Here is a 137004-nt window from a genome sequence, read left to right as displayed (position 1 = left end):
GAAAGAAGTTTGTTTGAAATCTTTGCAAATGTATAAAAAATAAATAAATAAAAAATCACATGTACGTAAGTATTCACAGCCTTTGCCATGACACTCAAAATTGAGCTCAGGTGCATCCTGTTTCCACTGATCATCCTTGAGATGTTTCTACAACTTGATTGGAGTCCACCTGTGGTAAATTCAGTTGATTGGACATGATTTGGAAAGGCACACACCTGTCTATATAAGGTCCCACAGTTAACAGTGCATGTCAGAGCACAAACCAAGCCATGAAGTCCAAGGAATTGTCTGTAGACCTCCGAGACAGGATTGTATCGAGGCACAGATCTGGGGAAGATCTGCAGCAATTTCTGCAGCATTGAAGGTCCCAATGAGCACAGTGGCCTCCATTATCTGTAAATGGAAGAAGTTTGGAACCACCAGGGCTCTTCCTAGAGCTGGCCACCCGGCCAAACTGAGCGATCGGGGGAGAAGGGCCTTAGTCAGGGAGGTGACCAAGAACCTGATGGTCACTCTGACAGAGCTCCAGCGTTTCTCTGTGGAGAGAGGAGAACCTTCCAGAAGAACAACCTTCTCTGCAGCACTCCACCAATCAGGCCTGTATGGTAGAGTGGCCAGACGGAAGCCACTCCTCAGTAAAAGGCAAATGACAGCCCACCTGGAGTTTGCCAAAAGTCACCTGAAGGACTCTTAGACCATGAGAAACAAAGATTAAACTCTTTGGCCTGAATGGCAAGCGTCATGTCTGGAGGAAACCAGGCAGCGCTCATCACCTGGCCAATACCATCCCTACAGTGAAGCATGGTGGTGGCAGCATCATGCTGTGGGGATGTTTTTCAGCGGCAGGAACTGGGAGACTCGTCAGGATTGAGGGAAAGATGAATGCAGCAATGTACAGAGACATCCTTGATGAAAACCTGCTCCAGAGCGCTCTGGACCTCAGACTGGGGCGAAGGTTCATCTTCCAACAGGACAACGACCCTAAGCACACAGCCAAGATAACAAAGTAGTGGCTCCAGGACAACTCTGTGAATGTCCTTGAGTGGCCCAGCCAGAGCCCAGACTTGAACCCGATTGAACATCTCTGGAGAGATCTGAAAATGGCTGTGCACCGACGCTCCCCATCCAACCTGATGGAGCTTGAGAGGTCCTGCAAAGAAGAATGGGAGAAACTGCCCAAAAATAGGTGTGCCAAGCTTGTAGCATTATACTCAAAAAGACTTGAGGCTGTAATTGGTGCCAAAGGTGCTTCGACAAAGTATTGAGCAAAGGCTGTGAATACTTATGTACATGTGATTTTTTTTTTTTTTTTTTTTTTCGTTTTTTATTTTTAATAAATTTGCAAAGATTTCAAACAAACTTCTTTCACGTTGTCATTATGGGGTATTGTTGGTAGAATTTTGAGGAAAATAATGAATTTAATCCATTTTGGAATAAGGCTGTAACATAACAAAATGTGGAAAAAGTGAAGCGCTGTGAATACTTTCCGGATGCACTGTATATGTGCCATATTTGGAAAGTCCCTATCTCTGTGGGAATGCACTAGTAAAGCCAACTCTACAGGGTCTCATGTCGAACATGAATTTCTGTATTGTACTGATTTGAAAGTTTCCGAGTTTGATTTTAGACCGTGTCAAGACTGTCGCAATTGTCCAGTTCCCGGATAATTCTAGATTTCCGATCAATGACCGTGGGAACTCTGATGTAATGAAGTATGTACAAAAAAAAAAGTCCAATGCAAGCTCTAAATCAAACAAGAAGCCAAAAAACCCCCCAAAAAACAATAACAATAAACATTCACAACTGTTGGCTAAGAGACAAGAAAAGTAGAGAATTTTCACAAAGTTCTAACATATTGAGTTTTATTCATGAAACACAAGCAGGATGAATTTGTAAATCGTTTAAAAAACTATTTGCGGGTGAAGTGTTGCATTCAATTCAGTACAAATGGTTTTACATACGTAAATTCGTTCTGCTTTTGTTTCATGAATGAGGCCCACTGATCATTTTTAGGTTAAAGGATACAAACTTAATTCTAGGTGCTGCATTTTTCTTTTTCACAGTTGACTTCATGATAATGGCTTCATTATAATGACTTCATGCTTCAACAATGTTTGCCTCAATCAGCCAAGCAAATAACATCATTTACCCTCTTAGACCTTATAAATCATGATAAATAATACAATTACAAATGGTCTTATAGCCTGAAAAACAAATTTGAGAATTATGATTCATGATGATGAAAAGTCTGGGAAGTTAGGTGAGAAACTTCCAAACTAGTTTACTGGGACAACGGTTGTTTTAAAATTACTCTCATGTCCCAGATCTCCCAACAGTAAGATGAGTGTGGTACAGTGGAATGTTACATCTTATTTTATTTTATTTACTTTTTGACCTTACAGTACAGTATCAATATGTTTTAAAAAAAAAAATGTATTTAATGTTATTATTTTAATTACATTTTTGACCTTACAATACAGTAACAATCGTTTTTTAAATTTATTATTATTTTATTAAAATAATGTTATTATTTTACTTTAATTTTTGACATTATAATACAGTATGCATTTTTTCTATATTTTTTTTTTATTTTAGATATTTTATCAGTGGGAGCTGCATACCTGCTGCACATTTAGCTGACTAGTAAACTTTATTTCTGAGAAATAGCCTGACAGATTGACCAACGCAGTTATGAAGTATGAGTAGTTTACCATTCGTCCCTTCTGGATACAGCATAAAAGAAGTGCAAATCAAAAAAACACGTTTTTTTCCACATTCTTAGAAAATGGACAAGTGTGCTTATGCTGTGTTTATTTAAAATAAAAGCCACTTGATTTCATATTTTGTTATGTACTCCATTTAAGAGTTCTTGAAGTGTCCAAATACCTTCTGGGGCCACTGTTTGTTTCATTATAGGATTACACAACCTACAGCTTTGGGCCTAGTGTTCTAAAAAAAAAAGGAGAACACACCCACTCAAACACATCATAACCTGATGGCATGAGGTATATCAATCATCTTGCAGCGTTCAAGTCTCCTCCATGCAGATAAATTACTTACACGAACTTACGTAACATAATCAGATAAGCACGATGGTGCGTTTTCAACTCAGCCCATGTTGAATCTTCACATAAAATTCTGTCTGTCTCCAGTGCAAACAGTATCCTTATCCCACCTTCCTGCTTCTTCTTTAAACGTTCCCCCTTTGACAGAGTCCTCTGGTGGACTGGCTTTTATTTATGTCCTTTTTTGGGATCGGAGGAGATGGAGAGAACTTGCAGAACATCACATTACTCCCTTTGTGCTAGAGCAGAGAAACATTCCCTATCCTCTCTCTCTATCTCATGTCCCACTGCAAACAAGCGAAAACACGAGATATCACATTCAGGTGTGTTTGTGTGTGTCTGACCAGCCTGTTTGAGAGAGATTCAGGATGATTTAATATGTTGATGCAAAAGCATTGCTGAGATTTTGCTGTTTGTCTCTCTGCTTGTCTTATGAAATTACACACAGGTCTAATATGACATGGAAAGAGTTCGGGTTCACTTCTTCACCACACAAAAACACAGCACGTCATTTAGTGTTCTCAAGGGCTTGGTATGATGTAGCTACTGGGATCGAGTGAGGAACAACTCATGCCCACAGTTAAACAAATCTGGGTAACTAGACTCTGGGGTGCAGCGGGGTGGGGAGAAAGTCACCTTGTAGTGAAAGGAGGCCATTAAAGGAATAGTTCAGCCAAATTCTGTCATCATTTACTCACTCCCATGTTGTTCCATTTTCGAATTATTTAATCAAGATGACTTGATTACCATTGTCGAAAATGGAGAATCAACTCTGTTGTGACCTTAGAGATTACAGCTGGTTCTCTTACATAACTGTAGCACGGAAATCCAAAGAAGTCAATAGTGATTCATGTGTTCTTTGATGTATACTTCATAAACCAATATATTTTTGGGTATAAATTCACTTAAAGTTTCATTTAATGGCTTAGCTAAGGATATCAGGCAACTTCCCCAAAACAATTTTTGAAAGCAGTCTCCAACTGAATATACTTGATATGTGGAAAAATACAATTCATTACACATATAACTGTTCCCTTTGGCAAAATAAAGATTCACACAGCAAATTTGGCCAACCACACATGTGTTGGAAGCTTGTCCCAATCATTAAATCAATCAGTGTTGAACTTTTAGGCTGCAGGAAACTACTAAAATAGGCATTTATTGAGGAGGCAGATCTGCCCCCTACTGGTGGTTTGATAACTCTTCAACAAAATCATGCTATGACCTTCCATTCTCATACAAGAACAGGTTTTCATAGAGAATATTTGTCAGAGGCCTTATGTTAACAATAACAAGGTTATTAAACAAAAAAAAAAAAAAACAAAAAAAAAACACTCTTAGTCTACTGAAGCATAATGAACAGGAAAATGCTAATTGTTATAGTGCATTGCATTTAGAGGTATAGTTCACCCCAAAATGAAAATTCTCTCATCTTTTAATTACTCTCATGCCATCCCAGATGTGTGACTTTCTTTCTTCTGCTGAACAAATGAAGATTTTTAGAGGAATATCTCAGCTCTGTAGGTCAATTTAATGCAAATGAATGGGTACCAGAACTTTGAAGCTCCAAAAAGCACATAAAGGCAGCACAAAATTAATCCATACCACTCCAGTGGTTGTTAAATCCATGTATTATCCATCATATGATAGGTGTGGATGAGAAACAGATCAATATTTAAGTCATTTGTTACTATAAGTTCTTCTCCCTGCCCAGTAGGTGATGATATACACAAAGAATGCAATTGTCAAAAACAAAAAAGAAGAGAAAGAAAGTGAAAGTGGAGATTTATAGTACATTTTTTTAATAAAAATACATTACTTAGAAATTGATCTGTTTCTCACCCACATCTATCATATTGCTTCTGAAGACATGGGTTAAACCACTGGAGTGATGTGGATTACTTTTATGCTGCCTTTATGTTCTTTTTGGACCTTCTGAGTTCTGGTCACCATTCACTTGCATTGTATGGACCAACAGAGCTGAAATATTCTTCTAAAAATCTTAATTAGTGTTCAGCAGTAGAAGGAAAGTCACACATCTAAATGATGAGAGAATTTTCATTTTTGGGTGAACTATCCCTTTAAGTCACTTCACAGTGTAACATCTTAAAAACATTCATGAAACCTCACCTAAAAAACAAAAATAATGTAACAAAAATCTAATGTGAGGTTTACGCATATGGATTACCAAAAAAGGATAAGGATAAATCTATAACTGTAAACATTTGTGTAATTTGACTTTTGACTCAAAACCTTATAGTTACTGAGATAAATCCCATATGATGACTTCCCTGTGTCTACTAACTAGCCCCGGTGTCCCGTGTATTCTACTACCACCTCCCCCACCTTGAAAATACTAATTTAATGTATATGCAACGATATGTAAATAAGGGAAAACAGTATCCAGAGAATGTTTTTCAAGATGTGTATAACAATTACTTACTTTAAAAATGATATATACATTTGCTATAAGCAGGGGCTAAAAAAAACAAAATCTTTTTCATTTTGGTTCGTTTTGAGCAAAAATGACAGTACTCTGAGCTTAGGGGCGGGTGAAATACCAATTGCAGTTTTGCCAGATCTTGCAAGAGGAACAAGCAAACTGGTCTGGAAAAATAAGCCCAAAATAAGCCTTGCCTCATCAAAATAAGCAAAAATAAGCAATACATTTTTCCTGTGTGGTGGATTTATCAGTATAGAAATCATAAGCATAAAATAAATAAAATTTCCCCGTTCCTTAAGATCTTTGCATGTGGTGTCTAAAGGTTGATTTTGAGGCAATTTGATCTAATTATTATTATTTTTTAAAACGTTGCAAATTTATGTAGCTACTGAAAATCCATGACATTACCACATTTATTTTGAGACAAAATACTTATTTATCATTTTCAGTTTCATTTAAGATCATTAAATCAAAAAATGTTCAATAACTGTCCAATAAGTGACATGATAGAATTTGGGGTAAAAAGCCCCCTGTTGCAGGGGCTAAAGGCCACTACTAAACACATATTTTTTGTTATGAAAAAATTTCAATGTGGGCTCACATTGATTCCAATCATAATAGAGATGAGTTTGTTTATAGAATACTTTAGATGTAATAAAATGCCAAATGTGTTTGAAATTAACAGGAAATTGTTGACTTTTTCTGAAGTAGTACCATTTTAATTTGTTACTCAAAAAAGAATCTTGCTGTCTCAAAATTATTTGCATTAGTTGACAAATTGTGCCATATAGAGTTGTGGCCAAAAATATTGGCACCCTTGGTAAATATGAGCAAAGAAGGCTGTGAAAAATAGGTCTTTATTGTTTAACCTTTTGATCATTCATTCAAAGTATTCACAAAAATCTAACTGTTGGCGATGCGGGGAGTCCGGGCATTTCCAGCACCAGTGCCTGGTTATGGAGGTGGGGACACTGGTTTGGGTCCCCGACGTGCCGCAGGCCGCCCCTGATCAAGCTGGTATGTACCGCATACCTGTGAGTATTAAAGGGGGTACATACCAGGCCTTGGTGTATTCGGGTTGCAGCCAAACCTCAATCCATCAATGCCTGGTTCAAGATGAGGATTTGGGTTCTAGTCACAAGGTGAAGGTAAGTGTGTGCATAGGGATATCCACGATTATCCTGTAGTGACCGTGATGATTAAATTTCAGGGACAAAAGCATAGTGTACAGGCGGCAGTTAGTCCCTGTCTCACCTTTCCGCTAATTTTGGGGATGAATTGGACTGCGTTTTCCACTCTATTAAGGGAAATATGTGCAGATGGGTCCTGTAACAGAGCATCTCATTGTGGGATTTGTGATGTGCTGGTTGGGGAGGCGGAGCCGGTGCAGCCTATGTCAGCTCCACGTCAAGATGACGTAAGGGAGGGGGAAGTCTCAGCTTCCCCAGCTCTTAGAGCAGGGGTGTCAGTCTTGGTTCCTGGAGGGCCACAGTCCAGCAGAGTTTAGCTCCAACCCTAATTAAACACACCTGAAGCAGCTAATCAAGGTCTTCAAGAGTGCTTGAAGATTACTAGGAGGCATTTTGGAGCAGGGCTGAACCTAAACTCTGCAAGGCTGTGGCCCTCCAGGAACTGAGTTTGACACCCCTGCCTTAGAGGATTCCCTGCCTGGATTTCTATCTGGAGCAGACGTGAGACGAGACTCTTAGGCACACCTTCGACCAAGTAAGAGTAATTGATGGTCACCGCCTTCAACCAGACATTGCACTCACCTATCCGTATTTTTCTATTATAAATGACCGGTTGTATCGAGTGACGCAGGATGCTCAGACAAAGGAAGATATAACCCAGTTATTGATACAGAAGAGCCATTGGGAAATGTTATTCCCAGGGATGTAGATTCTGGGGGGGATGGGAATGGGGTAACCCCCATAATATAATCAAAACAAGCAAGTACAACCCCCCCATTATTTAAACCATGATCAATGGAAACATGCAAATGCTTCACGCTGCAACCCTCCCAATGTTCAAGCAAAATGTTCACCATGTATACGCCTTGGTTATTCCAGGCGGCTCATTATAATCCAATGGCAGGTCACTTAGGGCAGGAAAAAGCACTGAACCATCTAATGGCCTGTTTCTATTGGATTTGCAGGTATGTTTGCAGATGGTGTGCAGCATGCCATGAATGTCAGCTGGTGAATCCGCCAGCCACCCCAAGGGTGCCTTTGCACCTGCTTCCTTTGATCGATGTCCACCTCGAAAGAATTGGGATGGACCTCATCGAGCGGACAGCACGCGGGCATCGCTTTGTGTTGGCTCTGGTGGACTACACAATGCGATATCCAGAAGCAGTGCCTTTACTCAACATCTCAGCTCATAGTGTTGCAGAGGCACTCTTCAGAATTATCTCCCGAGTGGGCATTCTGAAAGAAATCCTCACTGATCAAGGCACTACTTTTATGTCACATACTCAATGCGAGCTGTACAAATTATTGGATATTAAATCAAGTATTAAATCTACCACCCGCAAATGGACGGCTTGGTCTAACGGTTTAATAAAAACCTGAAAAACATGATTCATAAATTCATACACAAAGATGCTCGGAATTGGGATAAGTTGGGATTAGTGGCTTGAACCCCTGTTATTCACAGTTCGAGAGGTCCCTCAAGCCTTCACGGGTTCTACTTATTTAAATTATTAGGCTCGTTTGAGATGAGCAAGTTCTGCGCAGAACCAATCACCGGTGATCACCGGCAGGTGCATGCCGGTTAGAAATCTGTCCGACTTGCTGTGATGTCATGACGACGTATGCCAAAAATGTCCCGTGAGAGCGAGGCGGCCGCAGTTGTAGCAGGCAGGTGGCGCAGTTGCTTTTTCCGAGCTGTACACGATGGGAAATGACTGGCTGATGACACAGCTTTATGTTTATTGGCTTAAACAACTGTAATGTTACGTTCTCTTCTAAAATGTTTGATTTTTTATCTCTAATATCATGATTTACGTGTATAGATTATCTGTGAATATTCCCAACACTCTGACAGTGCAATCTTTGAATGGGATATGTGATTTTTATTATATTTATGAACAATCTAAAATACGTGTCTTTATTAAAATATAAATGATGGAAAGACACATCTTATTGGCAAAATTAAATAACAGGTACATTGAATGTCTTTTTCATCATATTTATTTTTATTTTAAAGCAACATAATTTAAATTAGAACTCAAGATGGCGCCGAGTATGGCTGCTGTGTTGCGAGCTCCGACACAACATAGTAATGTTTTGTTTGTTTTGTTCACAATTCTTATGTTTTTTGTCTTGGATGTTGTCTGCCTTATTGTCTATGACAGACAAACACTTTTGGACATTGGTTCAGCAATCTCACACCGTAAACCGGACTTCACATTCCTCAATGCCGACCCGCTGTTTACAAACACACCAGCGGAACCCTTTGTCTGGGCAGCATGGCCACGGAAACGCAGGAGGAAAAGGGGAAACAGAGCCGGCGTTCTCATCAGAGTAAGACGGTGTGCAAATCGACCCCCGCTACCCGCTATTCTACTGGCAAATGTTCAGTCTCTGGACAACAAGCTCTGCGAGCTGAAAGCGCGGCTCTCTTTCCAACGAGATACAAGGGACTGCTGCATTATCTGCCTTACGGAGATTCCAGACTCAGCCATTGAACCCGCGGGGTTCTCCATGCACCGAGCGGACAGAGCGAAAGACCTCTCAGGTAAAACTAGAGGAGGTGGTGTATGTTTTATGATTAACAAATCCTGGTGTGATCAGAGGAACGTACATTCTATCAAGTCTTTCTGCTCTCCTGATCTGGAATTTCTTATGCTTCTGTGTCGACCATTCTGGCTACCGAGGGAATTCACAGCGGTCATTATCACTGCTGTGTACATCTCCCCACAAGCGGACACAGACTGGGCACTCAAGGAACTGTATGGGAGAATAAGTGAGCAGGAAACCGCGCACCCTGAGGCCACGTTCATTGTGACCGGGGACTTTAATAAAGCCAGTTTAAATCAGTCGCACCAAAATATCACCAGCACATTAGTTTCAACACACGAGGGGACCGGGTTTTGGACCATTGCTACTCTCCGTTCCGGGATGGCTACAAGTCCCTCCCCCGCCCACCATTTGGCAAATCAGACCACTCTTCCATTCTGCTTCTGCCCGCTTACAGGCAGAAATTGAAACAGGAAGCACCCACCCTCAGAACGATCCAGTGCTGGTCGGACCAATCAGATTCTACGCTACAAGACGACATCGAGCTTTACGCTGATAGCGTAATGTGTTTCATCAGAACGTGCATAGAGGATGTCGTTCCGACCAGAACAATACGGATCTATCCGAATCAGAAACCTTGGATCAATAGCGATGTTCGCGCGGCACTTAATGTGCGGACCGCCGCTTTTAATTCCGGGAACGTGGAGGAGCATAAACAAGCCAGTTATGCCCTCCGAAAAACTATCAGAACCGCAAAACGCCAGTACAGGAGTAAGATTGAAGGACAGTTTAACACCACCAACTCTAGAAGCATGTGGCAGGGAATTAACATCATCACCGACTTTAAAGGGAATAAAAACTCCACCATGAACACTGCTGCCTCTCTACCGGATGAGCTAAATTCTTTTTATGCTCGTTTCAAGGGAAATAACACCGCCCTCGCGGAGAGAGCTCTCGCTGCTGAAGCTACAGAGGTTAGTTCACTCTCCGTCTCTGTAGCGGATGTAACCCGATCCTTCCGACGGGTGAATATCCGCAAAGCCGCGGGCCCAGACGGCATTCCGGGTCGCGTCATCAGAAAGTGCGTGAACCAGCTGGCTGGTGTTTTTATGGACATTTTCAACCTTTCCCTCTCTTTGTCTGTAGTCCCCACATGCTTTAAAACATCCACCATTGTGCCTGTTCCGAAACAATCCAAAATAACTTGTTTAAATGACTGGCGTCCTGTTGCTCTGACCCCCATCATCAGCAAATGCTTTGAGAGACTAATCAGAGATTACATCTGCTCTGTATTGCCACTCTCTCTTGACCCGCTGCAGTTTGCTTACCGCAACAACCGCTCCACTGGTGATGCCATTGCATCTACAATACACACTGCTCTCTCCCACCTGGAAAAAAAGAACACTTATGTGAGAATGCTGTTTGTAGACTGCAGCTCAGCATTCAACACCATAGTGCCCTCCAAGCTAGATGAGAAACTCCGGGCTCTGGGCTTAAACAGCTCGCTGTGCAGCTGGATCCTGGACTTCCTATCAAGCAGACGCCAGGTGGTTAGAATAGGCAGCAACATCTCCTCATCACTGACCCTCAACACTGGAGCCCTGCAGGGCTGTGTTCTCAGCCCACTACTGTATTCTTTGTACACACATGACTTTGTGGCAACACATAGCTCCAATGCCATCATTAAGTTTGCTGATGACACGACGGTGGTAGGTCTGATCACTGACAATGATGAAACAGCCTACAGAGAGGAGGTACACACTCTGACACACTGGTGTCAGGAGCACAACCTCTCCCTCAACGTCAGTAAGACAAAGGAGCTTGTGGTGGACTTCAGAAGAAAAGACAGAGAACACAGTCCCATCACCATCAATGGAGCATCAGTGGAGAGAGTCAGCAGCTTGAAGTTCCTGGGTGTCCACATCACTAAGGAACTCACATGGTCCATCCACACTGAAGTCGTTGTGAAGAAGGCTCATCAGCGCTTCTTCTTCCTGAGACGGCTGAGGAAGTTTGGAATGAACCGCCACATCCTCACATGGTTCTACACCTGAACTGTGGAGAGCATCCTGACTGGCTGTATCTCCGCCTGGTACGGCAATATCACCGCCCACAACCGCAAAACACTGCAAAGAGTGGTGCGAACTGCCAGACACATCATCGGAGGTGAGCTTCCCTCCCTCCAGGAAATATATACAAGGCGGTGTGTGAAAAAAGCTCAGAGGATCATCAGAGACTCCAGCCACCCGAGCCATGGGCTGTTCTCACTGCTACCATCAGGTAGGTGGTATCGCAGCATCAGGACCCGCACCAGCCGACTCCATGATAGCTTCTTCCCCCAAGCAATCACACTTTTGAACTCTTGATCTCCCACGATCAAAATACATCAGCACCGCACTTTATAACCCTTACTCTTATATCTCACACCGGACTGTCATAAATTATATTATTATTATTATATTATGTTCTCTCTTAACAACTGACTATCAACCGACAGCCTGAATGTCAATACAGCACAATACTGTATATTCTATATATATATACTTTTTTTATATATTTTTATTTTTTATTTTGATTGAATAATGTGTATCTATATAGTGTGTATTGTACACTGTACAGTGTATGTTATTATTTGTATATTGTTGAGTGTAATTATGTGTATATTAGATTTTAAATTGTGTTGTAATCTGAAGTTTATTGTAAATTGGTATATGTCTCATCACTGTCACGACTGCTATGTTGATCGGAACTGCACCCAAGAATTTCACACACCATTGCACTTGTGTATATGGCTGTGTGACAATAAGGTGATTTGATTTGATTGATTTGATTTGAATTATATCCACTTTATCAGCAACAGCTCATGAATGTGAATCCTGCGATACCTGCCTTTGATCTAGTAGATGTCTGATCCACTACGAGAAGTGAGAACTGTCCAACTTGACAGCTCTTATTTCACTCCTCCCCTGACTGCAGCTGTCTACTCTTGTCTACTTTCAAGGTGAGGTGTTTGGCATCTCGAATAAGCCTATTGTATGGGTGTAAGCTTCGCGGTATCTTAGATGTTATGAGGGAAAATTGGGAGGAGGGACGGTGACGGTGGTGCCGGAGAGGGAGGAGCTCGGGCCGGAGGTGACCTTAAAAGCCAATCGCAGCACCCCAGTCACTTGCCACATCTCACTGTTGCAAATCACGGACGTGGCCCGGTTGCAAAGAAAATTCTCAGACGTGTTCTCACCCCTTCCCAGTCGTACAAACCTCATAAAACACCATATCGAATATGGTGCACAGTCGTCCCTACAGATTACCTGAGCACAAAAAAAAAGTGGTTTGAGAAGAATTAAAGGCGATGCTCGAGATGGGGGTAATAGAAGAATCCCACAGTGACTGGGCCAGCCCAGTGGTGCTGGTTCTGAAGAGTGACGGCTCGGTCCGATTCTGTGTGGATTATAGAAAAATCAATGCGGTGTCTAAATTTGATGCATATCCAATGCCTAGTATTGAGGAACTGCTCAATCGGTTGGGCGCAGCTCACTTTTATTCGACACTGGATTTAACAAAGGGTTGTTGGCAGATCCCCTTAACACCAATGTCCCGTGAGAAAATTGCATTCTCAACACCATTTGGCTTACATCAATTTGTGACCCTTCCATTTAGTTTGTTTGGGGCCCAGGCTACGTTTCAGCGCCTTATGGACCAAGCCCTCAGACCGCACTCTGTGTACGCCGCTGCCAATTTGGATGACATCATTATATACAGTAATGATTGGCAGCAGCATATGCAGCATCTGAGGGCGGTTCTGAGGTCGCTGCGATGGGTGGGACTCATGGCAAACCCTAAGAAGTATGCAATTGGATGGGTGGAGGTATGCTATCTGGGGTTCCACTTGGGTCAAGGGCAGGTGCACCCCCATATCATTGATAAGACTGCAGCGGTTGTGGCCTGCCCAAGATCCAAGACCAAAAAGGAGGTAAGACAATTCCTGGGGCTGGCTGGCTATTATAGGAGGTTTGTGCCTACTTATTCGGATGTCACCAGCCTGCTAACCGATCTCACTAAAAAGGGAGCCCCAGACCCAGTCCAGTGGTCGAAACCGTGCCAAAAGGCTTTTATGCAGGTGAAAACTGCACTTTGTTGTGGGCCATTATAACATTGTATATTGCACAGACCGACATGTCGGACAGGGGGTTGGGAGCCGTGTTGTCCCAGGTGGTCGAAGGCAGGAGCGCCCAGTGCTGTACATCTGCCGGAAGCTTTCGGCGAGTGAGGCAAGGTGCAGCACCGTTGAGAAGGAGTGTCTCCCATCAAGTGGGCAGTCCTCACCTTTCGGTCTGTGCACGGATCACCCATTGGTATCTGGCTCTTCAGTCTTTTAAGTTTGAGGTGGTCCATGGGGGGGGGTATAGTACTGGGCAGGCCAGGTGGCTCCCCGGCCTGAGTCAGGCGATGGGGGTATGTGGTGGTGGGAGTGTGGTTAAACGCTGGTTTTGAATGGAAAGCAAGATCAAGAGATGGGAATGGTAAGGATCATCACCTGGCAATGATTGTCTCTAACAGCTGTTTGTCATTGCAGTAACAGTGGAGACGGGCATTAAAAGCGAGCCAGATGCCAGTCAGGAGGAGAGAGTTACAAGACATGAGCTGAAAGAGATTGTATTCATTTATGTCCACTGAAAAGTGTGGTTTGAAGTGTGACTGCTGAAAAACGTGAATTTTGAGTGTAAAAATAAATTGACTGTTTGAGTTGGACTTGCTGTCTCCCATTTCTCCTTTTACCCTAACTGTGAACATTGTTACATATTTATTGTATGAATGTGAATTAGTACTTGATTAGTTATTCAGAAAATGTTATCAAGTGCAAATATGTGTTTAGTTTGATTTTTGGAATTATTAATTTTTAATTAGGAGCTTGTGGATTTGTGGAGGAGTCATCATGTGTTTTTGTTTAAATGTTTTAAAGATGCCCAATTATGCTTTTTGGGATTTTACCTTTCCTTTAGTGTGTAATATAGCTGTTTGTGAATGTAAAAGGTCTGCAAAATTACAAAGCACAAAGTCCATGCAAAAGGGAGTTATTCTCTCTCATAGACAACACTGCTGAAGAACTACAAGAAACGGCTGGATTGTAGTCCAGCCATTTCTTCCGTAAAGTATCTATGTCACTATGTAACACATTTGCATAATGCCCGCCAAAGGGCTACTTTGGCCTGCCCTCAAACAAACGTAGTTATAGCAGAGGCCAGGATGAGTTGGGTTAGTGTTGTCGCCATGTCGAGAATACGCTGTTTTCTTCATTGCAAAAGCAAAACCTCTTTGTTTGGACTTCCAAAGGCAGATGAATTGAAGAATCAGTGGTTAAAATTAATTTTTACCAATATTCCTCAGCAGTACAACCACAACCAATGCTGGATTTTCAAGTCAGTTATTCCTGAAAGATGGTACAGTTCCCACTTTGTTGGGACAATCTGGTGCTTCAGGATCACAACCTTTAAGTATATTTGATTATTTGTGTATTTATCTGCAACCGAGAGTTCAAATGCAGAGTTTTGTGTTGTAGCTAGCTTTGTTAGGTTCACAATAATCAGCAGTGTACTTGTAAGAAAGCTACAAAAGTAAAACTTACCACAGTGAAACTTCCTGATCAAGTCGTGCTTGCGAAGGTGGTTCGGGTCGATCAGCTTGTTCTTTCAAACTTTCATTATCGGACTCAAACTGGTATGGCAAAAACTGACACCAGTTTCCATAGTTACAATAGTGTTTACAGCTGTTAAGGAAGCCTGAAACTCAGTTATGGTAAGGGGCATTACATTACCGACACATGCTCTACGTGGTTGACCGATCACCACAGATTAGGCCAGCTGACCAATCAGAGCAGACTGGGATTTTCTTTAAAGAGACAGGGCCTAAATCAGAGCGTTTCTGCCAGAGAGGGAAAATAGTGAATACTATGTACGCATAATGCAAGACTGCGCTGGTAAAAAAAAATATTTTTACATTTTAAAAGCCTTTAATATGTGGGATTAATTTAATCAAATTTACCAGTGCTTGCTTCAATTAATTCATATTTTGTCTAAAAATTTAATATGTTTATATTTAATAGAAGATAATGCATAATGGGATATTGTGGGATAATAGTTTTTCAGATTTCTGGGTTTTTGAACACGGAAGTAAACTATTGTAGGATAAATTTCTATAGCGGTGAATAAGAGACCACAGCAAATATTATTTTGCTTACCTGTTTGCTCCAACAGCAGAAGAAAAAACTGTGGTGAGACCTCAGTGGCAATGGCTGAGACGTAAAGTGTCACAGCATGGTCCGTGCCACAGCGGAAAGCCATGCAATCAAAAGAACCCCTGACTGTGTAGAACCGAGGAAAAAGAAAGCAGAGCTTCAGCTGCACTCCCAGCCGGACCAGAAGATGACTTGGCAGACTCACTCCATCCCTGCTGCCATTTGACATGAAGAAGACTGTGTTATTTGCAATGTTCCCCAAGTAAATTTTTGTTGTGCAAATGAAACGTGACGCTCTGCTTCTGCTTACAGAAAGACAATTCCTGCTTGCCAAGGACGCAGTAGAGATTGTTGCTCCGAGCGATTGTTTAACACTTGGAGTGTTTCAAGCGTGGGAGCATGCTTTCCCTGAGGAGGTTTCAAAGGGCACCGGGTCTTATGGCTGCGGCGGCAGCAGTCATGTCATCGGGCTTGCTCCACATGTGACCCCTGCAAGCATGGGTCAGTGTGATAATCCCATGGCACTGCACCTTCTAGTCATACAACACTGCCTGAACGCATTGGCTCCTTGGAGGGAAAACACATTTTACCTCAATGGGATTCTGCTTTGCCAGGTGACCAGACGTTAAGTGGTGACAAAGGATGTGTCCGGCACAGGGTGGGGAGCTCTGAGCGATGGCTACCCGGCCGTTGGGTCCTGGAATGGTGAGAAACTGGCATGTGAATTGCCTCAAGTTATTGGCCGTGATCATGGCTCTGTAGAGTTTTCAACCAGACTTCCAATACCACCATGTGCTGATCTGGAATGAAAACATATCAGTGGATTTGTACATAAATTATCAGCGCGGGACTCGATCACACTGCATGTTGGAACTATCACGTCACCTCCTCCTTTGGTGTCAGAGGAACCTGAAGTTTATTTGTGCGAAGCACGTGCCCAGACACCTGAACTGTGAAGCAGATTTGCACTCGTGTCGGGGGGTCAAAGTGAGAGAATGGAGAATTCACACCTTAACAGTGCTGAAGATCTGGGAAATGTTTGGGAAGGTGGAGGTAGATGTGTTTTCCTCCCAAGAAATCACGCATTGCCCTCTGTGATTTGCGCTGAATCAGGCTCCACTGGGAGTGGATGTGTTAGCGCATGTGTGGCCCCCAGACAAACACATGTATGTGTTTCCCCTCATTCATCTGCTTCACCAAGTGCCCTCCCCATGGGATATCCCTCTCAGGATGGATCTGCTGGTCCAAGCACAAGGCTCAATTAGGCATCCTCAGCTAGAGCTGTGGAGCCTTCATGTTTGGCCATTGAATGGCAATTTTGTAAGCTAGATGGGTTGTCTCATACTGTGATTGACACCTGTGAGATAGCTGTATGAATTAAAGTGGTGTGTTTTTACTGATTTGTGCTTGTCTTGGGACGTAGACCAAGTAAGCTGCTCAGTGAAAGCGATGCTGGACTTCTAACAGGAGCGCTTAGAGGTGGGTTTGACCACCTCTACGCTCTGTGTATACGTTGCCGCTGAAGCAGCAAACCACGCCCCTGTCGAGGGAGTCTCGAGAGGCAAGCATACGCTTATTATCAGATTTTTGCATGGCGCAAGGCATCTAAGACCATCTCGCCCAGCCACAGTTCCAATATGGGACCTCTCCATAATGCTAAAAGCACTGTGTGGCCCTCCTTTTGAGCCACTGGACTCCACGAGCTTACACACTCTTTCTCTGAAGACTTCTTTGTTCATTGCTCTGGCTTCTGTGAAACACATAGGAGATTTGGTCTTTTTGGAGTTTTGGATTTACAGTCCTGTTTGGAATTCGTCTGGGCTTCTCTAAAGCCATCCTAAACCCTAGCAAGGGTTATGTGCCCACATTAAAAAAAAAGTGTTATTGACCCCATTAAGGGCTCAAATTATAACATTATAGGCCTTTTCTCCCACTGAAGAAAACCAGTCTGCAAAGCTGCTCTGTCTGGTGTGAGCATTGTGCATCTATATCGAGCGTACAGGTCCATTCAGATTGACTGACCAACTCTTTGTCTGTTTTGGAGGATGTTCCAAAGGTATGGCCATTTCTAAGCAACTACTCTTCCATTGGGTGGTCGATGCTAAAGCCCTTTCTTACCAATATCAGGGTTTTCAGTGCCTCACTGGGGTAAGAGCGCACTCCACCAGAGGTATAGCTTCCTCTTGGGCATGGGTAAACGGCGTGTCCATGTTGGACATATGCTAGAATTTTGAATCTGGATATCTCGTCAGTTTCCTCCCAGATATTTTCTGTGTAGGGTGTCTAAAAATCTGTGTATGTTATATGCTGAGACCTGGTCTTATGGTGTTCTTGATACCATTGGCAATATTACTACCTCCTGGCGGGCTAGTTATGCCATCTCATACGTTTGGCCATATCCAATTATTTTATCATAGGCAGGCAGGACCAGAGTTGGATCTGGCAGGCTCAGGTAACCTTGGGATATAATCCCGAGGTTTAGACAGGGAAAGAAATAGAATAAAATTAGCAAAGATACCATTCACTTTAAAGCAGTAAAGAATAAGAGAAGTGTTTTTGGTTTTGGCAGACCTAACTAAAGCAGCATAACTATAAATTGAGAGATAAATTTGGGGTATGCCTGGCTGAATAGATTAGTCTTTAGTCTAGACTTAAACTGCGAGAGTGTGTCTGAGTTCTGAAAACTGCTAGGAAGACTATCCCATAGTTTAGGAGCCAAATATGAAAATGAGCTCCCTCCTTCTGTGGATTTTTGCGATCATAGTGAGCGTGATGGATTCTAGCATGATAGAAGGTCACTTAACTACTTTGTAGCTAGACCATTCAAAGCTTTGTAAGTAATTAACAGAATTTTTAAATTAATATGAAACTTAACAGGTAGCCAATGTAACGCTGATAAAATGGGGCTGATATGATCATATTTCTTGGTTCTAGTTAGCACTCCTGCTGCTATATTTTGAACAAACTGAAGTTTATTTATTAAACATGCAGGACATCCACCTAGTAATGCATTACAATAATCTAAACTTGAAGTCATGAACGCATGAATTAGTTTTTCGCCATCAGAAACAGATACAGTAGCATGTAGCAAATCAATAATAACTGGGTGCTGTTTATCTGTTTAGAGTTGCTGTCTGCTTTAGCAATGCTTTTTCCCCTGACTATTTAAAAAGTTACACAGTTAATTCATCAAGCTATTATGGACCAGTTCAAGCTGACAACACTGCGTGGACCACAAGAGGCTACAGAAGCCTACACGTGTAGATACATGGCTACAAAAAAAGACTTAATGTCCAATATTAATACTATTTTAATGTATTTTTATTTGTATATGCTGTTTTTAGGAAACTGTGAGAGACATGATGTGGGTGACTTGACTCAATGAAGTCCTTGATCTTAAGTTTTTAACCACGATGAAACCGCAATGGGAGCACCGTCTTGGCTGCGCAAACGCCACACGCAATTTTACCAGTTGTCAGGTCCCTGACAACTGTAGATTCTGTAGTAACACACTGACTGATGAGTGTGCCTGTGCACGCGCATGTGTGTGTGTTTGCTTAAACACAGTGAAAAAACTCTGGCTATGTAATTTCTGTTTTGTTATTTGTTTTTGTATTTTTTTTTTCATTGCATATTAAATGTCATGGACTCGGCTGGGCTTCCGAGTCCGTGAGAACTCCAAGAACTCCATTAAAATTGGTCCACACTCGAGTACCCCAACTCTACTCCGTAGCAGCGAAGCGCTGTCATCATTTGGATGGCATTATGCTGTACACTTGTGGCATCAACTAAAAGGGTTGCAGATGTTTTTTGTTAATATTTTTACCTTATTTTGTGTTCAACAATTCTTGAATTTGCCGGACATTGGGACAATTTAATGGTCAAAAACCATTATTTACTGGCTAATGGAAACATTTGTGCCAACATGTTTGTGTGACATCACGCACCTGCACCTTGGCCAAATCGGATTTGAAGATTTCCGCACGAGTTTCTAAGTTGGAATTCCGACTTAAAATAATGTTCCATTGCACATTGGAAATTATGACTTTTCCATGTTAAATGGAATACAGCAAAAGTTTGCCTAAAAATTATGTTTCTAGGCATAAGCAAACTAGGCGGTTGCCTAGGGTGGTACCGGCTGAGGGGGCGCTAATGAGGAAACTTTGCAATTGTGAAACATGAGATGACAAATGCATGCACAACAATGTCTGTACCCTTCATGCTGAGAGCAGAAAGATGTGTACAATTTTGTAGAAATTTTACTGAGATGCACTGTAGCCTACGTGACAACTTCCCATTGTGACAGCCCCGGTCTCTCCTATATAGTACCATCACCTCCCCCACCTCCAAGGGAGACACAGGGAAACATTGCCCAACCACTAGGAAATGAGGATATAATGGTGCGAAACATCTATTATTGATGGATGTAACATCTGAGCGGTCTCCTGCCCACCAGAGGGAGCCCTCACCTGAATTCTGAACTGTCACTTCCTGTTTCCTGCCACATCAGTTCCTGGAATGTCATTTCCTGTTTGCCTAGTATATAAGCCATGCATGCTCATTCCCATATTGCGAAGTATTGCCAGATCATCTGCCTTACCAAGCGTTTATATCATTGCCTTATTGCCTAGTGTTTTGACCTGTTTGTTTTGACTTCTCTTTTGGATCTCCCCTTTTGCCTGTTTGCCTGGTTGGACTGCTTTACTGTGTTTTTGACCTCACTGCCTGTTTTTCTGACACTGTGTTTGGATTTTGATGGACTGTTTGAATAAACATCTGCTTATGGATTCTTCCTCGGCTTCCGCCTCCTCATTATTACAATGGATCTTGGCTGATGACCCTGTAGCTGGACAATGATGCTGCATTTATGCATCTAATAAACCTAGTGCATAAAAAATAACAACAAAACACATTTTATAATGATTTTATTTTTAATATTAACTATCCTCAGAATTGATAGTTGTTATATTCCATAATCAATTTCATTATGTATGTATTTAATGGTGTAGTCTATCACTGGATGGGCTACACCCTTAGGCAAGCCAGTAGAAAGGATAAACACCACATCTGTATGTTGCGAAACTTTTGGGAACTTAAGGAATTTCCTTTGCAAGAAGCAGCTGCACAAGATTAAAAACTTTTGGAAATAAGCACTGAGGGTTTTGCTCACAGAATGGAGACTATGAGGATTGTGCGATTGGGAGTTATTATTTTCCTTTGTCAGGTAAGATTTATTCTGGCATTATTCTAAAAAGTGGTCAAACAAAGTATGTTCTTAAATCGTCTTAGTTTAGCTGGTCTTGGCTGGTCTCCCTGCCTGGTAAGGTTAGTCTCTTGTGCTAATGTGTATTATTGTACTTGATGAATTATTCAGATGTTAACTATTAAGTGCAACTATGTATTTAATTTGATTTATGAATTTAATACCTTTTAATTAGGAGCTTTCTTGTGGATTTGTGGAGTCGTCGTCATGTATGCCTGGCTTTGAGTCAGAGTTGTTGGTTTTTAAAGTTCACAGAGAACATCTTCACAGAGGGAAAAGACTAGGAAGAAGTAGGTTGTTTTTTTTTTTGTTGACATGTTTTAAATGTTTTAGAATTTCTCGAATGTGTTTAGATATATTAGATTATCCCAAATTATTTTATAGTGTGTCCTTTCAAAACCATTGCACTAAACTAAAACTTTTTCTACTAAAATTTTTCTTATCATTCTGTTAATGTTAATCAAGTGTGACTTGATCACAATACTATGTAAGCATAATGCAAGACTGAACTGTTTAATCTTTTTAATAGTTGCTTATTTTATCTTTTAATTTTAAAAAGCTTTCATGCTACTTGTTTCTTTATTTCTTTCTTTTTTCAAATTCTAAAGTAATAGCTTATAACACGAAGCATAATGTTAGAAATGTATATATTTTATAAATATAAATATATAAAATGTATTTTATATATTTTTAATATATAAAAAAAAATGAAAATATAGAAAAGAGAGCTGAAAGTTGGACTCATTGTTTGGTTCTGAATGGGCTTAAAGTTGCTGTGACACAGTAAGCATCATTCTGAAGTGGAGAAGCCACACTACAAAACATTAAAGACCCCATTAAATGGCTTGACGAGTGAAGTTTAATAGCCAAGAGTCTTGAGTTAACGTCACAGCCATTAACTTATCATTAACTGATATGCTGATACCTATTGTTGTCAGAAGTAGAGAGTGTGAGGGGAGGGACATTCTCATTCTAAGAGCATTTGATTGGACAAACATTTGGACGCACCCCTGAGTGCAAGATATGTCATCAATATTTTTCATCCATTTTCCCGGAAGAGAGAGAAATATTGTCTGTTATACCATGGTCTGTTCGAATACTCGATTTCCGATTCTGCTGGAATGCGTGCGTTAAAACTGTTTGATGCACAGGTAGTTCCAGTCAGTTTTAAGGGGCGGTCACACTAGGATTTGAGCACGCAAATTTTATTCAGACAACTCAACAAACCAGGATATGATGTCACACGGGAGGGCCACTGGTGTAGGTAAATAATACATCACAAATAGCAAATAATAATTTATAAAACATTTAAAAATATATTGCCTTCTCACTTTCTTGCAACAATAAAACACGCAGCTTTAAAAATGTACTCTTTGTTTTGAACCAAGAGTTCAGAGTTCACCCAGCTTAAACATATGGTACGCAGCATAGTATGAAAATTCTTTGCATCAGCTTGCTTTTTCGGTCTCCCGCGTTCCGATGCGTTTGAATGGGAGTGAATGGAGCGCAAAGTGTAGTGTGACCGCCCCTTTAAACACTGTTTTATGTTAATGCTCCTACTCTGCGACATTGCAAGAGTTTTATGCCTAAATGACCTACGGATGCAAATATCGAGTCAGTGCCGAAAAAAAATGGAAGAGACACCAGTGTTTATCAGCCCTGTATTATTCGCCCATAGCACTTGTAAGGAATGTATGGTTTGACGTTCAGAGTTTTGCACGGAGGGCAAGAGAAGGTAACCGTAACTGGTTATCAAATGTGTCTTTCGCTATCTGGAAAATCGAGAAAAGACAATTTAAATTGTAATATGACAAACATCATCTAATATTGCTGCCTTGCTCAACATGTGCACCTATAGCCTCTAGAGGGTGCTGTTTGATCACACATCACTGACTGAAGCTCTGAATAGAGACTGTTTTATTAAATGCAGCCTTTTGGTTTAGTAATTATGTAAGGCCACATGGTGGTTTCATTCTTAATTGACCCTTTGCTAAGCCCCACCTTCAAAGCGTTTCTGACCAATCCCGTCTTAGCAACTGTCGCCACACCGCCATTTCTCTGACAAGTGTTTGCCTTTTTACATTGAGAGCTTATGAGAGTAATGTGTGTTTGAGTAGTTTTAAGCGGGTTTTATCGAAATGATCCAAAAAATTTAAAAAACTTTGCTGCTGGGTCAATTGTAATAGTGGCACAAGGTACTTATAGAAGATATACACAGTATTTTTTCTTTCTTTAAAAAATAAATAAATCTTTAAATAAATATTGAGAAGAGCATGCAATGGATTAAAGTGTGTCATTCCTCATTCCCAAATGAGCATGTATAACATCAGCGAGGACGCTTACATTTCTTCCAAGGTAAATTAAAGCTAACAAATTAACATTAATTCATTTATGTATTGATTCAGGTCTAGTAAAGGTGATAGTCAATAAAGAGTTCACAGCATCAAAATGAGTGTGTTATGAGATTTTATAAGTGGTTCTTTTCACTTACACTAATGTTACAAGGTTTGTAATGGCTATCAAGTGATGCTTTTCTCTTTTTATGTGACTATGATGATCGTTTGCCTCAATTCCAAGATACTAACAAATTACTGTGTAATTTAACAATTTCTTTGACAAAAAACATCAGATAAATATGCTTTACAATATCACTCTTCATTCCAGCCCACATAATAGTATTACCCATTCCATTTATGAGAATATTTTGCCAAAAACCGCACCGTTTATGGCAATCTCCCATTCATTCTGCAGAGCTTAATTATTACTAGTTGTATTAAAATGCTTAAATTATCAAATGACTTATTCATTGTGTTATTTGCCTTTTATATATATATATATATATATATATATATATATAAATTCAGAGTATCCAAACTTCTTGCTTGACAAATGTTGTTGTGTTCATTGAATCCCAGTAACATTCAATACCTGTGATGGAAGAACCAGAACACTCTTTCAGTCTGCTGACAAGCGGTTTGATGTGAACACGGAAGGGATTTTATCACTAAAGAGACCAGTTACTCTTCATGAAGGCCACAAGGTGTTTTCTGTGCACGCTTGGGATTCCAGTGGCAACAAACATACAGCTTTTGTCAGAGTTGAGCGTGCACATAATCATGAGGAGCATCATATGGACACGGAGGTGAACACCACTCCACAGATTCACACAAATGTATTCAGCAAACTGCTGTAATCATTTACTCACCCTCATGATGGTCTGAACCCATATGACTTATGTATCTTTTTTCCGTGGAACACAACAGTAGATGTTAGGCCGAATATTCAGCCTTAATGATCGATTAATGATCCTTTTGCTATACAATAAAAATGAATTGTTACTTAGGCTGTCATTCTGCTTAAAGGAATTATCCGGGTTCAATACAAGTTAAGCTCAGACGACAGTATTTGTGGCATAATGTTGATTACCACAAAAATTTATTTTGACTTGCCCCTCCTTTTCTTTAAAAAAGCAAAAATCTGAGGTCTTCTTCTTTCCATCTTACAATGGAAGTGAATGGGTGCCAATTCATAAATGTTAAAATACTCATTGTTTCAAAAATATAGTCACAAGACATAAACAACATTTGTGTTAACATGATTTTAGTCTGATAAAATCGCTTACCTTTTCTGTGTAAAGTTATATCCAATTTTACAACTTTGTTACTATGACAAATTAATGCCGTAGGCCCTAAATCCTTAAAACGACTGTAGAAATTGTCCTGGTTACTTGCGTAACCTCCATTCCCTGATGAAGGGAACGAGACATTGTGTCGATGTAGTGACACTAGGGGTCACTCTTGGGAGCCCGAGACACCTCTGGTCTTTGATAAAAGGCCAATGAAAATTGGCGAGTGGTATTTGCATACCACTCCCTCGGACATACGGGTATAAAAGGAGCTGGTATGCAACCACTCATTCAGGTTTTGTGCTAAGGAGCCGAGACAAGGTCCCGGCCATTTCAGCAGGTAGTTCAGCGTTGTGGCAGGAGAGACACAAAGTCTCGTTCCCTCCAACAGGGAACGGAGGTTACGCAAGTAACCAGGACGTTCCCTATCTGTCACTCACTCGACATTGTGTCGATGTGGAGCGTGAGGTCTGAGAACCAAGTCTGGGTGGGCCAGTAGGGTGCTACCAGGACGACCTGCCCCTCATCCTCCCTGACCTTGCACAGGGTCTGTGCAAATAGGCTCACTGGGGGAAACGCATATTTGCGAAGTCCAGGGGGCCAGCTGTATGCCAGCACGTCTATACCGAGAGGTGTCTCGGTCAGGGCGTACCAGAGCGGCAGTGGGAGGATTCTTGGGAGGCGAACAGGTCTACCTGTGCTTGTACGAATCGGCTCCAGATCAGCTGGACCACCTGAGGATGGAGTCTCCACTCTCCCCTGAGGGTAACCGGCCATGACAGCGCATCTGCTGCAGTGTTGAGGTCACCCGGGATATGAGTGGCTCACAGCGACTTGAGGTGCTGCTGACTCCAGAGGAGAAGACGGCGGGCGAGTTGTGACATACAATGTGAGCGCAGACCGCCTTGACGGTTGACATATGCTACCGTTGTCATGTTCCTGCATCAATCCCGGGGCAGAACTACCCTTGTGCAGTTCCTTTAGTACCTTGGCTTGGTGGACTTGCAGAAGAGCCATGGTGTGCAGGGCGGAGGCGGCTTGTCCAGCAGCACCATAGGCCTTGGCTGTCAGGGACGACGTAAACCTACAGGCCTTGGACGGGAGCTTTGGGCGCCCACGCCAGGTGGCGGCGCTCTGCGGGCATAGGTGCACCGCGAGCGCCTTTTCCACCGGGGGGATTGCCAAATAGCCCTTGGCCGCCCCACCATCAAGGGTAGTGAGGGTGGGGAAGCTGAAAGATCGGGACCGGGCAGTAAAAGGCACCTCCCATGACCTTGTCAGCTCTTCATGCACTTCTGGGAAGAAAGGAACGGGGGCGGGGCGTGGCTGTGAGCGGCGCCGCAAGCTCAGGAACCAATCATCGAGCCGCAAGGGTTCAGGGGAGAGTGGAGGGTTCCACTCTAGCCCGATGCTCGCGGCTGCCTGGGAAAGCATGTCATCATCTCTACGTCAGCCTGTGACTGGGCGACCGCACCTGAAGGGAGGAGCCCAGCTGAGGCTTCCGTGTCCGACTGGACGAGCCCGCTTTCCGATGCTGCGCTCGAGAGCTCATCACCTTCGCGGCCTCAGAATAAGAGGTCGAACTCGCCTTGAGATGAGCAGGAGGACCCATCCGGAAGCCCGATCTGGACATTCAAGCGTGCTGGGGAATGGGAGGTCTGTGGGGGGATACCCGGCGGAGGTGGTCCCATTGGGTCCCCAAATCGCCCCCAGTGCTAGCCACGCTGGCCTCATACCCGTGGGTAGAAGGACCGAGGTGGGGAGCCTCTGGGGTGGCTTGCTTTCTTACGAAGGTAAGCCGCGTCCGCATCGTTGCCATGGACATGTTCTCGCAATGAGTACATGACCTATCCACGAACGCTGTCTCCGCGTGAGCAGCACCCAGACACGAAAAACAGTGATCGTGGCCATCAGAGGGCGAGAGATAACGACCGCAACCAGGAATAACACACAAACGGAAAGGCATCTTTAAAAAGACGCAGAAAGCAAATACCACTCGCCAATTTTCAGTGGCCTTTTATCAAAGACCAGAGGTGTCTCGGGCTCCCAAGAGTGACCCCTAGTGTCACTACATCGACACAATGTGAGTGAGTGACAGATAGGGAACACCATTTAAAAATGTGTTTTTATAAAATTATAAGCTTTACATTTCCTCCTTTAAACCCCCCAAAAATTGACCTCATTGACTTCAACTGTAAGTGCCTCATTGTAACTCAGATTTTTGCTTTTTTTAAAGAAAAGGAGAGAAGAGCCTAAATTAATTTTTGTGGTAATCAACATTATGCCAGAAATGTTGTCGATTGAGCTTAACTTGTATTGAACCCGGATAATTCCTTTAACACCTCCTTTTGTATTCCATGGAAGAAAAAAATAATTCAGGTTTGGAACAACATGAGGGGTTAGTAAATGATGACAGTATTTTAATTATTGGATGAACTGCCCTTTTCACTTCAAATAGTAGTTTTGGTCACTGAAGGAAATCAGAAGACAGCCACACACACAAAAAGAAAAAAATCACTTAAGTTTTTATCTCTTATGTTCTTTACAATCTACTGACAGAAATGTCAGTAGATTGTAAAGAAATTGCTTCTCATATTGCTTAAAGCGGTTCTGTTCAGCACATATCACTCAAGCGTTCGTTTTACAGATGGAATCTTCCTCCGATCTTCCAGTCCTGAGAGGTTGGGTTATTCCTCCTGTCAATGAACCTGAGAACAGTAAAGGTCCTTTCCCAAAAAAGCTGGTCCAAGTGAGTGAGAATATTGAAGTGACTGCTGAAAGTGATATGGATATGGAAACATGGGCCTATCTGTAATTGATTTTGTTCTGTCATTTCTGTCTGTATGTAGATAAAGTCAGATTATTCTAAGGAAACTCTGATGGTGTACAGCATCACGGGTGAAGGGGCTGATCTGGACCCTAAAGGGCTTTTCACCATTGACAGATTGACAGGGAATCTCTTTGTGACTCAGCCAGTGGACAGAGAAAAAAAAGCTTCATACCATGTAAGTTGATTTTATTTATTTTGTTCTTTCTTATTTTAGTATTTCATTATTGGATTGTAAATGTCTAATCATGAATTGCTTAAATTCCTGAAAGCTGCCATCTTCAAAATAGCTAAATGTCACTGGATATATTTGTCTCTTAACATGCCCATCTTTCATCCCATGTCTTCAGCTCATAGTTCATGCTGTTGCAGCTGCTGATGTGAATGTCAAAGAGACTCCCATGGATGTCATTGTCAATGTGATTGACCAAAATGATAACAGCCCTGTGTTTACTCAAAATCCTTTCAACGGACACGTTCCTGAAGCCGCTCCCAAAGGTAAGCATATGGTATAGTTTCTTTTAAATGAAATGACTCTTAATCAACCTGGGCTGATGAAGGGGTCATACTGTATTATGCTATTCCCCTCAAAAGATTAATAATTTCGTTTCTCATAATAATTGTCCTCCTCTCTCTGAACTTTATGCTTTTCTCTGAACGCTTTTTGGTGTTAGGAATGGAGTTATAGCATCTGTCCTGTTTTTGTTGATGAACTCAGCATGATTGTGCAGTCCTAATTTCTAAACAGTCTCGTAAAGGACAAGGAGGCAATTAATTTGTTGAAAAGTTTATTTATTTTTTTGCTTTCCCTTGCAAAAAGGTTTGCATTTCCTCACAACAAATTAATTATGGTTTTATTATAGTAATATTGTATTAACCATGACTGTAGTAACCATGGTACATTTTGTGTTTACTACGGTTTTACTACAAATATCATACACTGTAAACAATTCCAGGATTTTACAACATTTAACAGCAATTTCTTACAATAAAATACTGCTTTCAAAATTTTACAGTAAAATCAGTGCAGGCTATGTCATTTTCTGTTATAACACAACAAATTACTGCGAAAAAGAAATAACAATATCGCACTGCATTATGGGATAATTGTGTTTCATTTAAACTCACCATTATAGTGTTTAGTGTTTCCTTTGAGTAGGAACTTTGACTTATTTGAAGTAAATCAAATGTATCCTAGCTGATGCAGTCGTGCATTAAGAACATTATTCTTTGCACTGTGTGACAGGGAGAAAATGTGTTCAATTTAATGATTGAGTAAGTCTATGTTTTGTAAGAAAAATACATAGTTGTAATTAAACAGTGAGATAGTGATGCTTGTAATGCCATGCAGTGATAGATTGTTAATCTGTTATGGCACATAAAGCTTTAGGAGAGTTGTCAACCAGGTACACAAATATTGTCAACTTTCAGCATACAAAACTCAACAATGGTGACAATTAACAAGCATTGCAGGTGAAAAAAATATACATTTGATAATTGTGATTCTACAACACAGCACTGCTACATTACAATATTTTCCTGGCCCTATTCACTGCAAAGTCACAGTATACAGTTGTCTTTTAAGTGTGATACATTGTTGAAATACTACTGTAAAATACTGTGAAAGTCATGCAACTAGTATCCAGGAATTTACTGTAAACTCACACAAATCGTTTTTTACAGTGTAGTTAAACTATGGTATTTGTAGTAAGATCAAAGTATCCACAAAATTGTGATTTGTATAACCATAGTTTTAGTTGTCCTGTATTGTTACTCTGGTTTCACTAGGAATGTTTTACAACAAATACCATAGTTATTAACTTATTAGACATTAACTAGTTACATTTTTGCGAGAGAATGCAAAACTCTTGCGATGAGACAAAAAAACCTTTTGCAAGGTAACACAAAACTATTTCAGAAAATAAATTACCTTAAATTACCATGTCCTTTAAGGGGTTCTTTACATTGACATATAAATGTGGTCATCACATTCAATAATGAGTTGGGAGTCGTTTTTATGGTTTAGTTTTAATAAATGCTCTTTTTGGACTGTGAAGGAAGTTTTGAGTTCTAAAGGTAAGGTGTGTTTTTATTGCACATTGAACTCTTTTAAATCAACAGATCAAGGGAAATTTGTTTCCTATTGTAATAAGACCCCTAATTAATGTTTTTTTTTTTAAATGCCACTACAACAATATTAGCTAATTGTTATTTTATTCCTCTCACTCTGAAGATTATGAGTTTATGAAGGTCACTGCCACCGATGCCGATGAACCAGATAATGACAACTCTGATGTCAGATACACAATTGTCAGCCAGGATCCACCATTTCCAAATCCAAACATGTTTGATATCAACATTGTAACTGGAGGGATTCGTGTGATCAAAACTGGCCTGGATAGAGAGGTTAGAAATCACATCTGATGACTAGATTTAAAAAATGATTGTAATGAAGGCAAACTCACTGTAAATCCTCTTTCCTTTTAGAAATATTCCAGATATACTTTGATCATTCGAGCTGCTGACATGTCCGGAGAAGGTCGTTCAGTCACTGGCACAGCTGTCATTACAGTGACTGACAGCAATGATAACGCACCTCAGTTCGAGTACAACACGGTAATGCACATAACTTGCATATATTTGTCTGAATCCAATTTTCTGATTTGTTTAACAATATACCCTATTCCACTATAAATAATTGTTTGTTTAGTACACTGCATCTGTACCTGAGAATGAAGTGGGCATGGAAGTGGCCAGACTGCCAGTGACTGATGATGATGAACCTGGATCATCTGCCTGGTCTACCAAGTATCGGCTTATTAGTGGTGACATGGATGGATTTTTCAATGTCAGTACTGGACCTAGCCAGCTAGAGGGCATCATCACCACTGCAAAGGTACTGAAATTGGCCATAAGTTTGAAAAGGCAATTGGTTATAATGGCTCAAATCGGCTGTCATGTGAAGCTCGCTGAAATAACAGCAGGAGTATGGCAGGAACAACTGTAGTACTCTAAATTGGGATGTGATTCACAGAGCAAGACTGAAAGTGAAAAGCTAAATGAAGCACAGTGTTCCTTTTTTATTTTAACCATAAATTTTGTCTTTAAACGAAAATGTCTTTACATTTTTAAATGTTAAATAATTTCATATTCATTAATTTTAGTACATTTTAATCTAAAATAGCATATCATTTTAGTTGATAGTTGATTAAAATGTAAAAAAAAAAAAAAATTATATATATATATATATATATTAGTTGACAATAATGTGTAAAATAACAAAAGCATGTATCAAACTGTAACAGACCAAACTTTACAGTTTGTAAAAACTACTTACAATTATTTAAACATGTATCAATATATGTAAGATTTCAGAGACAGTAATACAGTATTTCTTAATTAAAACATTTGATATTGTCATAATGTGTCTTTTTCGTCTGGTCTTCATTATCGTTGACAAAGTCTAAAAAGCAACAAACAGTAATGGTCAGTGATTTCGTTGACGAGATTAACACTGATGTAGAGCAACGAACAGAAACCAGATGCCCCGAGACGCGTTTTTAAAAGTTGATGATCTGTACAAAACCATTCTGAGACGCTTTATAACAGCAAGCCATGGCATAACTGCATTGTTAATGATACTGAAAATGCAATGAGCAAAACATTCAGATCAGAGCATGAGGTCTTGTCAGTTATTCAGAGCAAAAAGAAGCTCATTGGTCACTTGATGAGATCACAAGAGCCTTCCCTATAGCGACTAAACTATCTTTTACAAAGGAAATGCTTTTACAGTTGCTACAGCTAGAGAGCAGGGAGTTGAGTGGGTCAAGTGATGAACCACCCTTCCACTGGTTGACACAAATGCAAACTTTGACTCCTTCCAACTCACTAACTTTCCATTCTCACTCTGGTCTGCGATTACGTAAATTAAGCTTCCGACTAAAAACTGAAGGAATAATCGACTAGTGTGACGCTGGCTGTACCTAAATGAAAACCTTTTTCTTGTGTTTTCCATTTAGCCACTGGACTTCGAGAACCTCAATCAGCACATTCTCCACGTGATTGTTGAGAACGATGATCCATTTGTGGGTTCTTTGCTCACTTCCACTACCACGGTCACGGTAAATGTGGAAGATATGAATGAAGAATGATCCAACACAAAAGCTTATTTGATAACTGGATTGAAGGACGTCATTGACAATGTTCCCTCTATTGATGAAATTAGTTTTTCAATTGCAAGCCATCCCCAGTTCTGAAGAATGTAAAAGATTCTAGCAATGTTATTCAGATCATTGTAGACAATTGGAAAAATAAACCTGTGAGTGTGTGTTTTCTGAGAGGTGAATGTTTGGCTGCATTGATTGGCTCATTGATTGTTCAAGCTCGGCTTTGAGAGAGCAAACATTCTCACAACTTGTGTTGTATTGCATTTTAATTACTATTGCACACATTTTTATTCATTTACACATTTATTCATTTTGACTTATTTTGTATTTACTTGTGCAAAGATAATGTGCAATTATCAGTAATTTGCACTGATATCAAGGATTCCTTGTTGAGTGAAAATTGCTCAGATGAAAAAAAATAAATCTGATTTAATAAAGATCCAAGCTCTATGTTGTCATCTGGATTTAACACCTCTATAACAAGGTTTCACGTTCCCCAACCAAAATTGGTGAACCTGTAATCATGGTGAAAATGAAAGGAGTTTTTGAAATTATGACAGAAATGCCAATGGTAATTTTAATGTAGAATAAATGTATCATAATTTTAAATATTTTCTCAATTTTTTTCTAATTTATTATATTATATATAAAATGTAATTTATTAAAGTAATATGAACATTGAAAAATATCATTTAAAATGACTGAACAAAGTGCTCTTAGTAACTTTTTCCTCATTCAAATGTTTTTCTCATTTTAGAAATTAATTTAAATTTGGTAACATGCGTATAAAATCATGAGCACTCACATCTGACTCCAGTCATATCAGTATCCCTATAAAAGCTGTTTAAAACTACATGGAGAGGGTCCCCTCATGGGGGGGCAGCCATGTTAAGATCACTTGAACAGCTGAACACTACTCACTTAATCTCAGTAACCGTCCTGTTATTGGACACTTTTATTCTTGGATTATATTAATCTTGGCTGACTCTGGATAATCAATTTCTACATTGGCATCCAAGACGACATGAACAAAAACTTACTGAGTGCACCTTTAAGAGTGCCTCAATGTTACAACTGTTACCATTTTTACAGTGCAGAATACAGAGATGACTTGCTGGAAGAGTGCAGTGACGGCTTTTGTTTGCTTTTTTTATTTCTTCTATCAATCTCCACCTTTGACCAGCCCCAACCAGTAAGTGGCTGAATAAAATATGGAAGTGGAAGTGAAAGTGAAAGGGACTTAAATATTGATCTGTTTCTCACCCACACCTGTCATATCGCTTCTGAAGACATAAATTAAACCACTGGAGTTGTATGGATTACTTTTATGCTGCCTTTATGTTTCTTTTGAAACTTCAAAGTTCTGGTCAACATTCACTTGCATTGTATGGACCTACAGAGCTGAAATAATCTTTTTCAATCTTTGTTTGAATCAGTAAGGAAGGGTAGGTCGGATAATTTTTTTTAATTTATTTTTTTACGTTAAGCCTGTTCTAATTGTAGCCATTGCTTGTAGAGATTATTGCCATTTATCCATTCGCAAAGATAATGTAATTGTGCTGCTAAGTAGCAGTGGCGAATTCTCAGGGCCAGCTAAGACTTCTCTGCTGGCCTAACATGCCAAATAAATAAATAATTTTCATCCTTTCATCCTCAGTCACCTTTTTGCCTATGTATTTTTAATCGCTTTCCACTCTTAATTAATCTACAAACAAATAGAGAACAATGAAAATTTTATCCAGACAGAATTTATTCCTTGATGCTTACAAGCAAAGTGTGACAACTGTTTCACAAATCACATGCCCAAAGCAGCACGTGCGTTTGAGCTCCACCCCCTCAGGCCTTCCGAATTAGAATTTGCCTCAACAGTGCAAATGAATGGGCAACTAAAGTCAGATTGTCAGATTCATCAGCCAATCAGATTGATTTATTTGTTCTTGGTGGGTGTGATCTTTAGGATATGTCCCGGTCTAGGCCTTCTAGCTGGCCTTGAGTGATGCAATCACGCTTTAAGGATGTGTTCAACAAACTCTGGTGCGACTGCTCTGTTAGTGCGGTTCATTTGAACAAGTGTGAACGCTGCCATCCGAACCTTGGTGCGCACCAAACAAGCGGACCGAGATCGCCTGAATAGTGGGTCTCAGTCCGCTTCCAAACAAACTCTGGTGCGGTTCGTTTGATATATGAACACAACATGGACCAAAGATGTCTAAACGGATCAAAAACAGGAAGTAATTTGCCTAATACTGACCTCAAGCATACCTGGTTCTTCTCATGTTGCCCATTACAGTTCGGTACAGGCGTTGGAACCGCCATCAGCCGTCCTTGCAGCATATCTTCATTTGAGGAATTCCTGGCGCTGTTTTGACTCCTTTACACATTTTATTAGCTCTTCGTTTGTTCTCAACTGGTAAAAATACCACCATATGTACATATATAAATCTCACGAGCACATTTCGCCCAGCAGCCAGCATTGTTTTGGATGTTCGGCAAGTTCCGTCACAAAATATACATCATAAAAGCTGTCTAATCAGGTTGTGACTTTTTCCTGATGCCTTTTGTTTTGTATCTTTAAGTTCGGTGTTAATAATGCCATTGTGAACGTTAGCGAACCAGGACAAAATGTATCATTTTCTTTTTTGGTCCAGACCAAGAGGATCAAGAGAACCGATCTACAAGTGTGAACACACCCTAAGTGATGGATGTAATTCAAGAGCGAAAAGCGTGAGATCTTGCTGACGAGTTGGCTGTCATCACTGCTGGTATTGCCATTGAGAAAGAGATCCTTATGGATTTAAAAACACGAGATGTTCTGCATTACCGTGTGATTGCTTAATTTATTAAACAGGAAAGGAGGACTGATTTTCACTTCAAGCAAATTGGTAAGTGCTTTTTGCATTGTTATAGCAACATCAGGAGGTTTCTAAGTGTAAATTAGGCTGCTGGATCATGCAGTGTCGGATCAAGTTTTGAAAAGTAGTGCTGCATTCCATTCAACTCGGAAAGTCGGATTTTACAACTTCCTACTAGGAAAAGTGCAATGGAATGCATCTTGAAGTCAGAATTACAACTTGTAGGCTCGTGCAGAAATTCTCAATTCCGATTTCGCTGAAATGCACAGGCATGATGTCACACAAACATGCCGACACGCAGGGAGATATACAAAGGAAGAGATAAACATTCACTTTCTTATGTAATATCGATAAATTAGTTAGTTTCCACATTAAATGATATTAAAGCTTGTTTAACAAATGCCTGCAGAAACAGGTTTATAAAACATTATAATCTCTTTTGATAATCGTACACCTGAAGCACAAATGCTAGTGTTGCAGCATTGTTTATCAGTTGGGTTGCTAGGAGACATCTCTAATGAGGGTCAAACCCCTGCTAAGCTAACGGGAGCGTTGCAGTTCCGAATATCGGGGAATGGAATGCATTTATGGTCGGAGATACACTATATTGCCAAAAGTATTCGCTCATCTGCCTTTAGACGCATATGAACTTAAGTGACATCCCATTCTTAATCCATAGGGTTTAATATGATGTCGGCCCACCCTTTGCAGCTATAACAGCTTCAACTCTTCTGGGAAGACTTTCCACAAGGTTTAGGAGTGTGTTTATGGGAATTTTTGACCATTCTTCCAGAAGCGCATTTGTGAGCTCAGACACTGATGTTGGACGAGAAGGCCTGGCTCGCAGTCTTCGCTCTAATTCATCCCAAAGGTGCTCTATCGGGTTGAGGTCAGGACTCTGTGCAGGCCAGTCAAGTTCTTCCACACCAAACTCACTCATCCATGTCTTTATGGACCTTGCTTTGTGCACTGGTGCGCAGTCATGTTGGAACAGGAAGGGGCCATCCCCAAACTGTTCCCACAAAGTTGGGAGCATGGAATTGTCCAAAATCTCTTGGTATGCTGAAGCATTCAGAGTTCCTTTCACTGGAACTAAGGGGCCAAGCCCAGCTCCTGAAAAACAAGCCCACACCATAATCCCCCCTCCACCAAACTTCACAGTTGGCACAATGCAGTCAGACAAGTACCATTCTCCTGGCAACCGCCAAACCCAGACTCGTCCATCAGATTGCCAGATGGAGAAGCGTGATTCGTCACTCCAGAGAACGCGTCTCCACTGCTCTAGGGTACACCACTGCATCTGACGCTTTGCATTGCACTTGGTGATGTATGGCTTGGATGCAGTTGCTTGGCCATGGAAACCCATTCCATGAAGCTCTCTACACACTGTTCTTTAGCTAATCTGAAGGCCACATGAACTTTGGAGGTCTGTAGCGACTGACTCTGCAGAAAGTTGGCGACCTCTGCACACTATGCGCCTCTGCATCCGCTGACCCCGCTCTGTCATTTTACATGGCCTACCACTTCGTGACTGAGTTGCTGTCATTCCCAATCGCTTCCACTTTGTCATAATACCACTGACAGTTGACTGTGGAATATTTAGTAGCGAGGAAATTTCACGACTGGACTTGTTGCACAGGTGGCATCCTATCACAGTACCATGCTGGAATTCACTGAGCTCCTGAGAGCGGCCCATTCTTTCACAAATGTTTGTAGAAGCAGTCTGCATGCCTAGGTGCTTCATTTTATAAACCTGTGGCCATGGAAGTGATTGGAACACCTGAATTCAATTATTTGGATGGGTGAGCGAATACTTTTGGCAACATAGTGTATCAAGTAGGAATATCCCACATCCAACTTGAATGGAACACAGCATAACCGTGTACCCTGACAAAACGAAATTTATTGCAAGTAATTTAAATCGCAAATATTATTAGATAGATTTTTCCAGGTATTATAGACCTCCTTGGTAGATTCATATGAACAATTATGATTTTTGAATGTCTGTTCGGGAGATGTTAATTTCACAAAACATTAAGTTCTGGCTTTCATGCGTGGACATGTTTTTAAAATGTCAATTGGTATTACTAGTTAGCTGCGACATAATGGATGATGCCCAAAGGCATAGGGTGTCTTATTAATTGTTTTCTTAATGGCATGAATCACAATGAAGGACTAGACTTAAAATGCACGGCTCGCCACTGCTAAGTAGTAATAATTAAAATTGGTTGCCCCTAATCCTCCCATGCCCTTCTTTTTTGAAGTGTGTTTAGACTTATTCTAGGATTCTTATTTTTCCAATAAAATGTATTTAGTTTGCTAAGTAGTGTCAAACCATTTTTTGTGGGTTGTGTCAGAATCATTGTGAACAGGCAGTTTCATTTTTGTAATATTGACATCTTTACTGTTGTGATTTGTCCTGTTAGAGAGAGTGGTAGATTCAGCCAGCGTTTTAAGTCCTCTTCTATTGTTCTTAATAATGGAGTAAAGTTGAGATTAAATAAATCCAATAGGTGGGTTTTGTAGATACAGTAGAATGATTTAGAATTAGAATAGAGATTTTTTGATTAGTCTTATTCAATGAAAATCCAGTGATATTATTATTTTGTCTTATGGCAGCTGCTAAAGGCTCTATGAATAATGCAAAAAGTAATGGAGAAAGTGGGCATCCTTGTCTAGTCCCTCGTTGCAACTTAAATGATGGCGATATGATGTCATTAGTGATAGCTGAAGCCTTTGGTGTACTGTATATTGTTCTGATCCAATGGGTAAATGATTTTCCGAAACCAAATTTTTGTAATGTCGTACAGAGAAAGTGCCAATTTACTTTGACAAATGATTTTTCAGCATCCAATGATACAATAATTGTGCTATTTTGTGGTTTACAGAGATTGATGATATTGAATAAGCAGCATGTGTTATTTGATGAGGGGCATCCTTTGATAAAGCCTGTTTGGTCCGAACGAATGAGATATGGGATGATGGATTCTGGACGTGTGGCTGAAGCTTTACTGATTATTTTCATGTCTGTGTTAATGAGAGATAACGGCCTATAACTTGTGCATAATGATGGGTCTTTGTTTGGTTTAAGTAGAACAGAGGTTAATGCAGTGTTCATGTGCTGTGGAATAGATGAGTTGTTTTTGAGGAAATGTGCTAATGAGGAAACTTTGCAATAGTGAAACAGGAGATGACAAAATCATGCACAACAGTGTCTGTATCCTTCATACTGAAAGCAGAAAGATGTGTACAATTTTGCAGAAATTTTACTGAGATGCACTGTAGCCTACTTGACAACTTCCAATTGTGACAGCCCCGGTCTCTCCTATTTAATACCATCACCTCCCCCACCTCCAAGGGAGACACAGGGAAACGTTGCCCAACCACTAGGAAATGCGGATATAATGGTGCGAAACATTTATTATTGATGGATCCTGGCTGATGACCCTGTAGCTGGACAACTGAAGGCACTGGTGCTGCATTTATGCATCTAATAAACCTAGTGCATAAAAAATAACAACAACAACAAAGCACATTTTACGATGATTTTATTTTTAATATTAACTATCCTCAGAATTAATAGTTGTTATATTCCATAATCAATTTCATTATGTATGTATTTAATGGTGTAGTCTATCACTGGATGGGCTTCACCCTTAGGCAAGCCAATAGAAAGAGGACAAACACCACATCTGTATGTTGTGAAACTTTTGGGAACTTTAGGAATTTCCTTTGCAATAAGCAGTTGCACAAGATTAAAAACTTTTGGAAATAAGCACTGAGGGTTTTGCTCACAGAATGGAGACTATGAGGATTGTGCGATTGGGAGTTATTATTTTCCTTTGTCAGGTAAGATTTATTCTGGCATTATTCTAAAAAGTGGTCAAACAAAGTATGTTCTTAAATCGTCTTATTTTAGCTGGTCTTGGTTGGTCTCCCTGCCTGGTAAGGTTAGTCTCTTGTGCTAATGTGTATTATTGTACTTGATGAATTATTCAGATGTTAACTATCAAGTGCAAAAATGTATTTAATTTGATTTATAAACTTAATACCTTTTAATTAGGAGCTTTCTTGTGGATTTGCGGAGGAGTCGTCATGTTTGCCTGGCTTTGAGTCAGAGTTGTTGGTTTTTAAAGTTCACAGAGAACATCTTCACAGAGGGAAAAGACTAGGAAGAAGTAGGTTGTTTTTTTGTTGACATGTTTTAAATGTTATAGAATCTCTCGAGAATGTGTTTAGATATATTAGATTATCTCAAATGATTTTATAGTGTGTCCTTTCAAAACCATTGCACTAAACTAAAACTTTTTCTACTAAAATTTTTCTTATCATTCTGTTAATGTTAATCAAGTGTGACTTGATCACAATACTATGTAAGCATAATGCAAGACTGAACTGTTTAATCTTTTTAATAGTTGCTTATTTTATCTTTTAATTTTAAAAAGCTTTCATGCTACTTGTTTCTTTATTTCTTTCTTTTTTCAAATTCTAAAGTAATAGCTTATAACACGAAGCATAATGTTAGAAATGTATATATTTTATAAATATAAATATATAAAATGTATTTTATATATTTTTAATATATATAAAAAAAATGAAAATATAGAAAAGAGAGCTGAAAGTTGGACTCATTGTTTGGTTCTGAATGGGCTTAAAGTTGCTGTGACACAGTAAGCATCATTCTGAAGTGGAGAAGCCACACTAGAAAACATTAAAGACCCCATTAAATGGCTTGACGAGTGAAGTTTAATAGTCAAGAGTCTTGAGTTAACGTCACAGCCATTAACTTTGATTTGCTGATACCTATTGTTGTCAGAAGCAGAGAGTGTGAGGGGAGGGACATTCTCATTCTAAGAGCATTTGATTGGACAAACATTTGGACGCACCCCTGAGTGCAAGATATGTCATCAATATTTTTCATCCATTTTCCCGGAAGAAAGAGAAATATTGTCTGTTATACCATGGTCTGTTCGAATACTCGATTTCCGATTCTGCTGGAATGCGTGCGTTAAAATTGTTTGATGCACAGGTAGTTCCAGTCAGTTTTAAGGGGCGGTCACACTAGGAATTAGCACGCAAATTTTATTCAGACAACTCAACAAACCAGGATATGATGTCACACAGGGGGGCCACTGGTGTAGGTAAATAATACATCACAAATAGCAAATAATAATGTATAAAACATTTAAAAATATATTGTCTTCTCACTTTCCTGCAACAATAAAACACGCAGCTTTAAAATATGTACTCTTTGTTTCGAACCAAGAGTTCAGAGTTCACCCAGCTTAAACATTGTTACGCAGCATAGTATGAAAATTCTTTGCATCAGCTTGCGTTTTCGGTCTCCCGCGTTCCGATGCATTTGAATGAGAGTGAATGGAGTGCAAAATGTAGTGTGACCGCCCCTTTAAACACTGTTTTATGTTAATGCTCCTACTCTGCTGGCCTCCATAATGAGACATTGCGAGACATTTATGCCTAAATGACCTACAGATGCAAATATAATGTATCAAGTCTGATGAGTCAGTGCTGAAAAAAACAGAAGAGACACCAGTATTTATCAGCCCTGTATTACTCGCCCATAGCGCTTGTAAGGAATGTATGGTTTGACATTCAGAGTTTTGCACGGAGGGCAAGAGAAGGTAACCGGGACCTATCAAATGTGTCTTTCGCTATCTGGAAAATCGAGAAAAGACAATTTAAATTGTAATATGACAATCATCATCTAATATTGCTGCCTTGCTCAACATGTGCACCTATAGCCTCTAGAGGGTGCTGTTTGATCACACATCACTGACTGAAGCTCTGAATAGAGACGGTTTTATTAAACGCAGCCTTTTGGTTAAGTAATTATGTAAGGCCACATGGTGGTTTCATTCTTAATTGACCCTTTGCTAAGCCCCACCTTCAAAGCATTCCTGACCAATCCTGTCTTAGCAACTGTTGCCACACCGCCATTTCTCTGACAAGTGTTTGCCTTTTTACATTAAGAGCTTACGAGAGTAATGTGTATTTGAGTAGTTTTAATTTTATCAAAATTATCCAAAAAATTTAAAAAAACATTGCTGCTGGGTCAGTTGTAATAGTGGCATGAGGTACCTATAGAAGATATACTCAGTATTTTTTCTTTCTTTAAAAATAAATAAATAAATAAATCTTTAAATAATTATTTAGAAGAGCATGCTATGGATTAAAGTGTGTCATTCCTCGTTCCCAAATGAGCATGTATAACATCAGCGAGGACACTTACATTTCTTCCAAGGTAAATTAAAGCTAACACATTAACATTAATTCATTTATGTATTGATTCAGGTCTAGTAAAGGTGATAGTAAATAAAGAGTTCACAGCATCAGAATGAGTGTGTTATGAGATTTTATAAGTGGTTATTTTCACTTACACTAATGTAATAAGGTTTGTAATGGCTATCAAGTGATGCTTTTCTCTTTTTATGTGACTGTGATGATCGTTTGCCTCAATTCTGAGATACTAACAAATTACTGTGTAATTTAACTATTTCTTATTCAAAAAACATCAGATAAATATGCTTTACAATATCACTCTTCATTCCAGCCCACGTAATATTTTGCCAAAAACCGCACATTTTATGGCAATCTCCCATTCATTCTAGTGGGGAGTACTGCAGAGCTTTACTATTGCTAGTTGTATTAAAATGCTTAAATTATCAAATGATTTATTCATTGTGTTTTTTTGCCTTTAAAAAAAAAAAAAAAAAAAAAAATTATAATTCAGAGTATCCAAACTTCTTGCTTGACAAATGTTGTTGTGTTCATTGAATCCCAGTAACATTCAATACCTGTGATGGAAGAACCAGAACACTCTTTCAGTCTGCTGACAAGCGGTTTGTTGTGAACACGGATGGTATTTTATCACTAAAGAGACCAGTTACTCTTCATGAAGGCCACAAGGTGTTTCCTGTGCACGCTTGGGACTCCAGTGGCAAGCAACATACAGCTTTTGTCAGAGTTGAGCGTGCACATAATCATGAGGAGCATCATATGGACACGGAGGTGAACACCACTCCACAGATTCACACAAATGTATTCAGCAAACAGCTGTACTAATTAACAAGATACAAGATTTGTCCATTATATGTTAAAAACACATAAATGAGCTATTATTTTTATGTAATTTACCCAAAAATGAAAACCATTTACTCACCCTCATGATGGTCTGAACCCATATGACTCATGTATCTTTTTTCCGTGGAACACAACAGTAGATGTTAGGCTGAATGTTCAGCCTTAATGATCGATTAATTATCTTTTTGCCATACAATAAAAGTGAGTTGTTACTGAGCCTGTCATTCTGCTTAAAGGAATTATCCAGGTTTAATACAAGTTAAGCTCAGACGACAGTATTTGTGGCATAATGTTGATTACCACAAAAATTTATCCAGACTCATCCTTCCTTTTCTTTAAAAGAAAGCAAAAATCTGGGTTACAGTGAGTCACTTACAATGGAAGTGAATGGGTGCCAATTAGTAAACTTTAAAATACTCATTGTTTCAAAAGCATAGTCACGAGACATAAACAACATTTGTGTTAACATGATTTTAGTGTGATAAAATCACTTACTAACCTTTTCTGTGTAAAGTTATATCCAATTTTACAACTTTGTTGCCATGACAAATTAATGCCGTAGGCCCTAAATCCTTAAAACGACTGTAGAAATCACCATTTAAAAATGTGTTTTTATAAAATTATAAGCTTCACATTTCTGCCTTTAAACCCTCCAAAAATTGACCTCATTGACTTCAATTGTAAGTGCCTCATTATAACTCAGATTTTTGCTTTTTTTAAAGAACAGGAGGGACGAGTCGAAATTATTATGCCACAAATGTTGTCAGTTGAGCTCAACTTGTACTGAACCTGAAATATTGCTTTAACATCTCCTTTTGTGTTCCATGGAAGTAAAACATCATTCAGGTTTGGAACAACATGGGGGTTAGTAAATGATGACAGTATTTTAATTATTGGATGAACTGCCCTTTTCACTTCAAATAGTAGTTTTGGTCACTGAAGGAAATCAGAAGACAGCCACACACACAAAAAGAAAAAAATCTCGTATGTTTTTTTATAACAGAAATGTCAGTAGATTGTAAAGAAATTGCTTCTCATATTGCTTAAAGTGGAGCAGCACATATCATTCAAGCGTTCGTTTTACAGACGGAATCTCCCTCCAATTTTCCGGTCCTGATGTTTCCGAAGTCTTCATCTGGTCTAAAGAGGAGAAAGAGAGGTTGGGTTATTCCTCCTTTCAATGAACCTGAGAACAGTAAAGGTCCTTTCCCAAAAAAACTGGTCCAAGTGAGTGAGAATATTGATGTGACTGTTGAAAGTGATATGGATATGGAAACATGGGCCTATCTGTAACTGATTTTGTTCTGTCATTTCTGTCTGTATGTAGATAAAGTCAGATTATGCTAAGGAAACTCGGATGGTGTACAGCATCACGGGTGAAGGGGCTGATCTGGATCCTAAAGGGCTTTTCACCATTGACAAATTTACAGGGAATCTCTTTGTGACTCAGCCAGTGGACAGAGAAAAAAAAGCTTCATACCGTGTAAGTTGATTTTATTTATTTTGTTCTTTCTTATTTTAGTATTTCATTATTGGATTGTAAATGTCTAATCATGAATTGCTTAAATTCCTGAAAGCTGCCATCTTCAAAATAGCTAAATGTCACTGGATATATTTGTCTCTTAACATGCCCATCTTTCATCCCATGTCTTCAGCTCATAGCTCATGCTGTTGGAGCTGATGCGGATATCACAGAGACTCCCGTGGAAGTCATTGTCAATGTGATTGACCAAAATGATAACAGCCCTGTGTTTACTCAAAATCCTTTCAACGGACACGTTCCTGAAGCCGCTCCCAAAGGTAAGCATATGGTATAGTTTCTTTTAAATGAAATGACTCTTAATCAACCTGGGCTGATGAAGGGGTCATACTGTATTATGCTATTCCCCTCAAAAGATTAATAATTTAGTTTCTCATAATAATTGTCCTCCTCTCTCTGAACTTTATGCTTTTCTCTGAACGCTTTTTGGTGTAAGGAATGGAGTTATAGCATCTGTCCTGTTTTTGTTGATGAACTCAGCATGATTGTGCAGTCCTAATTTCTAAACAGTCTCGTAAAGGGCAAGGAGGCAATTAATTTGTTGAAAGGTTTATTTATTTTTTTGCTTTCCCTTGCAAAAAGGTTTGCATTTCCTCACAACAAATTAATTATGGTTTTATTATAGTAATATTGTATTAACCATGACTGTAGTAACCATGGTACATTTTGTGTTTACTACGGTTTTACTACAAATATCATACACTGTAAACAATTCCAGGATTTTACAACATTTAACAGCAATTTCTTACAATAAAATACTGCTTTCAAAATTTTACAGTAAAATCAGTGCAGGCTATGTCATTTTCTGTTATAACACAACAAATTACTGCGAAAAAGAAATAACAATATCGCACTGCATTATGGGATAATTGTGTTTCATTTAAAGTCACCATTATAGTGTTTAGTGTTTCCTTTGAATAGGAACTTTGACTTATTTGAAGTAAATCAAATGTATCCTAGCTGATGCAATCGTGCTTTAAGAACATTATTCTTTGCACTGTGTGACAGGGAGAAAATGTGTTCAATTTAATGATTGAGTAAGTCTATGTTTTGTAAGAAAAATACATAGTTGTAATTAAACAGTGAGATAATGATGCTTGTAATGCCATGCAGTGATAGATTGTTAATCTGTTATGGCACATAAAGCTTTAGGAGAGTTGTCAACCAGGTACACAAATATTGTCAACTTTCAGCATACAAAACTCAACAATGGTGACAATTAACAAGCATTGCAGGTGAAAAAAATATACATTTGATAATTGTGATTCTACAACACAGCACTGCTACATTACAATATTTTCCTGGCCCTATTCACTGCAAAGTCACAGTATACAGTTGTCTTTTAAGTGTGATACATTGTTGAAATACTACTGTAAAATACTGTGAAAGTCATGCAACTAGTATCCAGGAATTTACTGTAAACTCACACAAATCGTTTTTTACAGTGTAGTTAAACTATGGTATTTGTAGTAAGATCAAAGTATCCACAAAATTGTGATTTGTATAACCATAGTTTTAGTTGTCCTGTATTGTTACTCTGGTTTCACTAGGAATGTTTTACTACAAATACCATAGTTATTAACTTATTAGACATTAACTAGTTACATTTTTGCGAGAGAATGCAAAACTCTTGCGATGAGACAAAAAAACCTTTTGCAAGGTAACACAAAACTATTTCAGAAAATAAATTACCTCCATGTCCTTTAAGGGGTTCCTTACATTGACATATAAATGTGGTCATCACATTCAATAATGAGTTGGGAGTCGTTTTTATGGTTTAGTTTTAATAAATGCTCTTTTTGGACTGTGAAGGAAGTTTTGAGTTCTAAAGGTAAGGTGTGTTTTTATTGCACATTGAACTCTTTTAAATCAACAGATCAATGGAAATTTGTTTCCTATTGTAATAAGACCCCTAATTAGTGTTTTTTTTTAAATGCCACTACAACAATATTAGCTAATTGTTATTTTATTCCTCTCACTCTGAAGATTATGAGTTTATGAAGGTCACTGCCACTGATGCCGATGAGCCAGATAATGACAACTCTGAAGTCAGATACATAATTGTCAGCCAGGATCCACCATTTCCAAATCCACACATGTTTGATATCAACACTGTAACTGGAGGGATTCGTGTGATCGAAACTGGCCTGGATAGAGAGGTTAGAAATCACATCTGATGACTAGATTTAAAAAATGATTGTAATGAAGGCAAACTCACTGTAAATCCTCTTTCCTTTTAGAAATATTCCAGATATACTTTGATCATTCGAGCTGCTGACATGTCCGGAGAAGGTCGTTCAGCCACTGGCACAGCTGTCATTACAGTGACTGTCAACAATGATAACGCACCTCAGTTCGAGTACAACACGGTAATGCACATAACTTGCATATATTTGTCTGAATCCAATTTTCTGATTTGTTTAACAATATACCCTATTCCACTATAAATAATTGTTTGTTTAGTACACTGCATCTGCACCTGAGAATGAAGTGGGAGTAGAAGTGGCCAGACTGTCAGTGACTGATGATGATGAACCTGGTCACTAGACATAAACAACATTTGTGTTAACATGATTTTAGTGTGATAAAATCGCTTACTAACCTTTTCTGTGTAAAGTTATATCCAATTTTACAACTTTGTTGCCATGACAAATTAATGCCGTAGGCCCTAAAGCCTTAAAACGACTGTAGAAATCGTCCTGGTTACTTGCGTAACCTCCATTCCCTGATGAAGGGAACGAGACTTTGTGTCGATGTAGTGACACTAGGGGTCACTCTTGGGAGCCCGAGACACTTCTGGTCTTTGATAAAAGGCCAATGAAAACTGGCGAGTGGTATTTGCATACCACTCCCCCGGACATACGGGTATAAAAGGAGCTGGTATGCAACCACTCATTCAGATTTTGTGCTGAGGAGCCGAGACAAGGTCCCGGCCATTTCAGCAGGTAGTTCAGCGTTGTGGCAGGAGGGACACAAAGTCTTGTTCCCTCCATCAGGGAACGGAGGTTACGCAAGTAACCAGGACGTTCCCTATCTGTCACTCACTCGATGTTGTGTCGATGTGGAGCGTGAGGTCCGAGAACCACGTCTGGGTGGGCCAGTAGGGTGCAACCAGGATGACCTGCTCCTCATCCTCCCTGACCTTGTACAGGGTCTGTGCAAGTAGGCTCACTGGGGGAAACGCATATTTGCGAAGTCCAGGGGGCCAGCTGTGTGCCAGCGCATCTATACTGAGAGGTGTCTCGGTCAGGGCGTACCAGAGTGGGCAGTGGGAGGATTCTTGGGAGGCGAACAGGTCTACCTGTGCCTGTCCGAATCAACTCCAGATCAGCTGGACCACCTGAGGGTGGAGTCTCCACTCTCCCCTGAGGGTAACCTGCCATGACAGCGCATACGCTGCAGTGTTGAGGTCACCCAGGATATGAGTGGCTCGCAGCGACTTGAGGTGCTGTTGACTCCAGAGGAGGAGACGGCAGGCGAGTTGTGACATACAATGGGAGCGCAGACCGCCTTGACGGATGACATTTGCTACTGTTACCATGTTCCTGCATCAATCCTGGGGCAGAACTACCCTTGTGCAGTTCCTTTAGTGCCTTGGCTTGGTGGACTTGCAGAAGAGCCATGGCGTGCAGGGCGGAGGCGACTTGTCCAGCAGCACCATAGGCCTTGGCCGTCAGGGACGACGTAAACCTACAGGCCTTGGACGGGAGCTTTGGGCGCCCACGCCAGCTGGCGGCGCTCTGCAGGCATAGGTGCACCGCGAACGCCTTATCCACTGGGGGGATTGCCGAATAGCCCTTGGCCGCCCCACCATCAAGGGTAGTGAGGGCGGGGAAGCTGAAAGATCGGGACCGGGCAGTAAAAGGTGCCTCCCACGACCTTATCAGCTCTTCATGCACTTCCGGGAAGAAAGGAACGGGGGTGGGACGTGGCTGTGAGCGGCGCCGCAAGCTCAGGAACCAATCATCGAGCCGCAAGGGTTCAGGGGAGAGCGGAGGGTTCCACTCTAGCCCAATCGCGGCTGCCCGGGAAAGCATGTCGTCATCTCCACGTCAGCTTGTGACTGGGCGACCGCACCTGAAGGGAGGAGCCCAGCTTAGGCTTCCGTGTCCGACTGGATGAGCCCGCTCTCCGATGCTGCGCTCAAGAGCTCATCACCTTCACGGCCTCCGAATAAGAGGTCGAACTCGCCTTGAGACGAGCAGGCGGACTCATCCGGAAGTCCGATTGGGACATTCGAGCGTGCTGAGGAATGGGAATGGGCCTCATAACCGTGGGCAGAAGGACCAAGGCGGGGAGCATCTGGGGTGGCTTGCTTTCTTACGAAGGTAAGCCGTGACCGCATCGTTGCCATGGACATGTTCTCGCAATGAGTACATGACCTATCCACGAACGCTGTCTCCGCGTGAGCAGCGCCCAGACATGAAAGACAGTGATTGTGGCCGTCAGAGGGCGAGAGATAACGACCGCAACCAGGAATAACACACAAACGGAAAGGCATCTTTAAAAAGACGCGTCTTTAAAAAGACGTTCCGTGTGTGCTGCTCTTTTAGAGAAATATACTCTTTTAGAGAAATATACTCTTTTATTTCTGCCGAAGCACCCAGGGGCATTCTCTGCAGTGCACCAGTGCAGAGGAGGGAGAAGCCGCTGAAATGCGCCGTCAGATCCAGCAGAGGTGGATGAACAGTCGTGGGAATTCAGCTCAGTGAGCATGACCGTTCAGCTCCAAAGAGAAAATCTGAATGAGTGGTTGCATACCAGCTCCTTTTATACCCGTATGTCCGGAGGAGTGGTATGCAAATACCACTGGCCAATTTTCACTGGCCTTTTATCAGAGACTAGAGGTGTCTCGGGCACCCAAGAGTGACCCCTAGTGTCACTACATCGACACAATGTGAGTGAGTGACAGATAGGGACCACCATTTAAAAATGTGTTTTTATAAAATTATAAGCTTCACATTTCCTCCTTTAAACCCCCCAAAAATTGACCTCATTGACTTCAATTGTAAGTGCCTCATTGTAACTCAGATTTTTGCTTTTTTTAAAGAAAAAGAGAGAAGAGCCTAAATTAATTTTTGTGGTAATCAACATTATGCCAGAAATGTTGTCGATTGAGCTTAACTTGTATTGAACCCGGATAATTCCTTTAACATCTCCTTTTGTATTCCATGGAAGAAAAAAATAATTCAGGTTTGGAACAACATGAGGGGTTAGTAAATGATGACAGTATTTTAATTATTGGATGAACTGCCCTTTTCACTTCAAATAGTAGTTTTGGTCACTGAAGGAAATCAGAAGACAGCCACATGCAAAAAAAGAAAAAAATCACTTATGTTTTTATCTCTTATGTTCTTTACAATCTACTGACAGAAATGTCAGTAGATTGTAAAGAAATTGCTTCTCATATTGCTTAAAGCGGTTCCGTTCAGCATATATCACTCAAGTGTTCGTTTTACAGACAGAATCTTCCTCCAATCTTCCAGTCCTGAGAGGTTGGGTTATTCCTCCTGTCAATGAACCTGAGAACAATAAAGGTCCTTTCCCAAAAAAGCTGGTCCAAGTGAGTGAGAATATTGAAGTGACTGCTGAAAGTGATATGGATATGGAAACATGGGCCTATCTGTAATTGATTTTGTTCTGTCATTTCTGTCTGTATATAGATAAAGTCAGATTGTGCTAAGGAAACTCGGATGGTGTACAGCATCACGGGTGAAGGGGCTGATCTGGATCCTAAAGGGATTTTCACCATTGACAGATTGACAGGGAATTTCTTTGTGACTCAGCCAGTGGACAGAGAAAAAAAAGCTTCATACCGTGTAAGCTGATTTTATTTATTTTGTTCTTTCTTATTTTAGTATTTCATTATTGGATTGTAAATGTCTAATCATGAATTGCTTAAATTCCTGAAAGCTGCCATCTTCAAAATAGCTAAATGTCACTGGATATATTTGTCTCTTAACATGCCCATCTTTCATCCCATGTCTTCAGCTCATAGCTCATGCTGTTGCAGCTGCTGATGTGAATGTCAAAGTGACTCCCATGGATGTCATTGTCAATGTGATTGACCAAAATGATAACAGCCCTGTGTTTACTCAAAATCCTTTCAACGGACACGTTCCTGAAGCCGCTCCCAAAGGTAAGCATATGGTATAGTTTCTTTTAAATGAAATGACTCTTAATCAACCTGGGCTGATGAAGGGGTCATACTGTATTATGCTATTCCCCTCAAAAGATTAATAATTTAGTTTCTCATAATAATTGTCCTCCTCTCTCTGAACTTTATGCTTTTCTCTGAACGCTTTTTGGTGTAAGGAATGGAGTTATAGCATCTGTCCTGTTTTTGTTGATGAACTCAGCATGATTGTGCAGTCCTAATTTCTAAACAGTCTCGTAAAGGACAAGGAGGCAATTAATTTGTTGAAAAGTTTATTTATTTTTTTGCTTTCCCTTGCAAAAAGGTTTGCATTTCCTCACAACAAATTAATTATGGTTTTATTATAGTAATATTGTATTAACCATGACTGTAGTAACCATGGTACATTTTGTGTTTACTACGGTTTTACTACAAATATCATACACTGTAAACAATTCCAGGATTTTGCAACATTTAACAGCAATTTCTTACAATAAAATACTGCTTTCAAAATTTTACAGTAAAATCAGTGCAGGCTATGTCATTTTCTGTTATAACACAACAAATTACTGCGAAAAAGAAATAACAATATCGCACTGCATTATGGGATAATTGTGTTTCATTTAAAGTCACCATTATAGTGTTTAGTGTTTCCTTTGAATAGGAACTTTGACTTATTTGAAGTAAATCAAATGTATCCTAGCTGATGCAATCGTGCTTTAAAAACATTATTCTTTGCACTGTGTGACAGGGAGAAATTTGTTCAATTTAATGATTGAGTAAGTCTATGTTTTGTAAGAAAAATACATAGTTGTAATTAAACAGTGAGGTAGTGATGCTTGTAATGCCATGCAGTGATAGATTGTTAATCTGTTATTGCACATAAACTTTCAGGAGAGTTGTCAACCAGGTACACAAATATTGTCAACTTTCAGCATACAAAACTCAACAATGGTGACAATTAACAAGCATTGCAGGTGAAAAAAATATACATTTGATAATTGTGATTCTACAACACAGCACTGCTACATTACAATATTTTCCTGGCCCTATTCACTGCAAAGTCACAGTATACAGTTGTCTTTTAAGTGTGATACATTGTTGAAATACTACTGTAAAATACTGTGAAAGTCATGCAACTAGTATCCAGGAATTTACTGTAAACTCACACAAATCGTTTTTTACAGTGTAGTTAAACTATGGTATTTGTAGTAAGATCAAAGTATCCACAAAATTGTGATTTGTATAACCAGAGTTTTAGTTGTCCTGTATTGTTACTCTGGTTTCACTAGGAATGTTTTACTACAAATACCATAGTTATTAACTTATTAGACATTAACTAGTTACATTTTTGCGAGAGAATGCAAAACTCTTGCGATGAGACAAAAAAACCTTTTGCAAGGTAACACAAAACTATTTCAGAAAATAAATTACCTCCATGTCCTTTAAGGGGTTCTTTACATTGACATATAAATGTGGTCATCACATTCAATAATGAGTTGGGAGTCGTTTTTATGGTTTAGTTTTAATAAATGCTCTTTTTGGACTGTGGAGGAAGTTTTGAGTTCTAAAGGTAAGGTGTGTTTTTATTGCACATTGAACTCTTTTAAATCAACAGATCAAGGGAAATTTGTTTCCTATTGTAATAAGACCCCTAATTAATGTTTTTTTTTTTTTTAAATGCAACTACAACAATATTATCTAATTGTTATTTCATTCCTCTCACTCTGAAGATTATGAGTTTATGAAGGTCACTGCCACTGATGCCGATGAACCAGATAATGACAACTCTGAAGTCAGATACACAATTGTCAGCCAGGATCCACCATTTCCAAATCCAAACATGTTTGATATCAACACTGTAACTGGAGGGATTCGTGTGATCGAAACTGGCCTGGATAGAGAGGTTAGAAATTACATCTAATGACTAGATTTAAAAAATGATTGTAATGAAGGCAAACTCACTGTAAATCCTCTTTCCTTTTAGAAATATTCCAGATATACTTTGATCATTCGAACTGCTGACATGTCCGGAGAAGGTCGTTCAGCCACTGGCACAGCTGTCATTACAGTGACTGTCAACAATGATAACGCACCTCAGTTCGAGTACAACACGGTAATGCACATAACTTGCATATATTTGTCTGAATCCAATTTTCTAATTTGTTTAACAATATACCCTATTCCACTATAAATAATTGTTTGTTTAGTACACTGCATCTGCACCTGAGAATGAAGTGGGAGTAGAAGTGGCCAGACTGTCAGTGACTGATGATAATGAACCTGGTCACTAGACATAAACAACATTTGTGTTAACATGATTTTAGTGTGATAAAATCGCTTACTAACCTTTTCTGTGTAAAGTTATATCCAATTTTACAACTTTGTTGCCATGACAAATGAATGCTGTAGGCCCTAAAGCCTTAAAACGACTGTAGAAATCGTCCTGGTTACTTGCGTAACCTCCATTCCCTGATGAAGGGAACAAGACTTTGTGTCGATGTAGTGACACTAGGGGTCACTCTTGGGAGCCCGAGACACTTCTGGTCTTTGATAAAAGGCCAATGAAAACTGGCGAGTGGTATTTGCATACCACTCCCCCGGACATACGGGTATAAAAGGAGCTGGTATGCAACCACTCATTCAGGTTTTATGCTGAGGAGCCGAGACAAGGTCCCGGCCATTTCAACAGGTAGTTCAGCGTTGTGGCAGGAGGGACACAAAGTCTTGTTCCCTCCATCAGGGAACGGAGGTTACGCAAGTAACCAGGACGTTCCCTATCTGTCACTCACTCGATGTTGTGTCGATGTGGAGCGTGAGGTCCGAGAACCACGTCTGGGTGGGCCAGTAGGGTGCAACCAGGACGACCTGCTCCTCGTCCTCCCTGACCTTGCACAGGATCTGTGCAAGTAGGCTCACTGGGGGAAACGCATATTTGCGATGTCCAGGGGGCCAGCTGTGTGCCAGCGCATCTATACCGAGAGGTGTCTCGGTCAGGGCGTACCAGAGTGGGCAGTGGGAGGATTCTTGAGAGGCAAACAGGTCTACCTGTGCCTGTCCGAATCAACTCCAGATCAGCTGGACCACCTGAGGGTGGAGTCTCCACTCTCCCCTGAGGGTAACCTGCCATGACAGCGCATACGCTGCAGTGTTGAGGTCGCCCGGGATATGAGTGGCTCGCAGCGACTTGAGGTGCTGTTGACTCCAGAGGAGGAGACGGCGGGCGAGTTGTGACATACAATGGGAGCGCAGACCGCCTTGACGGATGACATATGCTACTGTTGCCATGTTTCTGCATCAATCCTGGGGCAGAACTACCCTTGTGCAGTTCCTTTAGTGCCTTGGCTTGGTGGATTTGCAGAAGAGACATGGCGTGCAGGGCGGAGGCGGCTCGTCCAGCAGCACCGTAGGCCTTGGCCGTCAGGGACGACGTAAACCTACAGGCCTTGGACGGGAGCTTTGGGCGCCCACGCCAGCTGGCAGCGCTCTGCAGGCATAGGTGCACCGCGAACACCTTATCCACCGGGGGGATTGCCGAATAGCCCTTGGCCGCCCCACCATCAAGGGTAGTGAGGGCGGGGAAGCTGAAAGATCGGGACCGGGCAGTAAAAGGTGCCTCCCACGACCTTATCAGCTCTGCATGCACTTCCGGGAAGAAAGGAACGGGGGTGGGACGTGGCTGTGAGCGGCGCCGCAAGCTCAGGAACCAATCATCGAGCCGCAAGGGTTCAGGGGAGAGCGGAGGGTTCCACTCTAGCCCAATCGCGGCTGCCCGGGAAAGCATGTCGTCATCTCCACGTCAGCTTGTGACTGGGCGACCGCACCTGAAGGGAGGAGCCCAGCTTAGGCTTCCGTGTCCGACTGGATGAGCCCGCTCTCCGATGCTGCGCTCAAGAGCTCATCACCTTCACGGCCTCCGAATAAGAGGTCGAACTCGCCTTGAGACGAGCAGGCGGACTCATCCGGAAGCCCGATCGGGACATTCGAGCGTGCTGGGGAATGGGAGGTCCGTGGGGGGATACCCGGCGGAGGTGGTCCCATTGGGGTCCCCAAATCGCCCCCAGTGCTAGCCGCGCTGGCCTCATACCCGTGGGCAGAAGGACCAAGGTGGGGAGCCTCTGGGGTGGCTTGCTTTCTTACGAAGGTAAGCCGCGACCGCATCTTGCCATGGACATGTTCTCGCAATGAGTACATGACCTATCCACGAACGCTGTCTCCGCGTGAGCAGCGCCCAGACATGAAAGACAGTGATCGTGGCCGTCAGAGGGCGAGAGATAACGACCGCAACCAGGAATAACACACAAACGGAAAGGCATCTTTAAAAAGACGCGTCTTTAAAAAGACGTTCCATGTGTGCTGCTCTTTTAGAGAAATATACTCTTTTATTTCTGCCGAAGCACCCAGGGGCATTCTTTGCAGTGCACCAGTGCAGAGGAGGGAGAAGCCGCTGAAATGCGCCGTCAGATCCAGCAGAGGTGGATGAACAGTCGTGGGAATTCAGCTCAGTGAGCATGACCGTTCAGCTCCAAAGAGAAAATCTGAATGAGTGGTTGCATACCAGCTCCTTTTATACCCGTATGTCCGGAGGAGTGGTATGCAAATACCACTCGCCAATTTTCATTGGCCTTTTATCAAAGACCAGAGGTGTCTCGGGCTCCCAAGAGTGACCCCTAGTGTCACTACATCGACACAATGTGAGTGAGTGACAGATAGGGAACACCATTTAAAAATGTGTTTTTATAAAATTATAAGCTTCACATTTCCGCCTTTAAACCCCCAAAAAATTGACCTCATTGACTTCAATTGTAAGTGCCTCATTGTAACTCAGATTTTTGCCTTTTTTAAAGAAAAAGAGAGAAGAGCCTAAATTAATTTTTGTGGTAATCAACATTATGCCAGAAATGTTGTCGATTGAGCTTAACTTGTATTGAACCCGGATAATTCCTTTAACATCTCCTTTTGTATTCCATGGAAGAAAAAATAATTCAGGTTTGGAACAACATGAGGGGTTAGTAAATGATGACAGTATTTTAATTATTGGATGAACTGCCCTTTTCACTTCAAATAGTCGTTTTGGTCACTGAAGGAAATCAGAAGACAGCCACACGCAAAAAAAGAAAAAAATCTCTTATGTTTTTATCTCTTATGTTCTTTACAATCTACTGACAGAAATGTCAGTAGATTGTAAAGAAATTGCTTCTCATATTGCTTGAAGCGGTTCCGTTCAGCACATATCACTCAAGCGTTCGTTTTACAGACAGTATCTTCCTCCGATCTTCCAGTCCTGAGAGGTTGGGTTATTCCTCCTGTCAATGAACCTGAGAACAGTAAAGGTCCTTTCCCAAAAAAGCTGGTCCAAGTGAGTGAAAATATTGATGTGACTGTTGAAAGTGATATGGATATGTAAACATGGGCCTATCTGTAACTGATTTTGTTCTGTCATTTCTGTCTGTATATAGATAAAGTCAGATTATGCTAAGGAAACTCGGATGGTGTACAGCATCACGGGTGAAGGGGCTGATCTGGACCCTAAAGGGCTTTTCACCATTGACAAATTGACAGGGAATCTCTTTGTGACTCAGCCAGTGGACAGAGAAAAAAAAGCTTCATACCGTGTAAGTTGATTTTATTTATTTTGTTCTTTCTTATTTTAGTATTTCATTATTGGATTGTAAATGTCTAATCATGAATTGCTTAAATTCCTGAAAGCTGCCATCTTCAAAATAGCTAAATGTCACTGGATATATTTGTCTCTTAACATGCCCATCTTTCATCCCATGTCTTCAGCTCATAGCTCATGCTGTTGCAGCTGCTGATGTGAATGTCAAAGTGACTCCCATGGATGTCATTGTCAATGTGATTGACCAAAATGATAACAGCCCTGTGTTTACTCAAAATCCTTTCAACGGACACGTTCCTGAAGCCGCTCCCAAAGGTAAGCATATGGTATAGTTTCTTTTAAATGAAATGACTCTTAATCAACCTGGGCTGATGAAGGGGTCATACTGTATTATGCTATTCCCCTCAAAAGATTAATAATTTAGTTTCTCATAATAATTGTCCTCCTCTCTCTGAACTTTATGCTTTTCTCTGAACGCTTTTTGGTGTTAGGAATGGAGTTATAGCATCTGTCCTGTTTTTGTTGATGAACTCAGCATGATTGTGCAGTCCTAATTTCTAAACAGTCTCGTAAAGGACAAGGAGGCAATTAATTTGTTGAAAGGTTTATTTATTTTTTTGCTTTCCCTTGCAAAAAGGTTTGCATTTCCTCACAACAAATTAATTATGGTTTTATTATAGTAATATTGTATTAACCATGACTGTAGTAACCATGGTACATTTTGTGTTTACTACGGTTTTACTACAAATATCATACACTGTAAACAATTCCAGGATTTTGCAACATTTAACAGCAATTTCTTACAATAAAATACTGCTTTCAAAATTTTACAGTAAAATCAGTGCAGGCTATGTCATTTTCTGTTATAACACAACAAATTACTGCGAAAAAGAAATAACAATATCGCACTGCATTATGGGATAATTGTGTTTCATTTAAAGTCACCATTATAGTGTTTAGTGTTTCCTTTGAATAGGAACTTTGACTTATTTGAAGTAAATCAAATGTATCCTAGCTGATGCAATCGTGCTTTAAAAACATTATTCTTTGCACTGTGTGACAGGGAGAAATTTGTTCAATTTAATGATTGAGTAAGTCTATGTTTTGTAAGAAAAATACATAGTTGTAATTAAACAGTGAGGTAGTGATGCTTGTAATGCCATGCAGTGATAGATTGTTAATCTGTTATGGCACATAAAGCTTTAGGAGAGTTGTCAACCAGGTACACAAATATTGTCAACTTTCAGCATACAAAACTCAACAATGGTGACAATTAACAAGCATTGCAGGTGAAAAAAATATACATTTGATAATTGTGATTCTACAACACAGCACTGCTACATTACAATATTTTCCTGGCCCTATTCACTGCAAAGTCACAGTATACAGTTGTCTTTTAAGTGTGATACATTGTTGAAATACTACTGTAAAATACTGTGAAAGTCATGCAACTAGTATCCAGGAATTTACTGTAAACTCACACAAATCGTTTTTTACAGTGTAGTTAAACTATGGTATTTGTAGTAAGATCAAAGTATCCACAAAATTGTGATTTGTATAACCATAGTTTTAGTTGTCCTGTATTGTTACTCTGGTTTCACTAGGAATGTTTTACTACAAATACCATAGTTATTAACTTATTAGACATTAACTAGTTACATTTTTGCGAGAGAATGCAAAACTCTTGCGATGAGACAAAAAAACCTTTTGCAAGGTAACACAAAACTATTTCAGAAAATAAATTACCCCTATGTCCTTTAAGGGGTTCCTTACATTGACATATAAATGTGGTCATCACATTCAATAATGAGTTGGGAGTCGTTTTTATGGTTTAGTTTTAATAAATGCTCTTTTTGGACTGTGAAGGAAGTTTTGAGTTCTAAAGGTAAGGTGTGTTTTTATTGCACATTGAACTCTTTTAAATCAACAGATCAAGGGAAATTTGTTTCCTATTGTAATAAGACCCCTAATTAATGTTTTTTTTTTTAAATGCCACTACAACAATATTAGCTAATTGTTATTTCATTCCTCTCTTTCTGAAGATTATGAGTTTATGAAGGTCACTGCCACCGATGCCGATGAGCCAGATAATGACAACTCTGATGTCAGATACACAATTGTCAGCCAGGATCCACCATTTCCAAATCCAAACATGTTTGATATCAACACTGTAACTGGAGGGATTCGTGTGATCGAAACTGGCCTGGATAGAGAGGTTAGAAATCACATCTGATGAGTAGATTTAAAAAATGATTGTAATGAAGGCAAACTCACTGTAAATCCTCTTTCCTTTTAGAAATATTCCAGATATACTTTGATCATTCGAGCTGCTGACATGTCCGGAGAAGGTCGTTCAGTCACTGGCACAGCTGTCATTACAGTGACTGACAGCAATGATAACGCACCTCAGTTCGAGTACAACACGGTAATGCACATAACTTGCATATATTTGTCTGAATCCAATTTTCTGATTTGTTTAACAATATACCCTATTCCACTATAAATAATTGTTTGTTTAGTACACTGCATCTGTACCTGAGAATGAAGTAGGAGTAGAAGTGGCCAGACTGTCAGTGACTGATGATGATGAACCTGGATCAGCTGCCTGGTCTACCAAGTATCGGATTATTAGTGGTGACATGGATGGATTTTTCAATGTCAGTACTGGACCTAGCCAGCTAGAGGGCATCATCACCACTGCAAAGGTACTGAAATTGGCCATAAGTTTGAAAAGGCAATTGGTTATAATGGCTCAAATCGGCTGTCATGTGAAGCTCGCTGAAATAACAGCAGGAGTATGGCAGGAACAACTGTAGTACTCTAAATTGGGATGTAATTCACAGAGCAAGACTGAAAGTGAAAAGCTAAATGAAGCACAGTGTTCCTTTTTTATTTTAACCATAAATTTTTCTTTAAACGAAAATGTCGTTACATTTTTAAATGTTAAATAATTTCATATTCATTAATTTTAGTACATTTTAATCTAAAATAGCATATCATTTTAGTTGATAGTTGATTAAAATGTAAAAAAAAAAAAAAAAAAATTATATATATATATATATATTAGTTGACAATAATGTGTAAAATAACAAAAGCATGTATCAAACTGTAACAGACCAAACTTTACAGTTTGTAAAAACTACTTACAATTATTTAAACATGTATCAATATATGTAAGATTTCAGAGACAGTAATACAGTATTTCTTAATTAAAACATTTGATATTGTCATAATGTGTCTTTTTCGTCTGGTCTTCATTATCGTTGACAAAGTCTAAAAAGCAACAAACAGTAATGGTCAGTGATTTCGTTGACGAGATTAACACTGATGTAGAGCAACGAACAGAAACCAGATGCCCCGAGACGCGTTTTTAAAAGTTGATGATCTGTACAAAACCATTCTGAGACGCTTTATAACAGCAAGCCATGGCATAACTGCATTGTTAATGATACTGAAAATGCAATGAGTAAAACATTCAGATCAGAGCATGAGGTCTTGTCAGTTATTCAGAGCAAAAAGAAGCTCATTGGTCACTTGATGAGATCACAAGAGCCTTCCCTATAGCGACTAAACTATTTTTTACAAAGGAAATGCTTTTACAGTTGCTACAGCTAGAGAGCAGGGAGTTGAGTGGGTCAAGTGATGAACCACCCTTCCACTGGTTGACACAAATGCAAACTTTGACTCCTTCCAACTCACTGACTTTCCATTCTCACTCTGGTCTGCGATTACGTAAATTAAGCTTCCTACTAAAAACTGAAGGAATAATCGACTAGTGTGACGCTGGCTGTACCTAAATGAAAACCTTTTTCTTGTGTTTTCCATTTAGCCACTGGACTTCGAGAAGCTCAATCAGCACATTCTCCACGTGATTGTTGAGAACGATGATCCATTTGTGGGTTCTTTGCTCACTTCCACTACCACGGTCACGGTAAATGTGGAAGATATGAACGAAGAATGATCCAACACAAAAGCTTATTTGATAACTGGATTGAAGGACGTCATTGACAATGTTCCCTCTATTGATGAAATTAGTTTTTCAATTGCAAGCCATCCCCAGTTCTGAAGAATGTAAAAGATTCTAGCAATGTTATTCAGATCATTGTAGACAATTGGAAAAATAAACCTGTGAGTGTGTTTTCTGAGAGGTGAATGTTTGGCTGCATTGATTGGCTCATTGATTGTTCAAGCTCGGCTTTGAGAGAGCAAACATTCTCACAACTTGTGTTGTATTGCATTTTAATTACTATTGCACACATTTTTATTCATTTACACATTTATTCATTTTGACTTATTTTGTATTTACTTGTGCAAAGATAATGTGCAATTATCAGTAATTTGCACTGATATCAAGGATTCCTTGTTGAGTGAAAATTGCTCAGATGAAAAAAAATAAATCTGATTTAATAAAGATTCAAGCTCTATGTTGTCATCTGGATTTAACACCTCTATAACAAGGTTTTACATTCTCCAACCAAAATTGGTGAACCTGTAATCATGGTGAAAATGAAAGGAGTTTTTGAAATTATGACAGAAATGCCAATGGTAATTTTAATGTAGAATAAATGTATCATAATTTTAAATATTTTCTCAATTTTATTTCTAATTTATTATATTATATATAAAATGTAATTTATTAAAGTAATATGAACATTGAAAAATATCATTTAAAATGACTGAACAAAGTGCTCTTAGTAACTTTTTCCTCATTCAAATGTTTTTCTCATTTTAGAAATTAATTTAAATTTGGTAACATGCGTATAAAATCATGAGCACTCACATCTGACTCCAGTCATATCAGTATCCCTATAAAAGCTGTTTAAAACTACATGGAGAGGGTCCCCTCATGGGGGGGCAGCCATGTTAAGATCACTTGAACAGCTGAACACTACTCACTTAATCTCAGTAACCGTCCTGTTATTGGACACTTTTATTCTTGGATTATATTAATCTTGGCTGACTCTGGATAATCAATTTCTACATTGGCATCCAAGACGACATGAACAAAAACTTACTGAGTGCACCTTTAAGAGTGCCTTAATGTTACAACTGTTACCATTTTTACAGTGCAGAATACAGAGATGACTTGCTGGAAGAGTGCAGTGACAGCTTTTGTTTGCTTTTTTATTTCTTCTATCAATCTCCACCTTTGACCAGCCCCAACCAGTAAGTGGCTGAATAAAATATGGAAGTGGAAGTGAAAGTGAAAGGGACTTAAATATTGATCTGTTTCTCACCCACACCTGTCATATCGCTTCTGAAGACATAAATTAAACCACTGGAGTTGTATGGATTACTTTTATGCTGCCTTTATGTTTCTTTTGAAACTTCAAAGTTCTGGTCAACATTCACTTGCATTGTATGGACCTACAGAGCTGAAATAATCTTTTTCAATCTTTGTTTGAATCAGTAAGGAAGGGTAGGTCGGATAATTTTTTTTAATTAATTTTTTTACGTTAAGCCTGTTCTAATTGTAGCCATTGCTTGTAGAGATTATTGCCATTTATCCATTCGCAAAGATAATGTAATTGTGCTGCTAAGTAGCAGTGGCGAATTCTCAGGGCCAGCTAAGACTTCTCTGCTGGCCTAACATGCCAAATAAATAAATAATTTTCATCCTTTCATCCTCAGTCACCTTTTTGCCTATGTATTTTTAATCGCTTTCCACTCTTAATTAATCTACAAACAAATAGAGAACAATGAAAATTTTATCCAGACAGAATTTATTCCTTGATGCTTACAAGCAAAGTGTGACAACTGTTTCACAAATCACATGCCCAAAGCAGCACGTGCGTTTGAGCTCCACCCCTCAGGCCTTCCGAATTAGAATTTGCCTCAACAGTGCAAATGAATGGGCAACTAAAGTCAGATTGTCAGATTCATCAGCCAATCAGATTGATTTATTTGTTCTTGGTGGGTGTGATCTTTAGGATATGTCCCGGTCTAGGCCTTCTAGCTGGCCTTGAGTGATGCAATCACGCTTTAAGGATGTGTTCAACAAACTCTGGTGCGACTGCTCTGTTAGTGCGGTTCATTTGAACAAGTGTGAACGCTGCCATCCGAACCTTGGTGCGCACCAAACAAGCGGACCGAGATCGCCTGAATAGTGGGTCTCAGTCCGCTTCCAAACAAACTCTGGTGCGGTTCGTTTGATATATGAACACAACATGGACCAAAGATGTCTAAACGGATCAAAAACAGGAAGTAATTTGCCTAATACTGACCTCAAGCATACCTGGTTCTTCTCATGTTGCCCATTACAGTTCGGTACAGGCGTTGGAACCGCCATCAGCCGTCCTTGCAGCATATCTTCATTTGAGGAATTCCTGGCGCTGTTTTGACTCCTTTACACATTTTATTAGCTCTTCGTTTGTTCTCAACTGGTAAAAATACCACCATATGTACATATATAAATCTCACGAGCACATTTCGCCCAGCAGCCAGCATTGTTTTGGATGTTCGGCAAGTTCCGTCACAAAATATACATCATAAAAGCTGTCTAATCAGGTTGTGACTTTTTCCTGATGCCTTTTGTTTTGTATCTTTAAGTTCGGTGTTAATAATGCCATTGTGAACGTTAGCGAACCAGGACAAAATGTATCATTTTCTTTTTTGGTCCAGACCAAGAGGATCAAGAGAACCGATCTACAAGTGTGAACACACCCTAAGTGATGGATGTAATTCAAGAGCGAAAAGCGTGAGATCTTGCTGACGAGTTGGCTGTCATCACTGCTGGTATTGCCATTGAGAAAGAGATCCTTATGGATTTAAAAACACGAGATGTTCTGCATTACCGTGTGATTGCTTAATTTATTAAACAGGAAAGGAGGACTGATTTTCACTTCAAGCAAATTGGTAAGTGCTTTTTGCATTGTTATAGCAACATCAGGAGGTTTCTAAGTGTAAATTAGGCTGCTGGAGCATGCAGTGTCGGATCAAGTTTTGAAAAGTAGTGCTGCATTCCATTCAACTCGGAAAGTCGGATTTTACAACTTCCTACTAGGAAAAGTGCAATGGAATGCATCTTGAAGTCAGAATTACAACTTGTAGGCTCGTGCAGAAATTCTCAATTCCGATTTCGCTGAAATGCAGGGGCATGATGTCACACAAACATGCCGACACGCAGGGAGATATACAAAGGAAGAGATAAACATTCACTTTCTTATGTAATATCGATAAATTAGTTAGTTTCCACATTAAATGATATTAAAGCTTGTTTAACAAATGCCTGCAGAAACAGGTTTATAAAACATTATAATCTCTTTTGATAATCGTACACCTGAAGCACAAATGCTAGTGTTGCAGCATTGTTTATCAGTTGGGTTGCTAGGAGACATCTCTAATGAGGGTCAAACCCCTGCTAAGCTAACGGGAGCATTGCAGTTCCGAATATCGGGGAATGGAATGCATTTATGGTCGGAGATACACTATATTGCCAAAAGTATTCGCTCATCTGCCTTTAGACGCATATGAACTTAAGTGACATCCCATTCTTAATCCATAGGGTTTAATATGATGTCGGCCCACCCTTTGCAGCTATAACAGCTTCAACTCTTCTGGGAAGACTTTCCACAAGGTTTAGGAGTGTGTTTATGGGAATTTTTGACCATTCTTCCAGAAGCGCATTTGTGAGCTCAGACACTGATGTTGGACGAGAAGGCCTGGCTCGCAGTCTTCGCTCTAATTCATCCCAAAGGTGCTCTATCGGGTTGAGGTCAGGACTCTGTGCAGGCCAGTCAAGTTCTTCCACACCAAACTCACTCATCCATGTCTTTATGGACCTTGCTTTGTGCACTGGTGCGCAGTCATGTTGGAACAGGAAGGGGCCATCCCCAAACTGTTCCCACAAAGTTGGGAGCATGGAATTGTCCAAAATCTCTTGGTATGCTGAAGCATTCAGAGTTCCTTTCACTGGAACTAAGGGGCCAAGCCCAGCTCCTGAAAAACAAGCCCACACCATAATCCCCCCTCCACCAAACTTCACAGTTGGCACAATGCAGTCAGACAAGTACCATTCTCCTGGCAACCGCCAAACCCAGACTCGTCCATCAGATTGCCAGATGGAGAAGCGTGATTCGTCACTCCAGAGAACGCGTCTCCACTGCTCTAGGGTACACCACTGCATCTGACGCTTTGCATTGCACTTGGTGATGTATGGCTTGGATGCAGTTGCTTGGCCATGGAAACCCATTCCATGAAGCTCTCTACACACTGTTCTTTAGCTAATCTGAAGGCCACATGAACTTTGGAGGTCTGTAGCGACTGACTCTGCAGAAAGTTGGCGACCTCTGCACACTATGCGCCTCTGCATCCGCTGACCCCGCTCTGTCATTTTACATGGCCTACCACTTCGTGACTGAGTTGCTGTCATTCCCAATCGCTTCCACTTTGTCATAATACCACTGACAGTTGACTGTGGAATATTTAGTAGCGAGGAAATTTCACGACTGGACTTGTTGCACAGGTGGCATCCTATCACAGTACCATGCTGGAATTCACTGAGCTCCTGAGAGCGGCCCATTCTTTCACAAATGTTTGTAGAAGCAGTCTGCATGCCTAGGTGCTTCATTTTATAAACCTGTGGCCATGGAAGTGATTGGAACACCTGAATTCAATTATTTGGATGGGTGAGCGAATACTTTTGGCAATATAGTGTATCAAGTAGGAATATCCCACATCCAACTTGAATGGAACACAGCATAACCGTGTACCCTGACAAAACGAAATTTATTGCAAGTAATTTAAATCGCAAATATTATTAGATAGATTTTTCCAGGTATTATAGACCTCCTTGGTAGATTCATATGAACAATTATGATTTTTGAATGTCTGTTCGGGAGATGTTAATTTCACAAAACATTAAGTTCTGGCTTTCATGCGTGGACGTGTTTTTAAAATGTCAATTGGTATTACTAGTTAGCTGCGACATAATGGATGATGCCCAAAGGCATAGGGTGTCTTATTAATTGTTTTCTTAATGGCATGAATCACAATGAAGGACTAGACTTAAAATGCACGGCTCGCCACTGCTAAGTAGTAATAATTAAAATTGGTTGCCCCTAATCCTCCCATGCCCTTCTTTTTTGAAGTGTGTTTAGACTTATTCTAGGATTCTTATTTTTCCAATAAAATGTATTTAGTTTGCTAAGTAGTGTCAAACCATTTTTTGTGGGTTGTGTCAGAATCATTGTGAACAGGCAGTTTAATTTTTGTAATATTGACATCTTTACTGTAGTGATTTGTCCTGTTAGAGAGAGTGGTAGATTCAGCCAGCGTTTTAAGTCCTCTTCTATTGTTCTTAATAATGGAGTAAAGTTGAGATTAAATAAATCCAATAGGTGGGTTTTGTAGATACAGTAGAATGATTTAGAATTAGAATAGAGATTTTTTGATTAGTCTTATACAATGAAAATCCAGTGATATTATTATTTTGTCTTATGGCAGCTGCTAAAGGCTCTATGAATAATGCAAAAAGTAATGGAGAAAGTGGGCATCCTTGTCTAGTCCCTCGTTGCAACTTAAATGATGGCGATATGATGTCATTAGTGATAGCTGAAGCCTTTGGTGTACTGTATATTGTTCTGATCCAATGGGTAAATGATTTTCCGAAACCAAATTTTTGTAATGTCGTACAGAGAAAGTGCCAATTTACTTTGACAAATGATTTTTCAGCATCCAATGATACAATAATTGTGCTATTTTGTGGTTTACAGAGATTGATGATATTGAATAAGCAGCATGTGTTATTTGATGAGGGGTATCCTTTAATAAAGCCTGTTTGGTCTGAACGAATGAGATATGGGATGATGGATTCTGGACGTGTGGCTGAAGCTTTACTGATTATTTTCATGTCTGTGTTAATGAGAGATAACGGCCTATAACTTGTGCATAATGATGGGTCTTTGTTTGGTTTAAGTAGAACAGAGGTTAATGCAGTGTTCATGTGCTGTGGAATAGATGAGTTGTTTTTGAGGAAATGTGCTAATGAGGAAACTTTGCAATAGTGAAACAGGAGATGACAAAATCATGCACAACAGTGTCTGTATCCTTCATACTGAAAGCAGAAAGATGTGTACAATTTTGCAGAAATTTTACTGAGATGCACTGTAGCCTACTTGACAACTTCCAATTGTGACAGCCCCGGTCTCTCCTATTTAATACCATCACCTCCCCCACCTCCAAGGGAGACACAGGGAAACGTTGCCCAACCACTAGGAAATGCGGATATAATGGTGCGAAACATCTATTATTGATGGATCCTGGCTGATGACCCTGTAGCTGGACAACTGAAGGCACTGGTGCTGCATTTATGCATCTAATAAACCTAGTGCATAAAAAATAACAACAACAACAAAGCACATTTTACGATGATTTTATTTTTAATATTAACTATCCTCAGAATTAATAGTTGTTATATTCCATAATCAATTTCATTATGTATGTATTTAATGGTGTAGTCTATCACTGGATGGGCTACACCCTTAGGCAAGCCAATAGAAAGAGGATAAACACCACATCTGTATGTTGTGAAACTTTTGGGAACTTTAGGAATTTCCTTTGCAATAAGCAGTTGCACAAGATTAAAAACTTTTGGAAATAAGCACTGAGGGTTTTGCTCACAGAATGGAGACTATGAGGATTGTGCGATTGGGAGTTATTATTTTCCTTTGTCAGGTAAGATTTATTCTGGCATTATTCTAAAAAGTGGTCAAACAAAGTATGTTCTTAAATCGTCTTATTTTAGCTGGTCTTGGTTGGTCTCCCTGCCTGGTAAGGTTAGTCTCTTGTGCTAATGTGTATTATTGTACTTGATGAATTATTCAGATGTTAACTATCAAGTGCAAAAATGTATTTAATTTGATTTATAAACTTAATACCTTTTAATTAGGAGCTTTCTTGTGGATTTGCGGAGGAGTCGTCATGTTTGCCTGGCTTTGAGTCAGAGTTGTTGGTTTTTAAAGTTCACAGAGAACATCTTCACAGAGGGAAAAGACTAGGAAGAAGTAGGTTGTTTTTTTGTTGACATGTTTTAAATGTTATAGAATCTCTCGAGAATGTGTTTAGATATATTAGATTATCCCAAATGATTTTATAGTGTGTCCTTTCAAAACCATTGCACTAAACTAAAACTTTTTCTACTAAAATTTTTCTTATCATTCTGTTAATGTTAATCAAGTGTGACTTGATCACAATACTATGTAAGCATAATGCAAGACTGAACTGTTTAATCTTTTTAATAGTTGCTTATTTTATCTTTTAATTTTAAAAAGCTTTCATGCTACTTGTTTCTTTATTTCTTTCTTTTTTCAAATTCTAAAGTAATAGCTTATAACACGAAGCATAATGTTAGAAATGTATATATTTTATAAATATAAATATATAAAATGTATTTTATATATTTTTAATATATATAAAAAAATGAAAATATAGAAAAGAGAGCTGAAAGTTGGACTCATTGTTTGGTTCTGAATGGGCTTAAAGTTGCTGTGACACAGTAAGCATCATTCTGAAGTGGAGAAGCCACACTACAAAACATTAAAGACCCCATTAAATGGCTTGACGAGTGAAGTTTAATAGTCAAGAGTCTTGAGTTAACGTCACAGCCATTAACTTTGATTTGCTGATACCTATTGTTGTCAGAAGCAGAGAGTGTGAGGGGAGGGACATTCTCATTCTAAGAGCATTTGATTGGACAAACATTTGGACGCACCCCTGAGTGCAAGATATGTCATCAATATTTTTCATCCATTTTCCCGGAAGAAAGAGAAATATTGTCTGTTATACCATGGTCTGTTCGAATACTCGATTTCCGATTCTGCTGGAATGCGTGCGTTAAAACTGTTTGATGCACAGGTAGTTCCAGTCAGTTTTAAGGGGCGGTCACACTAGGAATTAGCACGCAAATTTTATTCAGACAACTCAACAAACCAGGATATGATGTCACACAGGGGGGCCACTGGTGTAGGTAAATAATACATCACAAATAGCAAATAATAATGTATAAAACATTTAAAAATATATTGTCTTCTCACTTTCCTGCAACAATAAAACACGCAGCTTTAAAATATGTACTCTTTGTTTCGAACCAAGAGTTCAGAGTTCACCCAGCTTAAACATTGTTACGCAGCATAGTATGAAAATTCTTTGCATCAGCTTGCGTTTTCGGTCTCCCGCGTTCCGATGCATTTGAATGAGAGTGAATGGAGCGCAAAATGTAGTGTGACCGCCCCTTTAAACACTGTTTTATGTTAATGCTCCTACTCTGCTGGCCTCCATAATGAGACATTGCGAGACATTTATGCCTAAATGACCTACGGATGCAAATATAATGTATCAAGTCTGATGAGTCAGTGCTGAAAAAAACAGAAGAGACACCAGTATTTATCAGCCCTGTATTACTCGCCCATAGCGCTTGTAAGGAATGTATGGTTTGACATTCAGAGTTTTGCACGGAGGGCAAGAGAAGGTAACCGGGACCTATCAAATGTGTCTTTCGCTATCTGGAAAATCGAGAAAAGACAATTTAAATTGTAATATGACAATCATCATCTAATATTGCTGCCTTGCTCAACATGTGCACCTATAGCCTCTAGAGGGTGCTGTTTGATCACACATCACTGACTGAAGCTCTGAATAGAGACTGTTTTATTAAACGCAGCCTTTTGGTTAAGTAATTATGTAAGGCCACATGGTGGTTTCATTCTTAATTGACCCTTTGCTAAGCCCCACCTTCAAAGCATTCCTGACCAATCCTGTCTTAGCAACTGTTGCCACACCGCCATTTCTCTGACAAGTGTTTGCCTTTTTACATTGAGAGCTTACGAGAGTAATGTGTATTTGAGTAGTTTTAATTTTATCAAAATTATCCAAAAAATTTAAAAAAACATTGCTGCTGGGTCAGTTGTAATAGTGGCATGAGGTACCTATAGAAGATATACTCAGTATTTTTTCTTTCTTTAAAAATAAATAAATAAATAAATCTTTAAATAATTATTTAGAAGAGCTTGCTATGGATTAAAGTGTGTCATTCCTCGTTCCCAAATGAGCATGTATAACATCAGCGAGGACACTTACATTTCTTCCAAGGTAAATTAAAGCTAACACATTAACATTAATTCATTTATGTATTGATTCAGGTCTAGTAAAGGTGATAGTAAATAAAGAGTTCACAGCATCAGAATGAGTGTGTTATGAGATTTTATAAGTGGTTATTTTCACTTACACTAATGTAATAAGGTTTGCAATGGCTATCAAGTGATGCTTTTCTCTTTTTATGTGACTGTGATGATCGTTTGCCTCAATGCTGAGATACTAACAAATTACTGTGTAATTTAACTATTTCTTATTCAAAAAACATCAGATAAATATGCTTTACAATATCACTCTTCATTCCAGCCCACGTAATATTTTGCCAAAAACCGCACATTTTATGGCAATCTCCCATTCATTCTAGTGGGGAGTACTGCAGAGCTTTACTATTGCTAGTTGTATTAAAATGCTTAAATTATCAAATGATTTATTCATTGTGTTTTTTTGCCTTTAAAAAAAAAAAAAAAAAAAAAAATTATAATTCAGAGTATCCAAACTTCTTGCTTGACAAATGTTGTTGTGTTCATTGAATCCCAGTAACATTCAATACCTGTGATGGAAGAACCAGAACACTCTTTCAGTCTGCTGACAAGCGGTTTGTTGTGAACACGGATGGTATTTTATCACTAAAGAGACCAGTTACTCTTCATGAAGGCCACAAGGTGTTTCCTGTGCACGCTTGGGACTCCAGTGGCAAGCAACATACAGCTTTTGTCAGAGTTGAGCGTGCACATAATCATGAGGAGCATCATATGGACACGGAGGTGAACACCACTCCACAGATTCACACAAATTTATTCAGCAAACAGCTGTACTAAGTAACAAGATACAAGATTTGTCCATTATATGTTAAAAACACATAAATGAGCTATTATTTTTATGTAATTTACCCAAAAATGAAAACCATTTACTCACCCTCATGATGGTCTGAACCCATATGACTCATGTATCTTTTTTCCGTGGAACACAACAGTAGATGTTAGGCTGAATGTTCAGCCTTAATGATCGATTAATTATCTTTTTGCCATACAATAAAAGTGAGTTGTTACTGAGCCTGTCATTCTGCTTAAAGGAATTATCCAGGTTTAATACAAGTTAAGCTCAGACGACAGTATTTGTGGCATAATGTTGATTACCACAAAAATTTATCCAGACTCATCCTTCCTTTTCTTTAAAAGAAAGCAAAAATCTGGGTTACAGTGAGTCACTTACAATGGAAGTGAATGGGTGCCAATTCGTAAACTTTAAAATACTCATTGTTTCAAAAGCATAGTCACGAGACATAAACAACATTTGTGTTAACATGATTTTAGTGTGATAAAATCACTTACTAACCTTTTCTGTGTAAAGTTATATCCAATTTTACAACTTTGTTGCCATGACAAATTAATGCCGTAGGCCCTAAATCCTTAAAACGACTGTAGAAATCACCATTTAAAAATGTGTTTTTATAAAATTATAAGCTTCACATTTCTGCCTTTAAACCCTCCAAAAATTGACCTCATTGACTTCAATTGTAAGTGCCTCATTATAACTCAGATTTTTGCTTTTTTTAAAGAACAGGAGGGACGAGTCAGATTAATTTTGTGGTAATCAACATTATGCCACAAATGTTGTCAATTGAGCTCAACTTGTACTGAACCTGAAATAATTGCTTTAACATCTCCTTTTGTGTTCCATGGAAGTAAAACATCATTCAGGTTTGGAACAACATGAGGGGTTAGTAAATGATGACAGTATTTTAATTATTGGATGAACTGCCCTTTTCACTTCAAATAGTAGTTTTGGTCACTGAAGGAAATCAGAAGACAGCCACACACACAAAAAAGAAAAACAAATCTCGTATGTTTTTACATCTACTAACAGAAATGTCAGTAGATTGTAAAGAAATTGCTTCTCATATTGCTTAAAGTGGTCAGTTCAGCACATATCATTCAAGCGTTCGTTTTACAGACGGAATCTCCCTCCAATTTTCCGGTCCTGATGTTTCCGAAGTCTTCATCCGGTCTAAAGAGGAGAAAGAGAGGTTGGGTTATTCCTCCTTTCAATGAACCTGAGAACAGTAAAGGTCCTTTCCCAAAAAAGCTGGTCCAAGTGAGTGAGAATATTGATGTGACTGTTGAAAGTGATATGGATATGGAAACATGGGCCTATCTGTAACTGATTTTGTTCTGTCATTTCTGTCTGTATATAGATAAAGTCAGATTGTGCTAAGGAAACTCTGATGGTGTACAGCATCACGGGTGAAGGGGCTGATCTGGACCCTAAAGGGCTTTTCACCATTGACAAATTTACAGGGAATCTCTTTGTGACTCAGCCGCTGGACAGAGAAAAAAAAGCTTCATACCGTGTAAGTTGATTTTATTTATTTTGTTCTTTCTTATTTTAGTATTTCATTATTGGATTGTAAATGTCTAATCATGAATTGCTTAAATTCCTGAAAGCTGCCATCTTCAAAATAGCTAAATGTCACTGGATATATTTGTCTCTTAACATGCCCATCTTTCATCCCATGTCTTCAGCTCATAGCTCATGCTGTTGCAGATGCTGATGCGGATATCACAGAGACTCCCGTGGAAGTCATTGTCAATGTGATTGACCAAAATGATAACAGCCCTGTGCTTACTCAAAATCCTTTCAACGGACACGTTCCTGAAGCTGCTCCCAAAGGTAAGCATATGGTATAGTTTCTTTTAAATGAAATGACTCTTAATCAACCTGGGCTGATGAAGGGGTCATACTGTATTATGCTATTCCCCTCAAAAGATTAATAATTTCGTTTCTCATAATAATTGTCCTCCTCTCTCTGAACTTTATGCTTTTCTCTGAACGCTTTATTGGTGTTAGGAATGGAGTTATAGCATCTGTCCTGTTTTTGTTGATGAACTCAGCATGATTGTGCAGTCCTAATTTCTAAACAGTCTCGTAAAGGACAAGGAGGCAATTAATTTGTTGAAAAGTTTATTTATTTTTTTGCTTTCCCTTGCAAAAAGGTTTGCATTTCCTCACAACAAATTAATTATGGTTTTATTATAGTAATATTGTATTAACCATGACTGTAGTAACCATGGTACATTTTGTGTTTACTACGGTTTTACTACAAATATCATACACTGTAAACAATTCCAGGATTTTACAACATTTAACAGCAATTTCTTACAATAAAATACTGCTTTCAAAATTTTACAGTAAAATCAGTGCAGGCTATGTCATTTTCTGTTATAACACAACAAATTACTGCGAAAAAGAAATAACAATATCGCACTGCATTATGGGATAATTGTGTTTCATTTAAAGTCACCATTATAGTGTTTAGTGTTTCCTTTGAATAGGAACTTTGACTTATTTGAAGTAAATCAAATGTATCCTAGCTGATGCAGTCGTGCTTTAAGAACATTATTCTTTGCACTGTGTGACAGGGAGAAAATGTGTTCAATTTAATGATTGAGTAAGTCTATGTTTTGTAAGAAAAATACATAGTTGTAATTAAACAGTGAGATAATGATGCTTGTAATGCCATGCAGTGATAGATTGTTAATCTGTTATGGCACATAAAGCTTTAGGAGAGTTGTCAACCAGGTACACAAATATTGTCAACTTTCAGCATACAAAACTCAACAATGGTGACAATTAACAAGCATTGCAGGTGAAAAAAATATACATTTGATAATTGTGATTCTACAACACAGCACTGCTACATTACAATATTTTCCTGGCCCTATTCACTGCAAAGTCACAGTATACAGTTGTCTTTTAAGTGTGATACATTGTTGAAATACTACTGTAAAATACTGTGAAAGTCATGCAACTAGTATCCAGGAATTTACTGTAAACTCACACAAATCGTTTTTTACAGTGTAGTTAAACTATGGTATTTGTAGTAAGATCAAAGTATCCACAAAATTGTGATTTGTATAACCATAGTTTTAGTTGTCCTGTATTGTTACTCTGGTTTCACTAGGAATGTTTTACAACAAATACCATAGTTATTAACTTATTAGACATTAACTAGTTACATTTTTGCGAGAGAATGCAAAACTCTTGCGATGAGACAAAAAAACCTTTTGCAAGGTAACACAAAACTATTTCAGAAAATAAATTACCTTAAATTACCATGTCCTTTAAGGGGTTCTTTACATTGACATATAAATGTGGTCATCACATTCAATAATGAGTTGGGAGTCGTTTTTATGGTTTAGTTTTAATAAATGCTCTTTTTGGACTGTGGAGGAAGTTTTGAGTTCTAAAGGTAAGGTGTGTTTTTTTTGCACATTGAACTCTTTTAAATCAACAGATCAAGGGAAATTTGTTTCCTATTGTAATAAGACCCCTAATTAATGTTTTTTTTTTTTAAATGCAACTACAACAATATTAGCTAAATGTTATTTCATTCCTCTCACTCTGAAGATTATGAGTTTATGAAGGTCACTGCCACTGATGCCGATGAACCAAATAATGACAACTCTGAAGTCAGATACACAATTGTCAGCCAGGATCCACCATTTCCAAATCCAATCATGTTTGATATCAACACTGTAACTGGAGGGATTCGTGTGATCGAAACTGGCCTGGATAGAGAGGTTAGAAATCACATCTGATGAGTAGATTTAAAAAATGATTGTAATGAAGGCAAACTCACTGTAAATCCTCTTTCCTTTTAGAAATATTCCAGATATACTTTGATCATTCGAGCTGCTGACATGTCCGGAGAAGGTCGTTCAGTCACTGGCACAGCTGTCATTACAGTGACTGACAGCAATGATAACGCACCTCAGTTCGAGTACAACACGGTAATGCACATAACTTGCATATATTTGTCTGATTCCAATTTTCTGATTTGTTTAACAATATACCCTATTCCACTATAAATAATTGTTTGTTTAGTACACTGCATCTGTACCTGAGAATGAAGTGGGCATGGAAGTGGCCAGACTGCCAGTGACTGATGATGATGAACCTGGATCAGCTGCCTGGTCTACCAAGTATCGGCTTATTAGTGGTGACATGGATGGATTTTTCAATGTCAGTACTGGACCTAGCCAGCTAGAGGGCATCATCACCACTGCAAAGGTACTGAAATTGGCCATAAGTTTGAAAAGGCAATTGGTTATAATGGCTCAAATCGGCTGTCATGTGAAGCTCGCTGAAATAACAGCAGGAGTATGGCAGGAACAACTGTAGTACTCTAAATTGGGATGTGATTCACAGAGCAAGACTGAAAGTGAAAAGCTAAATGAAGCACAGTGTTCCTTTTTTATTTTAACCATAAATTTTGTCTTTAAACGAAAATGTCGTTACATTTTTAAATGTTAAATAATTTCATATTCATTAATTTTAGTAAATTTTAATCTAAAATAGCATATCATTTTAGTTGATAGTTGATTAAAATGTAAAAAAAAAAAAAAATTATATATATATATATATTATTTGACAATAATGTGTAAAATAACAAAAGCATGTATCAAACTGTAACAGACCAAACTTTACAGTTTGTAAAAACTACTTACAATTATTTAAACATGTATCAATATATGTAAGATTTCAGAGACAGTAATACAGTATTTCTTAATTAAAACATTTGATATTGTCATAATGTGTCTTTTTCGTCTGGTCTTCATTATCGTTGACAAAGTCTAAAAAGCAACAAACAGTAATGGTCAGTGATTTCGTTGACGAGATTAACACTGATGTAGAGCAACGAACAGAAACCAGATGCCCCGAGACGCGTTTTTAAAAGTTGATGATCTGTACAAAACCATTCTGAGACGCTTTATAACAGCAAGCCATGGCATAACTGCATTGTTAATGATACAGAAAATGCAATGAGTAAAACATTCAGATCAGAGCATGAGGTCTTGTCAGTTATTCAGAGCAAAAAGAAGCTCATTGGTCACTTGATGAGATCACAAGAGCCTTCCCTATAGCGACTAAACTATTTTTTACAAAGGAAATGCTTTTACAGTTGCTACAGCTAGAGAGCAGGGAGTTGAGTGGGTCAAGTGATGAACCACCCTTCCGCTGGTTGACACAAATGCAAACTTTGACTCCTTCCAACTCACTGACTTTCCATTCTCACTCTGGTCTGCGATTACGTAATTTAAGCTTCCTACTAAAAACTGAAGGAATAATCGACTAGTGTGACGCTGGCTGTACCTAAATGAAAACCTTTTTCTTGTGTTTTCCATTTAGCCACTGGACTTCGAGAAGCTCAGTCAGCACATTCTCCACGTGATTGTTGAGAACGATGATCCATTTGTGGGTTCTTTGCTCACTTCCACTACCACGGTCACGGTAAATGTGGAAGATATGAAGGAAGAATGATCCAACACAAAAGCTTATTTGATAACTGGATTGAAGGACGTCATTGACAATGTTCCCTCTATTGAAGAAATTCATTTTTCAATTGCAAGCCATCCCCAGTTCTGAAGAATGTAAAAGATTCTAGCAATGTTATTCAGATCATTGTAGACAATTGGAAAAATAAACCTGTGAGTGTGTGTTTTCTGAGAGGTGAATGTTTGGCTGCATTGATTGGCTCATTGATTGTTCAAGCTCGGCTTTGAGAGAGCAAACATTCTCACAACTTGTGTTGTATTGCATTTTAATTACTATTGCACACATTTTTATTCATTTACACATTTATTTTGTATTTACTTGTGCAAAGATAATGTGCAATTATCAGTAATTTCCACTGATACCAAGGATTCCTTGTTGAGCGAAACTCCAAATCAGTCAAATCAAATCACTTTTATTGTCACACAACCACATACACAAGTGCAATAGTGTGTGAAATTCTGTAACGTGTGCTGGATCTGCTGACAATGATGGCAATGATGAAGTCGTGAAGATGAAGAACCCAAGTGCAGTTTATTTTCAAACGTGAACACCAATAACCCTGACTACAAAACAAAACATGAACATGGACATGGACATGACTTGACTTGACTTGACTTGACTTGACTTGACTTGACTTGACTTGACAAACACATCCGATAACATTCAGTACTCCACCAATAGACAATGCAAACATGAGGGCTTAAATACAAGACATGGGAGAACATAAACCAATGAACAAACAGAACTGATAACAAGAAAATTAAACAATAAACCAATGAAAACATGACACATGAACATGGAGGGAAAACAGAAATCACATGACTAGGGAAACAGGAACACATGACATGAAACCGGAACTAGAATTTCAAAATAAAAGACATGAATCAACAGAATACACCTGACAAATTCTTGGGTGCAGTTCTGAGCAACATAGTAGTCGTGACAGTGATGAGACATATACCAATTTACAATAAACATCAGATTTACACAACACAATTTAAAATATAATATACACATAATTACACACAACACAATATACAAATAATAACATACAATGCACAGTATACAATACACACAATATAGAATACACATTATACAATAAAAATAGTATATATAGTATATTAAATATAAAATATACAGTAGGTTTTATTGTACTGTATTGACATTCAGGCTGTCGGTTGATAGTAAGTTGCCAGTGCGTTGTTAAGAGAGAATATAATTTATGACAGTCCGGTGTGAGATAATAAGATTAATAAAGTGCAGTGCTGATTTATTTGATCATGAGAGCTCAAGAGTTCAAAAGTCTAATTGCTTGGGGGAAGAAGCTGTCATGTAGTCGGCTGGTGCGGGTCCTGATGCTGCGATACCGCCTGCCTGATGGTAGCAGTGAGAACAGCCCATGGCTCGGGTGGTTGGAGTCTCTGATGATCCTCCAAGCTTTTTTTCCACTCACCGCCTGGTATATATGTCCTGGAGGGAGGGAAGCTCACCTCCGATGATGTGTCTGGCAGTTCGCACCACCCTTTGCAGGGCTTTGCGTTTGTGGGCAGTGCTATTGCCGTACCAGGCGGAGATGCAGCCAGTCAGGATGCTCTCTACAGTGCAGGTGTAGATTCATGTGAGGATGTGGCGGTTCATTCCAAACTTCCTCAGCCATCTCAGGAAGAAGAGGCGCTGATGAGCCTTCTTCATAACAGCCTCAGTGTGGACCGAACATGTGAGGTCCTCAGTGATGTGGACACCCAGGGACTTGAAGCTGCTGACTCTCTCCACTGGTGCTCCATTGATTGTGATGGGACTGTGTTCTCTTTCTCTTCTCCTGAAGTCCACCAAAAGCTCCTTTGTCTTACTGATGTTGAGGGAGAGGTTGTGCTCCTGACACCAGTGTGTCAGAGTGTGCACCTCCTCTCTGTAGGCTGTTTCATCATTGTCAGTGATCAGACCTACCACTGTCGTATCATCAACAAACTTAATGATGGCATTGGGGCTGTGTGTTGCCACACAGTCATGTGTACAGAGAATACAGGAGTGGGCTGAGAACACAGCCCTGCGGGGCTCCAGTGTTTAGAGTCAGTGATGAGGAGATGTTGCTGCCCATTCTAACCACCTGGCTTCTGCTTGACAGGAAGTCTAGGTTCCAGCTGCACAGCGAGCTGTTTAAGCCCAGAACCCGGAGTTTCTTATCAAGCTTGGAGGGCACTATGGTGTTGAATGCTGAGCTGTAGTCTACAAACAACATTCTCACATAAGTGTTCTTTTTTTCCAGGTGGGAGAGAGCAGTGTGTATTGTGGATGCAATGGCATCATCAGTGGAGCGGTTGTTGCGGTAAGCAAACTGCAAGGGTCCAGTGATGGAGGCAGCACAGAGCAGATGTAATCTCTGATTAGTCTCTCAAAGAATTTGCTGATGATGGGGGTCAGAGCAACAGGACGCCAGTCATTTAGGCAAGTGATTTTGGATTGCTTTGGAACAGGCACAATGGTGGACATTTTAAAGCATGTAGGGACCACAGACAAGGAGAGGGAAAGGTTGAAAATGTCCGTAAAAACACCAGCCAATTCCCTGCCACATGCCTCTAGAGTTGGTGGTGTTGAACTGTCCTTCAATCTTGTTCCTGTACTGACGTTTTGCTGTTCTGGGCATAACTGGCTTGTTTATGCTCCTCCGTGTTCCCGGAAGTGCCGTGCGAACATCACTATTAATCCAAGGTTTCTGGTTCGGGTAGATCTGTATTGTTCTGGTCGGAACAACGTCCTCTACGCACTTTCTGATGAAACATGTTACGCTATCAGCGTAAAGCTCGATGTCATCATCAGAGGTGGACTGGAACATTTCCCAGTCCACGTGATCAAAACTGTCTTGTAGCGTAGAGTCTGATTGGTCCAGTCAGCACTGGATCGTTCTGAGGGTGGGTGCTTCCTGTTTCAGTTTCTGCCTGTAAGCGGGCAGAAGCAGAATGGAAGAGTGGTCCGATTTGCCAAATGGTGGGCGGGGGAGGGATTTGTAGCCATCCCGGAAGGGAGAGTAGCAATGGTCCAAAACCTGGTCCCCTCGTGTGTTAAAACTAATGTGTTGGTGGTATTTTGGTGCGACTGATTTGAGATTGGCTTTGTTAAAGTCCCTGGTCACAATGAACGTGGCCTCAGGGTGCGTGGTTTCCTGCTTACTTATAATCCTGTACAGGTCCTTGAGTGCCCGGTCTTTGTCGGCTTGTGGCGGGATGTACACAGCAGTGATAATGACCGCTGTGAATTCCCTCAGTAGCCAGAATGGTCGACACAGAAGCATGAGAAATTCCAGATCAGGAGAGCAGAAAGACTTGATAGAATGTACGTTCCTCTGATCACACCAGGATTTGTTGATCATAAAACATACACCACCACCTCTGCTTTTACCTGAGAGGTCTTTCGCTCTGTCCGCTCGGTGCACGGAGAACCCCGTGGGTTCAATGGCTGAGTCTGGAATCTCCGCAGACATCCAAGTTTCTGTAAAGCAGATAATGCAGCAGTCCCTCATCTCTCGTTGGAAAGAGATCCGCGCTCTCAGCTCGCAGAGCTTGTTATCCAGAGACTGATCATTTACCAGTAGAATACTGGGTAGCGGGGGTCGATTTGCACGATGTCTTAGTCTGATGAGAACGCCGGCTCTGTTTCCCCTTTTCCTTTTGCGTTTCCGTGGCTGGGCTGCCCTGACAAAGGGCTCCGGCGTGTTTGTAAACAGCGGGTCGGCTTCGAGGAATTTGAAGTCCAGTTTACGGTGTGTAATTTCAGAACCAGTGTCCAAAAGTGTTTCTCTGTCATAGACAATAAGGCAGACAACGTCTAAGACAAAAAACATAAGAATTGTAAACAAAACAAACAAAAAAACTACAATGTTGTGTCAGAGCTTGCAATGCAGCAGCCATACTCGGCGCCATCTTGAGTCTAAAAACTTGCTCAGATGAAGACAAAAGAAAAAATCTGATTTAATAAAGATTCAAGCTATATGTTGTCATCTGGATTTAACACCTCTATAACAAGGTTTTACGTTCTCCAACCAAAATTGGTGAACCTGTAAGGAGTTCATGGTGAAAATGAAAGGAGTTTTTGATATTATGTATGGTAAGTTTAATGTAGAATAAATGTATCATAATTTAAATTCTCATTTATTATATTACATATAAAATGTCATTTATTAAAGTAATATGAACATTCAAAAATATATTTAAAATGACTGAACAAGGTGCACTTAGGCTTTGTTCAGACTGCCACTAAAAATCAGATTTTTTGCATATCCAGATTGTATCCAGATAAGTTTTTGATAGTCTGGACAACAAAAAACCACATGAAATCTGATTTTTCTGAATCTGATTCAAACCACATCGGGAGGTGGTTTCAAATGCGATTTAAATCAGATTTTTTCAGATGCGTCTCAGTCCGGACACTCTGGCTGCTCAAATCGGATTTCAAATGGTCTTTTGCGTCACTCTTAACGCGACACAACGATGACGTCAAAAATCGGTGACTGCAGCACGGAACATCACAATATTTACCAGTCTCCTCCATCGCTGAGTTTTTCTTGTGCGACGGAGGAGTTCTGCACCGTGACTGGACAGGGCTTTTATTTGGAGAACGAGATGATGCACCTCCATTTTTCTTGCATCTGTTTTGAAAGCATCGTCACGTGGTTAGGCCTACGTCATTACCAAAGCAACCCATGCAGATAGGTTGGTTATGTCTGAATGCGCAAATCTGATTTGATCACTTGCAATTAATAGTGTGGACAGTCTGCCTGAAAAGATCTGATTTGAGAAAAAATCCGATTTGCCTGCAGTCTGAACATAGCCTTAGTAACTTTTTCCTCATTCAAATGTTTTTCTCATTTAAGAAATTAATTTCAATTTGGTAACATATGCATAAAATCATGAGAACTCACATCTGACTCCAGTCATATCAGCAACCTTATAAAAGCTGTTAAAAATTACATGGAGAGGGTCCCCTCATGGGGTGGCCATGTTAAGATCACTTGAACAGCTGAACACTACTCACTTAATCTCAGTAACCGTCCTGTTATTGGACACTTTCATTCTTGGATTATATTAATCTTGGCTGACTCTGGATAATCAATTTCTACATTGGCATCCAAGACGACATGAACAAAAACTTACTGAGAGCACCTTTAAGAGTGCCTTAAGGTTACCACTGTTAGCATTTTTACAGTGCAGAATACAGAGGTGACTTGCTGGGAGAGTGCAGTGACGGCTTATGTTTGCTTTTGCCTTTTTTTTTTTTTTTTTTTTTTTTTGGCATTAACTATGTTTTTTGCAAGTAACCAGTTGAAACTAGTAGAGCTAGTTAACACTTTTAACACTTCTAGACCCATGTGTAGAAGGGTAATAATGTGTAAAAGTATCATCACATCCAGCATCCGTGAGACACAAAAAGAAATTTCTCTATTTTTCTGTCAATCTCTACTTTTGACCAGCCCCAGCCAGTAAGTAGAAGTGAAAATGTGGAATATAAAATGTGGAAGTGAAAGTGAAAGGGACTTAAATATTGATCTGTTTTTCACCCACACCTGACATAAATTAAACCACTGGAGTCGTATGGATTACTTTTATGCTGCCTTTATGTTCCTTTTGGACCTTCAAAGTTCTGGTCACCATTCACTTGCATTGTATGGACCTACAGAGCTAAAATATTCTTTTAAAATCTTTGTTTGAATCAGCAAGGAAGGGTAGTTTGAATAAAAACAAATTTTTTTTTACATTAAACCTGTTCTAATTGTAACCATTGGTTGTAGAGATGATTGCCATTTATCCATTCGAAAGATAATGTAATTGTGCTGCTAAGTAGTAATAATTAAAATTGGATGCCCCTAATCCTCCCCTGTCCTTCCTTTTTTGAAGTGTGTTTAGACTTATTCTAGGGTTCTTATTTTTCTAATAAAATGTATTTATTTTGCTAAGTAGTGTGTCAAACCATTTTTTTGTGGGTTGTGTCAGAATCATTGTGAACAGGCAGTTTCATTTTTGTAATATTGATATCTTTACTGTAGCGATTTGTCCTATGAGAGAGAGTGGTAGATTCAGCCAGCATTTTAAGTCATCTTCTATTGTTCTTAATAATGGAGTAAAGTTGAGATTAAATAAATCCAATAGGTGGGTTTTGTAGATACAGTAGAATGATTTAGAATTAGAATAGAGATTTTTTGATTAGTCTTATTCAATGAAAATCCAGTGATATTATTATTTTGTCTTATGGCAGCTGCTAAAGGCTCTATGGATATTGCAAAAAGTAATGGAGTAAATGGGCATCCTTGTCTAGTCCCTCGTTGCAGCTGAAATGATGGCGATATAATGTCATTAGTGATAGCTGAAACCTTTGGTGTACGGTATATTGTTCTGATATATTGTTCTGATCCAATGGGTAAATGATTCTCCAAAACCCAATTTTTGTAATGTCGAACAGACAATGTGCCAATTTACTTTGACAAATGATTTTTCAGCATCCAGTGATACAATAATTGTGCTATTTTGTGGTTTACAGAAATTGATGATATTGAATAAGCGGCGTGTTATTTGATGAGTGACGTCTTTTAATAAAGCCTGTTTGGTCCGAGTGAATGAGAAACGGGATGATGGATTCTAGACGTGTGGCTAAATCTTTACTGATTATTTTCATGTTTGTGTTAATGAGAGATAACGGCCTATAACTTGTACATAATGATGTTTTTTTTTTTTGTTTTGTTTTTTAAGTAGAACAGAGATTAATGCAGTGTTATTCTGTGGAATAGATGAGTTGTTTTTAATTTCTGATGTCATGTTAAAGAAGACGGGTGAAATTGTTGACCAAAAAAGTTTATAGAATTCTGGGGGGTAACCATCTAACCCTGGAGCTTTATTATTTAATAACGAGAAAAGGTCTTATCTGTATTCATCTGTTGTAAGTGGCTTTTCTAGGTCTTCTTTCTGGGTTGAGTTTAGCCTGGGTAGGATTATGTTGTTTAGAAAATGGTGAGTCTCTTCATCATTGTTTTCTTTATCATTACTGTAAAGATTTTTATAGAATTTTCGAAAGGTTTCGTTTATTCTTGTGAAGTGAGTGTCTTGTTTTCTGAGTTTTTAGTTGTGGTTATAAGCATTTTCTCCTTTTTACGCTAAGCAGCTTGGCTAGATTGTTTTTTTGTTTTTTGTTTTTTTGTGGTTGAGGCATGATGTTAAGTCTGATGAAATAACTGTTGATAAAGCGTTTGAGGGTTTCAGCATTCTCCACAGCTGCTGTGAGCCGGTTGTAATATTTTAGTTTTTAAAAAGTTTATTATTTAAGTGTAGTACGGTGTTTGCTTGCTTGGATGTTTACAAAAGCGATGTTGCCGTCTTTGATCACATCCATCTTCACATGAGATTCTCAGAGCGTATGCATCCCTCCTCTCCAACACATCCCTCCTCTCTCAACGCATCCCTCCTCTCCAATGCATCCCTCCTCTCCAACACATCCCTCCTCTCCCAACGCATCCCTCCCCTCCAATGCATCCCTCCTCTCCAACGCATCCAACTCATCCCTCCTCTCCAACGCATCCCTCCTCTCCCAACGCATCCTCCTCTCCAATGCATCACTCCTCTCCCAACGCATCCCTCCTCTCCAATGCATCCAACTCATCCCTCCTCTCCAACGCATCCCTCCTCTCCCAACGCATCCCTCCTCTCCAATGCGTCCCTCCTCTCCCAACGCATCCGTCCTCTCCCAACGCATCCCCTCCTCTCCCAACGCATCCCTCCTCTCCAATGCATCCCTCCTCTCCCAACTCACCCCCCTCTCTAACGCATCCCTCCTCTCCCAATGCATCCCTCCTCTCTAACGCATCCCTCCTCTCCCTACTCACCCCTCCTGTCTAATGCATCCCTCCTCTCCCAACGCATCACTCCTCTGTAACGCATCCCTCCTCTCCCAACGCATCCCTCCTCTCTAACGCATCCCCCTTCTCCCAACGCATCCCTCCTCTGTAACGCATCCCTCCTCTCCCAACACATCCCTCCTCTCCAACACATCCTTCCTCTCTCAACGCATCCCTCCTCTCCAACTCATCCCTCCTCTCCCAACGCATCCCTCCTCTCCAACGCATCCCTCCTCTCCCAACGCATCCCTCCTCTCCAAAGCATCACTCCTCTCCCAACGCATCCCTCCTCTCCAATGCATCCAACTCATCCCTCCTCTCCAACGCATCCCTCCTCTCCCAACGCATCCCTCCTCTCCAATGCATCCCTCCTCTCCCAACGCATCCCTCCTCTCCAATGCATCCCTCCTCTCCAATGCATCCGTCCTCTCCCAACGCATCCCCTCCTCTCCCAATGCATCCCTCCTCTCCAATGCATCCCTCCTCTCCCAACTCACCCCTCCTCTCCAACGCATCCGTCCTCTCCCAACGCATCCCCTTCTCTCCCAATGCATCCCTCCTCTCCAATGCATCCCTCCTCTCCCAACTCACCCCTCCTCTCCAACACATCCCCTCCTCTCCAATGCATCCCTCCTCTTCCAATGCATCCCTCCTCTCCCAACACATCCCTCCTCTCCCAACACATCCTTCCTCTCCCAACGCAGTCAATTAGTGTTCAAGACAGAGACTGGTAATGTGCATCAGTGAATTTAATCTATGATTCTAACCTTGCTATCTGGCTCTAACACCATACATTTCATACCTATTTTTCTATGATTCTTTATTATTATCATGACTATTATAAGTGGCATCATTGTAATTATTATCATCATATTTCTATATTTCAATAATCATCCTTTTTTAATTGTATTATTATTATTATTATTTTATTTATTTAATTTTTGAGAAGAGAAAGAGGGAGAGAATCACAAGACCGCATTACCAACAGGTCTGTGGACCAGGAACAACAAGAACAATCTGGCTGAGATAAGACACCTGGATGAGATACATACCACAGGTGGATCCTCTGACACTGATATTCAGGCGCCAATGGCAGAGACACAATCAGGTCAAGCACCCATGCTCTGGATGTGCTTGCCAAGGTGCCTTGACTGGAAAACAAAGACGTCCTTTCACAAAACAACCTCAGAACAGCATTTAATATGCACCATGTGCATCTACAGTAGGATGCCTGTCTCACTAGTTTTTTTTTTTCAAAATACTGGTCCACTCCCTCTCTCGTTTTTTTTCTTTCTTTTTTTATTATTATTATTCTTTTCTCTCCCTCTTTTCTTTTAATACTTTCTATTTATTTATCGGAGTTTAGATTTTTGTTTGCTTATTTATTTTCCTTTTTTAAAATATTTTTTTATTATAATTCCTTATTCTTCTTCTTAATATTATTTACACTTTTACATTTGTTCCCACACCAACTCCCTTTGTGTTATTCTTTTCCCTTTCTCCAAATACTGAGATGATGATGATAATGACATAATATATTTATTTATTTATGCATTTTACTTTCATCGTTTTATCTTTCAACCGCTTTCTGTGTATATTAGATAATTCAGCCAAATATGGACTTTGCTTACAGGACACAATAAGATTACTACATTCAGGCATAATAGTTTGTTAGACTTATTGGGAGGCTTTGAATTCCTCTCTCTCTCTCTCTCTCTCTCTCTCTCTCTCTCTCTCTCTCTCTCTCTCTCTCTCTCTCTCTCTCTCTCTCACTATCTCACTCTTTCCCCTATTCTCCATTTTATTTATTTAGTTTTTGTGTGCTTTTTTTCTTATTGTTTGTCTCTTCTGTAATGTCTGTCAAAAAATAATATTGTGTATGATTCTTGTTATATGTTGCAATAATTTGTTTTAAATAAATAACACTAACAGCATGACAAATGAAAAAGAAATAAATAAATAAAATCTCTGTTTGTGTTCTCCAGAAGAAAGTCATGTCTGTGATGGCATGAGTGTGAGTAAATGAACTATACCTATAAGTAGGATCTCAATACCTGTGTTTACTAAGTTAACTGTACTGCACTGCTGTAATGTTCAGTAACTACACCAACACTGAAACTGAGAAAAAATGGCTTCAAAGTTATTGATGTTAGTGTGGATTTAGTGGTTACTGCATTTTTCACTCATTTTGTTTTTTCTCTCTTAACCCATCCGCATATGATCCTGGACCTCATCCCACCACCTGCACCCACACCTCTTTAGTATTACTCAAACTTTCTCTTATAATTAGAGTACAAAAAAGACTAAACTGCAAAAAAATAAATAGAAAATAAATCAAATTAATATATACTGTTTCATGCTCAAGTACTAAAGTCATAGGGTCATAAGAGACTCGACTTTTTTTTTCGCTTCCATTAATCATATTTTTACAATCATTCATATCTATTTAAGTTTACTATTACAGGATATCTATTTCTTTGTTTATTACAAGACAGATGAGTACTTTCTTCCTCATACAAATGACTACTAAATCATGTCGATTTTCTGTGTGACAAGAATTCTCAGTATTCCATATGCTTCAGCAAGTGTAACACATGAACAGTATGATATGGCTATTGTCATTTGGCTGAACTACTGAAATTATGTAAGTTTTGCATTTATTAAGATGCAATAAGTGCCTGAGAAAATACATATGTGTAGCTTCTGTGTATCTAATGTGTTATGTGTAGCTCAAAATCTGTTTGACAGCCAGTTGCGTCTATACATTCAAATTGACTAGGACAGATGGTTTCTTGTGATGATATCTCAAATAAGAAACAATGAAACACATGAGAAATTAGTTATTGATTAAATAATAAACCTAAATGATAAGCATTTAATCAGAAAAAAAAAAAATAGGTCTTGATCTACTCTTAATGCTTTTGGAACAAGTTAAGGAACCGAAGAGCGAGGCATAAGCTCAAGTGTTGAGATATAAATTGTGTGCAGTGTAAATTTCCTGGCTGGCATTAAATTAAAGTGTATTTCACATTTAATTCTGCAGTTGTTGATATTGTACAGATAATTGTGCAGCCATTTGTTGTGCCTGATATAATGAGCAAACATTATCTCATGAAAGTTAAGTATGTCAAAAAAGTTGATTCTATAAATCAGAATAAACAGATGTTATGAAAGTCCTCTTGGGATCTCAGGTTGTGATTACAACTAGACGATGAGCAAAATGACTTTTTAAAGGAATAGGCGGGTTCAATACAAGTTAAGCTCAATCGACAGCATTTGTGGCATAATGTTGATTACCACAAAAATTTATTTGGACTTGTTCCTCCTTTAACAAAAAACATAAACCGAGGTTACAGTGAGGCACTTACAATGGAAGTGAATGGGGCCAATTTTTGGAGGGTTTAAAAGCAGAAATGTGAAGCTTATAATTTTATAAAAGCACTTGCATTAATTTGTCAGTTAAAACTCATGTTTTGAGCTGTAAAGTCATTTAAATAGTCATTTTTACAGTCATTTTTGGGTTTTAGGGTTTGTTGACTACATCGTGGCAATGAAGTGAAAAAATTGGCTGTAACTTTACACAGAAAAGGTTATTAAGTGATTTTGTCACACTAAAATCATGTTAACACGCATATTGTTTATGTCTTGTGGCTATACTTTTGAAACAGTGAGTATTTTAGCATTTACGTATTTGCCCCCATTCACTTTCATTGTAAGTGCCTCACTGTAACCCAGATTTGTGCTTTTTTTGCTTTTTGTTTTTTTTTTAAGAAAAGGAGGGGCAAGTCAAAATTTATTTCTGTGGTACTCCACATTATGCCACAAATGATGTTGACTGAGCTGAACTTGTATTGAACCCAGAATATATTTTAAGGATCTGTTTTGTGCACCCATTCAAAATGAAAAAGAAAAAAAAACCTAATCAAAAGATTTCACAAATGATACAAAACAGTTATAGTCAAACAGTTATTTTGTTTTTTTGTTTTTTTGTTTTACCTACCCTATTACATTTACTTCATCTTAGCCGTGGTTTCTAGAACGTTGCATTGTGATTTTGCGCCGGGGCAAGATGTGCTGTATCGCCTCAGTCTGCTTCTTCACCGCCGAGAACTGCTGGGCAAAGTCCTCGACGGTGTCGCCGAATAGGCCGATCTGGGAGATGGGAGCGTTGAGAAAGCGAGCCTTGTCGGCGTCCCTCATCTCGACCAGATTCAGCCACAGGTGGCGCTCCTGGACCACCAAGGTGGAAATCACCTGCCCAAGTGCTCGCACCGTGACCTTCGTCATCCGGAGGGTGAGGTCGGTTGCCGAGCGCAGTTTCTGCATCACATCGGGATCAGGACTACTCACGTACAGCTCTTTCAGTGCCTTGGCCTGGTGTACTTGCAGGAGGGCCATGTCATGCAGGGCGGAGGCGGCCTGCCCCGCGCACTGTAGGCCTTAGTTGCCAGAGACGACGTAGTCCTACAGGCCCTGGAGGGGAGTGCCAGATGATCCCGCCAGGTGGCGCCGCTTTGCGGGCAGAGATGCACCGCAACCGCCTTATCCGCCTGAGGGATCTCCTTGTACCCTTGGGCCGCCCTGCCATCGAGGGTAGTGAGAGCGGACGAACTGGGAAGTCGGATTCGGGCAGAAAAAGATGCCCTCCACAACCTCGTCAGCTCGTCGTGCACTTCCGGGAAGAAAGCAGGGGGGGGGGACCAATCATCTAGCCGCGAGGGCTCAGGGGAGGGTGGAGGGCTCCAGTCCAACCCGACACTCGCGGCGGCCCGGGCAAGCATGGAGGTCAGCTCTGCATCGGACTCAGACTGTGGCCTTCTTTAAAAAGACATTCACGTCAATGTGCTGCTCTAATAGAGGTAAATATACTCTTTGCAGGGATATATACTCTCTTAGTAGCGCTGTCGAAGCGCCCAGGGGCGTAGTCTGCACTAAGCGTGCAGAAGGAGAGAAAGCCGTTGGAATGCGCCATATATCCAACAGCATATGCTTCTATCTGAGGTGAATGGACCGGCAGTTAAATTCAGCTGCCGTTCGGCTCCGGAGAAAAAATCTGAATGAGTGGTTGCGAGCCGGCTCCTTTTATACCCGTATGTCCGGGGGAGTAGCATGAAAATTCCACTCGACAATTCTCGTTGGCCTTTTCTCAAAGATTAGAGGTGTTTGGGGCTCCCAAGTGCAACCCCTAGTGTCACTACATCGACACAACGTCAAGTGAGTGACAGAAGGTGAATACTTTGTAATTGTCATAAACAAATTGTAAATTTCTTAATTTTCATCAGTTTCTCTGATCCAAGATAGATGCTTTCAAAACAGTTAACACAGACAACTAAATTAAAGTCATATTCTCAGAAGCACGTGCCAGATTGTCAAATCTCATTATATGGATATGGATATCTGCTGTGTTAGTAATGCACGCAGCAAAGAAAATGCAATTTACTACATTTTTCACACAACACAATCATGACTTTGCTATCTATAAGAGGGGTCAAATATGAAGATTCAGAGCAAACAAATATTGAGGAATAAGAAGAGGAAGTACAAGATAAAGAAGAGTGGGTAAAGGAAGAGGAATTAGGAAGAGGTGATGAGAAAAGGGGAAGGTTTTCTCAACTCTTTTAAGAGTTGAGGAAAGACCAAATGGAGAATCTGTAATGATGGTGAGCAGAGAGAAAGAGAACAGCAGGGTGGAAGAGTAGAGTTAAGTAGAGTTAAGACACAGAAGAGGCTGAAATGATCTGAGGGTGCCGCTAATTGATCATGTTATGAGTCGTGTTATGAATTAAATCTCTCTGAGACACATAGAGAGTTAGGCCTTATTTGAGCAGATCTACAGTGACTTCAATTTTAACCAAAATGAAGAGGGAGAAATGGCATTGGTCTGCATGCCACAATCAATGTCTGCAATTACTGTACCATCTGTGCTTACAGTGCTGTCTTAGGTAGGTCTATACAATATAGCAAGATTGCATTTTTTTTTTAAGTAAATTACTAGAGGAAAAGCAGTAAAAAAAAATATCGAAAACACATGGAGTGTGTGTGTACATGTTTATACTACATTGTGACCAAATGTCCCCACAAGGATAGTAAAACCTGAGATCACCTACCTTGTGGGGCCCAGCCAGCGATCCCCATGAGGGAAATGGCTTATTAAACATACTGAATGATGTTTTTTTTTTTAAATGTAAAAATGCAAAAAGTTTTCGGTGAGGGTTAGGTTTAGGGTTAGGGGATATAAATTATTGTTAGATCTGTATAAAATCCATAAAATGCATGGAAGTCTATGGAGAATCCCCACAGTGATATAAAAACAAGTTTGTTTGTGTGTGTGTGTGCGCGTGTGTGTGTGTGTGTGTGTGTGTGTGTGTGTGTGTAAGAGAGAGAGAGAGTAAGATAGATAGTGGCACCCTTCACTCAAGAGAGGCATCACAGCTGCATTGAAAACCAGCATTATTTGCCCCCAGGTCAGATTCGACCTGAACATGATAGGTGTAGGCAAATTGTTTGACACATATAAATATAAACAAATATTATAAAAATCTAAAAACTTTTTTTAACATATTCATTTTGCCAATGTTGAGGATAACCCAAAAGCATTTTGACCAAACTTAAGATTAAGTCTAGGTTTTCATTGTTTTTCATCTTAAATGGGTCAAAAATGACCAGAACATAACTTCTGGTTAACCTTGACCCCCTTGGTTTAAACTGAAATTTTCATTATATAATAGAAATGGAAAACATTTTAAACAGAATAATTTGCTATTGAAAGTCATAAGTATTGAGTTAACAAGAAAACAAACATCCCTCAACAGCAAAGATTTGTCTTTAGTTCCAACGTGTTTTTTTTTTGTTTGTTTTTCTCAGACAGTAAGTCTTTTGAGTCATATATTCCAGTCTTGAAGCATACCTGTGTTAAAACACAGCGAGCATGAATTTTTTTTGCTAGATCGTGTTACTTGCACTTTCGTTTCTTCTTAGACTCTTTAATTTTTAGTGTTGTAACTGTATTCTATTATTAATTAGTTATTTCTCTGTTTGAGTCTATAACTTTGTCATAGCATACAAAATACTATGTTTTCAATAAGTGTTTTCAAGCTGGCTAGGTATTTCCAACCATGTAAATGCACCAATAAGACCTTGGATCACCCTGTTAACAGGTTTTGAGGACCCTCCTGTCTGCACAATGAGGCTCTATTTTGTCTCTCAACTTGCTTGAGCTTGAAAACCCTGTTTATAGATGGAGACTGATAACACACTTCCCACATGCCACATACTCCAGGCCAAAAGTGCTCAGATACCTTCTGTGGTCAGTAATGGTCAAAAGCACATTAGTTTTACTGCAAGCTAAGCAGAATATAGGATATAGTCAGTGAGGTTATTATTAATTTGCTTTAAACATAGGGAATAAGTCATTTACTGTGGCTGACTCAGCACACCTTGTGTGTTGACAGTATAAATTTAGGCAGAGGATAAATAGGGAGATTTGGGGTGTGGTGGGATTGTCCAGATAAACACAGATTCTGCCTTGCAGGACCAATGAGGGGTCGTCGCACCATAAACCTGCTGTCTGTCTGACTCTGACCAGTAACTCGTCTTTCCCTGAGGCACAAACTGTTTGTCAAGAGAATCATTTTACTATCAACAAATGCTCAGGATAAACACTCTGGGTCACTGTGATGACGGTAAAAGTAACTACATTGCAGACCTGCGTAATTTGCTCTTAAATTAAGTCTCTTACACTCACCCATTTCAATTTCATAACAAAATTCCATCAAGTTGAATTTAGTAATATATATTAAAAAAAGAATAATAATACAAAAATTTAGGATTTATTCATTTAATTTAATTTTGGTAATAAATTTGATGGAATTTTGTTATGAAATTTCATTTGTTAATCTTAAAAATAGTCAAAAATAATTTCTGAATAGTCAATGTCTATAATTTGTAATACATTGTACATTGTATATAGCACTTTGTATACAGGTGCATCTCAATAAATTAGAATGTCATGGAAAAGTTCATTTATTTCAGTAATTCAACTCAAATTGTGAAACTCGTGTATTAAATAAATTCAATGCACACAGACTGAAGTAGTTTAAGTCTTTGGTTCTTTTAATTGTGATGATTTTGGCTCACATTTAACAAAAACCCACCAATTCACTGTCTCAAAAAATTAGAATATGGTGACATGCCAATCAGCTAATCAACTCAAAACACCTGCAAAGGTTTCCTGAGCCTTCAAAATGGTCTCTCAGTTTGGTTCACTAGGCTACACAATCATGGGGAAGACTGCTGATCTGACAGTTGTCCAGAAGACAATCATTGACACCCTTCACAAGGAGGGTAAGCCACAAACATTCATTGCCAAAGAAGCTGGCTGTTCACAGAGAGCATGTTAACAGAAAGTTGAGTGGAAGGAAAAAGTGTGGAAGAAAAAGATGCACAACCAACCGAGAGAACCGCAGCCTTACGATTGTCAAGCAAAATCGATTCAAGAATTTGGGCGAACTTCACAAGGAATGGACTGAGGTTGGGGTCAAGGCATCAAGAGCCACCACACACAGACATGTCAAGGAATTTGGCTACAGTTGTCGTATTCCTCTTGTTAAGCCACTCCTGAACCACAGACAACGTCAGAGGCGTCTTACCTGGGCTAAGGAGAAGAAGAACTGGACTGTTGCCCAGTGTTCCAAAGTCCTCTTTTCAGATGAGAGCAAGTTTTGTATTTCATTTGGAAACCAAGGTCCTAGAGTCTGGAGGAAGGGTGGAGAAGCTCATAGCCCAAGTTGCTTGAAGTCCAGTGTTAAGTTTCCACAGTCTGTGATGATTTGGGGTGCAATGTCATCTGCTGGTGTTGGTCCATTGTGTTTTTTGAAAACCAAAGTCACTGCACCCGTTTACCAAGAAATTTTGGAGCACTTCATGCTTCCTTCTGCTGACCAGCTTTTTAAAGATGCTGATTTCATTTTCCAGCAGGATTTGGCACCTGCCCACACTGCCAAAAGCACCAAAAGTTGGTTAAATGACCATGGTGTTGGTGTGCTTGACTGGCCAGTAAACTCACCAGACCTGAACCCCATAGAGAATCTATGGGGTATTGTCAAGAGGAAAATGAGAAACAAGAGACCAAAAAATGCAGATGAGCTGAAGGCCACTGTCAAAGAAACCTGGGCTTCCATACCACCTCAGCAGTGCCACAAACTGATCACCTCCATGCCACGCCGAATTGAGGCAGTAATTAAAGCGAAAGGAGCCCCTACCAAGTATTGAGTACATATACAGTAAATGAACATACTTTCCAGAAGGCCAACAATTCACTAAAAATGTTTTTTTTTATTGGTCTTATGATGTATTCTAATTTTTTGAGATAGTGAATTGGTGGGTTTTTGTTAAATGTGAGCCAAAATCATCACAATTAAAAGAACCAAAGACTTAAACTACTTCAGTCTGTGTGCATTGAATTTATTTAATACATGAGTTTCACAATTTGAGTTGAATTACTGAAATAAATGAACTTTCCCATGACATTCTAATTTATTGAGATGCACCTGTATATTTTCATTGAAGTGATTAGAGTTAGGATTTGTACTATGTCTCTTTATAACTTTCTCTCTCTTTTATTACATTTAATACTATATTTGATTATGTTTTATTTCATATTTGAAAATTAATAGAATTATTGTATTTAATTTTATTATATTATATATTTTTGTTTATAGAAAATATTTTGGCATCTCTTAACAATTAGGTTTTATTTGTTTACATTAATTAATGCATTTGGTATCGGGAACTAACAATGATCAATATATTTGTACAGCTTTTTTTAATCTTGGTTTATGTTAACTTATGTTAAAAACAAATGTTCATTGGTGGTTCATGTTAGTTCATTATTCATTACCTGGTTACAAGTACATTAACCTTTGAAAAAGCTTTATAAGTGGCAAATTGTTTTGGTGTGGTGGAAATGACGCCACAACTGAAAGGAGAGTCATAATTTTTGAAAAATATATAGAAATAATTTTCACTCAATAAATATGTTTTTTATGTTTATTTTAACTCTTTGTTTATAGATTATCATTTTAAAAGTTTAAATCTGTTTTAATACAAATCATCCCTTGGGACATGAAAGTGCCCTAGGTTAAAAAAACATCCAGTATATGTTGAAATCAACATTAACCAAGATTCATAAATGCTGTAAAAGTATTATTCATTGTTAGTTCATTTCAGCCTTATTGTAAGTGCTGAGTGTTCCTCATATTTTTAATATATGGTGTTTTTTTCTTCATTTTAAATCAATATTTTTTATTATATGTTGATGAAAGGATATGTTGGTGATAAACTTGAAACCTAAATTACATACTACTAAAAATATATATACACACAAAAGACAGAAGTGATCCTGAAACAGAAACTGATTTTCTTCAACTAAATATCGTGACGTCACAAATCCCTCCCTGTATGAGAACCGATAGCGCCAGCACTTTATCTACATTATCTGCCCAGCAACTTTCCCTATGACATCACATCCATTTCCAGTAAGACTGGTTGACACTAACCCTGAACTGAACTCCTTATTTGCAAATAGCACTGTCATTCAAACCGTCTACCAGACTCCCTCACTCAGCAGGAGGTGGTTTCATTTAAAGAGGAAATAAAAGTGTCACAAGATGACTACATCCCTCTGGCTATGAGGCTCGAGATGGCTTGGTAGTTGGTGGGAGACCCTCCTTTGCATTTCTAAGAAACAAAAGTCCCAGTGCAACACAAGACCGATCTTGTCCTGTGGCTGTGAAACCAAGGTGCGATTAAGATAATTCAGCTGGTCCAAACACACACTGCAGCTGCTTCTTACTCCGAATCTGGGAAGCTAAGGCATGATGCTTCTATGAATATGACACCACAAGCAAATATGATACCGAAAGTTGTGCAAGCATAAACATTTCATGCAGCCTAAAAGGCCTTCTCAGATAATGGTGGGCTTTTAAGGCTGCTGGACACAAGTGGTCAATCACTCGGACAGGGATGGAGATTGGCTGGAGCTGGAGTCCATATTGACAAAGTTTACTAGAGCTCATAGCCATTACTAAATAAGCAGCATGTTGTGCATTACACTGGGTAAAAGCTCTCATAATAGCACACAATTGCATTTATAATTATTCGAGCAAGAGATATTGATTTGAGCAGAACAGTCCCACTATTGGAGCACAGCACTTTGAAGTGGATGAATGGTTTTGATATTGTGGAACTGGTTTCTCCATGGCGAGATAAGCTCCCGTCCCAGTACGTTTTTTTTTTGTTTTTTTTTCAGGGCCTCATCCAGCTTTAAACACTCACTTAAAATCTCCAAACTTGTTTGTTAAAACCACATAACACAACCCAACACATCATTCACCATGAAAGCATGCCTGCTCCTCTTAAGGCAGACTGTATTGCGGTAAATGCTAGTTATATTTATGATTATTTTTAGATGAAGTTGACAAAAGTTGCACTGATTACAAATTCTACTTTTGGGATGTTTAAAACTAAATCCCATTTAGAATGTGGTTGCAAGAGCAACGTTTGATTTTTCAAATACAGCACAACCGTGAAGCAAGGAGCATTTCAGCCCATTAAACTGGCAGACAGTGTGTCTTTTTGAACAACAACAGTTCTGAGTAATCATTAACTTAGACCTCCGATGCTGCAGTTGGGTGTGTAATGTGTGCTGTACATTAACCAGGATCAATTATTTCACCCAAAATCATGTTATAAGACTAGTGCACATAAAAATTAGTGGCACAAGCAGCCAAATGAACAAATGCTCTGCCTCAACAAACTCAATGTTTCAGTTTTGAAGCATCGAAACGTTGTATTTGTTGAATGTTTCAACAGCTTCATCCCAGCTTAAAATGCAGTGACAACTGTTCTCCCGAAAAGTATGCAGGCCGTTCATACTGCATACGTTTTTGAACCTGTTTGCGATCTTTTCCCATTGTTTTTCTATGTAAACGTGCTAGACAGCCACCATTAACCGTTGTGTAAGTCGAGCTGTTTTGTGTGTGTGTGTGTGTGTGTGTGTGTGTCTCACACAGGATTTGGCATGTTCTTTTTAAAGAACACCAACTATTACCAGTGCATCCAAAGACACATGCTTTCTGTTATACAGTATGCATTTGGCCTGAGAAGCCCAAAACACTGTTCCGCTTTTTAAACATTGATCTGTTTTTTGAGCACCCTGAACAGCCCAACACAGCAACATTGAAACAACCAATGGTGCGTGTTTAGGGGTGGGACTATCTGTTCGTTCAACCAGTGGCAGACGGGGGAGGGAGTTCTTGAAAGCTGTTTGAAAACAGTCATTAATTTTGCAGTACGGTGAGGTGGTGCAACATGATCACATGGGAAGTCAGCATGTTCTTTCTAAGAGTTCTGGTATCCTAGGATCGGACACATTATGTCAACTCACCGGTAAGTGCCATCTCCTGTCAGACAACAACGTGCTTCAAAACTTGCTTTTGGCACCCCTCCATAGATCATTTCCCCGGAAAATAGCACTCACACATGCCCATACGCCCGACAACACTGTGGAGGGGGACGTGGTCGTGTGTCTGTCAGTGGGGAGAGGGGAAGCAGTAAGAACCATCACCTGTTGATTACTGACCCTAAACACCTGTGTCTCATTTCGGTGACGGAAGAGACGGGCTTTAAAATGCCGGTGGAACGCCAGACCGAGAGAGAGAGTCCGAGTCACACACACCCAACCCAAACTGGAGCTGTACACTGTAAAGCAGTTAATTTTAATCTGATGAGCTTATGTTGACTGTTATCACTGAAGCTGATGTGTGTGAACTAAATTTCTTGTTGGAAAACAAAGTTTGAGTGAAACCTTGAGAATAAAAGACGTCCTTGTTTCCACCCTGTACTGAGAATTGTACAAACACCTACCGCTTTACCACTGGGGGCAGTGTTTTGCATTTCGGCAAGCACAAACGGGTTTTAACTAAAGGAGTCAACCTATTGTTTCTGATTTCACTGTGAGATCAGTCTGACAAGTAGCACAGAATTTAACACTTCACCTTTAAGAAAGAACACCCGCTTTCTGTACACTGAAGCAAGCCTTTCATTTTCAAGATTAGTGTTTGAAGGAGCAAACATTTTCATTTGCAAATTTTTTGTACACACTACACAGTCAAAACAGATATCTTTATATACAGGCTCAATGTCATGCCCTGACACTGAAATGGTGTAAACAATGAGCAATGATACAAAGTTCTTCCTTTAGCAACACTTGTGATATACTAACAAAACTCCTCCTAAATAGATAAAATTACTGTTAATAAAAATGTTCGGCGGTGGCACTTCTGGGTTCTTCTGGCACCCCAGAAAAAACTGTTTTTAATGGCCATTTGGTTTAAATTGAGCTGAAAATGCCCAAAAATTTGTATTGTTGAAAAATGTCATGGTTACTTGCGTAACCTCTGTTCTCTGATGGAGGGAACGAGACATTGTGTCAATGTAGTGACACTAGGGGTCACTCTTGGGAGCCCGAGACACCTCTGGTCTTTGATAAAAGGCCAATGAAAATTGGCGGGTGGTATTTGCATCCCACTCCCCCGGACATACGGGTATAAAAGGAGCTGGCGTGCAACCACTCATTCAGGTTTTATGCTGAGGAGCCGAGACAAGGTCCGGCCATCCAGCGGGTAGTTCAGCGTTGTGGCAGGAGGGACACAACGTCTCGTTCCCTCCATCAGGGAACGGAGGTTACGCAAGTAACCATGACGTTCCCTATCTGTCACTCACTCGACGTTGTGTCGATGTAGTGACACTAGGGGTCCCTATACAAAACGCAGCAACTGGCTGAACTGTGTTACGTGAACTGGCGGTGTGTGACAGGCAGACAACTGTGTGCCTCGTTGCCAGCTCACCAGGCCGACACGTAACCTCCCTCAACATAGTTATGAGTGTCGAACGGCCCTTTGGGGACAAGTCGACTACCCAAAAGATAGAGACAGGCTAGCCCAGTCATGGCCTCTTTTCCCCTTCTTTTTTTCCACTCCCTGGGCTGACCAGGTCTAGTCGGGGGGTGTCCCTCCCAAGGGGAGGACACCGCGGAGACCACACCTCGCCCAGAGAGAGGGGGGGTATTTAAGTGGAAAATACGTCACATGGTCTTGCCGAACTATGTCGGAAGTATGTCATGTGGAGAAGTCTCATGGTAGGTCCTACCCAATGGGGGAGGAGTTACTACAAACATGGAGACTGTGGCAGAGGGGCCTCTGCCTAAGGAAGACACAGTTTGCCAACAGGGAAACGAATTAGTGGAAGATACATGCGATGGCATGGGGTTACCTACAGGGAACCGCCACATGCAGAGCACCTACCCCAGAACAGGGCGCGAGAAGCATGAGGCCCGAGAACCATGCCTGGGTGGGCCAGTAGGGTGCTATCAGGACGACCTGCTCCTCGTCCTCCCTGACCTTGCACAGAGTCTGTGTAAGTAGGTTCACTGGGGGAAACGCATATTTGCACAGGCCTCTCGTCTATACCGAGAGGTGCCTCGGTCAGGGCGTACCAGAGTGGGCAGTGGGAGGATTCTTGGGAGGTGAACAGGTCTACCTGTGCCTGTCCGAATTGACTCCAGATCAGCTGGACCACCTGAGGGTGAAGTCTCCACTCTCCCCTGAGGGTAACCTGCCGTGACAGCGTGTCCGCTGCAGTGTTGAGGTCGCCCAGGATGTGAGTGGCTCGCAGCGACTTGAGGTGCTGCTGACTCCAGAGGAGGAGACGGCGGGCGAGTTGTGACATACAACGAGAGCACAGACCGCCTTGGCGGTTGACAAATGCTACCATCGCCTTGTTGTCTGTCTGAACTAACACGTGCTTGCCCTAGATCAATGGCCGGAACCTCCGCAGGGTGAGCAGAACTGCCACCAACTCGAGGCAGTTGATGTGCCAACGCAGCCGTGGGCTCATCCACAAGGCGGCAGCTGTGTGTCCGTGGCAAATGGCGCCCCAGTCCGTCTTGGAGGCATCTGTCATGACCACGACATGCCTGGAGACCTCTAGGGGAACGCCTGCCCGTAGAAATGTGAGGTCGGCCCAAGGGCTGAAGAGGTGGTGACGGATCGGCGTGATGACCCATGGCGCCATGCCCGTCTCGGGACTCGAGTCTGAAGCCAGTGCTGAAGCGGTCTCGTATGCATCAACCCAAGCGGGGTGGTCACCGCTGAGGATGCCTCTGAAAGAGTTTCAGTGGAACCGCTGTTTCTAGGGACATCGAAGCACTTACCTGGCTCCTTGTGACCACCCCCGGAACAGCCTGGGATGGGGGAGGAAGAGGCCTGTCCTCACAATCCGTGGAGACTGTCACATCGGGGGCGGATCTGTGCCACAGCTGGGCACGCAGGGGCGGGGAGACCGCTGCTGGAGCGCCAATCCTGCAAGGATAAAAAGGTGGACGGTAGTCGTGATGACAGCCGTGCACACCGGGTATGTGACCCAGGGAATGAGGAAACCGCTCTTTTGCTGAACTGTTGGGTACCGCAGCCACTTTGGTATGCAGCGAAATCAAATGAAAAGGCAACAAAAGATTCTCCTCCCGGCCCTCCACCGGCGGATGGAGTGGTCTTCTTACCAGCTCCTAGGCAGTGGGTTTCGTCGACACTGGGTCGCCCGTCTGAGGGGCGCTTTGAAGCCTTTCGTGGGTTCTTGGCGGCCAGCCGTGAGATGGGTGGCGACTGCTTTCTGCGGTGGGCTCCACGCCAGGGCCGGGCCGAAGGGGCGGGCTGCGGCGGAGCCGGTGTAGTCACCGCTGCTGTTTATAATTTCCAAAAGTAATTTTTGTATTTTAATTATGAGATTGTTTGATGTTTAAAAAAGGATATGCGAAGAAAAAAGTACTACTTCTAAAATATGTCTTTGTATTTATTTTGAATGCAGTAAGAAACTTGTTCAATCTAAATCGGCTGTTCGCATATTGAATATGTCAAATGTTAAATGTACTGTATCCACTAAAAACAACCAATGCAAGTGAAATAAACAGGCTTCCGATATGAATCGTGGAACACTTCTGCATTCAGGAAAACGCTGGATACAAATATCAAGATGTGTGAAGACTTTGTGTAGATGTAGTACATGGTTTAGTTATGAGAAGTCAGTCTGGGAACAGTATGCAGGCCTTGGTCACATTCTAGCCAGAGCGTATAATGTTTTCTCCTCCAATATTTGTCCTCTGGGCTTATCTACAGCCACAGATAAGCAGACTCCCAACAAATGATTAACAAAATATTCACTGACTTCTTTCTCAGATGGTCAGATGCATTTCAAGCCTCTTAATTCACACATTTGTGCAGTGGAAAGACACTCAAACTGTAGCTTAAATTTTATTTTAAAAGAAATTAACTAACAGGTCTTTGCACTCACTAACTAAAATTTTAAATAGCAATGTCTGGTTAAACTTCTCTCTAGGAGGACGGAATAGCTATGGGGCTAGAACATGATATGGTGGCCAACAAAGACTATAGCCTATGCGTTATTTAAAATGTCGCATTTGAAGTTCCAGTAGTGTCTGGCAAACTGAAGATGCTTGAGTTTGTTGCTGGATGAGAGCAGAGGCTTTTTTTCTTAAAACCCTCCCAAACAACTTGTGATGATGTAGGTGATGTCTGATATTTTTTTTTTTTTTTTTTAGACTTTCTGACCCCAAGACACAACTCATTTCTGCAGTGGTCCAGTTGTAATCCTTGGAGAGTCTTTGGCCACTTGAACCATCCTCCTCACTGTGCGTGGAGACAATATAGACACACATGCTCTTCCAGGCCGATTCTTAAGATCTCCAGTTGATTGGAACTTGTTAATTATTGTTCTGATGGTGGAAATGGGCATTTTCAGTGCTTTGGCTATTTTCTTATAGCCACTTCCCATTTTGTGAAGCTCAACAACCTTTTACTGCACATCAGAACTGTATTCATTAGTCTAACCCATTGTGATTGATGATTAAGGGAATTTGGCCTGTGTGTTACCTCATATTTATACCCCTGTCAAACAGGAAGTCATAGCTGAACAATTTCATGTTCCTAGTCACCCAGGTACACTAAAAAATGTAAAATATGAATGGGAATATACTTCAGATATATTTTACTTATAAGAATTTCTAGGGGTGCCAATAATTATGGCCAATGTGTTTTGGGGAAAAATATTTATTTAATAATGAGATATTTCCCCTCTTTCAATTGTTTTACTTCAATTTACTTTCAATTGAATGAAAGATCAAAAGGATAAACAATGCAGATTTTTTTTTCACAGCCTTCTTTGCTCATATTTACCAAGGGTGCCAATATTTTTGGCCACAACTGTACATTTCTACGAATTTGACAAATGCATTTTAAAATAGATTTTTAAAAAGATTTCTCATTTTATCACCACAGACAACCTTATTTGTCAATGACCCTTATGCGAATTAACGTTTTGCACCATTAAACAATGCTCTATTTGCTAAAATGCTAAAATATTGGCTTAAATTATATTATATTATATTATATTATATTATATTATAAAAATATAGGATGATTGTCACATTCAGTGGTTCTTGACTGGTGTTACAGAGCTGAGTGGTCCCTATAGACCATGTTGTCATCATCGTACAAAGTCATGTATATTTCTGTGCTATGAGACTAACACTCTTAGAAATACAAAGACATGTTAGAAAGACACATTAAAGCCAACTTGAATGGGAGCAAGGTCAGAAGATAACAAGTTCAACGGCTCCCAGTTTCTCAAAGGATGAAAGATACAATGTGTTCCTTTGTAAGGGTTCATGTATACTAAATGTCAGCTGGAGAACATTCATATTTTAGAGTTCTGTGAGAAGAATCAAATGCTCACAGCCAGAATACAGTTTAGTGACCTACGATAACTACCACTGTAAGTCAGATCATGAAAAACAGATCATGAACATTCATTCTGGCAAAACAGGTTACTGAAATTAACATTCAAATAGGTTTAGGGTTTGAAGGGGCATGGTTTGTTTCCATTTTACTGGAAGTTTGTCATATTTTTAATTTGATCAATGCACACACTTGGAAAAACATATTTTTTTTCTTTTGTTTGGCTGTTCTGATTTCAGTTGAAATTAGCTGAATATATTTAAATTAGGCACTTTTATACCTAATTAACACAGACAGATTTACATGAATGATCTTGCCCTGACAATAGCAACTGATACTAAGATACATTCTCTCCTGACAACACTATTATATTGATAATGGAAGAGCCATTATACCTTGTTGTTTCTGTTTTCTTTGTGCAAACTACCTTCTCATTTCACCAAAGCTCTGTTGGAAACAGAACACTACAGAGGTTGTGTGATCACATTGAAAACTCATGATCAAACTATGCTTATGAACAGTCAATAAGAATAGAAATGGTCTTTGGTAGCCTGAGGCACCCCATGCTGAACAGTAAGCAAAAAGGGGGCATTGGCAGCCATGGAATTGTCTCCCACTTGCAATTAGTTATGGGTATCTCTATATAGAAGCCACTGAATTAAGAAATATACTACGGTCAATAATATAATACAAAGCAAGCATTATTGGCCATGTGTGGGCAGGTTATTCTTGTAGAAACTAGTCTGATTACTCATCGGAAATCATTGCATTATTATCTAGAATGAAGAAATCAGGGTCACAAGAAATACAAGGCTAATGAGTAATCTACTATGGAAGATTTACTAAAATCTAGGCAATTTTTTTTCCCCCTGACTAATAAATTCACATGAAAATGGTCATTGTCAATGGGATTAAAATGAATCACAAATATATTAGCAGACTGCACTGTATGTACCGGCCACACATGATATGTATACAGTACATGTTGAAACATTTCAGAAACTCATGTGAGCCTACCTCAGTTATATCCTTAAATAAGGCTCATTGACTGCTACTTTAGAATGTTTATTTATTATTTAGTAGGCCTATACATTGACATTTTATGCAGTTTTATTCTGTACAATCTTTATATTCTGTTACTTTATGTTGTAGTTGTCATTTAACATTTAGCGTGTATGATTACACATGTCAGTGTTGCTTTTTGGCTTTTGTAATCATCCCCACACTATTTTCCCTTATCAATAAAGTATAGGCTTAATTCACACACACACACACAAAATGTATAATAAAATTTCATAATACAATTCCATAAACTGGAATTAATCTTTTTTTAATAAAATAAAATAAAATAGAAAATTAATATTTTAAGTTTTATTAAGTTCATTTTGTTAAACATTATACAAATGCAATTTAATGGGATTTTGTCATGAAATTGAAAAGCATCAATCTTAAAAAAATAGGCTAAAATATATTTTTGTGTATTGAAGTATATAAAAATAAAGCATACTGAAGTATATTCTAATTCAAACTTAACTTTGGTTAATCTTAAAAATGTAACTTATTTGTTCAAATACATGTGTTATTTAGGTTTATGTGTTAGTTTTACAAAATTAGTTGTGTACATCCACCAGTTGATTAATCTTTCATTTCAATGGGCGAATTCCAATCGAAGGTGATCATCCCTATGCCCTACTCACTACAAAGCTCTTAATGTGGGCTCTTTAAAGAGAGCATGGCATTACAGTTTGAATGTATCCTTCACTAAATGTCTTGTAAAAGGGACCTTTGTGAAAAAAAAAGCTTTCTTACTTTTGTTTGGAACAAGTGGCGTCCCCTTCCCGAAGTGCTCTTCAAGGGCGCATAAATGCCATTTGGAAAACGGGTCATAACTGCTGCAGAATTCCTCAGTCAGGGGGGATTTTTCAGTGTCCATGCATGAATGGCATTCAGCGTGAAGTGTAGCAACATGAGTGAACACATCATGAGTGCCCAAATAGTCTTTAAAAGAGTGGAGTTGAAATAGGCTTTTTAATGCTAAGAAGCGACAGTTTGCCCACCAACTTTTACGATCTGACAGAATAAAAAATATTGTATATTTTACCCCTAGGTCATTAATCCGGGGGATTTTTGAATAATTAAGGGCCCGTTAACACCAAACACATATTTAAATAAGCCATGTTTCGAGACACACTTTTAAACGTTGAGATTATTTTTAAACTTGAAGTTTGAAATCAACGAGACGCGGTGCTACTGCCAAACACGTCCATCAAGCGCATGTTTATTGTTTACCAGTGTTGGGTAAGTTACTCTAAAAAGTAATTAATTACTAACTACTAATTACATCTTCTACAATGTAATAAGATTACTGTACTAATTACTCTGTCTAAAAAATAATTGCACGGGGGCCTGGGTATCTCAGCGAGTAAAGACGCTGACTACCACCCCTGGAGTCATGAGCTCGAATCCAGGGTGTGCTGAGTGACTCCAGCCAGGTCTCCTAAGCAACCAAATTGGCCCGGTTGCTAGGGAGGATAGAGTCACACGGGGTAACCTCCTCGTGGTCGCGATTAGTGGTTCTCACTCTCAGTGGGGCACGTGGTAAGTTGCGCATGGATCGCAGAGGGTAGCATGAGCCTCCACATGCTGTGAGTCTCCACATTGTCATGCACGACGAGCCACATGACAAGATGTGCGGATTGGTGGTCTCAGAAGCGGAGGCAACTGAGACTTGTCCTCCACCACCCGGATTGAGTTGAGTAACCGCGCCACCACAAGGACCTAATAAGTAGTGGGAATTGGGCATTCCAAATTGGGAGAAAAGGGGATGATTTTTGTTTTGTTTTTGTTTTTTTAAGTAATTGCATTACTTATTACAAATTACTTTCTAAAACCCTTATCAACCTTGACCAGATGGAAAATACAAGGAAAGGCATGAAACTGTTCTTTTAATTCTTTCAAATATATAAAATAAAATAAAATACATTATTCATGAACTGGCCAAAGAATTTAAGGGGGCAGCGTTAAATTAGAAAACATACATTTTAACATTAGACATTACATTTCGATTTTAAATTTACTGTTGTTTTATTGTGTTGCACTATACAGTATTTAACACAATTACATCAGAAGTAACTGTAATTAAATTACTTAAAAATTAAGAGTAATTTATTACTTTACTTTTTTAAATGAAACATTTATTTAATTACACCCAACACAGTTGTTTACATAGGACGACAATTGAAAAATACCGCGAATAAATTTGGTGTGAACGGCCCCAGAAACTTCATAGTCACCTGAGTTTATAGGCGTGGCTTAAAGGACATTCAAGACCATATTTGGAGATGGTAATTACCGAATGGGCGAGGTCACCTGGCTGTCACTTCTGACTATTCCGACGGTACCTGCTGAAGATCACTTCATCACTTGCATCCACTGAGAGACGTGTAGAGAAGAACAGCTGCGAGAGACTTAATACATCAAAGGAAGAAAACGCTGAAGGACCTTCCAGACGTTCAAATACTCGAATGGAGATTATAAGGATTGTCCGGTTGGGAGTTGTTATTTTGCTCTGTCAGGTAAGATTTTATGGTGGCGCCCATAAAAAAAAAAAAAAAAAGTAAAAAAAAAAAATAAAAAATAAAAATTGGCTTTTAAAAATCAATTTTATTGTTTAATTAGGTATTTTCATGTGGAATTGCGGAGTCGCCGCCATGTACACCTGGATTTGATTCGGAGTTGTTGGTTTTTAAAGTTCACAGAGAGCATCTTCACCGAGGGAAAATACTAGGAAGAGGTATGCTGTGTTCACAGATCTCTTTGAATATAAAGCACATAAACCGAAAGTTGGGACGTTTTTCCAAACTGCATTTATGCGCCCTTTGAAGGGCACTTCGGGAAGGAGGCGCCACTCGAAGTGTCCTTCCAAACAAAAATAAGAAAGGGCCATTTAGTGAAGGCTACATTTAAACTGTGATGCAATGCTCCCTTCAGAGTGTCCACATCAAGAGGTCTGTCTTTCAAAGTGAGTAGGGCATAGGGATGAGCACCTTCGATTGGGATTCACCCATGTTTTCTTATTCTGTTTAAAACATCTTCAAACAATGCGTTTGGATAGTAAGTATAGTAATTCAAACTGATTTGTACCTCGTTTTCTTCGTGTTAGACCAACTTTCTGATTGTTTTTAATATTATGTTGTGTTAATATTGAACGTATTTCAATTCGTGAAACATTTTCTGTACATTTAATCTTTTGATAAGTACCGATGCGTTAAGGCATATCTATTTAAAGATTTAGACTTATTTTTTTATGTCCAGGTTTGTGTTGCATGTATTTGGATTTTATTTCAAGTTATGGTGCATTGATTATTTATTTTGAGATGCTCAGGATAAGCTGCTGTTTTATGTGAATTGGGAGGAGTACTATTTGAAAACCACATATTTTAGAGCTCTCATTTTGACATTCTGAGTTTCCAAAATATTGAAATTTTCAATTCAGTTCAGTTTTCGCCCATAAAAGCTGAGGGTAAAATTAACATCTTAACAGTATTTTAATTCACAAAGGACAATTTGATTGTTTTTACTTTTTCAGGAATTAAGTTTCAGTTATGAATGACTTATTTTGTTTAGCTTTTTGCACACTTATTGCAAACAAAGTGAGTAAAAAAAATAAACCCATAAATAACTAAATGTCATAGAAGTGGTAATTGACAAATTCAAATATATATATATATATATATATATATATATATATATATATATATATAAAATAAAGTGTTAATGTTTAATTTCATATAGCACATTTCCAGAGCTCAAGGACGCTTCACAGTAAAGAACAGTAACATAACAGTCATACAGACAATCATATGGACAGTGGACAGTTGTCCGGAACAAAAGCAAATGCAGTTGCATGTAGCAGATATCAGATCGTGCAATCAGTTAGACATATCAATCCAGTACAAAAGAACACATAACATCGTGTAGACAGTATAGAAAGTGTAAGCAGTATAGGCATTGGCCCAATCAGAATACAGATAAGCATACAAATACAATGAGCTGTACATGAAGCATATACATATTATGACTGATAATATTGGGAGAACAAATAGGTTTTGAGCTGAGATTTGAATTCAGAGATAGAGGTAGTAGTTCGGAGAGCCATGGGGATTGAGTTCCATAGCTTAGGTGCCACAACAGAAAAAGACCTGCCACCCATTGAAGAAAGGCGGAATCTAGGAACAAGAAGTAGTTCACACCCAGAAGATCGGAGTGAGCGAATAGGAATATAGGGAGAAAGTAAATCAGAAAGGTAAGAAGGAGCTAGACCGTGGAGTGACTTAAATGACATAGACAACATGGTCAACCCATTTTTATATTATTTAATAAAAGGTTAGGTTTTAGAATGCCTTTTTTTTTTATGGGGTTTATTGACTATTTAGTTGGGGCAGTGGTGGCTCAGCAGTTAAGGCTCTGGGTTACTGATCAGAAGATTGGGGGTTCAAGCCCCAGCACTGCCAAGATGCCACTGTTGGGCCCTTGAGCAAGGCCCTTGACCCTGTCTGCTCCAGGGGCACTGTATCATGGCTGACCCTGCACTCTGACCTCAGCTTAGCTGGGTTATGTGAAAAAAAAAATAAATAAAGAATTTCACTGTATATGTGCAAAATGTATAATGTGTGATTAAATAAATACAATTAAAATTATTTAAAGTCTTTTTCATTACTGAAAGGTCAAGGGACATGTCTGTCACCATATTTAGATAATGACCCATGTCAGAGTGTGTGGTTTTACATCAAAGTCTTTTTAAATATCATGCTTGGTTGAGCATCTGCAGGTGTTGCTAAATGCTAATGTACGATTCGGATGGATGATCTCACCCATTATGCTCACATTGTGAGTTTCTGTGGGTGTGGGAGACGTCATATGTTAACCAAGAGAGCTAAAACACTTTGTACTTCGTTAAGAATGAAGGCTAATAATTCACTTTAGGATTTTGTTCACTTCTGTATGCGCATTTGCTTCAAACATGGATGTACATGTACATAAAGCAAAACTTGTAGTGTAGCAAGTTTTTGCAAGTTGTCGATTTAAGCCGCTCCTACATCATATTATATTAGCTATTTTCCCCCAATTTATTGAAAAGTTATTGTCATGCTGATCCACATTTTTATGAGTAGCATGCAATTTTGGCTTGATCAAGCCAAGAAAAATGCAGAACTTCACTGGTGAATCATTTTAAAGCAACTTCTATGTTTTTAACTTCTATCTCAGCGTACATCTTGTAGGAAGCGTCCTGCTCAGTGTCCCACTAATTGTCGCTTATACTTGAGTTGCGGGCTGATTGGTCTCTCACCACTTCCTTTCAACAGACCACTAATGGAGGGCAGCTCTATGGCAATTTCAGTACATCTGTCTATGGGAATAGAGTGCTTTGTTTTGAGTGAAATTATGCTCTCTAGTTTTGGTAAAAGGATTGGCAGCAAATGGTTTTCTTCTAAAATGATTTAAGTAAAAATGTAAAACAGTGCCTACAATGTGCTTTACAGAAGATATATTTATGTGACAAAATGCAATGGGGTGGTAAGAATTGGCAATAAAGGCCTTTCACACTAAAGGCGACATGATTATGAGAGATGAATCGCAGATGAATCAATCAATCAGTATTTATTTATAGAGCACATTAAAAAATGACCAAGGTTGACCAAAGTGCTGTACGATATAAAAATAAAGCGAATTGCAGTAATCTAGACAAGATGTTACAAAGGCGTGAATCACAGTTTGGAAATTACTCTTGGATAAAAAGGGTTTAACGTTAGTGAGTAGACGAAGGTGGAAAAAGCATGACTTTACAACTGTACTGATCTGCGTATCAAATTTTAGATTATCAAATTGGACACCCAGGTTTCTAGCACCTAGGTCCCCACAGCCACCACCATTGTGTCCTTGAGCAAGGCACTTAACTCCAGGTTGCTCCAGGGGGATTGTCCCTGTAATCAGGGCACTGTAAGTCGCTTTGGATAAAAGCGTCTGCCAAATGCATAAATGTAAATGTAAATGTAGCACAGTGAGTTTTGTATGATGCAAGAGAACCAAGGTCCAGGTCAACAACACAGTTTTCCTTAGGCCCAAATAAGATGATTTCTGTTTTATTTTCATTTAGGTTTAGGAAATTGCTTTCAAGCCATAACTTTATTTAATTTATGCAGGCCATTACAGGTTGTAAGGGGTGTTGATCGTTATGTTTTATTGGAATATATATTTGAGTGTCATCAGCATATAAATGATAAGACACTCCATACTTATTGAAAATAGAAGCGAGAGAGAGCATATACAGGCAAAACAATACCGGGCCAAGGATTGATCCCTGCGGGACTCCAAAATGTATATACTAGAGGATGAGTGATGGCCAGTACAAACAGTGAACCATCTGTTAGTCAAATAAGAGTGGAACCACTGTAATACTGAACCACAAAGGCCCACTGATATCTCTAGATGGGTTAACAGGACCTCATGGTTAACTAAATCAAATGCAGCACTCCGATCTAGCAAAACTAAAGCCATGTATTTCCAAGAATCGGTCTCAGTAAAGACGTCACTTGAGACTCCTAAAAGAGCAGTTTCTGTACTGTGTAAGGCTTTAAATCCTGATAAAAAAAAAATTGCATGGATAGAATTTACAGTCAAATAAGATTGTAATTGAATCAGTACAACTTTCTCAAGAATTTTTTAAATAAAAGGTAAATTAGAAATAGGACGAAAATTGGACAAAGGTGAGGGATCAAGGTTAGGTTTTTTAAGATATGGTGACCACAGCATGTTTAAGGCATTTGGACCTTGCATATAGAAAGTGACTCGAATGACTGCTGTTATCACATTCACACTTTTAAAATAGGTGGTGCTAATTGACGAGCAATTTTACCCCGGTATGGTAGGTGGCTCAACGCACCTTTCAGCTGGTCTGACAGATGAAAAGTACTATTTTACAAGCAGATAAAAAAGGAAAACCTATTTCTCTACAAGCTGTAGAAGTGAAGAAGTGTTTGTTGTTGAGTTGCTCAATGAGAAATAAAACATTTGAGAACTTCACGAACTCTTTCGGTTCACCTGCTGGACAAGTTGACTGGCAGTATTATCGTGCACACTGTCTGAGGGGTGATTAGAAAGAACTGAGTGTAAAAAAAAAAAAATCATATTAACAGTTAAAACATGTTATTACTTGAAATAAGAGTGAATATATGCCACTGCCATGCATGTACGTTAAATATATTAAGTAAAAAAAAAAATTAAGCACTTCGTAATGCACATTTAATGACTATTGTAACAGATGTTGTCAATTTGAACATGACTGCATTTAAACGCTCAAAGAGTCCATGTAATGCAAGGAATACAACACCTCACACAACAAAACCATCTTCAGTCTGACCCATAATTAGATACTTTAATACTTGCCAACAGCTATTGACAATTGCGCAAAAATGACGATTTTCAGGAGACTTTACCACATTTTTGGTTGGGGCCTAAAAAAAATTTGACTAACTCACCATTAAAAAAATAAAAAAGCTTAGCTTTGTCGACGCGTGATTTGGCGCGAACATTCATTTCAGGTGTGAAGGGCTCGTTAGGAATCCATTGTTTCCATAAAAAAAATTAATCGGGGCGAAGGTTCGCGTTTGGTGTGAAAAGGCCTTAAGAATTGCTGAAAATAAAATAAGGCCATAATAAATCATGCTAATCAGCTGTACCAAAAGCAAAACAAAAACTTGAAAATCGCTAAATGAATTTTGAAATGCTTGAAATATCACAAAAGGGATGCTCTGAGTACAACTTTGTAATCTATAGTATGAAACTATTCTTTCTGGCCTAACTCTGTGCCCATTAAATCTGTTTCTGACAGTAAATTTCAATACCTGCGATGGAAGAACAAGAACACTCTTTCGGTCCGTTGACAAGCGGTTTGACGTGAACATGGATGGAACTGTAACGCTGAAGAGACAAGTTACTCTTCATGAAGGCCACAAGGTGTTTTCTGTGCACGCTTGGGACTCCAGTGGCAAGAAACATACAGCTTTTGTCAGAGTTGAGCGTGCACATAATCATGAGGAGCATCATATGGATGCGGTGGTGAACACCATTCCACAGGTACACAAGTTTATTCAAGGAACTGCTGAGTAACACAATACAGGCCTGTCCTCTTCTGGGCATTTCATACATTACATTGTGTATATGTTTATGGATGGGGTTGGGAATCAAGAACCTGTTCTCATTTGGAACTGGTTCCATAAAAAAAAAAAATAATAATCCTGGAACTAAATCTTTTTAATTGTTTCAAATCTGTTGATTGGTGCAGAAGTTCAAAAACATACTAAAATACTCTGACAGTGTTTCCTGCTGCACTACTGAATCAAAAGAAATTGTTCTAGTTAAGTTGTGAAATTGAATATGATGATAGACTGAGTGCAGTAAAATAAGACACATTTCTCTACTGCGCACAACAATCATAAGGGGCAACCAATGTAGTCCAGATTGCGTATGCATGACTCTTTATGAAATGTTTCTTTTATCATTCAAAAAGACGGTTAATGTGTAATTAAAGAAATATTTCTACAAATAATTAGTTCACCCCAGAATTAAAATACTACCATTTCATTATCTTGGTGTTGTCTTTTTAAGCCATGTGATAACTATGTTGGATGAACAAACCAAAATGTAAGTTATTTGCTGAGCATTTTGCCCCTTGGCTGTTAACTGGAGACATTTTACCACTGAATCGAGTCAGTAAATTCAAGTCGAGATGGTTCTAAAAATGCAGTTTCGTAAACAGATGCTGAAAAAGTAGCATTGGTTACAAAAGGAAATCGGCTGAAACTCAATCATCTCAAGTTTACCTCTAAAGGTAGTGCATAGTGTTTGATTGTTTATGTCACTTTCAGTTTGTATACAGTGTTTTTAATGGTGTTTAAATCAAAGCAGAACAAATCAATCAAACTTTTGTATTCCAGATGGAATCTCCCTCCGATCTTCCAGTCCTGACATTTCCAAAGCCTTCATCCGGTCTAAAGAGGAGAAAGAGAGGTTGGGTTATTCCTCCTGTCAATGAACCTGAGAACAGTAAAGGTCCTTTCCCAAAAACGCTGGTCCAAGTGAGTGAGAATATTGAAGTGACTGTTGAAAGTGATATTGATATGGAAAAATGGGCCTATCTGTAACTGATTTTGTTCTGTCATTTCTGTCTGTATGTAGATAAAGTCAGATTATGCTAAGGAAACTCAGATGGTGTACAGCATCACGGGTGAAGGGGCTGATCTGGACCCTAAAGGGCTTTTCACCATTGACAAATTGACAGGGAATCTCTTTGTGACTCAGCCACTGGACAGAGAAAAAAAAGCTTCATACCATGTAAGGTGATTTTAGTCTGTTTAAAATGTAATAATGTGTTTGTTTTGAGCTTTTATTCAGTATTGGATTGTAAATGTCTAATCATGAATTTCTTAAATTCTTGAAAGCTGCCATCTTCTAAATGGTTAAATGTCACTGGATATATTTGTCTCTTAACATGCCCATCTTTCATCCCATGTCTTCAGCTCATAGCTCATGCTGTTGGAGCTGGTGATGTGAATGTCAAAGAGACTCCCATGGATGTCATTGTCAATGTGATTGACCAAAATGATAACAGCCCTGTGTTTACTCAAAATCCTTTCAACGGACACGTTCCTGAAGCTGCTCCCAAAGGTAAGCGAGTGGTGTAGTTTCTCTCAAATGAAGTGATTCTTGACCAACCTTTTATTTTGATGCGATTTATCACTTTAGCTTATACCAACTAAACCGTTTCGTCATCTCTCTGAAGATTATGAGTTTATGACGGTCACTGCCACTGATGCCGATGAGCCAGATAATGACAACTCTGAAGTCAGATACACAATTGTCAGCCAGGATCCACCATTTCCAAATCCAAACATGTTTGATATCAACACTGTAACTGGAGGGATTCGTGTGAATGAAACTGGCCTGGATAGAGAGGTTAGAAATTACATCTGATGACTAGATTTAAAAAATTATTGTAATGAAGGCAAACTCACTGTAAATCCTCTTTCCTTTTAGAAATATTCCAGATATACTTTGATCATTCGAGCTGCTGACATGTCCGGAGAAGGTCGTTCAGCCACTGGCACAGCTGTCATTACAGTGACTGACAGCAATGATAACGCACCTCAGTTCAAGTACAACACAGTAAGGCACATAACTTGCATATATTTGCCTGGATATTCAGTCAAACAAAGTAGATTCAGTGTTCTTTTATTTATACTATTACAACAATTTATAGTATATACTGTACTGTATTAAATTAATATGCTAAATTGTTTGTTTTTAGTACACTGCATCTGTCCCAGAGAATAAAGTGGGTGTTGTAGTGGCCAAGATGTCAGTTACTGATGATGATGAACCTGGATCAGCTGCCTGGTCTACCAAGTATCGGATTGTTGGCGGTGACAAAAATGGTTTTTTCAATGTCAGTACTGGACCCAGCCAGCTAGAGGGCATCATCATCACTGTAAAGGTACTGAACTTTATTCATAAGTTTGACAAGGCAATTGAGCTGTGATGTAATTTGTAGGTCAAAGTTCAGAGCGAACCCATGGCTCAAGCTTAATTCTCTGAGTTTTAGGTCTCAAATCTGAAGAGCAGTACAGGTTATAGTGAAATACCTAAACAAAAACCCTTTTTTCTTCCATTTAGCCACTGGACTTTGAGAAGACCAAACAATACATTCTGTCGGTGATTGTTGAGAACGATGATCCATTTGTTGGCTCTTTGCCCACTTCCACTGCCACAGTCACCGTGAATGTAGAAGATGTGAACGAGCCTCCAGTGTTTAATCCAAATGAGAAAGTCATTTCCAGACCTGAAGATTTTGCAGTTGAAAGTGAATTGGTTACATATACAGCCACTGATCCAGACACTGGAAAATCACAGAAAATAACGTGAGAACTGTTGCTCCTTTTTTTAATATGCTGTTCATACTAGTCCTGTGCAATACAGACAAAAATGTCATATTGGCTGTTTCTCAATGTGCGTTCTCATGTGTTACGTGCTCGTGGCATCGTTTAACGTCATCACTGCTGAAGTTAAATTCCAATACTCATGAACGCAAGTACCGAGAATGCATAAAATTACCCAGATGTGTTCTTGATCAGGCCGAATATCGAGACTGCATTGTATGGTTACTTGTGGGCAAGAACTCATTTGAATCCCAGAAGTCATAGTGGCACTATGGTGGCAGACGAAGAACATTGGCCGTGTTTTCCCATAAGAGTTTCACACTGTAAGCCCGTGAGTCTCACGAGCTGTCATTCTCCGTCAGCATTTGCTTTGTTGGGCATCATTTTAATAAAGTAATAAACACAGTCCTGCAAAACCTTACTGGTGTGATGTTAAAGGAGTATTCCGGGTTTAATGCAAGTTGAGGTCAATTGATGGCATATTGTTGACTTACCAAAAATGTATTTACATTCGTCCCTCCTTTAAAAGGCAAAAATCTTATAGAGTGGATTATAGTGTGTAACAGTATAAGGATTGGCAAGGAGGAGGCGGGAACCGGCTGAACAGTCAAAGGTTTAATGATGTAAATGAACTTAAAACAACATAAAACATAAATGAACACAGACACACATGCAGTGTGGCCACGTGCATCTCTCTCGATCTGGCGTCTCCGACTTCCCTTTATCTCGCTCTCCCGCTCATAAGCTGATTCAGCACCGGCTGTGCACCCTCACAGCCCGGCCACTCGTCACATAGTGATACTTGCAATGGAAGTGAATGGGGCCCTGTTTTTTTTTTTTTATAGGGTTTAAAGGCAGAAATGTGAAGCTTATCATTTTATAAAAGTACTTGCACTAATATTTCTGTGAAAACTTGTGTATTATTTGAGCTTTAAAGTTATCTAAATTGTCATTTTATAGTCATTTTAGGGTTTGTTGACATTACTTTGTCATGGCAACAAAGTTGTAAAATTGGCTATAACTTCACACAGAAAAGGTTAGTAAGTGAATTTATCACACTAAAATCATGTAAACATGCATTTTATTTATGTCTTGTATCTATACTTTTGAAAAAGTGAGTATTGTAAAAATTGGCCCCCATTCACTTGTAAACCAAATTTTGGCTTTTTATTTAAAGAAAAGGTGGGGCAAGTCAAACTAAATTTGTGGTAATCAGTATTATGCCACAAACAATTGAGCTAAACTTGAACCCGAAATATTCCTTTAATACTTTCACTGGTGTTTGATGCTAGTAGTTCTCTAACTGGCTACAAATGTGCTGCATCGGTCAATTGCGCAACAGGAAGACCGCAGCACATCTCAAAGCTTGCATCCTTTGTTCTTCCAAGGCAGCTTTGACTGGTCTTCATAAGAATGCAAGTCCGTTCTCTGCATTTTTAGCATTGAGAAACACCCATTGCTTTTTTTTTTTTTATATATAGCAATGTTGGCACATGTTTTCCTTCATACATTTTTCCATTAGAAATTTTCAGTGTTCAAAAATATTTCAGGAAGGGAAAGGATGGATGGTGTCTTTTTTATTTATTTATTTAGTTTATGCCTTTTTAGTTTTTTATTCTTTATTCACTCTCATTTCTGTTCTCGCACTTGTACTTTTTTGTGCACTGCATTCTGATTAATGAGATTTTGTCAGTGTGCAAAAGATGTGCACCGATCAGAATGGCATTAAACCTCAAAGAATTCTGAGTGAAAAAAAATGCAGCATGCACATGCTCGTGTCGTGATGTGCAATTAATTACACAGGCCTAGTTCCCCAGCAAACGGGATGTCCCCCGGATATTGCGAACGTCCACTTAGGTCCGCATTTGGTCCGCTTTGTAACGTTCGCTGGCAGACGTTTTTCGTCTGGGCCCGAGTTTGCGAACGTCCCTATATCATCCCTCATCTGACATTTCCATAACACTTGCAAAATCCATTCGCCCATGTGTTCTCTTTTATCATCAGACCTGACACCTTGCAACTCAAAGGAAAAATTAAACTAACCCAGCTAACAAAAAAGGTCCTCAGAACGTCCCCTAAATGGCCTCTGTGAACATCCCTTAAACATCCTGTGAACATCCGCTTGAACGTCCGGAGGACGGCAAGAGGACCCTACACATGGACGTTCGTGGGACGTTCATAAAGGTCATTTAGGGGATGTTCTGGGACCTTTTTTTGTTAGGTGGGTCATACCAACTTTTATCTTGGCTTTGTCTCTACAAAATATTTTAGTTGTACAAACTTAAATTCAAATCTCTCTTCAAACTCTCCAAGTATTTAAACTACACATGACTTATATTACCTTTTAAAGGAAACCTCAAACTCTGGTATACTTTCAGGCAGGCTTTGTCAAGCCAACAACAAAGTTTGTCTCAATGAGCTTTCCTTTTCAACTGTATAAACCTGTATATTTTGGTCTTCACAGGTATAAAATTGGCAACGATCCTGCAGGATGGCTTAATGTAAATAAAGAGACTGGAGTGATCAAAGTCTGGAGCCTCATGGACAGAGAGTCTAACTTTGTCAAAGATGGCAAATACCGAGCTATCATTTTGGCCACAGATAATGGTAATTTGTGCTTCGTTTTCATGAAAGATGTCTTACTAGTGTAGCTTTTTCTAATAAGTTTGTGCTTTTATATGCAGATGAATTTCCAGCAACTGGCACAGCAACCCTGATCATTGAATTGGAGGATGTAAATGACAATGCTCCCTCTATTAATGAAAGGACTATCCAGATTTGCAATCATGAACCAGTACCTGTGCTTCTCTCTATCACCGACAAAGATGGAGATCCTTATTCTGCTCCTTTTCGCGTTGAAACCCAAGGAGACACAAGTAAAAACTGGAATGCCAGGATGAATGACACTGGTAAGGATTTAACAATGTATTGGGTTAACTTTGAGAATGTCTTTTAATATTCAGTCTGCCTGTGTATTCTAACTATTATAATGTGCCCATTGTAGCAACAGGCATTGTGCTAAGCCTCAGTACTCCATTGGAACAGGGTAACTACATTGTGTTCCTGAGGGTTTATGATCAACTGCTGCACCAGGACACCACCATTCAAGCAACTGTGTGTGACTGCACAGGACAAGACTTCAAATGCAATGACAAGTGGTCTACTGCAGGGGTGCCACTGTCTATAGTTCTTGGAATCCTGGGGGCCATCTTGGTTCTGCTGTGTATGTAATTTCATTCATGCATTTAAATTGACTAAAGATGCTTTTGATTTAATTGTTATATATATATATATATATCCAGGAACAGCATGTTTGGCAAACTTCCCGTACATCTTACTCCTATGATGGAGTATCAATGGATATCTTCTTCTGGGGTTTTGAAAAAAGCTTGTTTGATATGTTTAAGCACTTCTTAGTTAAAGGAGCATCCAAAGCAAGGACTGCTAAGTAGGAAAACTCCTTGCAGTGGACCAGTAATCTATGCAAGCAAAGGCGGATATGTTGTTTTGTGTTCTTTTGTTACACGTAAATTCGATGCAACTGAAATACCTGTGCTTTTTACATATGATAGAAATGTTGGGACTGGGCAGGAATTTTGAGTTCTGAAAGTTAGAAGTATATTTGCTTTGAAGTCTTGGGTCAAAAAGATCAAGGACAATCCTGTTTTCCATGATATCACCCTAACCCCACCCAAAAGTGAAAGTTCTATCATTTACTCACCCTCATGCCTTCCCAGATGTGTATGAGTTTCTTTCTTCTGCAGAACACAAAGGTTTTTAGAAGGATATCTCAGCTCTGAAGGTCCATACAATGCAAGTGAATGGTGACCAAAACTTGGAAGCTCCAAAAAACATATAAATGCAGCATAAAAGTAATCCATATGACTCTCGTGGTTTAATCCATGTGTTCTGAAGTGATCCAATCGATTTTGGATGCGAACAGACCAAAGCATAACTCCTTTTTCACTATAAATCTTGACAGCTGTCACCTTGGTGATCATGATTTCAAGCTCAATTACACTTCCTATAGCACCATCTAGCGCTCTGCCCATGTGTCAAGCACTAGGACGTATAATCAAGCTTGAAATCACGATCATGCCTAGAGACTGCAATGGCAAGATGTACAGTGAAAAAGGAATGACATTTTTGGTCTGTTCTCACCCAAATATGATTGGATTTCTTCAGAAGACATGGGATAAATCACTGGAGTCTTATGGATTACTTTGAAGCTCCAAAAAGCACACAAAGGCAGCATAAAAGTTCAGGGTCCGGATTCACGAAAATGTTCTTAAGAAAAGTTCTTAGGCTAAATTATAAGTTCGTAAGAACATTCCTAAGAGCAATTCTTGAACATTTTAAAAGTTCTCAAATATTTGTCTAATACTAGCATGCTCATGGAGTTGCCTTGTCTAGCCCACAACAAATTCAATACTTCAACACAATCGTAACAATAAATGTATTTATTAACCTTTTAAGTAGTAAGCACCTCACAATCTTTTTTTTTTAGTTTTATTTTTATTTTATTTTTTTATGTCAAGTGCGTGAAATGTGTTAGTTTAACGACACTACCCGTCATAGGAGAATTGACTTGCAGGTAAACATTTGATGAATTTTAATTTGTTCTTGTTGAGGAAATTACTGCAAGGAAAATTTCTCCAATTGGGAAGCTTGATAATTATATAACCTTGGAATGTAAGAGGCGGGTAAATGAGAAAAGATGGCAGAGGCCGTCTCCGCTGTGGCCAACTCTGATAGGGATGTGGAAAGGGGGAGAAAAAGAAAGCTTCAGCTTACTAATGTTATAATTATGTTTCTATGAACTCTAAATATCGCTGAGAAAGCATACTATGCAGCGCATCTGTTTGAATTAGCATGATTGGTCACCACATTATGAAGCTTAAATAACATTTATTGTTTGAATTTGGTGATAACATGATTTACAAGCCAAAAATAAAAATGGCATAAAACACAAAACAGTCAAAAACTTGTTTTGGTCTAAAATCGCATTTTTACTTAAACGGCCCATTATGACTTCTGACTCAACGTGATAGAACGCGTCACATTTGAAAAAACCCAGTAAATTAATTAAACATCTTACCTTTTAGGATTTAAGAGAACTGTGAGGTTATCCCTACTTTAAGAAGTTATTTACAACAATTTATAAGAATTTTTTTTTTTTTTCTTAAGAAAAATGTTTTTTTCTGGAATACAAAATATTTGTAATTTTTTTTTTTTTTTTTTTTTTATTATTTCTAACTTGAGAAGAAAATGGTAGTTAAGAATATTCTGAAGAATGTTTCGTGAGTCTGGTCCCTGGCCACCATTCACTTACATTTGTATGGACCTACAGAGCTGAGATATTCTTCTAAAAATCTTCATTTGTGTTCAGCAGAAAGTCATACACATCTGGGATGGCATGAGGGTGAGTAAATGATGAGAGAATTTATATTTGGGTGAACCATCCTAATAATCACTTCCAAATATATCCATTAATGAATTGCTCAGTTTTTTTTTTTTTTTCTTGTAAGTTTGTAACTTTTATTTTCCTTCTACCACAGTGCTTGTTGTTCTGCTTCTCTTGTTCCTGAGGAGGAAAAGGGATAGTAAGAAAGAGCCACTCCTTGCTGAAGATGATTTAAGAGACAACATCTACTATTATGATGAGGAAGGAGGTGGAGAAGATGATCAGGTTAGTTTTAATATTTCAGGTGTTTGACAGTTTTTGGTTGCTGATTTCATTAGTATTTCAAGATTGATTCTGAGATAAAGTAGTGAACTAATCACAACCCGCTTTTTACTGTTACTGTTGTAGATCTTTTAATTAGTGACAACTTTCAGATTGCATAACAACAGACTATTTCTACTCTGTAGTAGTTTGTTTCCTCTGTGGTTCCTTTTGTTTCATATCAAACACTCTTTCTCCACAGGATTATGATTTGAGTGTGCTGCATCGAGGCCTTGACAACAAACCTGATGTGTTCAGAAATGATGTGGCTCCCACCTTCTTGCCTGCACCTCAGTATAGGCCTCGACCTGGCAACCCTGAGGAGATTGGCACATTCATTGATGACGTAAGCAGATAGAACTTGTTTTAAGAAGGGAAAAGGTCTTGTTCTAAGGAGTCAAAATACTAATCGTGACTGTTTTTCTGTACCGTAGAATCTGAACGCCGCAGATAACGACCCTACTGCACCCCCCTATGACTCACTGCTGGTGTTTGACTTTGAAGGAGGAGGCTCAGATGCAGGATCTCTCAGCTCCCTCCACTCTTCTAGCTCCGGAGCGGACGAAGACTACGACTTCCTCAATGATTGGGGCCCACGCTTCAAGAAGCTAGCAGATATGTATGGAGGAGGAGAGGATTAAGACATCTTCATGAGATTAGTTTTATTTACTCCCAGTGTAAAAGGCACATGGATGATTTAAATATGGGACAATTTTTATACAAGTTTCACTTTATGGTCTGGTTTGCATGTTGTTTAATGTTGGAACTGGATTAGTAGCACTGTTCGTCCATCTCCAACTTCAAGGAAAGGTTTGTAGACCTCCACGAGTGTTTCCTTTTCCTTGGAGCAATCTTGGCAGGAACTTGGCTGATTTTCAAGTTCTCACTTGAAAGAGATTTGACTATTTACTTTAAGAATGCTTTGGTATGGGTAAGGAGCTGTAAAATGGCTCAAGATGCTTGTCTTGTCCCAATGTTGATTTTGTAAAATGAACTTTTTGTTACCTTTCACCACTTTGGCATTAAAGGATAATCCAAAGCATGGATGATACTGTAATTTTACCTTTTTTTTTTTTTTGGATAAGCACTGATGTTGTCAACAACTTATTTTTCTCTTTTTGATATTTGCAGGCATCTATTTTTGTCCTTTTTCTGAATTGCAAGAATGTTAATGACTTTATGTACGTTTTTTATTCTTTATATACAAGTTAAATTCTTGTTTAGGCATTAAGTTTACAAGGTTCATATTTTATTAAACAATTTACTTGTATCTTTTTTCTGAATTATTTTTTTTGCCTCAATCGAAGGCTTTTAACCCTAGGTTAAGATGCCCGCAACAAATTGCATTTTCAGAGGTCCATAGTGGCCCTGTTTACACTTAGTATTGAAATGTGATCCTATGATAAAGTGTTCAGTTGAGCCAGACAATGTTTACAATTGGGATTAACATACCACAAAGATGTGTCCTGAGAAAACAAGCAGTTGAATTTTGTCAGGAGGGTCAGTTTGTTCATAAAGGGATAGTTCACCCAAAAATTAAAATTCTCTCATTATTTGCTCACCCTCATGAAATTCCAGGTGTGCATGACTGACTTTCTTCTGCTGAACACATTTGAAGAAAAATATCTTAGCTCAGTAGGTCCTTAAAATGTAAGTTAATGGAGATTACTCTTTTGAAGCTCCACAAATCACAGACAGTCATTATAAATGTCATACATACGACACCAGCTGTTAAATTCATATCTTCTAAAGCGACACGATCACATTTGGTGCAAAAAAGATAAAATATTTAAGTTTTTTTTAACTCTAAATCATGCTTCCAGTCAGCAGTGGTATGCGTGTGTGATGTAATCGCATTGGCATTTGAAACACGAGAACTGACGCACGTGCGTCACAGCTGGAACAGCAGTGCTGTTTACAAGTGAGGAGGAGGAATGCTGTACAGTAGCGTGGTTGGATTTGGTTCTGTATTTATCGGTTTCTTTATTCACAATGGTGCGTTTGTGTGCTTATCCTGGATGTCTCAACTTAGTGGAGAACGTGAGATTACATCTGTATCCATGGCAACACGTATAGTCACACGAGAGACCGCTTGGTCTCCACCCTCTCATGAAGTGTTGGATTATAGATAAAACGTACTTAAATATTGATCTTTTTTGCACCAAAATCAAAACCATTCTAAAAGAGTTCTAAACCATGTACCAAACCAATCAGCTCTGAGGTGAATCGCATACAAACCTTGATTTGATGCAAAGAAGTATTTAAAAATTGGACAAAAAGACAAAGGTACAAGACTGAGTACGACTTTCATAAGGGGCACAAACTACAATCCCAGGAATCATTGTAAATGATGTAATCACATTGAAAACAATGGAGATATGTAAAACTATTGATTTTGGGTTGTCAAAAAATTTACATTTATAGCAAAATATTCATATATTGTGTACCGTGTGTGTGTGTGTGTGTATATATATATATATATATATATATATATATATAGATAGATAGATAGATAGATATAGATAGATACACACATAAGAATTTTAGAGTTTAGGGAGACTCGTTATTCACAGTGTGTCATGAAAATGGTCGGTTGCTGCTGGGCTCATTTGTCTGGCTTTGTTGGCTGCTATTCTCTGATTGGTGGATTCTTTGCTGGATCTTCTTCACTTGGAATTCCACTATTAAAGGAATATTCTTACATTTAATACAAGTTAAGCTCAAATCAACAGCATTTGTGGCATACTGTTGATTATCACAGAAAATGATTTCGACTCAAAACCAAGGTTACAGTGAGGCGCTTACAGTGGAAGTGAATGGGGCCAATTTTTTGAGGGTTTAAAGGCAGAAATGTGAAGCTTGTAAGTAAAGCACTTCTATTCATTCTTCTGTTAAAACTTGTGTATTATGTGAGCTGTAAAGTTTAAATTGTTGTTTTCATGGTTTCAAAGTGCAAATTGTATGTGCTTTGACTTGTCACCATGCATTTCTTTGATGATTCTTTAGAAAAATTGAATACAAAATATGTTAAAGTAGTTTTAGATGTATAACGTATACAAGACAGTGCTTTCACTGCTTAAAATATCATGTCCATTACTCAAAGATTCATGCTACAAATGTTCTGTACACTCATGATGAAAAGAGACCGTAAACGTGGCAAGAGCCTTACTTTGTCATACATTTACATTTAACATTTAGTCATTTAGCAGATGTGTTTCTACAAAGCGGCTGACAACTGAGTTGTATATATAACTTTACATGGAAAATGTAAGCAAATTTTTCGCACTAAAATCATCTTACCACACATATTGTTTACATCTTGTGACTATACTTTTGAAACAGTGATTGTTTAACGTTTACTGTTTGGCCCCATTAACTTTCATTGTAAGCGCCTGTTTGAAAGAAAAGGAGGTACAAATAGAAATACGTTTTTGTGGTAATCAATATTATTCCATAAATGCTGTCCATTGAGCTCAACTTGTATTGAACCTGAAATATTCCTTTAAACACGATTTTTAAACGTTTAAGTTTAATTAACGCGGACTGTAGCTTCCTCGTAGCTCACAGTAGGCCTGTCAATAAAAGTTATTGTTAAAGATCACGTCGCCTCAATAGGACTTTTACTTCTGGAAACCCACTGTGTCAAAAAGCTTCTTTCATCACTGATGATAATTCAACCGAGTAAATAGCTCACATGTTTTTGCAAACAATATAAATTGGCTTTTTTATATCAAAGATATTTTTATTCCAGTGACCGATTTTTAGTGGACTCTCAAAAGCCTGAAATGACATTTATTGGGCAGCTGTTTAGCAACAGCCAACAAATAATAAACTGCCTCATTAAATATAAGCGCTGGAAATGCAGAACATGGAAATTTCTCTCTTCTATCATATGTTTTCAGAAGACTTAATAGGAATAGATTTACATTTATGTATTTGGCAAATGCTTTTATCCAAAGCAACTTACAGTGCCCTTTTTACAGGGACAATCCCCCTGGAGCAACCTGGAGTTAAGTGCCTTGCTCAAGGACACAATGGTGATGGCTGTGGGGATTGAACCAACAATCTTCTGCTTACCAGTTCAGTGCTTTAGTCCACTATGCCACCACCACTTCAATAGATGAAACTGTAATTTTTATACTCACCCTCTGTGTAAATCCAAACCCGTATCACAGACTCTCTTCTGTGAAACAAGGGAAATTGAACAGCTTTTGTCCATATATTGACAGTTAGGGACTTTGTCCGTTAAGCAGGTCTGTAGCCAGGAATTCTAGGCCCCCTGACTCCATATTGCTTTGGACCCCTTACCTATTAAAAAATACAATTTCAAATTTGTTGTAGGACCCCCTGGATCTCTGGGCCCCTAGAATCGTTCCCACCTTTCACCCCACTAGCAACGGCCCTACCGTTAAGTACTATAAAGGACCAAGGTTTGGAACGATATGTAACGTGAGTAAATAATGACAGAATTGCCATTTTTGTGGATTTTTCTTCCTTGAAGACGCCCAGAGATTAACGTCACTTCATAGATGAACAAGAAGTCATTAAAAGAAGTCGCATAGCCGACACGTCGCATGATGTTGGCTTACTTGTACTAGATGTATCCAGTTAATTGTATTAACCTCGTAAACTTTCAAATAACGTTAACCCCGGGTTTACAAATACACAAAGTGAAATCTCGAAACGTGACAGGAATAATTACTGACCCAGTGTGAACATGTGAAACGTGAAACAATAGAATATACTGTTGGATTTTTTTTAATGCAGGAATCCAAATTTGAGCTAAAAATCTCAATTATAATGTGATTAGGCTGCATTAGGGGCACACTAGGTGGCGACTTTGAATAGACTAAATATTTCCATCCCCGTTACACATTTCTTACATATCTTTAATGCACAGATTTTAAAGAAAAAATAATTATAATAATCTTTTACAGCAATTCACTCTCTAATTCATCAGCCTAGATATGACCTTTATTTTCACTCAGTCCACATTCTGTTTTATTTAACCCTCAGTTAATTGCCATTTTCACGTACTGGATATACATAGGCCTTGTTAGCCATTATTTTATTTCTCCAATTAGTATGATTTTATAAGCTACTTAAATAAGTGCATTTCACTTTATATAAGTCTATAGTAGGCCTATGCAAAGTATATTTGAGCCAAGGAAACAGGATATCCGTATGCATTAGAAGAAAAATAGCGTTTTTATAATGTATTTATGTTCAAATGTTATCTGGCTCTACTCTCTCAATGCAATTGGATCAAGCCTTATTCTGCACCAAAAATACCTGCACATTTTCCACACATTCACATCAAATACATCAAAGTGAATTTGCTAATTTAGGCCCTATACACTTTGGAATACGCATTTCCACCATAAATATATATATATATATATATATATATATATATATATATATATATATATATATATAAGACATATGCTTTCATATTTTAACTTTGTTAAATTCTTTGTTTTTCTTTTTTTTTAATGAACTCTATATCTGCATTGTGCACTTTTTTTCTTTTGGACTGATAAAATACAAATTGTTACCTTTTGTATTATGTATGTCATATATATACTGCATATATATCATATTTTCACAAGAAATGATTCTATATAAATAGAAGAAAAGAATATATATATATATATATATATATATATATATATATATATATATATATATATATATATATATAAACAACTCTGGAATTAATTAAGAGACCACTGCAAAATTATCATTTTCTCTGGATTTACTATTTATAGGTTTGTGTTTGAGTAAAATGAACATTTTTTATTTATGCTATAAAGTACTGACAACATTTCTCCCAAATTCCAAATAAAAATATTGTCATTTAGAGCATTTATTTGCAGAAAATGACAACTGGTCAAACTAACAAAAAAGATGCAGTGTTTTCAGACCTCGAATAATGCAAAGATAACAAGTTCATATTCATTTCTAAACATCAAAATACTAATGTTTTAATTTAGGAAGAGTTCAGAAATCAATATTTGGTGGAATAACCCTGATTTTCAATCACAGCTTTCATGCGTCCTGGCATGCTCTCTATCAGTCTTTCACATTGATGTTGGGTGAATTTATGTCACTCCTGGCGCAAAACTTCAAGCAGCTCGGCTTTGTTTGACTTGTGGTCATCCATCTTCCTCTTGATCACATTCCAGATGTTTTCAGTGGGGTTCAGGTCTGGAGATTGGGCTGACAATGACAGGGTCTTGATCTGGTGGTCCTCCATCCACACCTTGATTGACCTGGCTGTGTGGCATGGAGCATTGTCCTGCTGGAAAAACCAGTCCTCAGAGTTGGGGAACATTGTCAGAGCAGAAGGAAGCAAGTTTTCTTCCAGGATAACCTTGTATGTGGCTTGATTCATGCATCCTTCATAAAGACAAATCTGCCCGATTCCAGCCTTCCTGAAGCACCCCCAAATCATCACCAATCCTCCACCAAATTTCACAGTGGGTGTGAGACACTGTGGCTTGAAGGCCTCTCCAGGTCTCCGTCTAATCATTAGACGACCAGGTGGAGGATCTGTGATGGTGAAAATGATGAAAATGACTTTTTTCAAATAGTGATGGTGCTGTTTTTTACATCAGTAATGTCCTGACTATACTTTGTGATCAGCTGAATGCCACTTTAGGTGAATTAAAGTACCAATTTCCTTCCGAAACAGCAAAATCTGTACATTATTCCAAACTTTTGGCTGCCAGTGTATATACATACTATATATATGTATATATATATACACACACACACACAGACACACGCCTATAGCCTATATATATATATAATAAAAAACTGAAATAAGATATTTTCAGTTCTACATTTAGCCTTAATGTCAAAATAAGTTTGATGTAGTTTGATAAGTTAGATCTTGAGCTGTCCAATAAAGAGTTGTCTAATGGATCCTAATAGAGGGTGAAAATAGAGCAGTTGTCACAAAGTACGATACTGGAAACACCACGTGTTTCGTTAAAAAAACAAAGTCAAGCTATTTTGAACACATGCATGCACCTGTTTTGCTGCCATATGTCGGTTCGTACATGGCTCCGCCCTCTTGCACTTGTCCTGTAATTCTGATTGGGTCAACAGGATGTCTGATAATTTCCGTCTAGCCTTGCACCTGACTCTCTCTTCTCTACTCGAGAATGTGGCGCAAAGACAACCTCCAAGCATCAGCTATTTATTCAACTTCACCATCTCGTCCCGACGCCGCGGCAGTAATAATTTCACTGAAAAGACCCAAAGTACGATGCCAAGGTCTTTCTTGGTGAAGAAGCACCTTACTAACAAGAAGCCTGACTATGGAATGCTGGATTCAAAGAAACACGGTAAGTTATTTTCGGATTACAGACTTAGACTGAATAAAATATTTACAAGACGTTGGTCGTTTCTCAAGCTTGTCAGGCTTGTTAATGGCAGTTCTGTACTACAGTTTCTGTTGTAACTTACTTGGAGGACGTATTGCTTTATTATTATTTCCATTCAATCATTTCAAATAAAGTTGAGTTACTTATAGGCCTATTAGGAATACGAAGAATTTATATTACAACATCAATAAACACATTTTCCTAGTCAAACACTTAAAACAGTATTTTAGCCTATTTTTAAGATTTAGGCCATGAGTTTCAATTTCAGAACAAGATTCCAGCAAATTGAAATGAATAAAACTTGAATAAATTTAAGTTTTACTGACTTAATTTTTGTTAAAGTTTAAGCAATTCAATTTGATGGAATTTTGTTCTGAAATTGAAATGCGTAAATTAAAAAAATGGCTAATATTAGCATTTTTTAATTTTATTTATGCATTTCAATTTCAGAACAAAATTCCATCAAATTGAATATATATATATATATATATGTGTGTGTGTGTGTGTTGGAATGAATGTGTAGTTCACAAATTACATAGACATGAACTTTTTTGTATTAACATCAAGATTTTAGGTTGAAATGTATATGGATGTATATTTTTATATTGTATATGATTTATATGGGGTCCAAATGGCTGATAATACTATGTTGCATTTTTCTAATACAATGAGTTTTTTTCCCCATTACCAATTAAATTATCAGCTTAACAATTTGAATGAAAAGTTGAATCTTTTCACTCAAATTTAGCATTTGCGATGTCCCCCTTTTCTCGAATGACATCATGTTATTCAGCATGATTTGAGAATGTTCAAAAAAGTATCTCGTGTGCTTCAATGGAAGAAAGGAAAACTGACTCTTGACAAAAAGTAAGCATGGTCATTGCTTATCTGATTAGTGACCTAGAACTATTGCAGTATATGTAATATTACTTATTTATTTTACATCATAAATATAAAAAATGTCAGTGTTTATTTCCATGCTAAAAGCCCCAGACTTTTAAACCCTACGGTAGGTATAAGTGAAAGTGCAAACTGTATGTGCTGTGACTTGTCACCATGCATTTCTTTGACGATTCTTTAGAAAAACTGAATAATGTTATTTAATGTAGTTTTAGATGTATCATGTATACAAGACAGTGCTGTCACTGCTTAAAATATCATGTCCATTACTCAAAGATTCATGCTACAAATGTTCTGTACACTCCTAAAACACGAGAAAAGATACCGTAAACGCGGCAAGAGTTTAGCAGGTGCAAAATCTCTCAAAAGAGGAGCTCTTTGTTTGCCTTTGCTTTGGGGTTTGAAGTGTCCCATTAGAAAAGCTGAAGGGGGATATAGTGTTGTATGAGAATCCTTTTACCCTGCAATGCTTGAAATCTATGGTTTGGTTCTCCCATTTTTCTACCTTTTGGTAGAAAAACATAACAGTATATTTTAGGAACATTTTGGGAATTAGTGGATTAGACCTCAGTGACTATAATTGTTTCTCTGTTTCTTTTCAATGAAAGTTTGTGTTGATTTTATTAGCTACCTGGGGAACCCAGATTATTGGTCCAGCTGTGATTCTCACAAAACCTGTCAAGAAAATATCCTGGTCCAATTTTAATCCAAAATCAAAATATGCATATAGAAAACAAAGCCTTTTTTACGCTATAATTTTTTTTAACTTTGTGATGTTATTTTCATGACAGTTACACTGATTTTACCCCCCCCATACTCATTACTGCAATGCGGGGGAAAAACGTGGTCATTGTGACATTCTCATTACTGCAATGTTATAAAATTATAAATGATTTTAATTGTAAAGTATTTATAATCATAGCAGTACTCTCTTGGAACTGCCTTTAATTTTCTCACATTGCATTTAAAAAAAAGCCGAACAAACAATGTAAAACAGTAAGAAGTGACTGTTACAGTAATGAGAATCATCATTGGAAATGATAGGAGTAATAAAAGTAAAACATACAGACACGTTATGGTAATGAGAATTAAGGGAGGTAAAATGTCTTAAAAAGAGTCTTTGTCCTAAAAATAGGTCTTAAATGCAGGCTTCATTTTCATTATGCAAAATATAATTTCATTTTTCTTCTTCTTTTTTTTATTTTCTATCAATTTCGGGTTAAATATGACCAGGACATTTTCTTGACAGGTTCATGAGAATCACCCAACTAGCATTTTGTTTTTACTAAATCTTAGCTAATTATTTTTAAATATCATACTATCGTCACTGCATCACATGCTCCTTTCATTTATTAATAGTGAATAACCCTAGACACTTTCTATAGAGCTCAACTGGATGCTGGATTCAGTTCCATTTTGGTACCTAGTAGTAGGCGACAACAGTGTTTATTTCAGTAAGCATGCATGTTCTTGAGTAAAATGTATTTTCATTCATAAATGTGATCAATTTATTGCTTTAAATGAATAGTGCAAAAAATGATCTAATGATCTTTGGGAAATATCATGCAACTTTATCAGGTGGTAGATTTGAAACTCATTAATACAGCTATTGTTATAAGAATGTCCCACATTTAGTACTGATTGTATCTATCACATATCTCCACACAGAGGTGATCCATACTGAGTCTTCATGCTCCAAACTGAATACACTGCATCCCCACGAGGCTTTGTTTCCAGCGCCATGCCTTGTGAACTCAGCACTGAGCTCCACCCTGCAGGTGAACCCTATCGATCCGAGGATTTACCTGCCTCCACAGCACCCAAACCTGCCCATAGAAGGCCCAATTCTGGCTCTCACTTACCCTTTACCCGCAACGTCCAGTGCCTTCCGAGACCTGCAGCCTGCACTCCCAGTACTGGAGTCTCCAGAACCACAGAATACAGAGCCAGAAAACAAAGTATCCGTGTCCCAGTTTGGACTTGCCACCATTGGAAAAGGTCAAGAACGCCGTGATGAGTGTTTTGACTGCCAAAAAACGTACTTTACCTTCTCTGGCTTGGCCAAACAGAGGCAACTCCACTGTGAGTGGCAATGCCAAAAGTACTTTAGCTGTAAGTATTGCGACAAGGAGTATGTGAGTCTAGGGGCGCTGAAGATGCACATCCGCACACACACGCTGCCGTGTGTGTGTAAACTCTGTGGAAAGGCCTTCTCCAGGCCCTGGTTACTCCAGGGACACATTCGCACACACACAGGTATGTTCAGGGTCTATATAGTCTTCTCAACTGCTCTGAAAGGAGTAGTTCACCTAAAAATGAACATTTTGTCATTATTTACTCACCCAATATTATTTTCTTTCTTCCATGAAACACGAAATGGCAGAATGTCCAAGCTTCTGTTCAAATGAGATGTTTGGGTTAACGTCGCAGCTCCTCTTTTCCATACTGTGAAAAAGAGCCAAGCTCTAAAAAGCACCATAAAATCGCTATATAAGTAATCCATACAACATGTGAGCTCTATTCCAAGTCTTCTGAAGCCATAAAATAGCTAGGAACAGACCAAAATGTAAGCTTCTATTCACTGATAATCTTTCTATCTGCTGAGTTCTCAAATCTCATTCATGCTTGTGTTCAAATTAAAAAGGCCACTTTTAGACAAGTTGCGACTGTTTTGACGTTTTTGAGTAAGCAATTTGGGAGTTGTTTTTGACTCGGATCTCAAATTTGATAGGCACGTCAATACTGTGGTTAAGAGTTTGTTTTTTTGCCAAGCTTAAACGGATTCTCTTAGCTAAGACTTCTAGAGAAGGTCATGCATGCTTTTATTTTGTCTCGTTTAGATTATTGTAATGTTCTTTATGTTGGGACCTGTCAGGCTTCTATTTCACGGCTGCAGTTGGTTCAGAATGCGGCGACCAGGTTGCTCGTGAATGTGAAGAAGAGGGACCATGTTTCCCCAATACTGGCATTGCTTCATTGGCTGCCGGTTCAGTACAAGATCAAATATAAGGTCTGCTGTGTGTTTTTAAAGCAGTGCATGGAATGGCTCCTGCTTATGTTTCTAATCTTATCTCTCCTTTCCGGTCTTTTAGATCATTAAGATCAGCTAACAAATCACTTCTCACTGTTCCATGGTCGTACTTAAAGCTCAAATGTGATCGAGCCTTTACTATCGCGGGTCCAAGTCTGTGGAAGAGCTTGCCACATGAAATTAGAGTCGCCTCCACTATTTCTACTTTTAAAGCTTGTTTAAAAACTCATTTGTTTTCTTTGGCTTTTCATTTGGATGGGTTAGTGTGATCTGTTTTTAAGTGTTATTTGCTTCATGTTTTATGTTATGATATTTCTGCCCTGATTTTTTAGCACTTTGGTCTACAAGTTTAGTTGGAAAGTGCTTCATAAATAAATGAAATGAATGAATGAATTTTATTGACACCAAACAGTTGGCCATTGTTTCTTGTCTGTTATGTGTCTGATCGCGATGTCGCAAGCGTGTAAGATGGTACCGCAAATTAGATATACGGCAGAGGGGAAGATAATAAATGAATATGAATTTAAATACCAGTCAGTTCCTTACACAAAGCTATCGTACCGCTTCAGAAAACTTAGAATTTAGCATGCATGTCTTACAGACCATTTCAAGGACGTAAACAATAACAAAGAAATTAGAACGCTACTGCGAATGTCTGACCCTGTAGTATTTCCGGTAGCTGCATTTTCATAACCCAGAACTGTCTAAATAAATTGACAAGCACATACCCTAGAGGTTAGATAAAACAGAACAATAAGAAATGTGCAAAAACTGGAAATAAACAATGAGGTATCATTAACAGATCCTTTACAAATGCACATTTTCTCAAAGAACATCAAACGTTTACCTGAAGTGACTTATCCAGACCTGCTGTTGATACTGAGCATGATACTGAGTGAGTGTATTGTAGTTTAGATGCTCACAATTATCTCCTCTGTGGCAAGGTCGAGAATAATGAAGCTGTTAACGCTGCAAGCGTGTCACTTGCAGACAAGGCAAGGTTTCTTTCTTGTGTGTCTCTTTCTTTTGCTGTAACTTTTACTCAGCTACTCTGAGATCTTGACAGTTTGATATGCAAGTATTGTTGACTTTTGTGTGAAAAATTGCTTATGTTCCTCATTTATAAGTCGCTTTTGATAAAAGCGTTTGCTAAAGACTAAATGTAAATTACATTTGCAGCTTGATTTATTATAATGGAAGCGATCTGTGGTCACTTGTAAAGCCCATAAAGAAATACTCTTACTTAAATAGCCAGCAAAAATAGCCAGTAGTTGGCATAAATATTGTTCACCTACCAGAGATAAGACGTGTGCTACAGTTGTCAGTCGCTTAGTAATACGATTGTAATAAACTGTCATTATTAAAATGTGGTTCATGTCTCCATGTGCGGTTGATTTTTCGGAGATCTTAACACTTTCATTTCCATTAGTTTCAGGCATCCAGAGAGCATCAACAAGATGATCCACATTTTAATAATGACAGTTTATTACAGTCGTATTAACGTGATTGTCATTGATCGTGTTAAAGTCACTATGAATAAATTGCCTTCCGCTGTTGTTTTAAATGAGTTTGACAACTAACTGGAAATGTTCAAGGGCAGAAAGACATCACTTCCTTAAACTGATGAATAGTCCTTAAAATGGTCTATAGAGGGTATCTACCCTTGGTCACTTTATGCGCTTTTACTGATCGGATTGCTTTCCGATTAAATGAGTACATTCCATTTACACATAAATGTCTCCACCAAACGGACATAAATCCCATCTATAATTTCCCCGCAACTTGCAAATTAAACAGAGTTCACTTCCGTGATTATGCTAATGTCAAGAAACGCATTTAAAAGATGTGATTATTATTTGTGTGCCCTGTGTATTTTTCCCCTCAGAGCTTGTCGTAGGTAAGATAGTGTATATCCATGCGCGTCAGCTGCGCTCATTGTGTTTAGTTTCAGTTTCGTCAGTGATCTGCATATAATAAATGTCTCTCCTGCAACATGCATCAGTTTCTTAATTTGGTATTATTTATTGGGCGACGCGAGCCCAAAGCAAATACTCGGCAGCAGCTGTTATGTTTCACATTTCCTCATGCTGAAGAAAGGATGCGGCTTGAAGAGTTAGATGCATTTACAGTTGTCTGAGTTTTGTCTGGAATCTGTCTCAAACCACCTCCGGAGTGGTTTGTGTGATCGGATTTATATCCGTCTTGAATCCGTCTTGGAGGGCATTTACTCTTGGTCTTTTCAAAATCTGATGGCAATCCAATCAGCAAAAACGCATGAGGTGACCAAGTGTAAATACCCACATAGACTACTTCTATAGTGCCTTTTTGGAACCTAATCGTATAAATCACCTTTTTTTGTATGGAAAACACAAGCTTGGACAGTCTGCCTGAGATCTCCTTTTGCATTTCATGGAAGCAAGACAAATAATACTACAATGTCAAATAATACAACATGGGAGTGAGTAAATGAACTTGTGAGTGGGTGAACTTTTCCTTTAACAGAAGACATGATAAAATACTTCCTAATTATTTGACCTAAACAGAATTTAAGTATTGAAAATTTTACAAAACGGACACAGTCACGTAATTTTCTTGAGATCAGGCTGGAAAAAGATTACAGATAAATCTTTTCATCTTTTTAGGTGAAAAGCCATTCTCCTGTCCTCACTGCAGTCGTGCGTTTGCAGACCGCTCAAACCTTCGTGCACATCTACAAACCCACTCTGAGATCAAGAAATACCAGTGCAGAAGCTGTTTCAAGACATTCTCCAGGATATCACTCCTGTCAAAGCATGAGGAGGCCGGCGGCTGCCCCATGTCCTGATGTTTTCTGTGGTGGTAGTCCACAACGGTGCCAAAGTTTGCAAGTTCCTCCTATTAGTTGGATCAACAAATGCTCTCCATAAGAATCTGATTTACATACAGTAGTTACACCCTTATCACACATTAATGCACTGATGAATTTTAAATTTAATGCAATATATAAAGCACAATGTACATTGGGGGTAACCTACAATTGTGTTGTTGTAATAGTAGTTGTGATTGTTTTTTTTTTTGTTTTTTTTTAATGGAGAAATTGTAAAGCAACCAATAAAATATTTTTCTAATAATATAATATGTGGGCTGTTTAGTATGACATCAACACATTTGTGAAAAAGTTTTAAAACAAAGCTTCCACAGTACCAGTTCAAATATTTTGACAGACTTTTTGACAAAAACAGCCTTTTGATCTTAAGGCTTATTCTTAAATGATTGGAATTTGTTTTATAGACTAATATAAAAAAACATGATTTCTTTACAAAAATAGTTTTGATTAACTTTTTTAGAAATGAATGAGTATGAGTGGATATCAACCATAGCTGTAATTGAGACAAGGGTTGCTACTTTGAAGAAGCTAAAATATAAGATGTACTTTTTAATTTGTTGAACATTTCTGGACACAAGATAATTCCCATGCTTCCATTTGTGTTATTTAATAGTTCGTGGACATAAATGCTAATCTAAAATGTGGAAAGTAGTCATAAGAATAAGTAGGTGTATTGTATTTTCAATCCTAAGTTTAATGAAATCTATAAAGCACAATAAACTGTGTGCAAATGCAAATAATTTCCAGTGATAAAGTTGCAGAGCTAAATAATTGTGTAACACTCAAAAACTATTTTAGCCTATTTTTAAGATTTACGCATTTAAATTTGATAAAATTCCAATTTTATAAAACTTTAATAAAAGTTAATATATATATATACATGTATATATATATATATATATATATATATATATATATATAAAATTTGTTAAAGATTACTTGATATACATTAACATATAACAACAGTTTTAAACATTAGTTTACATTAACAATGAACACATTTTTTAAGCACTTTTCAATCTTGGTTAATGTTAATTTCAACACATACTATACATTTTTAAAATTAAAAGTTTTGTAACAATAGTTAATGCATTAATCATAAACAATTATATTAAAAAAAAAAAAAAAACTAACATTAACTTAAGTTACTAAATGCTGTAAAAACATATTGTTCATTGTGAGTTCCTGATTCCTAATGGAACAAACAGAACCATATTATAATGTCACTGATTTTTTTCTTATAATATACATCCTTTTTAATACATATACTATCAACTCATTAGTTGATTTTCTACTTTGAAATAAAATAGTGTTAAAACAGTTTTTATGCCATGTACTACAAGACATTTGACCAACAGTATGTCACCCCATGAAAAGAGCAGAATATATAGGACACATTATTGAACTTTTGACTTGACATACCATGAAGTCATTTCCTAATTACCAGCTCACACTGTATTTCTACACACAATTAATATGTCTATATCTAGGGCCGCTGAATATGTCTATATCTAGGGCCGCTGAGGAAAGGAAAATTCTTTGAGGCTAAATAAAACCCACAATGTTTCCCAATTGTAATGGTGCATGGAAAAAAAAATCTTTGTATATACTGTATATCTGTTTATTGGCAGGTGGATGGAGGCCAGCTGCATGCCACTATGGCGCCATGCCAAAACTCCATCAGCAGGGGCCTAAGTCTCTGTTTTCTCTCTTCTGAGAGAGAGCGCTGCACCCTTGTGTTTGTGTGATCACTGTTGAGCTAAACAACACTTTTCTCTCATAGAATCCCAATCATGTCTAGAATGTCCCTTTGCTCTGGAAATACATGCAAGTTGGAGCCACAGGATTTATGTAAGGGGTACAGACAGGGCGATAGAGCCAGAGTGCATATTAGGTGTTGTCTATAAGACACATTCACTGATGTGCTCATTTTCTGTACTGCATTAGGACAAGCTTGTTAACTATGATGGACTGAAGTCCACAATGTGAGGTTAATTATTTAGTAGCTTTAATAAGATATGACAAAATATTCTAAGTAAATATTTTTGCTTTATCAGTTTGACCAGTTGCTAGCCATCACTTTGCCAATTTATTACTATAAATCTACCAGTAGGTGGCGATATGCATGAAGAATGCAAATCAAAAACAAAAGAAGAAGAATGTGTAAATGAAAGTGGAGATTTATAGTAAAAATAGATCTGTTTCTCACCCACACTTTTCATATCACTTTTGAAGACATAGATTAAACCACTGGAAACATATGGATTAAAGGTTTTGGTACCCATTCACTTGCATTGTATGGACCTACAGAGCTGAGATATTCTTCTAAAAACCTTCATTTGTGTTCAGCAGAAGAAAGAAAGTCATACACATGAGGGTTAGCAAATGATGAGAGAATTTTCATTTAGTAGTGAACTATTCCTTTAAAGTCCCCAAAATTGAAAACACACCCATGTATATATAATACTTTATTTATTATATTATAGCAGAGACAGTTTTAAAAAAGAGTTTCTGAATAGTTTTGCAAGCCTTAAAATCCATCCAATAACTTTTGCGTGGCTTGGTCTGAAGACTATGTGAATTATATTGGGTGAAGATAGAAATTTATGAGAAAAAATTAAAAAAATACATGTTTTAGCTAAAATTCAAGATGGCATGAAATTCTCATGATTTTGAAAATCTGGTGGAAATTAAAACCACTCAACGTGACTCAAGGAATTGGAACTATGACATAAGAATTATGTTTCTATACAGAAAAGTTCAAAAATTATTTGCAGGAATGTTGGTGAAACTTTGAGTTGTTAGTGGTGCTTTAGATTTAGAGGCAGACAAATCTGGTCACAGGACTTTTCATATATTTTAACCATATTGATTCTACTAACACTAGTCCAGAAGAAGATGGAGAAGTGGAATACCTACCAACACTAGGTGTCTAGGCACCTGTGGTGCCTAATAATTTATTAGTAACCCATGTCAAGAGACAGGTCTAGAGGGCAGAGGTCTGGCTCCGTCTGCAAGTCTCCCTGGGATGCTTCTATAGTCATGACACAGCAGACACAGGCTGGATTTCCTTAGCTTATCCTGACTGGAGCCAGCACGGCCAAACCTTCACCTCCAGCACTAAATGTACATCCTGCCCCTTCTTAGCCATAGTCCACTAATGCCACCACTTTTAAACATATAATCATTTGTATTTTTATAATGGTTTTTCATGGTTTAATATTAAAAGTCTGGGTCTGGGACAAGGTTTCATGACAAGTCGTAATAATAGTACTAGATGGTGAGAAATCGTACAAGTTGGCTCGTACAAAAACGTAAAAGAAAAAAGAAAAAACATGAACCACCGAACGATGTTATAAAGACTTAGAGGTAATTAAAACAAACAAGTACAACCCCCCAAATATGTATTCTATGATCAATGGAAACATGTAAATGGTTCATGTTGCAACCCCCACAATGTTCAAGACAAATCTACGCCCTTGTGTAAACATAAAAATAATCAATATCAGTCGATTACTACATCGCTTCATTCTATATAGCTCCACATTGCTGCAGGTGCTCCAGAGTCGCTGTAGCTGTTGAATCTGAGCAGACTGAGATAAAGAGATGGATAAGCATAAAGCCTCAATGGCAGACGTGATCTTGACCCTCTGTCACTATTCTCCATGACATTTGCATCAGCTGATGTTGCTCCTAACTATAACCACTGTGACTCCACAAAAGAGGTGTCCAACTCTAAAAATATGTTGTAGCCAGGGTGAGGGAGCATGGGCCCACCCCCATACTGCTTCAGACGGGTCAAAAATAGGTCTGGTGGGACTATTTTTGATCAACTGAAGAATTGGCCCAAGCGGGAGGGCTTCCATTTCCACTCGCCTCTGGCAAGTAGGAGTGGAACTCAGAGAGTTTCCAATAGCCCTAATGAGTCAGCTTTTCTCCTGTTCCACTGACAACACCTGTGTCCACACTTCTTCAGGGAACAATTCCAGAGCTTGACCCATACTCTGGAAGCCAATGTTTCCCCCCACAGCCCATATCTTCCATATCCCTCATTCATTACAAGGATAACTTTTTTGGACTCTCACAGGGTCATCTTTTGGGCTGAGTTGGAGCCTTAAGGCCAAAATATACTTCGGTTTTTCCACGTGCAGCTACGTCTCGCTCACAATATGGGTGATGCAAATTTCGTCATCAGCACAGTACGTGCCGACTGTACGCATGAAGGCTGTTTTTTTTGAAAGATGCGGACAGTCCTTGTTGCTTGCACCTGGCACTTATTGTGCTAAAAGAGTATCACAAAGCAGTCATAGTGCGTTAGCGTCGAGCACGTCCATATAGGCTCACAGTAAAAAGAGTATACTTTGGAAGGCTAAGCGCTCGGCCCGAAAAAGGTATACCCCTAGACTTTAGAAGTCAATGAATGATTCGTCAGTGAAGAGAAGACATGTTCACTGTAAAATGTAGCTTTTTTGTTATCATAACTTAAAATGTAGCATTGGAATAACTGCCCTGGATTGAACTAGTTAAGATGACTTACTTGACCATGTTTTTGCTGGCTGAACTCGAGATAAGTTTTCAAACAGAAAATAAAAATATAAATAAAAAACTACGCACATCACGTTCACGTATTCGGATTCGCAATACGGCATGGATAAATTGTGCAAATTACTGTCTTTTGATTGTTTTACCGCTTTTAAATGCTGTTGTTGTTATATTTGTTATCGCTTTCAGTTATTTGTCATGTAGTGATTATTCAGAGCTCATCTTTTTCTTAATGATCTGTTTGTTGATTGTTAAAATTCTTGCGCTTTGCGTGTAAAGTGTTAAGGTCCATGCAATTTTGCTTTACAATTCTAATTCTGTTCATGCCAGAGGCAACAGGTGATGGTCTCTTATCTATTACAGACTTGTTTATCCTTAGCTTACTGCTTTTGTCTTTAGACAAACTTCAGTATACAGTTTAACTAAATTAAGAGCAAGTCGAATATACACCTTTTCCAGAAGTATAGCCAAAAGACATAAACATTATACATCTGAACATGATTTTAGTGTCATAAAATCAGGAATTTACCACCATTACAGTGTTTACCAGATTACAGGGTTTTCCCGCCATCGTGACATCGAAGTTGTTATATCTTTACACAGATACATTAGAAAGTGATTTCATCGCACTGAAATCATGTTAACAAATACAATGTTTATGTTTTGTGGCTATACTTTTGAAACAGTGTGTATTTTAATGTGTATGGACTGGCCTAATTCACTTCCATTGCAGGCCCCTAATTGTAACCGTAATTTGCAACCTAATCTCATAGAA

General features: G+C 38.9%; 2 protein-coding genes and 1 long non-coding RNA gene across 19 annotated transcripts; 2 read left to right on the top strand and 1 right to left on the bottom strand.

Annotated features, from left to right (window-relative positions):
- Positions 1-20087: 20087 nt before the first annotated feature.
- LOC127444543 (B-cadherin-like) lies at positions 20088-118766 on the top strand. 17 transcript variants are annotated; one of them, XM_051705233.1, is made up of 31 exons: positions 20088-20704; positions 20919-21033; positions 23659-23885; positions 27016-27117; positions 27218-27373; positions 27546-27704; positions 29437-29601; positions 29683-29801; positions 42466-42541; positions 42642-42797; positions 42970-43114; positions 44841-45013; positions 45095-45223; positions 48316-48417; positions 48518-48673; positions 48846-48993; positions 50724-50896; positions 50978-51106; positions 54248-54349; positions 54450-54605; positions 54778-54925; positions 56653-56825; positions 56907-57035; positions 111144-111329; positions 111509-111753; positions 114236-114378; positions 114456-114680; positions 114776-114994; positions 117330-117460; positions 117699-117842; positions 117931-118766. In XM_051705233.1, exons 1-31 carry the CDS (start codon positions 20654-20656, stop codon positions 118135-118137), a joined length of 4689 nt encoding a protein of 1562 aa, XP_051561193.1. In that variant the 5' UTR covers positions 20088-20653; the 3' UTR covers positions 118138-118766. The 17 variants fall into 17 exon arrangements, with proteins under 17 accessions (XP_051561193.1, XP_051560312.1, XP_051561031.1 ...); XM_051704352.1 differs by lacking the exons at positions 27016-27117; positions 27218-27373; positions 27546-27704; positions 29437-29601; positions 29683-29801 and having other exon boundaries at positions 20090-20704; positions 42401-42541; XM_051705071.1 differs by lacking the exons at positions 27218-27373; positions 27546-27704; positions 29437-29601; positions 29683-29801; positions 42466-42541 and having other exon boundaries at positions 20090-20704.
- Positions 43123-56636, bottom strand: LOC127445612 (uncharacterized). Its single transcript, XR_007898024.1, has 3 exons — positions 56226-56636; positions 49879-50292; positions 43123-44000 (listed from the first exon to the last, which is right to left on the bottom strand). It is a non-coding gene; the product is annotated as an uncharacterized LOC127445612 (long non-coding RNA).
- A 5941-nt stretch (positions 118767-124707) lies between the features above and the next one.
- LOC127445319 (zinc finger protein SNAI2-like) lies at positions 124708-131904 on the top strand. Its single transcript, XM_051705351.1, has 3 exons — positions 124708-124851; positions 127459-128046; positions 131464-131904. The coding sequence occupies exons 1-3, from the start codon at positions 124773-124775 to the stop codon at positions 131643-131645; spliced, it is 849 nt and encodes a 282-aa protein (XP_051561311.1). The 5' UTR covers positions 124708-124772; the 3' UTR covers positions 131646-131904.
- The last annotated feature ends 5100 nt before the right edge of the window (positions 131905-137004 follow it).

This window comes from Myxocyprinus asiaticus, chromosome 1 (genome assembly GCF_019703515.2).
Source record: "Myxocyprinus asiaticus isolate MX2 ecotype Aquarium Trade chromosome 1, UBuf_Myxa_2, whole genome shotgun sequence".
Lineage (NCBI taxonomy): Eukaryota > Metazoa > Chordata > Actinopteri > Cypriniformes > Catostomidae > Myxocyprinus > Myxocyprinus asiaticus.
This window is presented reverse-complemented; position numbering and strand designations above follow the sequence as displayed.

What these genes read in the sequence shown, in the direction of transcription:
- LOC127444543 (XM_051705233.1), top strand. Translation starts at nt 20,654, where the DNA reads ATGGAGACTATGAGGATTGTGCGATTGGGAGTTATTATTTTCCTTTGT. An exon ending in CTCCCAAAGGTAAGCATATG is followed by an intron (nt 27,705 to 29,436) that starts GTATAGTTTCTT and finishes GAAGATTATGAG; the next exon opens with TTTATGAAGGTCACTGCCAC. An exon ending in AAACTGGCCTGGATAGAGAG is followed by an intron (nt 50,897 to 50,977) that starts GTTAGAAATTAC and finishes CTTTCCTTTTAG; the next exon opens with AAATATTCCAGATATACTTT.
- LOC127445319 (XM_051705351.1), top strand. Translation starts at nt 124,773, where the DNA reads ATGCCAAGGTCTTTCTTGGTGAAGAAGCACCTTACTAACAAGAAGCCT. An exon ending in GCTGGATTCAAAGAAACACG is followed by an intron (nt 124,852 to 127,458) that starts GTAAGTTATTTT and finishes ATCTCCACACAG; the next exon opens with AGGTGATCCATACTGAGTCT. An exon ending in ACACATTCGCACACACACAG is followed by an intron (nt 128,047 to 131,463) that starts GTATGTTCAGGG and finishes TCATCTTTTTAG; the next exon opens with GTGAAAAGCCATTCTCCTGT.